Source organism: Vigna unguiculata, chromosome 3 (assembly GCF_037176805.1).
Source record: "Vigna unguiculata cultivar grain cowpea cultivar isolate G323 ecotype 2 chromosome 3, ASM3717680v1, whole genome shotgun sequence".
Lineage (NCBI taxonomy): Eukaryota > Viridiplantae > Streptophyta > Magnoliopsida > Fabales > Fabaceae > Vigna > Vigna unguiculata.
Window position 1 is genome coordinate 51660879 of NC_140794.1, and position 144179 is coordinate 51805057.

General features: G+C 28.1%; 10 protein-coding genes and 4 long non-coding RNA genes across 17 annotated transcripts in view; 7 read left to right on the forward strand and 7 right to left on the reverse strand.

Annotated features, from left to right (window-relative positions):
- Positions 1 to 1919: 1919 nt before the first annotated feature.
- LOC114174983 (uncharacterized) lies at positions 1920 to 4142 on the reverse strand. The gene is made up of 3 exons (XR_003602796.2): positions 3926 to 4142; positions 2913 to 3010; positions 1920 to 2149 (listed from the first exon to the last, which is right to left on the reverse strand). It is a non-coding gene; the product is annotated as an uncharacterized LOC114174983 (long non-coding RNA).
- Positions 4143 to 14407: 10265 nt separating this feature from the next.
- LOC114179427 (cyclin-D2-2-like) lies at positions 14408 to 15985 on the forward strand. The gene is made up of 5 exons (XM_028065769.2): positions 14408 to 14708; positions 14786 to 14872; positions 14955 to 15264; positions 15353 to 15468; positions 15565 to 15985. The coding sequence occupies exons 1-5, from the start codon at positions 14445 to 14447 to the stop codon at positions 15721 to 15723; spliced, it is 936 nt and encodes a 311-aa protein (XP_027921570.1). The 5' UTR covers positions 14408 to 14444; the 3' UTR covers positions 15724 to 15985.
- A 21187-nt stretch (positions 15986 to 37172) lies between these two features.
- On the reverse strand, positions 37173 to 37795 carry LOC114177411 (uncharacterized). The gene has a single exon (XM_028062737.2). The coding sequence runs from the start codon at positions 37724 to 37726 to the stop codon at positions 37256 to 37258; it is 471 nt and encodes a 156-aa protein (XP_027918538.1). The 5' UTR covers positions 37727 to 37795; the 3' UTR covers positions 37173 to 37255.
- A 6491-nt stretch (positions 37796 to 44286) lies between these two features.
- LOC114179165 (U-box domain-containing protein 30-like) lies at positions 44287 to 46913 on the forward strand. Its single transcript, XM_028065403.2, has 2 exons — positions 44287 to 44445; positions 44738 to 46913. Exon 2 carries the CDS (start codon positions 44990 to 44992, stop codon positions 46319 to 46321), a length of 1332 nt encoding a protein of 443 aa, XP_027921204.1. The 5' UTR covers positions 44287 to 44445; positions 44738 to 44989; the 3' UTR covers positions 46322 to 46913.
- A 6896-nt stretch (positions 46914 to 53809) lies between these two features.
- Positions 53810 to 56351, forward strand: LOC114175494 (sugar transport protein 10-like). Its single transcript, XM_028060249.2, has 3 exons — positions 53810 to 54501; positions 54611 to 55234; positions 55793 to 56351. The coding sequence occupies exons 1-3, from the start codon at positions 54046 to 54048 to the stop codon at positions 56246 to 56248; spliced, it is 1536 nt and encodes a 511-aa protein (XP_027916050.1). The 5' UTR covers positions 53810 to 54045; the 3' UTR covers positions 56249 to 56351.
- A 501-nt stretch (positions 56352 to 56852) lies between these two features.
- On the reverse strand, positions 56853 to 60925 carry LOC146887940 (uncharacterized). Its single transcript, XR_014993711.1, has 3 exons — positions 59706 to 60925; positions 58845 to 58915; positions 56853 to 57663 (listed from the first exon to the last, which is right to left on the reverse strand). It is a non-coding gene; the product is annotated as an uncharacterized LOC146887940 (long non-coding RNA).
- Positions 60926 to 66793: 5868 nt separating this feature from the next.
- Positions 66794 to 69191, forward strand: LOC114175495 (sugar transport protein 10-like). 2 transcript variants are annotated; one of them, XM_028060250.2, is made up of 3 exons: positions 66794 to 67389; positions 67499 to 68122; positions 68681 to 69191. In XM_028060250.2, the coding sequence occupies exons 1-3, from the start codon at positions 66934 to 66936 to the stop codon at positions 69134 to 69136; spliced, it is 1536 nt and encodes a 511-aa protein (XP_027916051.1). In that variant the 5' UTR covers positions 66794 to 66933; the 3' UTR covers positions 69137 to 69191. The 2 variants fall into 2 exon arrangements, with proteins under 2 accessions (XP_027916051.1, XP_085527729.1); XM_085671603.1 differs by having other exon boundaries at positions 68973 to 69120.
- Positions 69192 to 74704: 5513 nt separating this feature from the next.
- LOC114175496 (sugar transport protein 10-like) lies at positions 74705 to 77087 on the forward strand. The gene is made up of 3 exons (XM_028060252.2): positions 74705 to 75293; positions 75403 to 76026; positions 76585 to 77087. The coding sequence occupies exons 1-3, from the start codon at positions 74838 to 74840 to the stop codon at positions 77038 to 77040; spliced, it is 1536 nt and encodes a 511-aa protein (XP_027916053.2). The 5' UTR covers positions 74705 to 74837; the 3' UTR covers positions 77041 to 77087.
- A 4481-nt stretch (positions 77088 to 81568) lies between these two features.
- On the forward strand, positions 81569 to 82443 carry LOC114179121 (uncharacterized). Its single transcript, XM_028065344.2, has one exon. The coding sequence runs from the start codon at positions 81740 to 81742 to the stop codon at positions 82241 to 82243; it is 504 nt and encodes a 167-aa protein (XP_027921145.1). The 5' UTR covers positions 81569 to 81739; the 3' UTR covers positions 82244 to 82443.
- A 2257-nt stretch (positions 82444 to 84700) lies between these two features.
- Positions 84701 to 90779, reverse strand: LOC114179433 (ACT domain-containing protein ACR1-like). Its single transcript, XM_028065776.2, has 7 exons — positions 90547 to 90779; positions 90325 to 90370; positions 89604 to 89718; positions 87187 to 87254; positions 86320 to 86970; positions 85267 to 85371; positions 84701 to 85152 (listed from the first exon to the last, which is right to left on the reverse strand). Exons 1-7 carry the CDS (start codon positions 90615 to 90617, stop codon positions 84769 to 84771), a joined length of 1440 nt encoding a protein of 479 aa, XP_027921577.1. The 5' UTR covers positions 90618 to 90779; the 3' UTR covers positions 84701 to 84768.
- A 4307-nt stretch (positions 90780 to 95086) lies between these two features.
- LOC114179157 (uncharacterized) lies at positions 95087 to 95957 on the reverse strand. Its single transcript, XR_003603438.2, has 2 exons — positions 95825 to 95957; positions 95087 to 95541 (listed from the first exon to the last, which is right to left on the reverse strand). It is a non-coding gene; the product is annotated as an uncharacterized LOC114179157 (long non-coding RNA).
- A 7826-nt stretch (positions 95958 to 103783) lies between these two features.
- Positions 103784 to 104634, reverse strand: LOC114179550 (phytosulfokines). Its single transcript, XM_028065923.2, has 2 exons — positions 104279 to 104634; positions 103784 to 104116 (listed from the first exon to the last, which is right to left on the reverse strand). Exons 1-2 carry the CDS (start codon positions 104390 to 104392, stop codon positions 104003 to 104005), a joined length of 228 nt encoding a protein of 75 aa, XP_027921724.1. The 5' UTR covers positions 104393 to 104634; the 3' UTR covers positions 103784 to 104002.
- Positions 104635 to 133147: 28513 nt separating this feature from the next.
- Positions 133148 to 133905, forward strand: LOC114178922 (basic leucine zipper 4-like). The gene has a single exon (XM_028065070.2). The coding sequence runs from the start codon at positions 133199 to 133201 to the stop codon at positions 133712 to 133714; it is 516 nt and encodes a 171-aa protein (XP_027920871.1). The 5' UTR covers positions 133148 to 133198; the 3' UTR covers positions 133715 to 133905.
- Positions 133906 to 142381: 8476 nt separating this feature from the next.
- LOC146887941 (uncharacterized) overlaps positions 142382 to 144179 on the reverse strand; it is a 4782-nt gene continuing 2984 nt past the window's right edge. For all 3 annotated transcript variants that reach the window (XR_014993650.1, XR_014993649.1, XR_014993651.1), the window contains 2 exons: positions 143737 to 143787; positions 142382 to 143405 (listed from right to left, as the gene is read on the reverse strand). This is a non-coding gene — a long non-coding RNA (uncharacterized LOC146887941). The remainder of the gene's footprint in view (positions 143406 to 143736; positions 143788 to 144179) is intronic.

Genomic DNA, 144179 nt, shown 5'->3' on the forward strand with positions numbered 1-144179 from the left:
TTATCCTAGCATTTAAGATATCAACTTCATATGAATAGGTTTCTTTTCTATATTTAAGGATAGAAGCGCTCAGAGTAAACGAGAACGAAAAAGATATAATAAATTGACTAAAGAGAAATAATAATTTACCTTAAAGTTATAATTCTTCAATATTACTTTTAACATGTTAATAAATAAAGAAAATCTTATAATTTAGTTTTCAAGTTATTATATCAAACACACTTAATTAGTCAATGTAAACGTGAACGATTTTAAAATTAAATATTGAAGAAAATTATGAATAATTAAGAAAAATAATTAGACATAATTTCGTAAAAGGGTTATTAGAACTAAGATTAAGGCTTTAACAAATACAAAAATCACATGGGGACCAAAAATTATGACTTTTGCTTAGAATAAACACAAAATTTGTGTAAAAAAAATAAAAATCAACGGTACCAAAATTAGAATTACATTTTACTTTTGTTTCAAATGAATTATTGGATAGTTTGAACAACATAAAATTCCTTTACTTATTTGTCAATTCATAGGTGTCTTATATTTTATTTGATATAATAAAATTAAAACTAAATTACTCTTTTTATTCAATTTTGGTTAATATAATTTAAGTAGTTTTTCTTATTTTATTTCTTTTCAATTAAGTCTTATATGTTGAAAAATTAATTCAGTTAAGTTTTTTCTGTTAAATTTGTACTAACGACTGTGTTAATTCATAATTTTTTTAAGATTTTTCTTCATGTGTCGGTGACATGTGATATATTTTATTACGATTGATATTTTCATTTTTAAATTATTTTTTAACACAAGTCTAACAATATGATTGGATTTTATTTAAATAAATTACTTTCGATCTTATAAAAGATTATAGATATGAATTAATAATATAATAACTATAAATACTTATTTTTTTTAAATAAAACTTAAATTTATTTAATAAATATAATAATATTTATAAATTATATTTACTGATATTTTTACTAATTAAAATAAATTTTTATACATCTAAGACAATCTAAATACTTTTAATACAAGAAATGAATATAAAAATAAAAATTAATATTATTTATTTACTTCTTGTAATAAATACAACAAAATCAGATATATAAAAGTTTTTTTAATTAATAAAAAAACTATTAATATGATCAATCAATATTATTTTAATTATTAAATAAATTAAATTTTTATTTATAAAGAAAAAACATTTAAAACTACTATAAAATTAAAAAGTAATTTATTAAATAGAATTCAATACTGTTAGAGTTGATTTAAAAATAATTCAAAAATATTTTTAAAAAAATATCAATTTTAATAAAGATATTAATATAAAATTTAAAAAAATATACCAACACATAACATTATCATTATTACGTGTCATTATTATCACGTTATACAGCAAGTTATTGTTTAAAAACTTTAAAAATACTTAGAAACACACAAAAAATAGAAAAGAAACTGCAGCATGACACATGTCTTTAATCCTTTTAGACAAATTTAACAAAAATGTCTTAATTGAATCAATTTATTTTTAAAATAAGGCTTAATTAAAAAGAAAAAAAGAAAAAAGGAAACGTATTTGAATTGTTTAAAAAAAATTGTGATCAAAAGATAAATTTAGCCTAAAATAATTATAACTAACCTAATTTAGATTAGAAGTAAAAAGAATTTATTATAATTAGTTTAGTTTGAATCATTGGATTATGCCAATTTACTTCCAAAAATAAATTATACCTACTGAGGGTGATCATAAACATAATATCAATAAGTGATCCAACACAAGGTTATAAATACAATTTCTATAAACTAAAACTACTAGTTGGTTCACATTATATTTAGGTTGCATTACTGGTCTTTAATCCTATGCAAAATATCATGATCAATGAAATTATAAATATTGTATCCCTAAGCTGAACAAAAGTGCGTAAACTAAATGCATGGTTTCAAATTACCAAGTCAAGAAAATTACAGGTTTACAATGTGAAAGAGCTTTGTTTTACAAGGTACTTGTCATAACTGATACAATTTTATTCTAGCGACACTAACATATAGAGTATTGAAATGGCACTTACAAGTTGCTTTGCTGGTGAATATGGAAGGAGTTCTTACGTTAGCATGATGGTTTGTGCCTTTGAAGGATCTGTCCCAGGTTAACCTATACATAAAGAATTTAGTTATTAGTCTAGGTTGGTGGATGTTGTCTAAAATTTTAACTCTGTCCCAGGATGACATAAATTTTTCTATATTGTTTATTGATACATAGATTCTTAGGAAAAAGTGGTTAAGATGCTTAGGAAATAACCAACCAAATATGACAGTAATGGTCATCGACAACAAAAAAAAAAAAGAAGTTCATCAGTCTAAAGATGGTAACTTATTAAGAAAAAAGTTATCAATGAGGTCTATAATGTGGACTTGGGACGATGACTATGTCAAATTTATCCATCCATAGCACTTTTAATCCTGAATGTGAGACAGTAAAGTGTCAACAAGAACCCATACAGTATTGTAGATGAGGTAACATGACAGATGAGTAAACAGTAGATAGGAAATACATTACAGAGAAAGTAGAGGTGAAATCTATTGGGTAAAAGATGGTATAATCTCACACGAGGTGAACAGAACCAATTTATTAACTACTGCATGCTAGGATTAACAACGGTAGCAGTTTACAGGTCCTTTTGTCCACAATGAAGCATATATTGGTTCACTCTTAACTCATCTTTAAGAAAATTGCATAACACAATACCAACACTAGTCACACACTCACAACAAGTACCATAGATTGCTTATTTCCATCAAAATATCAACTTATCACCACCAGAACAATGATCAGTTACTAGACATACAAAACAACCTCCATGTGGGTCAATGTTAAAATAAAAATTTAAATAAACAAATATAGCAATGAATTATACCGCTGAACAAAATCAGTGCTCCCTCTCCATGCATTTCTTAAAGCACTCCAAGCTCCAGATGCAAAAGGCTCCGCAAAGCTATCAAAAGCCTTCAAACCCTACACACATTAACTAGCTTGTATGATTACAGACTACCTAAAAGCATAAAATTTGCATCCGACAACAAAGAATTACTATTCATAGGTAGTCAATTATCCTCATTAAATATGTTCCTCGCTGTTACTCAAACCCATGACAATCATGAGACAAAAATCAAACCTATAGGCAAGACCCATAGAGGCATATTCTAGAAGCTAGATAGTACTAGTTTCAACGATCGTGAGGCAATAACGGATAATAAATCCATTCAGAGGGTCACACAGAGGCGTGATCTACATTCATTAAACTAATTGATCTAACATTTAATCAAACCATTTTCTAATTGATCAACTTTTCTCATACTCATCAATTGTTTCGGGTAACCAAACCGTTTTAGGCAACCTTCAATGCATAGTATTTGCAAACATAACGCGCCACTTACAAAAAGTGACAATGGAAAAATGAACAAACAAATAGGAGTAGGTACCATGCAAATAAATTGTCATATTCTCTTCATAAAATATTCATCCAAACAGGAGTAGTTTATAACGATTCAGTAGGTGCTAACCCATGAACCTGCTTAAGAGCAGAGCAATTAAAAGTAGAAACATGCTAAAGTTTATCTAGTTAAAGAAGCGGACTCAGCCACACACATTTAGTATCAGCATAACCATCCTGAAAGAATGATTACAACATATTTGTTCATAAAAGATGAACAGAGGTTATGGGCAAAATCTGGCCATGCTTTCTTAGCAATAACGACAGAATTGGCCAAAGGAACAGAGAGAACAAAAGCATAAGCATGATTGGGTCTATTTAAGGATAAAAGAACGCCCCTCTACTCTTAGGCCAGCAAGAAAATCTGTAATGGAAGACCATACAGTGCTGGCATGAAATTACAAAACTAAAAGCCCTACCAAATAAAAAACGGTTACCTGTTTGCGGCAAAGCTCAAGGAATCATCACCAACGAGGTTCACTTCAAATCAACGCCCAACTCATTCGGGTTTTTGAGACTCATTTTCAGGTTTTTTGACAATTAGACTAAAGGGTTCGAGAGAAATAATGTGGCTGGAACGGTGTTCGAGAATCACACTATCGAAATTGGTATCTTGCTTATTGGAGAGTTTGATGTGTTGATTTTTTGGAGAGCACTCGATAGTGTTAGCAATCATTTGTATGTATATGTATCCATCTATATATAAAATAAATAATTAAATTTGTTAGAATCATTATATTATTATATTATTAGTTAAAATATTAAAGTGATTTAATTAATTATATATATATATATATACTAAATATGTAGATATTAAAAATATTTTAATTTAATGAAGGGACCAAATTAGAAATATTGAAATTAAATAAGTAACTGACAGAAGTTATATAAATGATTATGGTTCCTCTAGTGAGTACAATGTATTATTTTTGTTCCTTTCTCTTCATCCCCTTACCCATTAGAAGAGGGACATTAGAAGGGAGAAAGAGGAAACCTTCAAATACTCTATAGTTGGAAGATCAAGTACCCATCTTTTATCAATTATTCTCAATGATAAGGTACACTTCCGCATTCTATTCTTTAGGGTACTGGGAACTACTCAATTAATTATAGGGTTTATTGCTCTTTTATGATTGATCTTTCTGTTTATATAATCTAACAAGTGGTATTAGAACATGATTAAAGTTTTGTTCCCCCTTAGCATGAACCCTAATTATGATTGATCTTTCTGTTTATATAATCTAATATCACTTGTTAGATTGTATAAACAGAAAGATCAATCATAAAAAAAAAACAATAAACCTTATAATTAATTGAGCAGTTCACAATATTCAAAAAATAGAATGCGGGAGTGTACCTAATCATTGAGAACAATAGATAAAAGATTGGTACTTGATCTTTTCACTGTAGAGGATATGAAGGTTCCCTTTTTCTCTCTTCTAATGGGGTTGAAGAGAAAGGAACAAGAATAATATGTCTTGTACTCACATGTGGTGACGATAACCCTTTATGTAACTTCTGTCAGTTACTTATTTAATTTCAATATTTCTAATTTGGTCCCTTCATCAAGTTAGAATATTATTGATATCTACACATTTAATATATCATAACATCATAATATATATATATATATATATATATATATATATATATATATATATATATATATATATATATATATATATATATATATATATATATATATATATATATATATATATATATATATATATATATATATATATATATATATATATATATATATATATATATATATATATATATATATATATATATATATATATATATATATATATATATATATATATATACTCTTAGCCATAGATTTAATTAATTAGATTACTTTAATATTTTAGTTAATAATATAATGACTCTAACAGATATCTTATCAGGTCATTATTAAATTGTCCATAACTATTTAGTTTCATGTTTCAAATGTTGGGTGTATTAAAGATCTCGTATCGAAAATTTTTTACATCATGACAAATAAAATAAATGTCTATAGATGTTAGATTTATGTTGAAACGGTGCAAGATTGTTCAGTTTGATTATATTACATTTTGGAGTGTGTTTTGTTTTTCTTTTGCATAATTTCTATTCTAGTTTATTTTTCATAAAAATAGATGCTTAATAAAACGAAAATATAAAAAGGACTAAACATTCTTCTATATTTAATCCTTAAAAGTAAAATTATAGTGGCTGATCTTAGTTGCAACGGAGAAAGCCCCAAATTATATATAATTTGTATATAAGTAAAATTATTATTTTTAATTTTAGTATATTTGGTCCCAAAAAAAAAAAAAAATATATATATATATATATATATATATATATATATATATTCTATGTGATAAGATTGAATGAGTCATGTAAACTGTTAATAAAGGTTTATGTAAAGACTACCAAACAGTTGACAGCAGCAATGTGTACTCTAGAATTGAACTGTAAACCTGTTCAATATTCTAGTAGAGTCTGCAGACAAGAATTTGCATTTGCATCTGAACAAATATGTAAACTTTTATGGACTAAGACTTTAGCTTAAATCTCTAATACATGTTACACACAAGGGAAAATTCAGAAATTTAATCTATTTGCTATTTATTTTTGCTAAAATTAAGTTTGTTAAAACATAGAAATACTTGTAAATTTCTGTAAATATAAAATCAAATTAAAAAAATAAGGAAACTATAGATTAAATATATAAACAACTATATGTGTCAAATGGAGGCACCGAACTAAGTGTCCCAAGGGAGCCATACGGTGGGAAAATGGCACCATCCGACCTTGTATTGCACGATGTAATGACCATCGTTGAAAGCATAGCTGGTTCGAACGACATGGTACCCTCCATGTATATAATTTCTCCATGCATTCCTTCTCTGAACTATAATTTTCGTTTATCTCCATCAAATGTTACAACTCCCTATTTGTTTGAGTCGGGAGAGGGAATCATAGTTAGGTTTTTGAATGTTATCCGAAAAATAAAACCAGCACAATTTGAGAATGAATCGTTGTTCAAATTGACTCATCAAAAATAATATTCCATAAATCCAAAGCATAAATGTGGTATAGATTTACCGGCAGAAAGAGTTGTATAAGCGAAATTAGGGGTAGAAAAAATCATAGGAAGAGACAATCTGCGGCAACCACGCCGGCAGAGCCATTGAAAGCTATATTCGTTCATATTAGATGACTGAACCCTGTATCAAAAGGATGGAGGACAGAACCCTGTATCCCAATTGATGCTCCTCGTGAATAGTTTTGAAGCATGATATTTACTGATCCAATTTTTTTATAAACTAAAATTAATTATATAACATAAAATGGTTATAAAGATTTTATTGCGGTTATATAAAATTAACAGAAACACATTTTAGCTGTTTATTCAACCGTCAACAAATAATGGCCGGTAAAAATTGTATATATATAAACATAAAACTTTAACACTTTAAGATATTTATTAAGATTTATCATCACGTCATATTATAATTATATTTGATAGAAAAACATATCTATATCTTTTTTTTATTAGAGCTATATATATTTGAAAATTCTTTCGTAAATAATTTACATTAAACGATGAATGCATATATTATAAAATTATATGCATATTATATATCATCTACTAGTGGATATATATAGTTATATGTTTGGATGCTATATAATTTAAATAATTATCTTATTTCTAAATTTACTATTACAATTTCATAATTGTTTTTTGAAATATCATTTTATGAAGTATTATCATTATTTTTAATATTAATTTGATATGTTAATTTTAATCATGGTTGAGCTATTGAATATTGAATCAATGTTTTAATTAATTAAATGACTAATTTAGTTTTAAAATTTTGGTTAACCCAATAAGACGCTTGGATTAATATAAACATAATGAAAAATTTGGATAATAAAAATTAAATTGAAATGATTAATTATTTTAAAAAAAATTGCAAAACACAAACTAAAAATCATTATTTATACAATGAAAACAAAATTAATTAAAAACAAAATATTTAATTACAAATGCATTCATGTCATGATTTAAAATGAAAAAAATTATTAATTTTTTTAATTGTTGCATTAAGACGAGATTTAATTATGTTTTAAGTCATGATATACTTAAAAATTTTCAATTTGTTTTCTGATAAATTTGGATATTTATTAAGTATTCAATAAATTATTTTTTTATTTGATTGTTAATTTTTTGATTAATGAGTGATACAGTGATGTGACTAGGTATGTCAAGGGGACGGGTAGGGTACGGGTAGTAGCTCCCCCGTACCCTACCCGCTGGATAAATATTCGTCCCGTACCCGTACCCATATCTGTCGGGTATCCGTTATGCGGGTACTCATCTATTTTTTTCATACCCGTGGATATCCACGGGTACCCGCGAATATTTACAAAATTATTTAAAAAATAAATATTTAATCATAAATTCAAATAAAATAAAATAAAATACATCACTGTCATAAATTTTAAATAAATTTCAAACTAACTCAAGTCCATAGAAGTTCAAATAATTGTAAAAATAAATATAAAATGACGTTCAACACAATGGAAATTCTTTAATTAGTGTTTTTATCAACAAGCCCACTCTCTCAGATTGATTCTTGAAACATAATCAAATAATAAACTTCAACTGTCATGTGCCAATTATTCTTATTTTGATTCCATCATTTGACAACAAGCATACCATAAACGTCACTATCTATATATGGTTTGATGTATATTCCCAATATCAAAGAAGGGAAAGAGAAAAATGTCAAGGGATGTACTGGGGAGAAGACAGCGTACCAATACTTGAAGTTGAAAGAATGAAGACAAAAGACAGAAGACAAGATGTGCAACTTATAAAAAATCAGGACAAAATGTTTTTTACTAATATATATATATATATATATATATTATAAAAAAATAAGAAAAAATGTTTTTTACTAATATATATATATATATAAGGGTATTTTTGTGAATTAAAGTTTAGCGGGTACGGGTATCCACGGGTACGGATATCCACGGGTACGGATACTATGATACTCGTACCCGCCCCGTTAACATGCACGTATCAAAAGTACCCGTACCCACGGGTAGCGGGTATCCATTTTTAATATTCATTTCCTACCCATTACAGGTTTTATCCGCAGATACCCACGGGTATGGATATTTTTGACATCCGTAGATGTAACTATTAAATAAGTGACCTATTTATTATCCTATCATATTACGTAATTAAGTTGTTGCTATATGTTATTTTATTATTTATAATTCATAATTTATAACTCATAATTCATAATTCATAATTTACAATTTGTAATTTCATAATTTTATAGTTAAATAGTTACATTAATTTTATATTTTTATAATTTCAAAGTGATTATAAAATCATATTTTTATAAAATATAAATTTAAGATATAATTTCAAATTTTATTCAAATAATAAAATTTTAATTTTATAATAATATTTTGAATTAAAATAATAAAATTAGAATTATCCAATGATCACTGTTTTAAAAATTGTTACTTTTCAAAAGTATTATTTAGAAAATTAAACATAATAATTAAAATTATAAATTTCAAAATAAAATAATATAAATTATAAAAATATTAAATATATTAAATATATAACTATAAAATTATGAGATATAAAATTAAAAAATTAAAAAATTTACAATTTGATAATTTTGTATTTTCATAATTTCATCATTTTATAATTTAGTATCTAATTTTATAATTTTATAATTTTATATTTTATAATTTCATAATTATAAAATTGAATATTTTATAATTTTTAAAATTTATATTTTTAAAATTTTCGTTTTATAATTTTGCCTTCATGATTTTACATTACATATTTTATATTTTTGGAATTTTGTATTTTTTTTAATCTTATAACTTTAATTAAATTTAAAAATAATTTTTTTTAATATTGGGAAAATATTTTGTCATCACGTTCTTATTGTGGGTAGAGATGACAACAAGAGGAACGAGGTAAGAATGGTTTCGCTTAGAGCTATCAAAATGGGTTGGAATCCGCGAGCCAGTCTTGCTCACCACGAGTTGGGGTCGGATTGGGTTAAAATTTTTTTACAAATTTCAATAGGGTTGATTTTTGACCCGGCTCATCCGGGTTGAACCCGTGGTGAGCCATGTTGGCTCACCAACTCGCAGATAAAATGGTCACACAAGTGTTTTTTATTAAGTTGGGCTTTACATTTGACTCATGTTAGGTTATTTTTTGGCTTAAATATACATTTGGTCCCTATTTTTGTAAAAATTATTCAATTTGGTCCCTATTTTCGTTATTTGTTCAATTTGGTCCTCATTTTTGTAAAATCACATTCAATCGAGTCCTTTTGGCAAATGGTGTTAAAATGTTAACGGAACAGTGACATGGTGGAACTGTTTGGGTTACGTGTCAAATTTTTGGCAGTGACATTGGCATAGTGAAATTTTATGGTCGTTGTAGGTTTAAAAGTTAGTGAAATTGATTTGGGGAAAAAATTAGGGTTTCAAGCAAAATTGTGGCTAGCAAGAAACTTGTGTACAATCCAGTTGGTGATTTGGAATTCCTGTTTGAGAAGTATGTCTCGCCACCACAAACGAAAAGCCAGAACAGAAATCAACTAAAAAAGTACAACTTTTTAAACACTAACCTGAACCTAGTTGACGCTCCAATCTCGAATGACAACCTCCAAGCGCAATCTCCAAGCTTCAATCGCAAATCACTCTCCAAGCGCAATTTCCCCTCTTCGCGAACCCTAATTGATGAACAAGAACCTCCACCACCCAAGAACCCTAATTTTCCCCTTTCTCACCAACCCTAATTTTTCCCTATCTCTCGACCACTCCAATACTCAATTTCAGTTTTTCACTCAAGGATAACTCTCGCTGCAGTAAACCCTCAATTCAAACTTTTTAATTTTTTTTTTCACTTAACCATGTTTTATCTTTTTACGTAATTCAAACTTTTTTCCCCAATTTCTTTTTAACTAAACATTGTGCCAACGTGTGCCATCATATATTCAAAAATTTGACACGTAACCCAAACAGTTCCACCGTGTCACTGTGCCGTTAATAATTTTAACACTGTTTGCCAAAAGGATTCGATTGAATGCGATTTTACAAAAATGAGGACCAAATTGAACAAACAACGAAAATAGGGACCAAATTGAATAATTTTGACAAAAATAGGGACCAAATGTATATTTAAGCCTTGTTTTTTTTAACCAACACATAAATAATTTGTATTTTTTTATATTTTGGTTTGTATTTGGATTGTATTAAAGTTTATTTAGATTTTAATTAGAATTATAATTTAGTTTTGACTGAAAAATAAATAAAAAAATTATATTTTTTTAATTAAGTGAACCCGTGAGCCAACCCGTTTAATCCATCAACCCGTAGTGGGTCGGGCCGGGTTCGAATTTTTTGGCTCGCTAAAAAGTGAGCCAGGTTGGGTTGGCTCACTAAATCATCAACATCAACCCGTGGTGGATTGAGCCGGGTCGGGTCGGGTTACCCGTTTTGACAGCTCTAGTTTCGCTATCCTATATCCATTTCCATAGAAAAAAAATTAATCATCATCTCAATGTTCAAATTTAACGGGTATCAAATTTTTGTCTCATCCACATCCCCACCGGGTAATGGGTATATTCTCGTACTCATATTTGTACCTTTTTTCTTACTGTTCTTCCATATTAATTAACTAATTTTTATAAAATAAAAAAAATTACGGAAAAGGAAACATAATGTTATCAAATATTCAATATTCAACATTAAGAGGATGATTGTTTGTTTCTTCGATATTAAATATTTAAAAATGTGACAAAATTACAATATAATTGATAATGAGTTAGAAAATTAAAAATAAATATATAAAATATCTCAAAATAGTATTCTACATGATTAAAATAAACAACAAATAAAAATATTACAAAATTATCAAATGTGTGTCTTAGAAACAATTTGAGAGATTATTGAATGAAATCGCACAAAGAAAAACAAATATATGATTAAGGGTATGATAAGATGAGAAGTACCTTAAAGATCTAAGGAAAATTTCCAAATATATACATAGTCAATGGTTGACAAATAATAGAAAATTGTTTTAGGGAACAAAAAATGTTATTCAAATGAAACAAAAATTAATAATAATGGAGTAGAGAATTTTTTTTTTTAATATTACCTAATAAATGAAATGTTTATGCTATTAAACACTTAATAAATTGAGGGTGTTAAACATTCTCATGTGAAAAGAAAAAAATATAATAAATATAAATATTAAAAAAAAATTAAAATATCATATGCGAGACATAAAAAATATGTAATTCACATACATCATTTGAACATAAGAACATAATTACATTAATGTTATGGTAAGATGAAAAATATATTGGAGATACAAATGAATTTTATGACAAACCAATTAGAAGAAATAAAAAAATATTAAATGTATAGTAATACATACAAGATTACTTAATTAATTGTGAATGTTTGAATAATTTAAACGGGAACGAGTATTGTGACAGATATGGGTATTATGACAGGTATGAGAACCGGGACGAGGACAGATATGCACATCCTCATACTCATCCTCATACCAAATTGAAGAAGTTGAAGATTCTTCATACCCATATCCATACCCATTCAATATAGAGATATCCTGTCAAAATGGGAACGTGTTCGGACAATACCGGGGGGACGAGTTTATTTGTCATCCCTAGTTGCGAGTTGTACAATTGTCCCGTGGCAGAGGCTAGGTGAGCCAAGTCACAATTCAGTAGTGGTATTCTTAGTAGAATAATTGCTGAGAAAGATTCTTACGAGTGACATCAATTGTCCTTTGTCCTATATGACATAGGTCAAGTGACCTGGATCACAATTAAATTGTTAACGGTAAAGATTCAATTAAAAAATTTTAAAATTTGAAGAACTCACACTATAAGAAAAACCATTATTACCGACGGTCAAAATCTGTCGGTAATGGCCAAAATCCGTCGCTAAATCAACATTACCGAGGGATCATCGACGGTCAAAAATTCGTCAGTAAAATGCTTGTATGTAAAATTTTACCGACGGAAATCATGTTCCGTCGGTAATTACCAACGGAAAAATCCATCGATAAATCTGTCGGTAATTATCGACAAAAAAATCCGTCGATAAATCTGTCGGTAATTACCGACGGAAAATTCTGTCGATAATTACCAAAAATCCGTCAGTAAATTTGTTACACTATTCATTTTCTTCCTCTCCCTCTTTCAATTTTTTTTTCGTGGTCGCCGTCAATGTCGCCGTCGTCGTCGCCGTCGCCATCGCAGTCGCCACTGCCACCATCGTCGCCGCCACCGTCGCCGCCGCCGCCGCCGTCGTCTTCTTCTTCCTCTTTCTTCTCCTTCATCTTCTCCTTCATCTTCTCCTTCTTCCTCTTCTTCTTCTCCTTCTTCCTCTCTTCTTCTTCTTCTTCTCCTTCTTTTCTTCTCCTTCTTCTTCTCTTTCTCCTTCTTTTTATTCTTCTTCTCCTTCTTCTCTTCTTCTTCTTCTCTTCTTCTTCTTCTTCTTCTCCTTCTTTTTCTTCTTTTCTTCTTCTCCTCGTCTTCTTATAAGGTGAGATTTGGGCGGAAAAATTCTCGCTTCTTTTACCGACGGATAAATCCGTCGGTAATTTTGTCGATAAAAAAATATTCAATTATCGACGAATTTTGAGTTATGTAAGTATCGATGGATTTACCGACGAAAAAATTCGTCGGTAATTCAAATTTGGGCGAGAAATTTCCCGTTTCTTTTATCGACGAATTTTTCCGTCAGTAAATCCGTCGGTAATTCAAATTTGGGTGGAAAATTTCCCACTTTTTTTACCGACGAAAAAAATCTGTCAGTAGTTTTGTCGGTAAAAAAAATTTGAATTATCGACGGATTTTACCGACAGATTTTTTCTGTCTGTAAATGATTTTTTTTACCGACGGTTTTTTTCGTCAGTAATTAAAATTTGAGAGTCTGTCGGTAAAATCCGTCGATAATTCAAATTTACCGACAAAAATATATCCGTTGGTAAAATTCCGTCGGTAATTTCAATTTTTTTTGTAGTGTCAATATACAACAAATATTTATTAGGAAAAAAAATTCAAATTTATCGAGACTCAAAAATAATTAAACATTAGTAACAAGTTACAACTTTATAATTTTTTATTAGTTGGTTGATTAAAATTTCATACACTAATTACATTCATAAATTAAACGATGTATATTATAGCTATGTATTTTATAAGACAACAGTGTTGTATTCTAATAGTTTACCTGATTTTTGTCATTAACTTTCATCATGCATATTAAGAGTTTTTTTTTAATTGACTAAACAATAATATAATACACGACACTTGAGTTTTATCGTTCATAATCTTATCTTATAAAAATAAAACTATTTGACGAAAATTGAATGAAATTATGACGTAGTTGCATGACTACATGGAACTGTGTATACAGCATTACTCTTATCGCAATTGGCCAACAATAATAGATGTGGCCCCAATGGAAGTGAAGTGTGACAGACGAACTTGCTTTAATGTTTTGTAGAAAACAATCACAATCTCTTCAACAGGTTAAGATATCACGTGGAAATTCTACATGTTTATGTATATCTTTGAACATACTCAAACTCCTTTGAGATGACAGAGGTATCGATGCTCTACATTGGTCCCACTAAATTTGGCAGCTCTTATTGACGAAGCTTCTTGTGAAGTTCTACAATGGCCCCTTAGATTCTGCCTCATTGAATGCATCCCACTGCAACCCAAAATGAAAATTAAAAACAAAAATGCTGGCGGTTGCGTTGCGCATGTACGATGTCTCAGGTGCAGACAAATTGGCTTCATTATTCAAAACAATGGTATATATGGTTGTTCATTTCTTGTGTTCTCCGCTTATACATTCTTAATCACCATGTCTCTCGAGTCCACAAGCCACCAAACTCCTGACTTGTATTGCAGTGAAGTAACTAGCGAAGTGATTGACTTGGAGGATTCTGATGAGGCTTTGAAGTTGAATTATGTTCTGTGGGGAGACTCCAACAGTGATGAAAGTTGTCTATTGAGCTTATTAGAATCCGAAAATGACCAATTACAGGAACAAACAAAGTCCCCACGACAGATTCCCAAAACATGGCTGATTAATGCTCGAGAAGAAGCCATAAATTGGATCCTAAAGGTGCATACATTGCTACTTAAACATTGCTTTACATTGCAACTAGTTTTTTTGATATTGATGTTTGTCTCAATTTGCAGGTGCATGCTTACTACAGTTTTAGACCTGAGACAGCTTATCTTTCTGTAAATTACCTCGATCGTTTCCTCTCGTCACACACCTTGAAGGTATAGTAATTTCTATTCAAATTGTTTGATTGATGAAATATAAATACAATGCTTGTTCTAACAAAGTGGCATACTTGTGCAGCATGATAAAGCATGGCCTCTGCAGCTGTTATCAGTTGCTTGTCTTTCACTAGCAGCTAAAATGGAAGAAACCAAAGTGCCGCTTCTTTTAGACCTACAAGTGATCGAGTCTAGGTTCCTCTTTAATCCCAAAACAGTTCAAAGGATGGAACTTTTGGTTATGGCCAGTCTCAAGTGGCGTTTGCGCCCTATAACACCTTTTGATTTTGTCCATCTTTTCATTGCGAAGCTTTCATGGTCTGCTTCCACATGGGGTGATTTAAGTTTCACTGTTTCTCGTGTCTCAGATGTTATTATCAGAACATGTCTAGGTAACAAACTTTTACCCTTTACCCGTTACCACTTTATTGCAATATCTTAATCGCTGCTGAATACTAACGTTGGTAAACATTTCACCAGTCATGGATTTCTTGGTGTTTTCACCATCCACAATAGCAGCAGCTGCTCTGTTATGGGTAAACAATCAATGTGTAGAAGACACGAAATCAGATTGTTTCCACAAGAATATAAACATTGTAAGTGCCGCTGTAGTAAGACACGGAAGTGTGATAAACAATTGATAAATTATAATTTCACATCTTTAATGTTTCTGTTGTTGATTTTGGATGTAGGAGATGGTGCAGAAATGTTACAAACTAATGAAGCAGAAACAGATAATTCTCCGATCAGAATTTTATTGGCCAAGGAGTATGCAATTATTGCCCCGAAGTCCCACCTGTGTGCTTGATCGTGCAGCTATGCAAGAAAGCTGCGATGATCACAAGCCCTGACTTCAAGCCTTGCCACATATGTCTCTAGCCAAGGAGGCCATAACATTGCTTTCAGATTTTTCACTTCTCATTCATTATGATTTCTTTGATTTGGTGTGAGTGTGATTGTGTGCGAGTCTTCCATGAGATTCATTTCATTGGGTGTGCATTTCAACAAGGTTCATCATGGAACATTCTGACTGTAAACCAGAGTAGTTATATTGAAAAATTCTAGATTTTTGAAAAGAAATACCAAGTATACCTTTCTTTGTTGTGTGAGCCATATTTTTGTCACAAGGGGTAAATGAAATTTTTCGTTTTTGTGATAAGTTCCCTCCCAAATTGCAGGGTTCTGAGTTAACTCAATCATAGCAAAACCTGCTGAGAAAAAATATAATTGAATACCAAATGATGTAATGTTCATCCAATCAAACAAAATAAATATAGTAAGAGAATTAAGTTACCTAATATACTGGATATAGCTATTAAAAAAAGTAGCAGGTAATCAGAAACTCTAAAATAAATCAAACGTGTTTAGTTTAATCCAAAACTTGTACGATTTACAATTTAGGATATTGATTCTTTGATTATAAGTTTTAGAGGTTTAGACAACACGATTTCTCCCACAACTCAGTTTTAGACCTTTGGTCGATTGATGCCACACAAACAGAATGAATTTCTCACTATTATCCACAGTCTCAGTTTGCAATTAATTTTTAATAAGATTAACAGAAGTGAAGGCACAAAAAGAGGTTTCCAGGAATTGAGACGGATTTCAACAGCTTCCGTTTCTAAGTAAAAATTTATCTTTTTATTCATTTATTTATATTTATACATAGATGATTCTTCCTTTTTTTTTTAGTGTTAATATCTATTTTTTAATTTTACTTTCTAAATAATTTTTTTTAAATTAACATAATTATTTTATTAATTTTAGTCTCTAAGTACACTTTTTTAAAATTTAACCGGTATTTTTAATTTGACCGTTTTCTAAAACTTAACATCTTTATTATAAAATTATCTAAAAAAAAATATTTACAATAAAAATATAAAAAATATTTATATTTAATTTTATAATTATAATAATATAAAATAATAATGATAATAATTTTATTATTTTTTATTGTAATAAAAAATTCAACATGGTAGCACATGTGTTTTGACTACTACATTCAATAACCATATAATCTTTTTTTTTCCTCGTTTCTATCATAAAAGGGATATACTCATATTCCCCGTATTATTTTAAATATGAATTAAATATTTAAAAAAAATCAAAATCACAATAAATTAAATATGATAATGTCAATAATTCAATATTATATGATATACTTTTTTTTCTTTTCTTCAATATCAAGTATTAAACAAATTATAATTATGTAAATATCAAATTAGAATTTTAAATAATAATTAAATAAACGTCAAATAATTATATCAAATGTGATGGTTCTACCAAATTGAGGATTTTATGTCCTGAAATAGCATTCAACATTTGAACAAAATTTAAAAAAAAAATGTAATAAAGATTGTAACGTGAGGAAGAATGAAAAATTTGTCAACAAAATAAAGTTTTTCAAGTGAAATAGAAAACTAAGAGTTAAAGAAAAAAAAAAAACTAAACTTTTGATGCTAGTAAACTAAGGATTTATGCGATTAAATCTTTAAAATTGAGAATAAAACATTCTAATGCAAACAAAAAACATTAAATAACAAATAAAATATTAAAGAAAGTAAACATAATTAAATGTGTGTTATTGACTTAATTGACTCAATTTGATTCAATGAGATTGAGGTTTGTGTCTGCTGAAATGTAATACGTTATTTTGGAGTATAGAGCTGGTGGATGGAGTATTTAAACTGCACTTGACCTCAACTCCTAAATGATGTGAGACTTATTCGGATGAGACAACATATAAATTACAATAAATAGGTAGAAATTTTAATATGAATTTATAATTAATGTAGAAAGTGGGATTTTATATTATTATTTAGTGTAACTGTTATACATTGTGGTGTTTAAAATTATTCTTTTGAAATTTCCTATCAAATAAAAAACTATTTAGACAAACTTAGTATCTATATTTATTAGAAGTTAATTAACAACAATTATATCTTCCACAGCGTACAAAATGGTTTAAAATAAAAACCTAAAACACATTAAATGAAGGTGTAGGATAAGAGAGAGTTGAACTCAGTGTGCATGTGAGATTTAAATAGGTCTAAAACAAAGATAAAGGTCTTAAAGTGTATATATGGTTGAAATAGAAACCCTACAATAGTTGAGTGAAGAAATTGAAGATGAAGTGTTGATGGTAACAATAAGGAGAGGGAGAACAAATGATCGAAGAGGTTGAAACATTTTGCTGATATTAATTTAATAGATATATAACTGAAAATTTATAGACATATGCAGAAGAGAAGAGTTTAATTAAAAATACTAGTTTATTAAGAAAGAGAATCTAAAGACTTACAGGCACATTAATTAACTTATCTTAGTTAACGTGGAACTCCTGAGAAAATGCTAATTAGGTGGTTAACAATGAAGTTATTCTAAATTTGGTTCTATGTTAAACTTCAAGGGAGTTGCTTAAGCTTGAAGAAAGGGTTTTTATTTGATAGACCCAATTCAACAATATACTAAATAAGAGACCGACAAGTTTCGATTTTGTCATTATTCTTTGTTCATTTTTACTTCTGGGACAGCCAAAGGAAAATTCCATGGTTGTACCGAATATTTTGTTGTCTACCATACCAACACTACAGGAAACAAGCATAGTGGTAGTTTAAAGCCACTTTATTAAATGCGAGTAGCATGTGTATTGATTTTGTTAACCTGTGTGAAAATTTGTACGGATTGGAGAATTAAAACATCATCCACTGAGTTTGCTACGAATGGTAGACAACAGATTAAAACAAAAGGAGGAGCCATTATGTAAGTAAAACGGGAACATATGAACAAAGAAGATAAGAGGACAAGGTACACGCTCTCCTACAATCTTTAACTACATTTTACTTATTGCTCTTTTCAGTATGATTTTGCTAGTGTATAACACTGTTCGTATATATTAATCATGGTCATTGGTCGCGATGAATGATTTAAAAGACGAAGTTTCTCGTTCCCGCATAGAAACCTCTTTCTCATCATCATGATTTACGACTCATAGCTCAACGTTACACTGGACCCATTCCTCTCGGTTAGTTTTAAACTGCAACACCTTCATACACCGTGTAAAAATTTCAGTTCCTTATCATAACATGTGGAGAAAAAACTCCCGAAACGCATAAAATGAATCCAAAAAGTACCAAAACAAAATTGAAGAAAAAGAAATATTTTTATAATTTTAATACAAATTCAACAAATAAAATAAAAACAACAACACAAATAAAAATAAAAACACACTAACCATAAATGAAAATAAAAATATTGGTGGTACATATTCGCAATATGAAATTCAAGAAATGAAGTCGATCAAAACCTTCAAAAAAAGAACTCTCCGATAGAAGAAAGTAAGATGAGACAAAAAATGAAATGAGTAGATGAGAAGTCATTTCAAGATAAAATAAAAAAATAGAAATTAATATTAATTATAAGAGAATAAAAATAACTAACCACTCTTTTTTTTTCTAAAAAAATTAATTTTTTATTGAAAAATATTTTAACTCATCAAATATCATTTTTAATACCAATAAAAATTAACATACACTGATAATATATGTATATAAAGGTGTCAAAAAGGGTTATAACCCACTAATCAACCTTGTCCACCATGTTCGGGTCGGGTTAAGTTAAAAAAATTATAAATTTCGATACGAGTCAAAAATGAACTTGGTCCACTAAGAACCCGGCTCACCTAGATTGAACCCATGATGAATTAGGTTGGCTCACAAACTCACCCATAAATTTTAAATATTAAATTATATTAAAAAAATGAAAACTCTAAATGCTCTTCTTTATTTAATTCTCTCTCTAAACTAGTGTAATTGATCCATTTTTGGCGTAAAAAGAACGATACAACTTTATATAAATATTTAGAACAAATACAATTGTGTAAACGTGTAAAATAAAAATTCAATTCAAAAACTAAAATGACACACCAAAGTCACTTATCAACTTAATTTTACTTTTCTTTGACTTGTAGTGCCTTTTCTTTCAATTGAAGGTAGTTTTTGTGAACCTATAAACCTATAATATGTCTTAACTTTATTTAGATCTTAATCAAAATTATAATTTAGTTTTTTAGGATTGAAAAAAAAATTGTAATTTCACTCAAAAACGAACTAGATTGAGTTGGCTCACGAAGTGGTCAACCCGTGTGAGTCGAATTGAGAGACTTGTTTTGAGAGCTATATATATCAATACTAAAAATATTGAGGCTTTTTTTCTCTTAAATATAATTTTATAATTAATTTAATATAAATATATTAATACTAAAAAACTATGTGACATTTTTTTCTCAAACATAATTTTATAATTAATTTAATAAAAAAATATTACTACTAAATATTTTTTTAAACCTTTTACCATTGAAGGCCTAATACAAATGTTTTACGTGTTTCATCCTTAAGTTTTGACGCTTCGCAGAATGTTTTTAACATTATTAAAGTGCATTTGTACGGGGTTAGTAATTTAGCAAGATAATGATCCGATAAAAATATTTAAAGTGTAGTTTGTATTATTTCAATTCTTTTTAGCTTTTACAATTGATTTTAAACTTTTCAAATTTGTTTTTAACGTTTATTTTATTATAGTAATTGATTATATTAAAATAGTTTATAGAAATCATAATCACATATGTTGACTTCACAAAATATAAACATAACTTACCCGTATCTAATATTAGGTGCTAGTCTTAAATGAATTAACTCAGTATTTTTTTTTCTTATGTTTTTTATCGCACCTTACTAACATATGTAGTGCATGTTACGAGTTATGAATTTATTTAGTTCCTTGATATTCTATCTTATTCAGATGAAGAAAATACTATTGTCAACGAAATTGTATCTATAGAAAAAGAATTTGTCAGTAAAATAATATTTATCAAACAGATTTTAAGATTTTAGTTAATGATAAATATTCATGGATAATAAATTTGTACTTGAGAATGCATAACTTTTATTATTAATGAATATATTTGTCCATAAAATAAATATCAAAGTTTCGCTTTAACTTTTGAACATATGATAATAAAATTCGTCACAGGATATTTTTAAAATTTATTAGTCAAATTATCAATAATTGATTTTTAAAAAAATTTGTTAGTAATTTTGTCAGTAACTGAACTTTTGAAAATCTCTCAATAAATTCTTCGTTAATTATATTTTAAAAAATCCAATGGTAGTTCTTTTCGAGAGTTGGGTTTATTTATTAGCTTCAAGGTTCTTCTTTAATTATTTTTAGTTGGCAAGAGGAATTTTAAAGTCAATAACGTTTTAATACGTAATTTTACACAATTTCATATAATAATTGGAGTTTTACACATAAATAAATTTAAAGTAAAGAAATATCTAAACCTTTATAAAGTTTCATTTTTTTTATGCTATTACAAGTGAACACATATGTCACGCCTATGTGTTCGATTTTTTAATTTTTAAGAAATTTAAATCAAGATCAATAATAAATATATAATTAATTTTAAAATAGTTGTTAGATATAAAATTGAAAAAAATAAAATATATATAATTTTTTTTGAAATAATGGTTTAAGACAAATAAGTATTTAGAATAACGGTTAAAAGTAAATTATTTATAAAATAATTAAGGGTAAAACAGGTATTATAAAATGTGGACGAATCATCTTTATATATTATTATAGATAATTTAACAAAATTTATTCTCTAAACTCTTTTTAGAATTTTAGATTCTAATGTTACTTATTTATCAAATTAATTATAACTCTATATATCGGTCCAATAGATGATCCTAAGTAACATTGTCCAATAAGGTCCAATTAGCTTCATCACCAAAATGACTACAAAATATTCTAAGATACATCTATTGAGACAAATATTCACATATTAAAGGTAATTATGACAAATCTCGGTAGTTTGATTACGTCTTGATGTTCTTTGATACCAAATATTTAAAGGATATTTGATACCAAATCTCGGTAGTTTGATACTAAGTAACATTGTCCAATAAGGCCCAAATAGCTTTATCACCAAAATGACTACAAAATATTCTAAGATACATCTATTAAGACAAATATTCACATATTAAAGGTAATTATGACAAATCTCGGTAGTTTGATTACGTTTTGACGTTCTTTGATACCAAATATTTAAAGGATATTTGGTATTACATTATTATTATTATTATTATTATTATTATTATTATTATTATTATTTATTCAAGATAAATTATTATTTGATTGATATTCGTTGATGTTACCGTACATGTCTTATCACATGGACCCAAGACCTAAAAGTAGGTGTTTCAAAGTGAGCCAACTCAGCTCACACGGGTTGGCTCACCACGGGTTGACCTAAAAAAGGGTCAACTCAATCTGACTCACTTTTTGGTGAGCTAGGAATTTTGCCATGGGTTGTTTCACTTACGATTTTCTTTTGCAATTTATTTTATATATTTATTGCATTACAATGAGAGTAAATTGACTTAATTTATTTTTTATAATAGTGTAATTAAAATGTTCACATAATTCTCGAAATATTATTATAAATATAGTAGTTAAAGAATAAAGTATCAACGTATATAACTTGACAAACAACTTAATTTTAAACATTAAAACTATTTTAAATATTATTAAGTAACATTCTAACATTTAAAAATATAAAATTGTGAACCTATATAATTAGAAGTAGTATCGGGTATTGTTAACTTTAAGTTAAGGATTGCTACTAATTTCTTCCTTAAGTTTGTTCTTCTTGAAAGTATAGCTTTTTATTTGTTATTTCTTTGTTTGAAAAAAATTATAAATAATGTACTTATAGAAATCACAAATTATCTTACTATTCACGTTGTATACATGAATAGTAGTAAAAACAACTATGCATAATAATAATAATAATAATAATAATAATAATAATAATAATAATAAAAATAAATAAATATTAATAATAAAATACTAACCTACGCATTATAATAATAAATAATAAAAGTATTATCTATTGTTATAATTATAAAATTAAATATAAAGATTTTTTATAATATTATAAATAAATAAAAAATAATTGTTTAAAAAACAGGAAAATCGAAAAAATCGATTAAATTTAAAGAAATATTTAAAATTATTATTTTAATTTAATAAATTATATATATATATATATATATATATATATATATGTTGAGAAATTCCCATAGGTATAAATATCGATTTTTATAATGTAATTATTACGGATTGATGTTAATTTATGAAATACTATCTTATTTTATTCTTTTTTCAATGAAAGAAAAAAAGAGCAGAATATGACTATCTGAATTTACTTATATGGTCATTTTTTTTCCAATTTTTAATCTACTTGATATAATATTTTAATTTGTTTTCATTTAATGATGAAGTCCGTGATGGCACGCATATATCACAAATATATAGAGAAATAATAATGATTAGCATTAGAGATGACAAATAAAACTATTTGTGTTTATTGTCTGAACTCATCCCCGTATTGACGAAGAATTCTCGTATTGATATGGGTATGAGAAATTTCCGATTTTTTCAATTGGGTATGAAGATGAGATGTACATATCCCCGCCATAATATTTGTCTCCGTCATATCTCCATTCTCATTTAAGTTATTAAAATATTCACAATTAAATAAGTAACTATATATATATATATATATATATATGTATATATATATATATATATATATATATATATATATATACTTTTTATTTTTTATTTCTTTTAATTATTTGGTTTGTTATGAAACTCATTCGCATCTCCAATATATTTTTTATCTTATCATAACCTTTATCTAATTATGTTAAAATGATGTATGTTAACTAAAAAAAACTTATTTCTAACATTTGAATATTTCTATTATTTTTTAATATTTTTATTTATTGTATATTTTCCTTTCACATGAGAATGTTTAATAATTCTCAATTTAAGTGTTTAATAACATAAACCTTTCATTTATTAGGTAATATAAAAAATAATAATTTTTTACTTATTATTATTAATTTTTATTTCATTTTTGTTTCGCTAAAACAATTTTTGTTATTTCTCAACCATTGATTATAGGGATGGCAACGGGGCGGGGCGGGTACTGGTTTCGCTATCCCATACCCATCACCGTAAAAAAAATTCATCCCCATCCCCATACCCAAATTCAACGGGTATTAAATTTTTGTCCCATCCTCATCCCCATCCCCACCGGGTAACGACTCGTACCCATGCCCATTTTTTTACTACTTTAATATTAATTTTAATTAATATTTATAAATTAATAAAAAATTATGATAAAGGAAACATAATATTATCAAATATTCAATACTAGAAATATGGTAGTTTCTTCGATATCAAATACTTTAAAATAAATTATAATTGTTTACATTTTAGATTATAATACCAAATAAAATTTCATGAGAACCAAAACAATTATTAAATTTGTAAATAAAATCTCATTAATGTTTAAAAATTTAAAATGTTTTGGTTCTCATGAAATTTTATTTGGTATTCTAATATAAAATGTAAATAATTATAATTTATTTCAAAGTATTTCATATCGAAGAAACAACCCTCCTTCTAATATTGAATATTTGATAATATTATGTTTCCTTTAGTGTAATTTTTTTATTATTTTATAAAAAATTAATTAAAATTAATATTAAAGTAATAAGAAAACGGGTAGAGGGTAGGAGACTTCCGATTATCACATGAATTTTGCATTATTTATTATGTTAATTTTCATACATTTTTCTCTTAATCTTATATATTTTATCTTAGAACATTAATGCTAAAGTTTTTGACAGTAAAACTTTTTAAACACGTTCCAGTAAAAGAAAAAAAATATGTATCTACCAAGTTATGGAAACAAAAGATTCCACCATTTCTTAATTTATATTATCAAATATTTTTTTTATTTACAGATATATGTGTGTGTAATATAATAATATTTGAAGAATTAGAAGTCCTTCAAATTCAAGAATTATAAAATTTTAGATATAAAATAACATGTGAATTAATTTATTAGAAAATATATAATTTTTGTTCCCATGAGTAGATACATGATTAATATCTCTTACTTGAATATCTTTAAGGAGTTTCAAATCAAACACTTTTTCATCATGAAGTAAAACGTATCAACAAGAAAAAAAAAAAAAAAAAAATATATATATATATATATATATATATATATATATATATATATATATATATATATATATATATATATATATATATATATATATATATATACTGAAAATTAGATTAATGAAGAATGCAACACTCATCCAAATTATAACCACTTATTATGTCTTGAAGCCTCTAAAATTATTTGCCTTGAAACATCCTCATACAAAAATTCAAGGCCATTAGCAACATCAATTGCAATATTTAATGTAATGAATCACTGTAGACACAGTTATTGGTTATACCTGACATTAATACTTATTAATTATATACTCTAGCGTACAAAATATCAACTCAGTTGCTAAATAAATTAAAAATCATGATAAAGTAAATTAAAAGAACAAGTATCATTAACACGTAGGTGAATTCATATTGGATTGTTCTAATTATGTTAATTTTACGAAAACAATAAGAAAAGTAATGCATAGATTAAATAAAAGACTTATGATTCCACCCCTAAATTGCATTAAAATCTATGTAATGATAAATATTATTAAGACCAAAGACTTGCCCGGTTAATTAAAAATCACAATATATGTTGAAGGGTGTAAAAACTTTATCTTCAAAAAAAAAAAAAAAAAAACACTAAACAAACATATGGAGCTAAATACCAAATCCTAAACGGGAATCATGTCATTAACTTAGTAATATATAGATTTTTATTTAATGCAAATAAAAATGTGAAAGATGAATCATACTTTGACTTTCCTTTCTACATCACAAATGTCCAGATTTTTTTGGTAGTTGATGCAATAGAAATTGCTAGTATTAAAAATGATTAAGCATTTAACTTTTTTTAGATATAAAAGTTCATCTTCAATTAAAATGCAAGAAAATAACTGGTGAATAAAAAATTAAATAATAGATAGTGAATGCAGCTGATGAATAACATTCCACAAAAGACGAACGGGTTCCAAGAGGCAGCTGATGAATAACATTCAGTCAAATAATATGTTTTTCCATTATAAATTAAATTATTTTTAATGTCTTCACTTAAGTTTATGCGAAAAAAAAAACTCAAAATCTCTATAAAATATCTTTTATATTTTCGCTCTCTTAAAAAGTACATTCAATTTAAATTTAATTGTGGGATACAAAGAGATGAGTAAAAGATTACTTTAATTTAATATTAGAACAAAATTAAATGAGATATAAGGAAATTTTGTGACTTATGCGGCACAGTAAAAACGAACCAAAAAAATAATAATATATGATCTTAAAATAAAACCTTTCCCTTGTCTTTCGTGCTCCTAGTGCATGTTCCTTTTGGATACTCTTTACAAACATGCGTTATCTTAGTGGAGGAGAATTTAGCTCAAATATTTTTAATAATAATTCATAACAAAATTACAAAAAACAAAATATCATATAAACAAAATCGACGAGGATATAGCCTGAGAAGAATACGAAGGGGATTACATTTACTAGATCAGGATTGGTAAGATCACATTTACTTCATTGGGTTCAAATTTTTGCGTGGATCCAATCAAAAGGGTACATAACTCTTAGACGGGTCTTTCTACCTGCAGCTCCAAAATTTCTTTTACATCTCCAAAATTTTTTTAAATTTCACAAAAACCCTTTTACTATTTAAGAAAAATCACGGACATCACACCCAAAAATTATTTTCGAATGTCGACTTTCAGAAGTCAAAATATATAATTTCCGAAAGTCAAAACATATCACCGAAAATTGACTTCCGAAAATCAAAATATATATGTACATATATACATATATACATATATACATATATATATATATATATATATATATATATATATATAAACATATATATATATATATATATATATATATATATAATATTTTTTTTCATTTTTTTTCTTATTTTTTATTTTCTAAAGTAATTTTTCTTTTAAATTTATATATTTTATAATTTTTAATACGTGTTTTAAAAACTAAAATAAAAGTTAGAACACATAAATTTTAAAAAGAATTAAAAATATTTAAAGTAGAATTAATTTTTTGACTTCCGGAAGTCAACTTCCGGTAATGTTTTTTGATTTTTAGAAGTCAACTTCTGGTAATAATTTTTGACTTTCGAAAGTCGACTTCTGGTGATACATTTTGACTTTTGGAAGTCGACATTCGGTGATATATTTTAACTTCTGAAAGTCAATTTTCAGTGATATATTTTGACTTCCGGAAGTCTTATATTTAAACTTCCGGAAGTCGACATCCAGTAAAAATTTTGGAGAGTGATGTTCGTGAATTTCCTTAAATGATCAAAAAGTTTATTTGAAGTTTAAAAATATTTTGAAGATACAGAAAAAATACTTGAAGGTGTAGGAAGAAAGACCCCTCTTAGACCTCAACCTTGAAAATCGATGAGACTAAAGTCCGAGCATGCAAAAAGGGTTATATTTACTGGATCAAGATTGGTTTGGGTTTTGGCAGAGGCCGTTTCTTCCTGCACCCCCCAATCAAATATGTGAATTTCTGGATTTTGTTTTCCGAAACACTATAGACCAGTTTCAGAAATATTTTTCCAGGACAAACTCATCAATTCCAGAAATATCTTTTCGGAAGGAGGACCCATCCCTGTTCCGGATAAAAATTTCCGAAACCGATATTTTTGTGATAGGGTGCATGAAGAAATAGCCTTTAGTAGAACCAATTTGGTATAGATCCAAATCCAAAGGATACATAACACTCAAGCCTCAACCTTGAATATCAATGAGATGAGATTAAAGCCTGAACAACATGAGAAAGATATTAAATTTTCTATTGAATTTTTAGTGTTATTCATTTACCGAGTCTTTAAAATAAATTGGCATTAGTGTATTATTAACAAAGTTTTTAATATATTTTAAAACATTAAAATTAGTGTTTATCTCTATATTTTAAAGACTTATCAGAGGGATATCACACAAAATTTAATCAAGAATCCACACTCTCAATCTTGATTCAAATAAAAAAAAAAATTATCTTCACAACTCTTTTTTTCTTAACGACCTTTTAACAACTCTAAATAACAATAAAATATTAAATAGAGTTACTTAATTAAGATATACATTAAACTACCAAATAAAATTATAATAATAATGATAAAATTAGTTAAAAGATAAATGTGTAAATTTGGACGGTTTTCAACGGTTCTCAATAAAGAAGAATTATGTTCGGTAACGAGGTTTAATATCTTTCAACATGATAATGGAGCTTTTTTAGTGATTTTATGTCCTACATTAGTATTAGTGGTGTTACCTTGACTACTATATTTTTAATAACTTCAATTTCATAAATTTAAATAAAAAATATAAATATATAAAATATAATTTTTAATAACTAATATTTTTCTCATTAATGAGTTTATTTTATCATTTAATTTTCTTGGAAAAAAATATTTAAATAAAATTTACAAACAATAATTAGTGGATACTGAATAACCACGAGTTAAATATCATTATATTTGTACCTATCTCATCAATAAATAAATAAGTAAAATATCCATATTAATTATCAACATATATCTATTAATATTCGTTACGAATTCTATCAAGGTAAAGATGAGATGTTGGGCTATGCTGATGAAGCGGAAATGAAAATTCTAGTGGGAAGTTGGTCATGATTTAAATATTGGATCATATTGATTTTACTATGGGAAAATATTTTTTGATAAATATTTTGTTGATAAAGTTGACAAAAGTTATTAATTAGAGTAATTTTTTAATTTTTTATGGAAGTTATAAAAATAAAATAACAAAGATTCTCTTACAAAAATAATTGTTTATTAAATAAAATTTTGTCAAATTATTATTTTCCTTTAATATATGCGGATATCATCATTTTTGTGACTATTTTGTATTACTCTATTGTTATCAAACTGATGTGAAAGCTATATTATGTACTATACTACACAATTGAAGGGAATCTGGTGTAGTTATTGTTGGTGAAGCAGGGGTGACTAGAGGTATGCTAGAATCAAATGCATAATTCAATCGTCTGTTGGTGAAGGTGTATTCCTCTTTTTTGAATTTACAATGAATATGTTTGACTCTGTTTCTTCATTTGGATTTTGTAGCAGCAGTGGTGAGGTGTATACGCTGGGAAGAAATTATATATGCAAATTTTGAAGTAGTTGGTTAGTAGCCTTTGCATGTGTCGTGGTATATGTTACAGGTGGATCCAATAGGGACTTCGACTGCATTTCGTTGCTAACAGGGAGGATTTAGTAGGGACCATGTAATTTTTGTCTTTTAGGGTGGATAAAGATATTATATATATTATGTTTTTATTTATATGAATAGAGATATTATATACTTTGTTTTTTTTTTATTATTATCAAATATTTTATTTTATTAAGTATTATTATTCCTTTTATATGATAAAACATTATACTCTATATATCGAACAAGAATTTAATAAATCAGTAAACAATCTTTTTTTGAATTATTTTCACCAAACACTTTTTGCACACATTTTTCCTTCTCATGACTTATATATATATATATATATATATATATATATATATATATATATATATATATATATATATATATATATTAATATGGTATCAGATTTAAATTGTCTTCCGCATTTTCTCATTTCTTTTTGATTCATAAAGTGAAAAACTTGCTTCAACTTCATGCTCTATTTTTTTCACATCTTATCAATGCATTTATTTGTTTCTTATGATAATTGTTCTCCTGATCATATTGTCTTTTGTCATAATATGTAAGCCCAAGTTGAACCTTTCTCATTCAAAGAAGCTGCTCAACATGATAGCTGAAAAGAGGCTATGGATGCTGAGTTACATGCTTTTGACAGAAATCAGACTTGAACTGTAGTTTCTCATCCTTTAGGCATCAAGTTAATTGGTTGCCGTTGGGATTACAAATTCAAACATAAATCAGATGGCACAGTTGATAGGTTTAAAGCACAGTTGGTGGCTAAGGTTTTACTCAAACCGAGGAGCTTGATTATTTTGAAACCTTCTCTCCTGTTGTCAAACTTACTACTATATGTATCATTTTAGCCTTGGCCACTACTAGTGATTGGTTTATCAATCAGTTGGATGTTGACAATGCTTTCCTCCATGGAGATTTACATGAAGAGATCTATATGAAGCCTCCACCTGGTCTTTCACTTTCCAACCAAATTTTGTTTGTAAGCTTAACAAGTCTCCATATGGTTTAAAACAAGCCAATCGTAATTGGAATAAAAAATTAACTTCAGAGCTACTTCTTCTTGGCTACACACAAAGCTTTGTTGATCACTTTCTCTTTGTGAAGGAATCTGCCTCCTCTATTATTATGTTTTATTGGTCTATGTCGATGATATGGTTCTCACTGGTAATAGCATTGTTGAAATTAATGCTGTAAAAGCTCATCTTCACTATAGAGTTCATATTAAAGATCTTGACCCTCTCAAATATTTTTTTGGCCTTGAAGTTACTCGTTCTCTTAATAGATTAGTTTTGAACCAAAAGAAATATTGTTTAGACCTCATTTCAGAGGCAGGGATGCTTGGATCTAAACGTGCACCAACGCCATATGATCCTTCTATCAAACTTCATGTTGACGAGGGATCTCCTCTACTAGATTCTTCTTCTTTTCGGCATCTAATTGCATGATTACTTTACTTAACTAACACCAGGCCTGATATTAGTTTTGTTGTCCAACAACTCAACCAATTTGTTTCTTTTCCAGTAAACCACATGTGTAGCAGGCTTTACGAATCATTCGGTACTTAAAATATGCTCATGGCTATGACCTTTTGTATAAATCCTAAACTTCTGTTAAAATTCAGGCGTTTTCTGATTCTGATTGGGCAACGTGCCACTACTCAACACTCTATTTATGGATATTGTGTTTTCTTAGACACCTCTTTTGGTTGCTTGGAAGTCTAAGAAACAAATCACTATTTCACGGTCTTCTTTTGAGGTTGAGTATCATGCCTTGACATCTCTAGCATGCGAACTACAATGGATTCAATACCTTCTTCAGGATTTTCATATTTCTATCCCCACTCCCTACACTGTCTTTTGTGACAATAATTCCGCTATTCACATTGTCAAAAATTCCACTTTTCATGAGAGAACCAAGCATATAGAACTTGATTGTCACATTATTTGTCAAAAGCTTGTTGATGGCCTTATCCACCTTCTCCATGTTCCTTTTACAAATCAACTTGGTGATATGTTTACTAAGTCATTACATCCTTATGCTTTTCGGGTTGCTACTTTCAAGTTGAGACTTTATAATCTTCATGCCCACCTTGAGAGGGGGTGATAAGAATATTATATATCTTCTGCTTTTATTTATATGGATAAAGATATCATATATTTTATTCTCTTTAATTATTATCAAATATTATGTTTGATTAGGTTTTACTTTTTCCTTTATATGATCAGTCATTGTACTCTATATATTGAACAAGGTTATAATAAATCAGTAAGCAAACTCTCTTTGAGTTGTTTACACCAAACACTTTTTATACGCGTTTTTGTATGTATTCTTCCTTCTCATAACTTTTATATATATATATATATATATATATATATATATATATATATATATATATATATAACAATGGTGTTTTTCATGCTGATTGAAAATTCCTCTCATGTAATTGCTAGTAGAAGTGACTAGGATTAAGTTGATTTTAGGAGGTTTGCATTATAAAATGTAATGCCTATATCTCAAACATGAAATTAAATATTAACTATGGAACAATAAATTTAACAAATAATAAGTCTTTTAATAGTAATAAATCTAAAAAACAACAAATATTATTAAAATAAGTTTTAATTTATTACATTGATACCATATTAAGAAGTAGATTTTAATATTAGTTCAATCTCACAAAACCTATTTGTAAGATAATGTTTGCATTTAATTATAAACTAAAGTGACATTATCAGCCTAGGTGGACGTTTGAAGCATTGAATTCAAATTGCACGTGCACTTGTACTCTTGATAATGTTGATATATATATATATATATATATATATATATATATATATATATATATATATATTATATTTATTGTTTTTATGCACACACCACCACACCATCATAAGGGAAAAACTTACTAGGAAAGCCATCTTGCTCATTATTAATGAAGTTGACTTCCTTATAGCATTTGATTATGTTTTGTTGATGTCCGATGGAGAAATTATAGAGATTGCTCCTATTACCATTTGTTGAGTTAAAGTTTGCAATGAAAACAAAAAAACTATCGGTTTTGACCTGCTTATGTATGTTACTTCTTCCCATAAGCGTTCAAATAGTTAGAGAAATTACAAAATCTTCTATGGAGCATAATTATAGGGTTTCAAAAGAACATAAAGTGAGGAAATGCACTTATGTTATTGAGATAGTTGCTAGTTGGATTAAATACGTACCGAATATATGATGTAAATGGGAAATAAAATAGGTATATACTTTGTAAATAGGTTAAAACATCTCAAATATTTAGGTATAATTATATAATTCTTTACTTAATAAAAACATTATTTGCTTTCAAAACTATATATATGCTCTATGCCTTTTGTTTTTATGCCATAAATTTTTAGTTCTACAAGCTTATTATTTATTTTCCCATTATAATTTATAAAAACCATGAACAAACAACAAACTACCTGTATACTAAATAAGAATATTAGTAAATAATTATCATCAGACACTTATTAAAACACTTAATATAGCTTGGACATGCATTTGGCAATGCGAAGTTGTCACGGGGCACTTCAAAGTGGGGTACATTTCTTCGCATCGCACCTTCCTACTCAAACCGTAACTTTGTTTTTGTTCGCTTCCCTCGCCGAAAAGGAAGAAGGTAGAACATGAAATGGTGAACTTCGCTCGTGAAAAGTAAGCAGTTGCGTGCATCTAATTTTTTTTCTTACAATACGTCAAACACATGGCAAACTCCTTGCGAAAGAGACAGATCTAAGCAATTTCATCGATTTTCATCTTTCTTTTGCATTTTGCGATTACCATTGATTTTTGATTAATGCTTCGTTTTGTCGATTCAGGAATTGATTGATGACTTGGATTGAGTTAGTTAGATTTTAAATATGTTGATAAGGATTGGTTCCTAGATAATTCTAAATGGATATCGCAACATCTGAAATTTAGATTTTTTGTTAGATTTTTTTTTATATTTTTATATTGTACTTCTATAATACATTAATTATTATTATTTTTTATTTTTTAAAATATATTACAAAAATATTTAAAATATAAATACAGTATATTTTTAATGTTCAGCAGACAAAAAAAAAATTAGTAAAAAATCTGGACTTCAAGATTTTGAATTAATGGTGATTAATAATTAAATAGAATAATGAAAATCTCATATCTCAAAGAAAACGCGTTTAATGTAATTGAGGAAAACGTTGAAACTAAATTATGTTCATTTTTATTTAGAACTCTTAATATGTTAAAATAAATATAAAGAAATATCATTTCATTATTTTCTCAATTAAAAGAATATTACATTGGAATTATAATCTTAACAAGGAGGGTTTACTAGACAAGAAAAGAGTAAAGAAAAAACATAAAACGAGGACGTGAAGAAAAAAAGTTCATAAATCTTTGAAGAGACGTCAGATTCCATATTTTTGTCATTTGTAAAAAAAAAAAAAAACTCCAAGAAGAAAAGGGAGAGATAAAGCACATTCATAGGTGAATACACTGCAAAAAGAAAAAAAATTAACCAAAAGATATCAGATTCTCTTTTAGTAACTGTCTTTATATGCTCGATATGAAAAAAAAAAGTGGTCAGTGCATTTTTTGCTTGAAAGGTGATCAAACTCTTTTGCATCTTGGGCTACTCTTTGGTCTTTCTTTTTTTTTTTTTTTTTATCGTGATTCATTGCGAACTTTAATATTCCTTTTTCATTACCTAAAATTAAAACATTAAATAGAATAAAATAAGTATAAGTTATATTTAAATATAACAAGAAAATAAAATATATGATTTTTGTAACCTAAATGCTGCAAATTTATTTTCGTAAGGATGGTTTGAGTGAAAAATTACAATAAATAACTGATATCCTTTCAAATAATAGAAAGCTAGATAACTCGAACAATTACAAGATAAAAATCAAGTTGAAAATAGTGATTGTGAGACCCTAAATAAAAATAATAATAATAATGTAAAATAAAATAATTATTAGAGAAAATGAGTCTTATAAAATGGGTATACATCTTATTATTAGTAAGAAAAACAAAGACAAAATTATAAATAAAGATATCTAGCAGAGTCACTTTTATTTGTGAGACAGTTTCTTTTTAATCTCATAGTTCTCTAGTAACCCTCTTGCTTATATCTAAAATCTTGACTGATTTGAACACGTATATTTCTTGAGATAATATATGTTTGACCATAAGGTGACTATAAGGGTGTTGCATGTGTCTAAAACAAACTCTTTAAAAATTTTGATCTTTTATAAATAAAAAGGTGTATTCACATCATTAAATCAAAATTTCTATTTGTGTCTTTAGAGCTGTTGGAGGAACATAGGACGTAAGGGTGAGTTCGTTGAGAACTCAAATAGAGATAAGAAAAATTAGTTTGATTTGGCATTGTATAATTGTTTAAGCAAATGATTTACAATTGATGAAGTCATTTGTGTTAAATATGTAAAAATTGGGGATTTTTTGTCTGTGGCTATTTGATTTGTTAAGTTAAGTTAATTTGGTGAGAAATTGTTTGAAGAGATTGAGGTTTGAGCAATTAGTCCCTAACGTTACAGTTTAAATACATATTTTTATGTCAATTAATAATTTAGAATATAGTGACAAATACCAAAATGGGCCAATTGAGTAAACTGCGAAATTTAACTATATAGGTGTACATATCATTGTAAAAAATTAAGCGTACAAAAGTTTAATTATACAAAAATAAATTATTTATAAATTTATTTATAGGTTATAATATGGGTGATAAGTGATTGTACAAAGAGTTGTGAAGTTAGTTATTTCCAAAGAGGAAAACTATCATGTTGGTTTGTGATTTGTTGTTTGTATGAGATGTATTGACGATAAAGATTGAAATAAGATTATCTTAACTCTACTAATCCTTGAAATCAAATAGAGGAAAAGGTTAGAAGTGAGAGTCGAAGGATATTCTTGTCTAGAATGTCGACAGAAGTCAAGCTCGATAGACATAGAATTCACCTAGTCATACTCTATGGATTGGGATAAGATCGAACATCTTATAGCTATAACTCTTGTGAAGCGAAAGTGACTGAACAATGACAAATGCAAAATCTTAGGGTGCTAATCAATACATCAGTCATTCAAAGGTCGTGTCAATAATGATATATGCTAAATGATTCGTAAAAGTTTGATAATATGAATGTGGATGATAGATGTTTTGATATTATTTGTGAATAACCAGATTTATGAATTAGTAGCCTTGTTCTATTTATTTATTTATTTAAAACTTGTAAGTTTTAAATCATCTCTAGCTTACCTTGTGTATTTTATAAATGTTATTATTAACCATGATCATGATTATTTGTGTGAGCAGATGATATTGTAGGTGTGACAAAGGAGTAGCTATGAGATTAGTTTGGTAGATAAACTAAGACGAGTAGTTAGTTTTGAATAGACAAAGCTTATATTATGATGCATTAGTTTTTTATTTCAAGTGTTTTTCTTTTGAAGTACTTTTGAAATTTTATTAGTAGTGGGATGATTGTTCATCATCTTAGTTTTGGTTGTGCTCATGTCATGATATAATTATGTAAATGCTTTTTTATTAGTATTGGTAAAATGCTAAAAATTAGGTTGTTATAATGATTAACAAAAAACTTAAGATTTTCAAACTTTCATCAACAAAGTCGAGAAAAATATTTCAATTTTTAGTAGATTTGACTGGCTACATGATAGACTTATAATAATTCATGTCAAAGACGATTCAACATGACACACATGGATGCATGGAATAATAAATTAAGTTGCAAATTAAGAATTTATGACCTAAGTTATTTATTTACTTTGATTGAATTTATTTTGCTAACAAGAGTCAAACTTATATTTTTATAAATACTCACGAGATAAGTGCATCACTAGCTATCTAATTAGAAATTATAATATATTAAAGAAACTTAACGTATTTATTCTAGTGATGGAAAAATTATTATATAGTCTTTACCGTGTAGTTGTGGATAATTTCACTTGACATATGGTTAAGAAAAAGAATCAAGAGACAATTAATACTGTAAGAAAATATAAAAAAATAAATGTTTTGCAAGCTTTGTAGCAGAAAATAATTGGTGAAAAATATTGCTATTAATTATTAGTGGGCAATCGATAATGATTGTGGACATGTAATATACGTCAAGATTTTAAAGAATTACCGAAAGTAGCAATGCCTCTAACTTCCATAACTCGGAAGAATCTGTTGTGCTTTTTATCTTTTCTGCAACAAATAGGTGCCTTCTCCAACGCCAATGCAACCCCACTTTTCCGTCGTTGTTACCAAATCTGAGACTTATTTTATCCAGAAGTCTAAAATGCCGAGAGACACTAAAATAGAATGAAACTTCTAACTTAGGTTACTAATTAATAATATTGTATATTACTTTGAAGCAGAACCATACTTGTAAGTTGTTATAAGTAAAATTTAATTTCAAGTAGCTAACGCAACGCAATGAATTGGAAAGAGAGACATTGAGTGCGCTGCGCTCTACGTACTCAGCACGTAACTCTCCATTCACAATTAAATTACAACATCAATGGACATCAACTTGATAGTTGATGCCCCAACTCACGCATCCACCTTACATTTTTATCCAAAACCAATCCACGCTAATAAAATCAAAAGTACTTCGGCTAAGAGAGTAGATGCGCGTGTATATTACTCAAACAAAATATGCCATCAGAAATTCATTTGAATTTACCATGTTCTACATTGTTACCACTTGCTTTGACATTCCCATTTTGCTCTGAAAGTTGGTAGTAACTTAGCGGTGTATCATTTTCTGTTATTTATCGCTCTGGTAGAAAAGTCTTCATCATTCCATAACATCTTTAATTCTTCAACTTCAAGTTTTACTTGGTTTAATTTAACCATTTTAATCGAGTTCCTATAATGATAATCGAGAATAAAAAACTTCCTTATTTTCATGGCTACTAATTCACACATAATTAACAGTATGGTCTCAACAGCCAGACTCCGGGGCTTTAAATGAACGATTTTCACAATTTATTTGCTTACGTTGGCAGTGGAGAAAGAAACATAGTAATTAACAAACATTAACGTTAACTAAAACAACCCTGGCGCCGCTCTGCGGGTAGAATAACTTTTACTTCGTGGATAAACATTGGGTCTGGGTCTGACCTTGATCGCTTCATCATCTCCAAATTCGCAGGGCTTGTCTTCGTCGATCCTTCCAATTCCCACGCTGCGACTCCGAGGCATTTTCATTTTCATGGCTGCGGCTTCGCCAAAGTCAAAGGCGGTGCCATAGGTTCTGAGCGAGGCGGCCCTTATGAGCTCCTTGAAGTCGTCGTCGCTTGCGGCGGATCTGGTGGCTGAGCCAACGCTGAAGCTTCTGGGAAGCATGGAGGGGTGGGCGGTGGGGCAGCCCATGGCGGCGTCGACGTTGGATAACTGGGCGGAGCAGTGGATCATGCCTTGGACGTACATGTCTCTGGCCTTCTTGAGGAACCTTAAGGGTGCCTTCATGTAGTGGCTGAGTTTGCTCTCTTTCGTTCTCTCTTTCTGCTTTGTCATGTTTGTTGCAACGTTTCCTCAGTCCTCCGTAACTGCTTTAGCGAGTTATCTCTATTTATATACACAGACACACTGTGTGCTGCGTTGGGTGGGAAAAGGTAGCTAGTTATAAGTAGTTAATTATGCCAGTTTGGGACTTTTTTTTATTACTCAATTCACTTTCTAAAGTAGGACCCCGGATCCTCTATCGTCTATATCCTATCCGTTCTGCATTTCAGAATGCGGTAATCATCAATTCACACGTAAAGTCGCTTTATAATTTTTCAATTGAAAAACATCAATGTACTTCTAACATATATTTTCATGCGTTTTTTTCAATTAAAAAAATTATCTTTTATTACTTATTATCATTATTACTATTATCAAGAATAATTTAAACTTAAATTTATAAAATACTTGTTTCTTATTATTAAATGATAACAAATCCTAAATTATAATAATTTTTGTTCTTATCAAACTTTCGTCGAGCAGTATTTTGAGAGTTGAGTAGCCAATTAGTAACAACTTTGACCCGTGCTTGGTGACAGAAAAGACTACTTCAAGTAAATACGAGTGAACTGTAAAAGTTAATACTTCATGTGATGGAGCAAAGTATTTATAGGTTTTTTAGAGTCTCTCTAAAGGATATAACAACGGATTTTGTGTATATATTGTTAAATAATAATATAAGTATACACTTTGCATAACAACATTATCTTTCAATATTTTAGATAGTATTACAATAATGGATCTTTTTGTTATTTTGGACCTATAAACAACACCGGACTGAGCTAGGTTGGGTAAGTACAATTCTTTTTTTATCAAAATAACTATTACAACAAACAATGTAATGAGTTTTTTTTATACTATAATAGAAAACTAAGTAATTAAGCATGCATTTGTTTTCAACAACATTCGTTTAAGAATAGATGTTTAACCAATCGATAGTTGAATTTTTAAGTCTTTTATAGAAAAACATAATTCCAATCTCATTCTTCATTATAGTGATTATCATATCAAGTCAATACCTCAAGTTTTAAATTGTTGAAAGCCAAAGGAATACTTTAAAATTTGTGAAGGTCTTCTCTAACTATGAAAATTAAAATCAGGTTAATCATACTCTAATATTTCAAAATATTATAATACGATTATATATTTACAAAATAAAAGTACGAGAAAAATAAATTAAAAATTGATTCCCGTTTGTGGGTTTTAAAAATCTAAAGGTTTTCAATAACTAGAGACCTCGAATAAAGGATGCTTGCTTTTGGGTATTGTCAAAACAAAAGAAAACTACGATACTAGTCTCTTGAGCACATAAATCAATTTTGTATCCACCAACAAAGTCTTGTCAGCATGCGCAAAGAAGCTGGTCATTTAATAACTATATTGGACCTTTTGTTAGTATAAAACTAAAGCGGTTAATTTGATAAATGGTTCATAGGTTAATCTTAACCCACATTTAAATAAGTTGCCTTTTATTACTTCACCGACTGAATAGGTTAAAAAATAGTTTCACATGAAGTGGATTAGGATCAATGATAAAATAGGTTTGACCTTGTACAATACTTCAATTAACACTAAAACAATTTTCAAAATTATACGAGTTCTTAAAATATGGAATTACAAATTAATCCCTAGATGTTATACATTTTAATGTTTAATTAATTTTTATTATTTGCAATTTAATTGGAAGATTAAGGCCTAATCTAACTTATTTGATTGAGCCAACCCAATTCAATTTGGGTTTGATTCAATCCAACATTGTTTGATGTAGGTTCGACCAATCTCAACCTCCTTTAAAATGACTTAGCTTGAATTTGGTACCACCAGCTTGACCTAACTGGATCTGATGTGGCTTGATTCAACTTAACTTGACTCTATTCAATTCCATGCCGACCTGACACAACTCGATTTGATCTGATGTGTGTCTGATTAGACTTGACCCGATGTGAACCCGACTTGACTCCATCTAACATGGACATGACCTGGCGTAGGTCTGAATTAACTCTTCTTAAGGTGCGCTTGACTATATTCATCTTGAGATGTGCCTAACTCGACCCAGCCTTATGTGAGTCAAACTAGACTTGGCAGAATATGGACACAACTCTACTATACTTGACCAATGTGGAATCAACACGACCCAATCCAAAGTGAGTTTGACTTGACCCAAACTTAACTTGTCTCAACCTGACCTAAGACTAACTAAACTTAATCTAATATAGACTAAACTTAACTCACTTCAAGGTAAACCCTTTTCCACTTGACCTAAGATCAACTCCACTTAACCAAACATAAACTTGACTTAACTCAGTTCAAGGTGAACCCAATTTGACCTGACCTAAGACCAATTCAACTTAACCTAATGTAAACTCGACTTAACTCAGCTCAAGATGAACTCGATCCGACCTGACATAAATACTGATGAATATAGCAAATGCACATAAGCAAATGTTGAATGCACTACAAAGAGATCTTTAAGTATAAAGAATTTACATCATCTTTTAATAGTTGGTAATCTACTAAAAATTAAAAGATTTAAACTATAAATTACTATTTTCAGACTGTATTGGAAGAAAGTGATATTGAGCTTAATGCATCTCAACAAAAGCTAAAATACTATATTTATTTATAAAAGAGGGGAAAATATTTAATCAAGTACACACACACAGTGAACTTGAAATGTCATTCTTATTGGGTTTAAGATGTCCAATCCTTTCATTATTAAGATCATTTTTTTGGGAAACATTCATTAACGATGGATATTACTTGTTATCGACGAGTGTTGGTCGTCGATAATACCATATATTTTTTTAGTGGTTATGATCGATACCTTTGTTATTGTTGTTGCTGCCATCCCCTCCTCATCCTCATCCTCCTTCTTTTTTCCTTTTTTCTTCTCTTCTTTTTACCAATCTTTAATTATTTATAACAAATAATTCGTTCAATCTTGACGAAAGTTTTTTATGCTCATTTAGTTGGTGGATTTTTTTACGAATTCACCAATGAATTTTAAAATTTAAAAATGCAATATTGATGGATTTATCGATGAATTTTTAAGAAATCAACTATCGATAAATTTACTGACGAATGTTCAAAAAGTAAAAGTACCAATATATTTACGATGGATTAAAAAAAACATTACTAACGAATTAAAAAGAATCAATTAAAATTTACCAACTCATTTTATCACATGGTGAAAACCCAACACAAAAGCTTTAGTGTATTTTTTTTTTCAATTAAGGTTATTTTTTTAAGTTATTGAAATAATTACCTAGAGACAAGTTATCCAATAAAAGAAGTTATTTTTTAATGGAATTTGGTCATTTTCTTGCTTATGTAGCCTTTTAATCCGATTTTTTTTTTATTTACTAGCTTAGTTATCCTAGTATAATAAAGAGAAAGGGTAGACCATTTTTATTTATTTATTAATAACAAAAAATAATATCTATTGGCAAAACATTTTCAATTTTTGATGAATTTTATGGACAATTTGTTCTGATGGATGCATTGTTGATAGATATTTCTGTTAATAATAAAATTTTTAATTTACCAAGTACTGACAAATTTATTATTGACAATGTCAATAATTAATATTTCATAATATATTAGAAAAATTTGTAGATAAATTTTGTTTTACTGACAATTTTTTTTCCATTGATAGTTTAACATTTTCTTGTAGTAATTATTAAATATTTAAAGATAATTAAGTTTTGAAAAAAAAGTGATTGTTATCTTGAGAAAGGTCAAACTCCTAAATTTAAAAAGGGTTTTGTGGATCAATTTTGAAAAAATAAATTACTATTATCTTAAAAAATGTAAAATTTCTAATTTTAAAGGGATTGTGGATAATTTTGAAAAAAGTGATCAATATCTTAAAGAAATATAAAATTTCTAATTTAAAGGATGATTGGATCATATATGGACATGACAAATGAGCCAATTCGCACGGGTATTATCATAATTTGTTCTTAATCTTGAGAAAGAATTTCCACATTAAATGTGTATATGTGTATATGAATAATGTCCAATTTGTTAAATTAAATATGAGAACGAATTTATATATGTAAATATGTATTTTTTTTTTTCATATTCCTATTAGTACTTGTACATATTTTATACTGCTAAAATACTTTTAATTTATTAGGTAATTTAAAAATCTAATTCTTTTAGGTTTTTTTTCCCTAGTTTCGTTATTTATTTCTAGTACATAAATTGATTTTTTTATTCTTTTTATCTAATTATTTGATTTTTATCTAATTTATATTTGATATACTTATTTAATATTTATATAATTATATTTTTTTATATTTAACATTAGAGAGAAAAAATGTCCATAGATTTCACATTAAATACTTGATGATATTATATTTTCTTTATTTCAATTTTTCTAAAGAAATTATTTAATTAATATTTGATTCATTGCTAAATGCTTTATATTATTTATATTAGACGATGTCGAATGACTATAATTTAAGCATTGAATCATATATTAATGCAAAATTCCCTTAGACTATTATTTTATAAATTGTAGTTTAATAATGAATAATATGTTGATTTTTTTATTGTGGTTTATTTCATATTTGAATTACTCATCATGAACAAAACATATTAAAAGAAATTAGCAAACACGAAAAAAATTATCATTACAAATGTTGTGCTATGATATGATACATTCAATGATGGGTACAACAATAATGATAACGAAGCAACCATTTTCAAAGAGGTTTTTAGTCATTATTAAAACTCCTTTTAGAGTGGTAACACATTTGCATACAAGTTTGAATGATGAAACAAATCAATATTTTCTCTCTTGATATCTATTGCATTATGTTACTAGAAATTTTAAATTTTCACGGCTCAGTTTATGCCTTTTTATTACAAAAAACTCACGAATCAAACATAATGTGAATAAGTTAGTTTGGATTTTAGTTTAATGAAAATCTCAGCGCATACTATGTTTAACACGAATTTATAAAAACATTAATTTAATTTTAATTTAATATAAAATTTAAATAGAATCAAATCAATGTTTTACAATTTTCATTATTATAAATTTTTTAAACATTTAATAATGAAAATGTTAAATAAATAATATTTTCTATTTTTTTATTTACAATTATTAAAATAATTGTATTTCAAGTTTTTTTTTTCTCACATTTAAAAATAAGTTATATAATTTTGAGGTTTGAAAACTAAAACACAAATATGCTCTTATATTTATACGAGATTTCTCTTTTTTGTGGTCATCTTATTTTTCAATATTACCTTTTAAATTAAGATTTTTTTAAATTATAATTATTATTTAATCAATTTTATTTTTAAGTGACTGTTTTTCTATTTTTTTAATTTAATACTTTTTTAATTATTAAACTATCTTCAAAATAAATAAAAATTATCTATAATAAAATTACAAAAAATATTTATATTTAATTTTATTATAATAAAAATAATAATTCTATAATTTTTTTATCATAAAAAAGATAACACAAGTTTTTGTTTTCACTCGTTTTTTTATAAAGATAAATGTGTTCTAAATAGAGTATAATCAACTTGTTTTACACAAAATACTCATAACATTACGTTGAAAGCTAAATATTAAGTTAATTTTTTTTTTAGTTCTTTCGATCCAATTTTAATATATTTTTTTCAATTAGGTTTTATTTTTTCATTTTTATTCAATTTAATTCTTTTATTTGAAGCTAATTATTTAAATAATCAACATCCAATGAACAAGTGAACAAGTGGCCCGGTTCATATGATTGAATAAAATAAAAATATTAAAACTGAATTTAAAAAAACTTATGAAAAACAGAGACTAAATCGGTTTAGTATTTAAACTTATGTTTAAATATAATAATCACTTCAATCTTTATTTTTAGATTAAAATTTCAACTACACTCTTGGGATGAAATATAAATTAAAATTTAAAAAATATTCAGTTTGGTAATTTTTTAATTTTGTATTTAAATTCTAAAATATTATAGATGTTAATTTGACAATGTTATACTCAATGTTATTTTTAACCGGGTTAAATATTATTTTTATCTCTTAATTTTCGATATAAATTAAAATTAGTCTATTTTCAAAATTTTGGTCTAAATTTAACAAAATTTTAATTATGAATTTAGTATTTTAACAAAATTTTGTTAAGTTTATTTGATAGTTTAAATACATTTATCAACCAATATTAGAACGAAAATGTGTCAAACGATATAAACAACTCGAATGTAATTATGAAATACATTTAAAACGTCAAAACTTAATAAAATTTAATTACAAAAACTAAATCCACACTTCCAAAATTAAAATACTAAACTGTAAAAAGACTTCAAAAAAAAAAAAACTAATTACAATTTTTACTTCAAATTAACATATCATATTAACCTTTTTTTATTCTTACTTGATTTTACACTTTTAAAAATGAGTAAACAATTAAGAAATCAATGTGACACGTAAAATTTATGTTTTGGTAAAGCAATAAACTAAATAATATATTAATATTGAGAAAAATGAGTGATTTGAAAAAAATAAAAAAGAAAAGTGTAATTAAACCTTAATATTACCCAAATTAATTTACTTACTCTTTGGCGAGGGGTGATTACAAGAAGTCAAGAATCTGCCCAAAAAAAGAAGAGGTGTTCAGTGGCAGTCCTGGCTGTGTGTAGGATGAGCCTTTCCCTTTGGCAGTGCCAGCCAGTGATGCCTTTTCTTCTTCCCACTCTTTCTTCCCCATGCCGGTACGGTCCCTCTTCATTTCTCACTCCCTAACCCTTCTTTCCATTTTCTCCTTCTGCCTCTTCAATTATTTCCCCCCTTCCCCAATGCCTCTTTCCACTGTTTCTTAGAACTTTCTACTGCCATTGATTTACTTCTTGTGCTTAGTAGGCCACTGTTCTTCACTGTTTGCTCTTTCATTGCTCTACATTCTTTATTGTTTCGCTCATTTAAGCCCCCCCTTTCAACCTTGATTATGTGCTTATGATGTGAAATATGATGGTAATGATTCTTTTGACCATTGAACGAGATCAGATAAAGCGGATAGAGAGAGAGAAAAAAAACTTATTACAAGAGAGAGAACAGGAACAGAGTGATTTCTACAATAAAGCAAGTTTGTTGCTTGGAAACTGCCCGTGAGAGACTACCCTGGGAGAGTTTTATTCTTCTTTCACGCACTCCACGTCTGTAATGTCCATTGAAGGGTGTTTCGTTCTCTCATTTTAGTGATTTGATTTTCTGGTTTCTCTCCAAAGCTGGTTTCTTTTTCTCAAAGGGGTTTCGAAAATGGCAATGTTTCAGCCTTCTTGTAAGAGGGATGGGATCGAGGGCCAGATTCTAGATCTGGACACGGCGGTGAAAGATGGGGTTTTGGGCGGCGTGGATTCTGGGGTTGTGGGGACTGGGGTTGGTGAAAAACTGGATCTTGGGAGGATGATTGAAGAGTTAGACTTGTGTGAAGTTCCATCTGTGTTCATTTGCCCAATTTCCCTTGAGCCAATGCAGGACCCCGTGACTCTTTGCACGGGTCAGACCTACGAGAGGTCCAACATTCTCAAATGGTTCAGTCTGGGACACTTCACTTGCCCCACCACAATGCAAGAGCTCTGGGACGATTCCATCACACCAAATACCACTCTCTACCGTTTGATATCCACTTGGTTTTCTCAGAAGTACCTTGTGATGAAGAAGAGATCAGAAGATGTCCATGGGAGGGTGTCGGAGCTTGTTGAGACTCTCAAGAAGGTGAAGGGGCAAGCTCGTGTTCTTGCCCTCAAGGAGCTCCATCAAGTGGTGGGTGCTCATGCCACTGCCCGCAAGGCATTGGTCGATGGCGATGGAGTCTCCGTGGTGTCGGCGTTGCTCGGTCCTTTTACTTCCCATGCGGTTGGCTCCGAGGTCATTGGTGTTCTGGTGAGTTTGAACCTTGATTGTGAGTCCAAGAGGAATCTACTGCAGCCTGCGAGGGTTTCCCTGATGGTGGACATTTTGAATGAGGGTTCAATTGAGACGAAGATCAATTGCACGCGGCTGATTGAGACATTGATTGAAGGGAAGGATTTCAAGTTGGAGATTTTCAGGAGCCATAGTCTTTTGGTTGGGTTGATGAGGCTGGTTAAAGACAAGAGGCATTCAAATGGAATCTGCCCTGGGCTGAGGCTCCTGAGAACAGTGTGCTTGCATTCAGAAGTTAAGATTTTGCTGGTAAGCATTGGGGCTGTTTCTCAATTGGTTGAGTTGTTGTCTGGTTTGGAGCCCGAATGTTTGGAATTGGGTCTTTCTATCTTGGATGCACTGGCTTCTGTTCCGGAAGGCAGAATAGCTTTGAAGAATTGTTCTAATACAATACACGTTATGGTGAAACTGTTGATGAGGGTCTCAGAAAACTGTACTCAATATGCGTTGTCAATACTGTGGTCTGTGTGCAAGCTGGCACCTGATGAGTGCTCTTTGATCGCTGTGGAAGCAGGACTTGCTGCAAAACTTCTCCTTGTGATCCAAAGCGGTTGCAATCCAATATTGAAACAACAGTCGGCTGAGCTTTTGAAGTTGTGTAGTTTGAATTATTCAGATACAATCTTCATTTCCAAGTGCAAACTTACCAGAACCATTCAATGACCATGGGCATTAACCTGGTTGTATCAACAGTTTGTAAATTTGTAGGGCAAGAGAAGCAGAGAGCAGCTACTTCCCAGACTACTACAGAACTAAAGAACCCCAGAAGTTGGAATGGGGTTAGTGGTGCGAAATGAAAATCTCCTGTATATATACCTTTTGTGTTTTGATTCCAACAATTGATATTTGAAATGAAGGACATTGACAAAACTTGCTTAAGTGGGTTCACTTTTGTGTGTTCCTTCTTGTCCAATGTTTTCTGAATAAGCCCCATCTAGAAGATGCTGAAATTGTTTATATAGCTTTTTGGGGGGTATAGGGATGAAAGAAAATCATGGTGTTGTTGGATAAAGATTCTATTAGGAGAGGGATGACATTGAGAGCTAATGTGGGGCTTGTAATTTCAATTGTGATGATCCATGGCTTGTATCTTTTTCCCCTTGGGGTTTAGGCCTCCAATTTTCCCTTTAGAAGAAGAAGAAGAATACTGGGGTTTTTGGTTTTGACATTTAATCTGTACAATGGAAATAACCATTCTTATTATGCACTGCACCTGCAATTTGTTGAATTGATATTATTAATTCTTTTATGACAATTATTGTGTGTCCTTTCCAAGTGAAGAAACTACATCAGCATGGTTGTTCATGTATTGAGTTTTAGTGTGAAGGCAGCGAAATGACAGGAGAGGTGAAAAGGAACAGTGAAAGGCGTGGACAGCAGAGAGATAGCAGGTGAAGTATTGATCACATGTGGTTGAGTTTACTACATTTATTGGATGAGTTGACGTTTGAGTGTGGACATATGGATGCATGTATGCTAACTTTCATCCTTTTTGTGCCACAATTTGAGGACAAAGCCCAATGTAAAATTACTTCTCACTGAATCACTGGTTGATTGGAAAAGAAAGAAAAGAAAGGATATAGCTTTCACTCAATAGGAACGTTGAATACCTGTTTGGCCTTAGGAATACCTCCAAATCCGATAACATCCCACTCTGTTCCAACACTCATATGCTGGCGCGTGTGCCTAATCATCTGCGTTTTTTCTTTTTCTAAACTATTTCAAATGCTGCACTTTTATTTCCATTACATTTTTTAATCAATATGTTTATTGAACACAATCTCATCACTCAAACAAAAGTAATGTCAATACCTGGAAAAATTAAGATTGTGAGAATTAGGAATGATTTTGTGTTGCATTTCAATTTTGTAATTTATTATGCATGATGTATTATTACATGAACCTTTAATTTTTAATTATTGACTCTTAATTTTCATATATTATATTTCTTAAATGTATAAAAATAAAAATTAACCATTTCAAAATTTAGGTAGGTTAAATCATTCAGCTCGATAAATGTGATGGATCGATCAAATTAACACTTTTAAAATTACATGTTAAATAACTCAAATCAAATTAATTCATTTGTAAAGCACAAATAAAATCATCACTGAACAACACAGATTCAAGAAAGATAGAAAAGTTATTATCCTAATTCATTAAAACAGAATTAAATAAAAATATAACAAAAATAATCTTTTAAACCAAATTTAGGCCTATAGGTTGATTACACGTTAGGAAGATACATGTGATGATGTAACGTGTATCCTAACTTTAATTACATGTGCATAATGAGTTTAATTTTAAAAACATTTATTTTACCCTTTAATTATGCTAAACCAAATCGTCTGTTAATTATTGACTTCAAAAATATTTATAAAATTTAGCTAGGTCCAAGAAGGATTAACTTTATTTTTGTAAGAACTAATCTTTTGGTTTATATTTTTGAATGTTTTCAAGTTGTAATAGTTTTTTATGAGTATTTTTATATTAAATTATAATTATCAATCATATTATTAATTCACTATAATAATCAATAATTTTAAAAAATATTTTGTGAATCGAAATTTTTATCACATTTTTTTTATATTTAACATGATATTCTTTAAAATTAGTATATGAATGAAAATTGTACTTATCAAATAAGTAGAATACTTAAATTGATAATAAGTAATTTTCGATATTATTATGAGTACAAATTTTAGTTACCAAATAAGTGTGATACTCAATAGGATAATACATTACATTTAAAATTATCATTCAATACAAATTTTAATTAATAAGTAAGTTTGGTATAATAGTTAAGGATCTGAAAACCAAGTATTATATGAATTTTTTGAGCTAAATTAAATAAATGTAATCTAATTTTTCTTCTAATTAAATTTATTAGAAACTTATCGTAACATATGCCATCATTCAATCCAAAAAGTTATATTTGTTCAAATGGATATTCACTGGCTTTCTTTTTTATATTTTTATATTCATGTTAAACAATTAATAGAATAAAACTTATCACGAGCGATCATCAACTAACATTTGGATTGTCAAAATTTTATCGGTATATTTTTTCGTTTAAAAGTGTTAAGTTGATCTTTTAGTTTTATTTAGTTTCGATTTTATATTGTTCTTTAAAAAATTAACTTTTTTTTTGAAAAATTGATGCAATTTAGTTATTTTTGTTAAATTTGTTGAAATTTTTTTATCAAAATTAACACTAGGATTATGCCAATTACACCAATAAAACAAATCTTCCTTATTTACAACTCCAATTTTGATGAAAAAATTTTGATCCAATTCAAGAAATTTAACGAAAAAGGACCAAATTACATCATTTTTCGAAAATCAAGACCAAATTGAGACTAAAAAAATCTTGATGACCAATTTAATATTCTTTAACGAAAATAGAGACCAAAAGAATAATTCTAAACTTTTTATATAAACGAGTAAAAACATTGTATTTACTTTTTGTATGATAATAACAAATAATAAAATCATTATTATTATTATTATTATAATTTTAAAATTAAACATAAATAATTTTTATAATTACTATAATTATTTTTCATTTATGAGGATTAAGCTTTAAAAAAATCATGAAATTGAAAAAATTGTTCAATTAAACAAATGATCACTTAAAATATAATATTAATAAAATAATTATTTTAATTTTAAAAATATGTTTAAACGGTAAAATTAAAAAATAAATGTGGACAACCAAAAGAAGACTTTTCCTTTATATATAGATATAGATGTATAAAAAAAATTAGAATATCAAACATATAAAATATATTAAAAATATTTGAAATTATATATTAAATTATATAAATATGAAAATTTTAGGGGGTCACGGCCTCCTTTGTCACTATAAAGGTTCGCCTTTGCCTGTCACCTATATTTTACGAAATAGAAAAGTATAATAGTTCTAAAATATTAGAATACATAATATTATATTATATAAAACTTTAATTTAGGATGACAAGTAAATTTATTTCCTAAGTATTATTTAAACTTGTCCTTATATTTAATTTTAATACTAATCTCCATCCTTACAAATTACTAAAATTGTGTATATGTGTGCATTCGTGCATATGTAAGTGTGCATGTACGTCTAGATAAATACGCATGTGAGTCTAGATAAATACATTTGTTATCTTGATTCTTAGTTTCTTAACTTTATTTTTTCTTTCCCTACACACTTTTTCTTTCTTTCTTTGGTTTGTTCTTTTTTTAGAAAGTTCACTTAGATCTTGAAGGTACATGCCTTCTTAATACAATCTTGTATATAATTATGTTTAAGTGATGTATTAAATAATTTAAAAATATTTGTAGATTAGTAAATACTTTAAAAAGATTATAAGTAGTGTGCATATGTAAGCACGTGTGTGCATCTAGAAAATATATATTTATTATCTTGACTCTTAGTTTCTTATTTTTTTTTCTTTTCCTACACATCTTTTCTTTCTTTCTTTGGATTGTTCTTTTTCTATAAAATTCAAACTTAGATCTTGAAGGTACATGCTTTTTTAACACAATCTTGTATGTAATTATATTCAAACGATGTATTCTCAATTTTATTGAATTAAATACTTCAAAGGTTACACATTTGCAGGGGCGAAACTACATTATGACTAGGGGGAGCCTAGGCTCCCCCATTTTTTTTTTAAATTTATATATATATATATATATATATATATATATATATATATATATATATATATATTTAAAATTATATTTATATATTATTTATATTATGAAAAAGTATAATTAAAGAGAGAGAAAATAAAATAAAAAATTAATGGAGACATTGATTTATAAAAGATATTAGGGTTTTTTTTTTCTGACTATAAGATCTTCCCACCATATAAATTGTCATCAAAGTGTCTGAAGAGAAATAAATACAAATAGATAGAGTGGGAAATAGAGGCTGAGAAACACATAGATTGGGATTGAAGTATACATTCTTCCATGATCTCTCACATATCAAGGTTAATATCTTTTTATGAGTAATGTATGTTAAATTTATGATTCTTTTTAGGATGTTTTTCCCAAATTAAGTTTATTCCAAATTAATATAAACCCAAATTATGATTAGAGGGATTCTTTTATGAAATTGGTAGGAACCCTAATTATAATTTTTCCCAAATTATTATAACCCTTAATTATGAAATTTAGGGATTTTGTGTTTTTCGCTGCCTATGGTAATTTTTTTTTTAAAATTTTGAATTTATACAGTGTTGCTTATTTAATTAAAGTGGTATGGGTTTTGTTATGTTTTGCAATGTGATAATTGTGATTTGTGAATATAAATTTTATTTTTTCTAGATAGGCGAGACGTGATGAATTGATATTAGAAAGATTATGATAAAAATAAAAAAATTGATTCTTTTTTTTGTAAAGAGGAGGGTTTGTGATAAAGATGAAAAAAATGCATTTACGTTAACTAAACTTGAGAAATTTCATGACAACCAAGAATTCAAGACAATAAAAAACAAATCTTTAAAGTTCTTAGAATTACATATAATGAATTTAAAAATTCATTAGAAATTCGAGAAAAACTGCCTCAAATTTGACAATATCACCAAATCAAATTGATGAGGTACAATCTAAAATGGTATTCATGATTCGGTATCACGATATAATAGTGAATGATAGTAATATCTTTTTTTTTTAATTCCACTATTATATGTGTTTGTTTTAAGTAGAGAAAATGAAGAAAAAAGATGAAGAGCTTCTTTTTTAACTAAAAAAAATTATATTTAACAAATCTAATTTGGCACCCCTACAATTTTTGTCCAAGTTTCGCCACTGCACATTTGATACTTTTATTTATTGTTTATATTCTTCACATGTTAATATTAGACTACAAATTTCAAGTGCCGAATGACATAAACTCTCAATAGACTAGGTATAACATAAAAGCATATGTTACTCATTCTATTTTATTCTTAATTTTTGTTTAATCGGAATAACCTTTGATTCAAACGTTTTTTCAAAACAAAAATTAATATCATTTAACACGTAAAACAAATTTATATTTTTTTGTTAAAATGATTATATTCGTTCATTTTTAAAATTTAAAGACTAAAATATATAAAAGTTCAGAATATGAACAAATTTCAATTTCGCGTAACTTAAAAGCTTATGTTACTTATTTTATTTTATTCTTAGTTTTTATTTCATTTGAATAATCCTTAATTCAAACATTTTGCAAAACAAAAACTAATATCGTTCAACACATAAAAAATATTAATATCATTGATTAAAATGAATATATTAATTCATTTTTAAAGTTTAGAGACTAAATTGTATAAAAGTTGAAAATATGAACAAATTTCAATCTAAATTTAGAATTAAAAATATATTTAACTCTGAAATTTTTAAATTAATAAATAAATAATTAAAATTTTAGGTTACGAGCTCGAGCTCATGTAAAAGACAATTTTAGCTCTTATTTCCCTTTAAAGAAACATCTCTAATAAATTAAAAGCGAGTTAGTTAACTTTTTTTTTTTAAAGGAACAATTTAAATTTAATTTCATACATCACAATATAAAATTGAAAGTTAAATAACACATAAATGCATTGATGTCAAAACCACACAACTGCAACAAATTGTTCTTCATCCAAAGAGATGAATGTTTAACTTCTATTATCATAGTCATGTGACATATTTAACTTTTCTTTTGGCTTAAATATCTTTTTCGTCCTCATTTTTGTTGTGTTTTTTGCGGATGATCCTCATTTTGACAAAATGTTTAAAATGATTGTCATTTTTACCGAATATTTAAAATGATCATTATTTTCGCAATTCATGTTTTATTTGGTCCTTTTTTGTGACGTCATGTAAATCATTAACAGAGCATTGTAGAGGTAGCACGGTTTCTGTGACACCGTTTAAATCATTAACGTAACACACCCTACTACAAACCGTGTCACCTATACAATGCTTCGTTAATGATTTAAACGGCGTCACAAAAAAGTACCAAATAAAACACAAATTGCGAAAATGAGGACCATTTTAAACATTCGGTAAAAATGATGACCATTTTAAACATTATGTTAAAATGAGGACCATCCGCAACAAACATTACAAAAATGAATGAGGACCAAAAAAATATTTAAGCATTTTCTTTTTTACGAAAATGACCTAAGAATGCATGCAAATTGAATAATTATCACATTATAAGAATTCAAAATTATTACTATTTATTAAAATGATATACTGGTTGATCACTGGTTTTAATAAGCTTTGTAATCGCACTCAAACTTATGAAACCAACATATATCTACAAAATTTATACACTAAATATCGTTGCTCTCGATACCAAAGACTAATAATAACTCTTTTGCATATTATCTCACATTCACAATAGTTTTCAATGATATAGAGATTATTTTAAATTTCCACTATAACTAAAACCATAAGAAAGTAATAAAAATATATTTTATTTAATTTCATATTCTTATATAAAACTATATTATTGAATATAGAAAGTATTTTAATTTTTACGTTGCTTTGATAATTTTATAAAATTCAAGAACTTAAATTACCCATAATATTATAAATTATATAGAATTGAGGTTTATTAAATTATTATTATAATATATAAGTACAATAAACTAAGTTTATAAATTATACTTTTACCTTTTATTTATTTTGTGATAAATTTATTCCGTATAAAATATTAATTAATTGAAAATTTTGAAATAAAATAAACATAAGGTCACAACTAAGGAGAGGAAAAAAGTGATTCTCTATTTTTAAATTTAATTAAAATAAAGGCAAGATATAGATATAAATGTATGTTCAGCTATGTTTACATTTTCATTCTACCTTACAAGTATATTTGGTCATCATTATTATTATTATTACATAGAGAAAATATAGTATAAACTTTCGTGGGGTAACACTATTTACGAATTGAGAAAATAATTATACTTTGTTACACACAAATTAAAGTATAGGAGAAACGATCAATAATAAGAATGAGTCAAATAACAAAGTCCAAATCTTAATTTTAATTAGTAATGTTTTTGAGGTAAATACTAACTTGATTTCCAACTTTCTAGCAAATACTAATAAATTTAATCAAATTATTCATCATTCCAACAAAAAAAGTAATGCATAAGTGACCATTCAAACCTATTTTTATCGTGAAATTTTTTCAACCATCAAAAGTGTTTTGTTACTCTACTTATTAAAGCACAAAGTTCTGTGTAAAAGAAGTGACAAGAGAAAAGAATAAAAGAAAGAAAAGGAGGCAATAAAATTTTCAAAGTGGTTATTGTTATTTTCTTATAATAATTACACACTTCTGAAGGGGACTAGGTTAACCTTGTGGAGAGTGAAATTGAGTTCGAATATTTGTGAGAACTACAATTTGAAAGATGGCAGGTGGCTTTGCTGTAGATGGAGCAGTGCGACATTATGAAGGGAATGTCACAACATTTGTACTGATTACATGTTTTGTAGCTGCAATGGGAGGTCTTCTCTTTGGATATGATCTTGGTATTACAGGAGGAGTGACTTCCATGGAACCATTTTTGATTAAGTTCTTCCCTGGTGTGCACAAAGAAATGAAAGATACAACAGAAAGCAAGAATCAATATTGCAAATTTGACAACGAACTTCTTACTTTATTCACCTCTTCCTTATACCTTGCAGCACTAATAGCTTCTTTTTTTGCTTCTACTATAACTAGAATGCTGGGGCGTAAAGTCTCTATGCTTATTGGTGGCTTATTTTTTCTTGTTGGTTCACTACTGAATGGGTTTGCCATGAACATTGCAATGCTTATCATTGGTCGTATGTTTTTAGGAATTGGAGTGGGATTTTGTAATCAGGTAAGAATTAGCATGAGCTATACATCTTAATTATTTAATTTGGTTTTCCTTTTTTATTTCCAAGGAAAATGATGATTAACTTTTCCACCTTTTTTTATTACATCAATAGTCCGTACCAGTGTATTTGTCTGAAGTGGCTCCACCAAAAATTAGAGGTGCACTCAATATTGGCTTCCAAATGATGATTACAATTGGTATCCTAGTTGCAAACCTAATCAACTATGGTACAGCCAAGCATGAAAATGGGTGGAGGATTTCTCTAGGCATTGCAGCTGTGCCCGCAATTTTGTTATGTATAGGATCTCTCTGTGTAGTTGAAACACCTAATTCTTTGATTGAAAGAGGAAATTATGAAAAAGCTAAGAAAATGTTGCAGAAGATTCGTGGCACTGAGAAAATTGATGAGGAATATCAAGATCTTGTTGATGCTAGTGAAGAAGCAAAAAATGTAGAACATCCATGGAAGAACATTACAAGACCAAAATACAAGCCTCAACTAACTTTCTGCATTTTTATTCCAGCCTTTCAACAACTCACCGGCATCAATGTCATCATGTTTTATGCCCCGGTTCTCTTTCAGATTTTAGGCTTCGGTAATGAGGCTTCACTCATGTCTGCAGTTATCACTGGAGTTGTTAATGTTGTTGCCACACTAGTTTCTATCTTCACAGTAGACAAGTTTGGAAGAAGAGTGTTATTTCTTGAAGGTGGTGTCCAAATGTTTATTTGTCAGGTAAAAGTGGATAAGTCTAATACTTTTAAGCTTTTGCAACCTATAACTTCAATAAAACTTTAAACCTAGCTACTTTCTCTTAAGAAATGGATTTAAACCTATTTGAGTCTTGAAAAATTAGCTTGTAAGTTGAGGTTCATATACATCTCAAGGGTCATATTAGATATCTAAGGATGGTTTGATAGCAATAAAAATAATGTGTGATACAATAAATCCTACAAATAACAAACCTCGTCAGAATAGGCTTTAAATGATTATGATATCATCTTAAAAAGTAGACTTTAAGTTTAACTTGAGCTAACAAAAATTGCTTGTGAGATGAGATTTGCACCCACTTACATACTATAAATTGACCATATTATCTAACTGATGAGAGATCTCCAACAATTTCTTGTATGTGAACATGCATGATTAATTTAATAAATATTATTTGAAACACCATTGATACATTTGTATAACAAACAATATTTTTGTGTATCACACTATAAATCTTGAAACCTAAGCTAAACATAATTTGTTATATATCATGTTTCTTATTGCTAATGCTTTGGATTGAAGGTTGTCGTTGGAATCATGATCGGTCTAAAGTTTGGGCTAAATGGTCAAGGAGCATTTAGTAAATCTGAAGCAGATATTTTGTTGTTCTTTATCTGTGCATATGTTGCAGCATATGCATGGTCATGGGGACCGTTGGGATGGCTGGTGCCAAGTGAAATATGTTCTCTAGAAATTCGACCAGCAGGCCAAGCTACCAATGTTGCAGTCAACATGTTATTTACGTTTGCAATTGCTCAAGTCTTTCTTACCATGCTTTGTCACTTGAAGTTTGGTTTGTTCTTCTTCTTCGCAGGATTTGTGGTTATCATGACCATCTTCATTGCATTACTTTTACCCGAAACCAAGAACGTTCCCATTGAAGAAATGAATCTACTCTGGACTTCACATTGGTTTTGGAATAAAATTGTTCCCAAGGATGTTGATTCTAACTCTAAGAACAATAAGTCTGTTGTATAAATCCAATTGTAGTCAAGTATTGGTTATGATTAAAAAAAATCATAATTTGGAGAAGGTGTAATCTTTTCAAAATTATGCAATAAAAATAAATGAGTTCTTTTCATTCTTGTTGTTCTATCTTATTTTAAGTAACAAATTTTATGCCGAAGGTAAATTCCTTAATTCATCAAGTAAAAAGAATTATTGTAGGTTGTCTTTTAGATTTTTGAAATATTACATTATGAATAGTTAACCATTATGAATACTCATGAATTGTAATGATATACAAAATATTAAAAATAATATAAATATTTTTTTAATTTAATTATTTTAAATAACATTATTTTGTAAATGTCATTATTAAGTATTTCACGTTGATTTTCACCCACAAAAACTACCAATTGTTAATGCTCTTTCTGAAAAATCATACTTTATAGTATGTCTGTTAGCATATTCAATATGTTTTCTTATCTGTTCAATATTTTGAAAACGATTGATTGGAAGTTAATTTAGCTGATTAAATAAAAACAATTGATTGAAAGTTAATTTAGCTGATTAAATATGTTAATAACAAAACTATAGTAGCTAACTAATCATAAAAAAATAATGAACAATTTTACGTCATATTCAATGTACTTATTTTATAGCTACAGGTCCTACTGCAGAGGAATCCACAGTAGCAAGCTCCTCAACAACCAATCAGGTTCCATAGATGGCAAATCGTTAATGCAATTCTCTGCAAATAGCTTACGGTTCCACATGAGGACCTCTTTTTCATAAGAATTTTTCTTACCATAGAACCCACATGTTGCCATCACAAAATTTCTTCTATCCTTTTCTATACTTCTTCATCCCATGATAGAGGAATGAAAGTAATGCAGCCCCCCAAGCATAACCATTTACATCGTTCAATTCCTTAATGAATTGAACATATGTAGGGTGACATAAATGTCCATCTCCTGATGGTACTATTATACAATTGATAATGAATAACAGTACAACATAAATCTTATGGTTCTGGGGCCCTTGTCCACATGCAATTCTTTTCAATTCACCAAGACTAAGGGTCTTTGCATTGGACTCAAATATAGAAAACGCATCCTCATCACGACTAAAAGCTGGAATGATAGGTTTTCCATCAATGGGTAACCCAGTTAAAAAAAGAACATCCTCAAGCATGATGTTCATGCAGATGTCATTGACTAAGAAAAAAAAGTCTAGGCATTCGACTTTAATTTGATACTTTTCTAATAAAATTTGACACAAACAAGTTGGAAGAGGGTTGCCTTTACGCACTACCATCAATAAGCGGAAAAGACAACTAACTGGACCATTTGAGGATATGCTTTCAGTAATGAAAGCCTTCATTCCATTATCCAATTCGTCATATAACTCTTTTAATGTGTCCAACTTGCCACAACCCTTAAATGCCATTCCTACATTTATTCAGTTCATAAACATATACAAGAGCAATTAATGAAAAAATATGAGTAGATAAAAGAATTAATCGAAGTTGGCAGAAAAAAATATATGTACACAAAAGTTTAATGAATCAGAGACAGTATACAAGTTGCAATCCAATGAATACATTAACTCTAGAGATGAGAAGGAAAGGAGGGTGGAGAATGATAATGATGAATTCAAGTGCAAAACTGTATACTTTAATGAAGCCAAGATTGTTGAGTTTTATGGCAAACTAAACTGCACTGCGTATAGAAATCAAACTACAACACAGTTTCACTAAGAAAATACCAAACTAGGCTAAACTCAACTATTATTTTAGAAAAATATTCAATCCATTAAAACTAACTCCAAAGTAGTTTGAATTGGTGTGAAAATGAATTAGTTTTGACTACTTAGATATACACATGATTTTGCAATTTATATCTACAACTAATACAAGTTATGATTTAAAATAATGACCCAAAATAAAGAAATAAAACGTCACATGTCAATAATTAAAGTATAATATAACACATCATGACCAACACACTAATTTGTATGAAAATGGTAACCCACGGAAAAAAGGCCTTTTCAATTGCTTATTCAATGAAGCATGGTAAGCACAATTTCACTATAAGTCAGGATGAATAATTAAAGGGTTTTAATATAAATTTTAGGGTGATTAAAACTTGTGCCTTATCATTGTATAGGTCCCAAGACAGAGTTTATCTTAATACAAATAACACAATTATTGCAAGCTTAAAAATAGCAATAGAATCTGAACAAGCAACACAGTCAAAACTATGTCCCAAGACAAAGTTTATCTCAATACAAACAGCATACTTATTGCAAGCTTAAAAATAGCAAAAAACTAATGGAAAAAACTAACTACTAAAAATTATGTAGAAATTAAAAATCATCTTGTGCTTGATAAACTACTTTAGAACACTACTAAAATGAGTATGTAAATATGAAATAGGCTTAATACTATCAAAATTAACTAGAAACAATAACAAAACAAGATCAATTTCATCTACTAAACAACTATTGCAGGTATTTATAGAATTATAACTGAATTGCAAAAAATTCACTATATGCCTAGAAATATACCACAAAAACATAACAAATTTCAAGGTAAAATTGACAAAAAAATAAAATACTAAAAACAACATACAAGAATTAGGAAAAGGAAGATGGAACCAAGTTAGATGTGCAACTCTCAAGATTGAAACTTGTGCAACAGACCTACAACAGCACAACGGTAGAGTTAAGCTTCTTCCACCCCACACTTTAAATTTTATATTAAAGGAAATGAGTAACCTTATGATTAATCCTTCTTTAATCAGCCTAAAATGCTAGTTGTGTGTTATCTCTCAGCAACAATCACAATTATAATCACATTAAATCAGTAAGCAAAGTAAATGGAAAATAACTTATAAATCAGTAAGCACAACAAGGTAGCAGTAAGCACAACAAGGCAGCAGTAATCACAATTATAATCACGTGTATGCAAATATGAACTAACAATTAAAAGGCTACAACAAGAACTTTGCAGTTACTTAGAAGCAATCATTCATTCTCAACACTGCCTATATTTCAGAGCTTAAAACTGGATTACTAATGTTGGCTAGACCATTGGTTTACTAGTTCTATTTAAACAATTGAAGAAGCATGCACAATCAATTGCATTTCACTCATAGGGAATAATAGTTCAATAGTTGTGTTTGCACAATAAATAAGTATATATTCTGGAGACAAATGTTTTTTATGAGGGAATGCCACAAGCTTATGTGATTCCAACTTGTGAACCGACCACACTGTGGTCGACCGCTTCTAGCATACATTAAATGCGTAAAGACAACAATTTCGTCACAGTACACCTTGTTCATGCTGGATGGAAATAAGAGAATATATATTAAAGAAGAAAGTACATTTTTTGGAAAGATCCACGACATCTTGCTGCAATAATGAGTTGCTAGTTCATTCGTCACATACAAATGAAAATAACATACACACACGTAAAAGAGTTCATTACCGGGTTGTTGGTGGACTATAGAGTCTTCGGTGGTCGGTGGTGCGACAACACTGGACACGAGACTCGTAGTTAGAGCATGCAAGCTCATTAGTGGTGTGGGTTGAGTGGTGACAATGCTCGAACAGCGACGACAAGCTTGCGGTTTAGAGTGGCTCGAGATTGGGTGGGAACGGTATTGGGCTCGAGCAGCGATGGAGTTGAGTGGCGAGCTGAAGCTACGTTGGTGCTGAGGTGGGAAAGAGCTAAGGTTGGAAGGGGTTGAGTGTTGAAGAGTTGCTATGACCAATCAATAGGAAGGGGTAAGTGAAAACGCAGAGGAGAGACCAATGTTTTTTAAAAGAAAGAAAAAAAGGAGTTGTTACAGAGAGTTAATGCGTTGGTGGAGAGAGTTAATGCGGAGGACATTAAAACACCCTATGATTTTCTATAACAACAAGAACTTTGTAGTTACTTAGAAGAAATCATTCCTTCTCAACACTGCCTATATTTCAGGCTTAAAACTGGATTACTAATGTTGGCTAGACCATTGGTTTACTAGTTCTATTTAAACAATTGAAGAAGCATGCATAATCAATTGCATTTCACTCATAGGGAATAATAGTTCAATAGTTGTGTTTGCACAATAAATCAGTATAGATTCTAGAGACAAATGTTTTTACGAGGGAATGTCACAAACTTATGTGATTCCAACTTGTGAACCGACCATACGGTGGTCGATCGCTTCTGGCATACATTAAATGCGTAAAGACAACAATTTTGTCACAGTACACCTTGTTCATGTTGGGTGCAAATAAGAGAACATATATTAAAGAAGAAAGTACATTTTCTCGCAAGACCAACAAAGTCTTGCTACAATAACGAGTGGCTAGTTCGTTTGTCACACACAAATGAGAACAATACACACACGTAAATGAGTTCATTATCGGATTGTTGGTGGACTACAAAATCTTCGGTGGTGGGTGGTGCGACAACACTGGACACATGACTCGAAGTTAGGACACGCAAGCTTGTTATTGGTGTGAGTGAGGTGTGGGTTGAGCAGCGACAATGCTCGAACAACGGCGACAAGCTTGCAGTTTAGAGTGGCTCAAGATTGGGTGGGAACGGTGTTGGGCTCGAGCAGCGGCGAGGTTGAGTGGTGAGCTGGAGTTGCGCTGGTGTTGAGGTTAGAAGGAGCTGAGGTTGGAAGGGGTTGAGTGTTGAAGAGTTGCTTTGACCAATAAATTGGAAGGGGTAAGTGAAAATGCAGAGGAGGGAACAATGTTTTAAAAAGAAAAAGAAAAAAAGGAGTTGTTAGAGAGAGTTAATGCGTTGGTGGAGAGAGTTAATGCGAAGGACATTAAAACACCCCACGGTTTTCTAAAACACCCTACGGTTTTCTAAAAACACTATGTGGTTTTATAATAAACTATAGAAAATAAATCTATAACAATTAAATTATTAAACAACTACTTATAAAAAAATAAGTGTGATACTTAATTAATATCCTATTGAGACAAATTAATTAGAAACTTAATTACTTATGGTATTATCTCTCTTGACTTTGTTAGGTCATAAAGAAATACTTCAAATATGCTTATCAAAGGGTTGATTCTACAATAAGTATTTGAGTTGTCGAGGGGAATGAAACTAAAGCTCATAAATTAGTTGCAACAATGGACACTCATCTTTACATGAATGGTGATCCCACATAATGGAGTTCAATGGGTAACAATGACGTTGTTGTTGACTAAAGTACACCAACTAATTTAATTATGTCTAATCCTATGGTGATTTGTGCTATAAATTGTGGCAATAGTTAGGATGAGGTATATGCATTATTATGTTATATATATATATATATATATATATATATATTTAAATACCTCTTAATAAACCCAATGACAATTATTGTATGGGTGTGAGTGAGTCACAAACCACCATTTGAGGATTTACCTAGTGAGTGTGATGGTGGGGCCGCCATTATGAGACATGGGGAAGTTTGTAAGTGACACTCATGAAACAAGATACATGCACAAGGTCATAACGTGCAACTACTGATTATAATCTAAAATTAACATTGATATCGTATGTGTTATTTACTAAAACTCGATCACAGGGGATGTAGCTCAAGACAACTAAGTCTCTGTATTTTCTCGGGTGAAAGTTTATAAACACTAGGTGTAAGGCTAAAATCCAGAAGGTTCCTTAAGACAACTAAAACCCGATCACAGGGGATGTAACTCAAGACAACTAAGTCTCTGCATTTTCTCATGTGAAAGTTTATAAACACTAGGTGTAAGACTAAAACTCGGAAGGTTCCATACACTAAACTACAATATTTTGTTTTAAAAGATAATATATATTTTTTATTTCATTTATTAAATTATTTGGGTGATTGTTGGAAATATTTTAATATAATTTAAAAAATATATAATTAAAATATTATCCTACGGTTACTTGGATTTTTTATGGACTTTTAATTTGATGGGTAAATATTATTTTTAGTTAACGACTATATTTTTATTACGAATTAATATTTTATTTAATCAGACTTATTACAATTCACTCTTAAGTCTCTCCCTAGTAACTAGTGACGGATCTTGATCAAAAATTTTAAAGCGGCCAAAATAATATAATCAAATTTTATATATTTAATCATTGTCACTAATATAATAAAATTATATATACTTTAGTATTGAAATCTCCTTGCATATTTTTTTTATAAAAATAATAGTTTTGAAGTTGTATTTGATATAGAAACCATTTTAAATAAGTTGTTCTAATTTAATCTCTTTCACCATATATTCTCATATTTGACAACTTTTTCTTATAATAAGGTACAAAGAATTAATATGAAACTTCCTATCTATAATTCCAAAGAATTAATATGAAATTTCTCACTTATAATTCTTTAAATCTTAAGAAAGGGTTCTCTAATTCAACAATTGAATCCTTGGTATCATGCTTGAAAATAGGTGAAGAAATAAATTTGTATTGTTTTCATCTTCACAAGTATCTTTCCTTTTATCACTAAGAATGTTATTATTTTATTGTTCATCAATATACTATTTAAAAAAAGTTAAGACTAAAATGAATTTATCAAAATTTAATAAAAAATTGAAATACGTAATTACTAAAAAAAATCTAAGATAATCAACTCACATTTAAAAAATGGTTATGAAAAAAATATATAGTACATAACTTTTCTTTCTGTATTCATACAAAAATAAAGGTACAACAAACTCATACACTTCATAAGATAAAAAAAAAAACTAAATATCAAGCTAATATACCCCTATTAAGAGACAAAAGAGATTTATCTTTTTTATCTTAAAAAAGAATGAATGAGTAATGAGAACGAGGAGAATGAATTTGTGTCTAACTTTATATTTCTTTTTTAAAACAAAAAAATAAATGAAGATATGTAATAATAGTAAATGAATACAATTAATGAAAAACTTAAAATGAGAGAGAACAAGAAAAATATCTCAATAAATTTTATTATTCTTTATTAAATTTGATTTTTTTTCTTTTATTATTTATTAATATTAAATATTATATTTTATAAAAAATAAAAAACAATCTAAAAAATTAAAAAAAGAAAGTATTTTAAAAAAAAATTAAAAAAATTTGGGGGAGTCATGGCCCCCTACTAGCCTCCTAATCTCCGTTATTGCTTGTACCAATAAATATTTGTATAAGAATAAAGACACACAAAACAAATAACACTAGAGCTAATATAAAAGTGTTTTATTTTCTTCTCTATATTATCTTTTACAATAGTGGTGTTCATAAGGTTCAGAGATCCTCCGCTACACTCAATTGATCTAAAGGGTTGTTGTATCTTGAGAGAGAAGCACATATGACTTTGTTTTGCCCTATGGAGCATAGGAGGCATTTTCTCTCAAATGACAACACTCTACGTTCCTCAATCTAGTATATTTTTACTCCTTTCCTTAATTATTTTTTATCTATTATTGTTATGAAAATTATTGGGTCTTAGTTTTATTATTGCTCCAATAATTATTATTATATTATTCATATTTTTTATTAATAGTAGTATTATTTGGTTAATCATTTTCTAAAACATATAAAAAAATAAGAAAAAAAAGTTAAAAAACTAAAAATCAATATAACAAATATATTTATCTAGACAAATACACGTGCTTACATATGTTCACACATACACATATGATATTTCTAAATTATTTAATAAACTAATTGTGCATGTAATTAGTACAAATGATGTGTCACTAGAATCAATATCCAATTTACATTAATATATCATTCAATAATGTCAAGAAATTGGACCTATTGAATGACATAACTAGAAGAAACACAACTAATATTATCATTAGATGGCAAAAATAATACTAGAGGTATATTTTCACTCACGTTAGAATATATAACCAAGAAATTTTATTTATTTTCATTAAGAGGTATATTAACCATCGTAAGATCCACACTTTGAAATATTTTAAATGTGATTCTCCTTATTTTCTTTTTTGTAACTCATAAGAATTTTATCACAACCTTTTGTAAGGAACTGAATATAACCAACTGAATATAAAGTTTTACCCTCTATAATTTTAGGCAAGCTAGAACTTGTAACATTTACAATATCAAAGGATATTTTTTTCTTTCACTACACCATTAGATTAATACTATATGAAGATGTTACCTAAGGAATAATACCACGAGTTTCACATAAAAATACTCATCTATAAAGAAATGTATCATCACTTCTCTATTTAATTAATTTTGTACCTCAAAATTTTATAACTGAATGGTTTCTAACCAAACTTCTCAACAATTGTTATAATAGCATGTCATATATCACAACTTAACATTTGTAATAATCAAAGAAAAATTACTAAATATTTTATTACAAGATAAATGTACTTAAGAAACCATCACAAATATATCATTTACCAACCAAAACACATGTCTACAAATAATAATCCTAATGCACTCAAAAAACACTTCAAAACCTTGTTGAGTAGCGAGGAAGTTCCTAAATCCAGAAACATGAAAAACTCCTTTTTAAAATAAGATAATTTTATGAAGACAAGTTTAATTTTACTTGACCATCCCCTCAAACTATGATATGAAGATTTTTTTTTTCAGCACGCACATGATCATAAGCATAATGTCAATTAAAATAATTCTTTTTTATTTCATGTTATAAACAATATTTTTAAATTCATAAATCTGATAAGAAAAAAATTGATTTATTGTCACTCAGCTTTTTTTTTTCATATAAATATCAAGATTAACATTTTTTTCCTTACAAATGCATAGTTTCAAAACCCAATAGCAATTTTAGTATGACAAATTATTTCATAATATTTTTCATAACAAACACTTAAAATTTATACATGATAGAGACCATCTTTATCAGTTGTAAGAGTAGAAGACATTAAGAGATAAATTAATGTAATAGAAAAAACATGAGCCTTAAACATCACAAAAAAAAAATTCAGTGAACCAGAACTTCATATATCCATAATTTCATTTATTGTTACAAATAGAAATAAAAACAACTATACAAATAAATTTTAGGCTTAGTTGAGACTAATTTAAACGCATTAGTTCATAAAAACAACACTACACACATTTTCTTTCTTTCTTTGATTGTTATTTTTTTTCTACAAAATTCACTTAGATCTCAAAGGTACATACATGCCTTCTTCACACAATCTTGTATGTAATTATGTTCAAGTGATGTATTCTCAATTTCATTGAATCAAATAGTTCAAAGGTTACACAAGTGATACTTTTATTTATTATTTATATTTTTCACATGAAAATATTAGACTATAAATTTCAAATGTTGAATGACGTAAACTCTTAATAGACTAGTTATAACATGTTAGAAATTTCCCAAATATGTGATATGGGATATTATGAGATATTCACATGGTCAATTATTTTCTTAGATGTGGTCCATTTGTCAATCAATGTTACAATTGTTGCATTAATTTTGATACCGTAATCTCATATAATTGACAATAATTTATTATGGTAACTACTCTATGATGGTCAGATATAAATATCATAGGTGTTACGTGCTTTGGGTCATCAAATCTGCTCTCTTCTATATTATACTATACCACAAAAGTTTAGAGGTTAGAGGGTGAAGGCTTGAAAAAAAAAACGCATTAAGAATTCTCATGACAATGGCAATGGTCGAAGGGTAGTCCTTAATCAGTTTTCCCTGTAAGTGTTAAATTTAGTATTAGAACAAGTTAAATACTTTGTCTTGTTTCTTGAAGAATCTATCGTGGTTATTTTATTTAATTCCATATTATTTTATAAAACTATATTATTAAATATAGAAAGTATTTTAATTTTTATGTTGCTTTGATAATTTTATAAAATTCAAGAACTTAAATTACCCATAATAGTATAAATTATATAGAATTGAGGTTTATTAAATTATTATAATATATAAGTACAATAAACTCAGTTTATAAATTATACTTTTACCTTTTATTTATTTTGTGATAAATATATTTCGTATAAAAAATTAATTAAATGAAAGTTTTGAAATAAAATAGACATAAGGTGAGAACTAAAGAGAGGAAAAAGATGATTTTTTATTTTTAAATTTAGTTAAAATAATGGCAAGATAGAGATATAAATGTACGTTTACCGATGTTTACACTTTCATTGTACCTTACAAGGATATTTGTGATTTATTATTATTATTATTATTTTTTTATTACATATAATAGAGAAAATATAGTATAAACTTTTGTGGGGTAACACTATTTACGAATTGAGAAAATAATTATACTTTGTTACATACAAATTAAAGTATAGGAGAAACAATCAATAATAAGAATGAGTCAAATAACAAAGTCCAAATCTTAATTTTAATTAGTAATATTTTTGAGGTAAATACTAACTTGATTTCCAACTTTCTAGCAAATACTAATAAATTTAATCAAATTATTCATCATTCCAACAAAAAAGTAATGCATAAGTGACCATTCAAACCTATTTTTATCGTGAAATTTTTTCAACCATCAAAAGTGTTTTGCTACTCTACTATTAAAGCACAAAGTTCTGTGTAAAAGAAGAGACAAGAGAAAAGAATAAAAGAAAGAAAAGGAGGCAATAAAATTTTCAAAGTGGTTATTGTTGTTTTCTTATAATAATTACACACTTCTGAAGGGGACTAGGTTAACCTTGTGGAGAGTGAAATTGAGTTCGGATATTTGTGAGAACTACAATTTGAAAGATGGCAGGTGGCTTTGCTGTAGATGGAGCAGTGCGACATTATGAAGGGAATGTCACAACATTTGTACTGATTACATGTTTTGTAGCTGCAATGGGAGGTCTTCTCTTTGGATATGATCTTGGTATTACAGGAGGAGTGACTTCCATGGAACCATTTTTGATTAAGTTCTTCCCTGGTGTGCACAAAGAAATGAAAGATACAACAGAAAGCAAGAATCAATATTGCAAATTTGACAACGAACTTCTTACTTTATTCACCTCTTCCTTATACCTTGCAGCACTAATAGCTTCTTTTTTTGCTTCTATTATAACTAGAATGTTGGGGCGTAAAGTCTCTATGCTTATTGGTGGCTTATTTTTTCTTGTTGGTTCACTACTAAATGGGTTTGCAATGAACATTGCAATGCTTATCATTGGTCGTATGTTTTTAGGAATTGGAGTGGGATTTTGTAATCAGGTAAGAATTAACATGAGTTATACATCTTAATTATTTAATTTGGTTTTCCTTTTTTATTTAGAAGGAAAATGATGATTAACTTTTACACCTTTGTTTATTACATCAATAGTCCGTACCAGTGTATTTGTCTGAAGTGGCTCCACCAAAAATTAGAGGTGCACTCAATATTGGCTTCCAAATGATGATTACAATTGGTATCCTAGTTGCAAACCTAATCAACTATGGTACAGCCAAGCATGAAAATGGGTGGAGGATTTCTCTAGGCATTGCAGCTGTGCCCGCAATTTTGTTATGTATAGGATCTCTCTGTGTAGTTGAAACACCTAATTCTTTGATTGAAAGAGGAAATTATGAAAAAGCTAAGAAAATGTTAAAGAAGATTCGTGGCACTGAGAAAATTGATGAGGAATATCAAGATCTTGTTGATGCTAGTGAAGAAGCAAAAAATGTAGAACATCCATGGAAGAACATTACAAGACCAAAATACAAGCCTCAACTAACTTTCTGCATTTTTATTCCAGCCTTTCAACAACTCACCGGCATCAATGTCATCATGTTTTATGCCCCGGTTCTCTTTCAGATTTTAGGCTTCGGTAATGAGGCTTCACTCATGTCTGCAGTTATCACTGGAGTTGTTAATGTTGTTGCCACACTAGTTTCTATCTTCACAGTAGACAAGTTTGGAAGAAGAGTGTTATTTCTTGAAGGTGGTGTCCAGATGTTTATTTGTCAGGTAAAAGTTGATAAGTCTAATACTTTTAAGCTTTTGCAACTTATAACTTCAATAAAACTTTAAACCTAGCTACTTTCTCTTAAGAAATGGATTTAAACCTAATTGAGTCTTGAAAAATTAGCTTGTAAGTTGAGGTTCATATACATCTCAAGGGTCATATTAGATATCTAAGGATGGTTTGATAGTAATGAAAATAATGTGTGATACAATAAACCCAACAAATAACAAACCTCGTCAGAATAGGCTTTAAATGATTCTGATATCATCTTAAGAAGTAGACTTTAAGTTTAACTCGAGCTAACAAAAATGGCTTGTGAGATGAGATTTGCACCCACTTACATAGTATAAATTGACCATATTATCTAACTGATGAGAGATCTCCAACAATTTCTTGTATGTGAACATGCATGATTAATTTAATAAATATTATTTGAAACACCATGGATACATTTGTATAACAAACAATATTTTTGTGTATCACACTATAAATCTTGAAACCTAAGCTAAACATAATTTGTTATATATCATGTTTCTTATTGCTAATGCTTTGGATTGAAGGTTGTCGTTGGAATCATGATCGGTCTAAAGTTTGGGCTAAATGGTCAAGGAGCATTTAGTAAATCTGAAGCAGATATTTTGTTATTCTTTATTTGTGCATATGTTGCAGCATTTGCATGGTCATGGGGACCGTTGGGATGGTTGGTGCCAAGTGAAATATGTTCTCTAGAAATTCGACCAGCAGGCCAAGCTACCAATGTTGCAGTCAACATGTTATTTACGTTTGCAATTGCTCAAGTCTTTCTTACCATGCTTTGTCACTTGAAGTTTGGTTTGTTCTTCTTCTTCGCAGGATTTGTGGTTATCATGACCATCTTCATTGCATTACTTTTACCCGAAACTAAGAACGTTCCCATTGAAGAAATGAATCTACTCTGGACTTCACATTGGTTTTGGAATAAAATTGTTCCCAAGGATGCTGATTCTAACTCTAAGAACAATAAGTCTGTTGTATAAATTCAATTGTAGTCAAGTATTGGTTATGATTAAAAAAAAATCATAATTTGGAGAAGGTGTAATCTTTTCAAAATTATGCAATAAAAATAAATGAGTTCTTTTCATTCTTGTTGTTCTATCTTATTTTAAATAACAAATTTTATACCGAAGGTAAATTCCTTAATTCATCAAGTAAAAAGAATTATTGTAGGTTGTCATTTAGATTTTTAAAATATTACATTAATTTAATATGATATGATTATATATATATATATATATATATATATATATATAAATAAATAAAGGTGACATCAACTTCTAATTTCACTTTAAGTTAGGTAAAAGCATCATAATATTTTTTAAATTACAGTAAGGTGTACTTTTTAAAAATTTTAAATTATTTTTTGTCTTTAAATGATCAATAATAATTTAGCATACCATAATAAATCCTCACTCATAAACTCAATAATAATAATTCAACTAGTTTAATTTTCTCTTACCTAACCCCTATTACAACATTATTTTAATTAATATATAAAATTAATTCATTTTTCCTTTGTCACCATTTACTTGTTTAATAATTAACCAAAATATATACTTTATCTTTAACAATTTTATCCCTTTCTTTCATGAAATTTTGGTAGTTGACCATCATGAATAATCACTTATGAATTGTAATGATATACAAAATATTAAAAATAGTATTAAATATTTTTATATTTAATTATTTTAAAATGTCATTATTAAGTATTTCACCTTGATTCTGCACACAAAAACTATCAATTGTTAATGTTCTCTCTGAAAAATCATATTTTATAGTATACTTGTGAGAATATTCAACATGTTGATTTATGTCTTCAATATTTTGATTTCATTTAACTTAAGTGAAAACGATTGATTGAAAGTTAATTTAGTTGATTAAATATATTAATAATAGAACTATAGTAGCTAGCCAATGATACAAAATTAATGAACAATTTTACGTCATAATCAATGTACTTATTTTATAGGTATATTAGGAGCCTTTATTTGAGTAGGTCTATGCTAGATAGGTAAGTTGAACCTAATATAGAATTTGTTAGGGTGTCTTAATTTGAGTATTAGTTATCTAGTTACTTCAATGATACTTTTTAATTTGGAATGAGATGGTGCCTACCTCAAAGGATAATGTATCTTAATATTAACCTATATAAAAATAATCTTTATAATGTCGTATATAAGATTTCATAGAACTAAATCTGATTGAGATAACCTAGAATCAACTTTACTCCATCTGAAAATGCATAAAGTCTATTTTTAAAACTCAAATTAGTCGAAATGAATCTTTGAACTAGATTATTAAGTTAGTTTGTACCGTACTCTTTAATACATATTGTTCATTTGGACTCGTTTGAATCTACATGAAACATCAAAAGACATGGTTATGATAATATAGACGTATATAATAACATAAAGAAAAGTATTATATAATAAAATGAATTGCAATTATATTTTTGCAATTACCATTGAGCATCAAATTAATTAGTCGAATTAATCAACATTCATTAGAGTTACTAACTAGCAAATAACTTATTCTTTGAAAAACTAACCATATCTATTTTTTTCTCTTAATTAAAAAAAGAAAGAAGACAAAAATGAATATTGAAATTGTAAATTATCAATTAAAAAAATGTTATTTGGTGAACATTTAATGAAATTAGGTGCACTTAAATATTACTATATTTGTGAAAATAAATTCAAATTTAAAGATTAACCCTGTCCATTATGATTTTGATTACGTTATAAATGTTTTTATAATGATTTAAATAAGTGGATTCAGACCTACTTGTATCTCAGTCCTCCAAACTGTCCATTAAAAGTTTAGTTATTAATTGTTTATTCATTATATATTTTTGTATTATGTAAAAATTTAGAATTGATAAACAAAAGTAATGTTAATAGCTGGAAAAATTAAGATTGTGAGAATTAGGAATGATTTTGTGTTGCATTTCAATTTTATAATTTATTATGCATGATGTATTACATGAACCTTTAATTTTTAATCATTGACTCTTAATTTTCATATATTATATTTGTTAAATGTATAAAAATAAAAAAATAACTATTTCAAAATTTAGGTAGGTTAAATCATTTAGCTCGACAAATGTGATGGACCGATCAAATTAACACTTTTTTTTAAAACTACATGTTAAATAAGTCAAGTCAAATTAATACATTTGTAAACACAAGTAGAATCATGACTGAACAATACAAATTTAAGAAAATAGAAAAGTTGTTATCCTAATTCATTAAAATAGAATTAAATAAAAATATAACAAAATTATCTTTTAAACCAAAGTTAGGCCTATACGTTGATTACACGTTAGGAAAATACATGTGATGTAACGTGTATTCTAACTTTAATTACATGCGCATAATGAGTTTAATTTTAAAAAACATTTATTTTACCCTTTAATTATGTAAACCAAATCGTCTGTTAGTTATTGACTTAAAAAATATTTATAAAATTTAGCTAGGTCCAAGAAGGATTAACTTTATTCCTTCATCTATATATGAAAATTAATTTACATAGTTATTTTTGTAAGAACTAATCTTTTGGTTTATATTTTTGAATGTTTTCAAGTTGTAATAGTTTTAATGAGTATTTTTATATTAAATTATAATTATCAATCATATTATTAATTCACTATAATAATCAATAATTTTTAAAAACATTTTGTGAATCGAATTTTTTATCACATTTTTTTTTATATTTAACATGATATTCTTTAAAATTAGTATATGAATGAAAATTGTAGTTACCAAATAAGTAGAATACTTAAATTGATAATAAGTAATTTTCGATATTATTATATGAATACAAATTTTAGTTACCAAATACGTGTCACACTCAAGAGGATAATACATTATATTTAAAATTATCATTAAACACAAATTTAAATTAGTAAGTAAGTTTGATATAATAGTTAAGGATCTGGAAACCAAGTATTATATGATTTTTTTTAACTAAATTAAATTTATTTTTCATGTAATCTAATTTTTCCTCTAATTAAATTTATTAGAAACTTATCGTGACAGACCATCACTCAATCCAAAATGCTATATTTGTTCTAATCGATATTCGATGGCTTTCTTTCTATATTTTTATATTCGTGTTAAACAATCAACAGCATAAAACCTGTTACGTATATTTTACGAAATAGAAAAGTACAAGAATTCTAAAACATTAGAAATTTAGAATACATATTATTAGAATATATATTATTATATTAAAATATTTATAGTTTATTAAATAATTTTAAAAGATTATATGTGTATGTATGAGCATATGTAAGCAAAGTTTGCCAACATTATTTAGAGTCAAAATAATATATTCAAAATTTATACAGTATAATATTTTTTCTTCTATGTTCATAAAATAAAAAATTATTATACAAGAGACTCATTAAATAAATGATTAAATTAATATTTCACTATCAAGTGAAAGTGAGACAAGAAAAAATTACCTTCTTCATTAAAATCCAGTTATAGCAAAACATACAATACAATACTTTTTTTTCTATGTTCATAAAATAAAAAATTAATATAAAAGAGACTCATTAAATAAATTATTAAACTAATATTTCACTATCAATCGAGACAAAAGAATTACCTTATTATTTTCTTCCTCGAGAATGGAAGAGAATAGAGGAAAAACAAGAGCAACAATAATAGATCCTTTTCTCTTAAAAAAACAAAAGAAAACATGTGAGAATGAGATATCACAACAATTTGTGAAAAACTCAAGCCATAATGGAAAAAATAATAAAAAATATCTTAATAAATATTTTTATTCTTTATATTTTATTATGTTTAATTTTATATTTTATTATTTATTAACATTAATTATTATGTTTATAAAAGAAATCAAAATTTGATTTAATCATTATTAATTGTAATATATTTCCTCATATCTAAAATATAAAAAAAATTCAAAATACCAATAATATAAAATGTCTAGATAAATATATATGTTATCTTGATTCTTAATTTCTTAAAGTTATTTTTTCTTTTTATTTCCATACACACCTTTTCTTTCTTTGGTTGTTCTTTTTCTAAGAAATTCACTTAGATCTCAAAGGTACATGCCTACTTAACACAATCTTGTATATAATTATGTTCAAGTGATGTATTCTCAATTTCATTGAATCAAATAGTTCAAAGGTTACACAAGTGATACTTTTATTTATTATTTATATTTTTCACATGAAAATATTAGACTATAAGTTTCAAATGTTAAATGATGTAAACTCTTAATAGACTAGTTATAGCATGTTGGAAGTTTCCCAAATATGTGATATGGGATATTATGAGATATTCACATGGTCAATTATTTTCTTAGATGTGGTCCATTTGTCAATCAATTTTACAATTGTTGCATCAATTTTGATATTGTAATCTCATATAATTAACAATAATTTATTATGGTAACTACTCTATAATGGTCAGATATAAATCTCATAGGTGTTACGTGTTTTGGGTCATCAATTCTGCTCTCTTCTACATTATACTATGTCAGCAAAGTTTAGAGGCTAGAGGGTAAAGGTTTAAAACGAAAAAATGCATTAAAAATTCTGATGACAATGACAATGGTCGAATGGTAGTCCTTAATAAATTTTTCCTATAAGTTTTAAATTTAGTATTAGAGCAAGTTAAATACTTTGCCTTCTCTTTTGAAGAATCTATCGTGGTTATTTTATTTAATTCCATATTATTATATAAAACTATATTATTAAATATAGAAAGTATTTTAATTTTTATGTTGCTTTGATAATTTTATAAAATTCAAGAACTTATATTACCCATAATAGTATAAATTATATAGAATTGAGGTTTATTAAATTATTATAATATATAAGTACAATAAACTCAGTTTATAAATTATACTTTTACCTTTTATTTATTTTGTGATAAATATATTCCGTATAAAAAATTAATTAAATGAAAATTTTGAAATAAAATAGACATAAGGTGAGAACTAAAGAGAGGAAAAAGGTGATTTTTTATTTTTAAATTTAGTTAAAATAATGGCAAGATATAGATATAAATGTATGTTTACCGATGTTTACACTTTTATTGTACCTTACAAGGATATTTGTGAATTATTATTATTATTATTATTATTATTATTATTATTATTATTATTGTTGTTGTTATTATTATTATTATTTTTATTACATATAATAGAGAAAATATAGTATAAACTTTTGTGGGGTAACACTATTTACGAATTGAGAAAATAATTAACAAATTAAAGTATAGGAGAAACAATCAATAATAAGAATGAGTCAAATAACAAAGTCCAAATCTTAATTTTAATTAGTAATGTTTTTGAGGTAAATACTAACTTGATTTCCAACTTTCTAGCAAATACTAATAAATTTAATCAAATTATTCATCATTCCAACAAAAAAATAATGCATAAGTGACCATTCAAACCTATTTTGTCGTGAAATTTTTTCAACCATCAAAAATGTTTTGCTTCTCTACTTATTAAAGCACATCATTATGTGTAAAAGAAGTGACAAGAGAAAAGAATAAAAGAAAGAAAAGGAGGCAATAAAATTTTCAAAGTGATTATTGTTGTTTTCTTATAATAATTACACACTTTTGAAGGGAATTAGGTTAACCTTGTGGAGAGTGAAATTGAGTTCGGATATTTGTGAGAACTACAATTTGAAAGATGGCAGGTGGCTTTGTTGTAGATGGAGCAGTGCGACATTATGAAGGGAATGTCACAACATTTGTACTGATTACATGTTTTGTAGCTGCAATGGGAGGTCTTCTCTTTGGATATGATCTTGGTATTACAGGAGGAGTGACTTCCATGGAACCATTTTTGATTAAGTTCTTCCCTGGTGTGCACAAAGAAATGAAAGATACAATAGAAAGCAAGAATCAATATTGCAAATTTGACAACGAACTTCTTACTTTATTCACCTCTTCCTTATACCTTGCAGCACTAATAGCTTCTTTTTTTGCTTCTACTATAACTAGAATGCTAGGGCGTAAAGTCTCTATGCTTATTGGTGGCTTATTTTTTCTTGTTGGTTCACTACTAAATGGGTTTGCAATGAACATTGCAATGCTTATCATTGGTCGTATGTTTTTAGGAATTGGAGTGGGATTTTGTAATCAGGTAAGAATTAACATGAGTTATACATCTTAATTATTTAATTTGGTTTTCCTTTTTTATTTCCAAGGAAAATGATGATTAACTTTTCCACCTTTGTTTATTACATCAATAGTCCGTACCAGTGTATTTGTCTGAAGTGGCTCCACCAAAAATTAGAGGTGCACTCAATATTGGCTTCCAAATGATGATTACAATTGGTATCCTAGTTGCAAACCTAATCAACTATGGTACAGCTAAGTATGAAAATGGGTGGAGGATTTCTCTAGGCATTGCAGCTGTGCCCGCAATTTTGTTATGTATAGGATCTCTCTGTGTAGTTGAAACACCTAATTCTTTGATTGAAAGAGGAAATTATGAAAAAGCTAAGAAAATGTTAAAGAAGATTCGTGGCACTGAGAAAATTGATGAGGAATATCAAGATCTTGTTGAAGCTAGTGAAGAAGCAAAAAATGTAGAACATCCATGGAAGAACATTACAAGACCAAAATACAAGCCTCAACTAACATTCTGCATTTTTATTCCAGCCTTTCAACAACTCACCGGCATCAATGTCATCATGTTTTATGCCCCGGTTCTCTTTCAGATTTTAGGCTTCGGTAATGAGGCTTCACTCATGTCTGCAGTTATCACTGGAGTTGTTAATGTTGTTGCCACACTAGTTTCTATCTTCACAGTAGACAAGTTTGGAAGAAGAGTGTTATTTCTTGAAGGTGGTGTCCAGATGTTTATTTGTCAGGTAAAAGTTGATAAGTCTAATACTTTTAAGCTTTTGCAACTTATAACTTCAATAAAACTTTAAACCTAGCTACTTTCTCTTAAGAAATGGATTTAAACCTAATTGAGTCTTGAAAAATTAGCTTGTAAGTTGAGGTTCATATACATCTCAAGGGTCATATTAGATATCTAAGGATGGTTTGATAGTAATGAAAATAATGTGTGATACAATAAACCCAACAAATAACAAACCTCGTCAGAATAGGCTTTAAATGATTCTGATATCATCTTAAGAAGTAGACTTTAAGTTTAACTCAAGCTAACAAAAATGGCTTGTGAGATGAGATTTGCACCCACTTACATAGTATAAATTGACCATATTATCTAACTGATGAGAGATCTCCAACAATTTCTTGTATGTGAACATGCATGATTAATTTAATAAATATTATTTGAAACACCATGGATACATTTGTATAACAAACAATATTTTTGTGTATCACACTATAAATCTTGAAACCTAAGCTAAACATAATTTGTTATATATCATGTTTCTTATTGCTAATGATTTGGATTGAAGGTTGTCGTTGGAATCATGATCGGTCTAAAGTTTGGGCTAAATGGTCAAGGAGCATTTAGTAAATCTGAAGCAGATATTTTGTTGTTCTTTATCTGTGCATATGTTGCAGCATATGCATGGTCATGGGGACCGTTGGGATGGTTGGTGCCAAGTGAAATATGTTCTCTAGAAATTCGACCAGCAGGCCAAGCTACCAATGTTGCGATCAACATGTTATTTACGTTTGCAATTGCTCAAGTCTTTCTTACCATGCTTTGTCACTTGAAGTTTGGTTTGTTCTTCTTCTTCGCAGGATTTGTGGTTATCATGACCATCTTCATTGCATTACTTTTACCCGAAACCAAGAACGTTCCCATTGAAGAAATGAATCTACTTTGGACTTCACATTGGTTTTGGAATAAAATTGTTCCCAAGGATGTTGATTCTAACTCTAAGAACAATAAGTCTGTTGTATAAATCCAATTGTAGTCAAGTATTGGTTATGATTAAAAAAAAATCATAATTTGGAGAAGGTGTAATCTTTTCAAAATTATGCAATAAAAATAAATGAGTTCTTTTCATTCTTGTTGTTCCATCTTATTTTAAGTAACACATTTTATGCCGAAGGTAAATTCCTTAATTCATCAAGTAAAAAGAATTATTGTAGGTTGTCTTTTAGGTTTTTGAAATATTACATTAATTTAATATTATATATATATATATATATATATATAAAATAAATGTGACATCAACTTCTAATTTCATTTCATGTTAGGTAAAAACATCATAATATTTTTTAAATTACAGTAAGGTGTACTTTTTAAAAATTTTAAATAATTTTTTGTCTTTAAATGATCAATAATAATTTAGCATACCATAATAAATCGTCAATCATAAACTCAATAATAATAATTTAACTAGTTTAATTTTCTCTTACCTAACCCCTATTACAACATTATTTTAATTAATGTATAAAATTAATTCATTTTTCCTTTGTCACCATTTACTTGTTTAATAATGAACCAAAATATATAATTTATCTTTAACAATTTTATCTCTTTCTTTCATGACATTTTGATAGTTGACCATCATGAATAACCACTTATGAATCGTAATGATGTACAAAATATTAAAAATAGTATTAAATATTTTTATATTTAATTATTTTAAATAATATTATGTTGTAAATGTCATAAATAAGTTTACCCATTATTTCACACACACAATACTCAAGTTTTATTCATCTATTTGTCCCAACATTTTCTAAATTGAATAAAACTTATTAAAAATGACATTTTTACTCCACATGTTATGTAAGTTACAAAAAAAACTTTATTAGTCTCTAATCAAAATCATTTTTATGTCTTAAAGGTTTTATGAAAATTTATAGGGAGCCTTGATGATCAATCTTAAACGATTTTGTTTAAAAAATATATCCTAAGAGGAAAACATAGTGAATTTATTTGTTGATCAAGTTCATGTGAAAGGAGAGTAAACTTAGAATTGACATTAAGCTAGGATATCAAATATAACATTCTCGGTTTACTAAAGTCAAAGTAGTCAATTTATTTGCACAATGGATATCTTTCTAAAAAAATATGAGAAACTTGAAATTGCATATTTATACACAAGTGAAAGCATTTTCTTCATCTTTCTCTCAATACCACGAAACAAAAGAGAAAGCCTAATGCATCAAATAAAAATCATATTCAATCCAAAGCTTCTTGAAATTAACACTTTATACATATTTTACCGCCAAAATAACCTTGTTAATTCTGCATGAATAAAATTATGTACACCCAAAAAAAAAAAGAAGAAAGTACCAATATATTTTCTTCTACTACATTTACAATGCACACGTTGTGTATCTAGGACAATCTCTTCTAACACCATCTATATTTGCTTTGGTCTAATTAGCCATAAGAGGCTACCAAAGAACTTGAATATTGGAAGAAAATTTACTAAGTTGAGTACCAACATAAAAAAACAATTTCAGCACCATAAAATTTGTTGTATTGTTATACAAATATTTTCTTAGACAAATTTCCAACAAATTGAACATAATTCTTTACCATTCGGATAGCATAGTCAATTTGTATAGACTTTTGAGATCTACCATAATTACGCACGTGCCATAACATTCAAATAGAAATTGGAATTTTAATTCATACTATTCATATAAAAAATAATACTTATTTAATTGTTATTTTTAATAATTTTATGAAAACGGATATTAGAAAATAAAAATAATATTTTCATGACTTAAAATAACAATAGAAATAAATAAGAACAATATTTTATGAAAACGGAAATTAGAAAATAAAAATAATATTTTCATGACTTAAAATAACAATAGAATAAGAAGAATATTTTATGATCGATGTAATCTACACACTTCAGGCCAAATAGATGCGTTAAAAATACAAATAAAAGTTAGATAATTAAACATCAAATTAAAATATATAAAAAAATCATTTTTTTAACATGAAAATTATAATAAGAGATAAGACCAAGTCTATAAGTAGAAATTCATTCTTCTAATTTAAAAGGTTTTAACTTATTAGCCTATTTTGTCTCACTTAAAATAAGGGAAGAAGATCTTATATGTTAAGAGAGACTATTAGAATAAAATATAATTAGATGTTATATATACTTAAAGATATATTTAGAGAGAAGGAATAAAATAATTTCTTGAACCAAGACATATCGTTTACATAGAAATGATAATTTTATATAATAGAAAAACATATTAAAATATATATTTATGTGATGTATTGATAGTTGATATATACTATATTTACAATTTGTTTACTAGTTAAGAAATTATTTGAGAAGATGTCTTTTTCAAAAGGTTACGAGGGTTCGAAAAATAAACGCCGTCTATTACGTTCGTCAAGCAATGTAAATATTTATAAGGATTAAATATGTGATTTGAATCTTATCGGAAAGATGACAGTCTTTTTTAACTTTAGAATTTTTTTTTCTATAAAAAAGGTAATTAAAATAAGAATAAAGAATGCAGAATAAGACAGAAATAGAGAGGTATTATCTATAAGATTGATAATTCAAAGGAAGATTTGTCACAAAAATATCCTTTTTTGATAAGAATTGATAATAGAGATGCCACAATTAATAAGATTGACAAGTTGAATGAAGGTTCGTCACAAAGATCCATGTCTTTGATAAGAACCAAATAATAGTGGCGCTACAAAGATCTCAATCTTTGATAAGTCAAGGAAGATTCGCCAAAAAGATTCTTGTCTTTGACGAGAACCTTAAGATAAAACAGAAAAAGAATATCAAAAGATATTCAAAATATCAAAAGATATAGAAAAATATCCTAAAATTCAAAAGGTATCAAAAGATAACAAAAGGTAAAATAAAATTAAAAAAGATAAGTTGGATCATTTACACAACTAAATTTAATTATTTAAATTATCCTTTAATTGTACGATCTTTATGTCTTCATATTCTTTTATTGTTGAAAGTTCCTCCTCAAGTTCTTCTTGTATGTGCTCAAGAGATACTTCTCTATCAATATGTTTTTAGTTCCTTAACTTTCAGTATATAATTTTGACCAAATTTAGTCCAACTTTGAAAACATGTGAATTTAGTCATTTTAACCAAATTTTCTTAAGTTTATTTAATGTTTGAAACGCGTTTTTCAACTAAAATTAAAGCTAAAATATGTCAAATAGCTAACATTGAAACGAAAATGTGTTAAATGGTAAATGGTATGAATAACTCAATTGTTATCATAAAACGTGTTTGAAACGTTAAATAAATTTAACAAAATTTGGTTAAAATGACTAATTTTACATATTTCTAAAATTTAAAAATTAAATTAATCTAAATTTCGAAAGAAAAAAAATAATTCTAATTTGTATTAATAATGTTTAATATGGGACTAGTCGGTCAAAACATTATTAGCCAGCATGAATGTTAAATATCCAAGTTGGCACGTGAATATGTTTAAATGTTAATTGTTTATGCAAGTGGGGACGGGGAAATTTTAATTGGAAGCAATTATGTATCCTGGTATGGTATCTATCATTTTATAATCATAAAAGAATAATTAAATAAGATACGAATGTATTTTGTACTTAAAACCAAAAAAAAAAAAAAGTACTTTTGTTAACTAAGAAATAAAAGAAAGCCAAATGTATATACGTAAAATGGTGATATATTGTGTGAATACAGATGATGAAATGATTTAATGATCTATCGTTTTTCAACAACCAGCATGACGAGTATTTTAGATTTGAGAAGATGTGGACATAACTTATATAAACATGTTCAAGAATTAAATCGAAATTTGAAAATTTAAAAAAGATAACGATATTATAACTTTTATTTTTTTAATTCTTATTATTTAACTTTTCAAATAATTTAATATAAATTATTGATTAATATATTATTATTTTTTTAAAATAATTAATAATCCACGTTAAGTTACGGAAAAAGAAAACGAAAAAAAAAGTAAAAAAAACAAATTGGAGGCAAATATAATTTTCCAGAAGAAAATGAGTGGCAGGAAGAGCATTCGCGGTCTATCCCCGTTGTTGGCATAACCTGTTAGTTCCCTCCGAATGCGACACGACAGGACAGGACCCACCACACCACTCTCGTCTGGCGGCTATTCTTTTCTCTCTTCCATTCATTCTTTTCAAGTAATCACTCAACTCACGTTGAATCTTGAATCTCGATCTCACTCACCTTAGACCTTTGCATAGCATGACTTCAGCGCACACGTGTACATATATATTTCTCTCCTGTGATACTTCTAACAAAGACAAATCTGAAGCCATTTTCAAAACCTACAAACACTATTATTAATTGCTTCTTCATCCAACTCATTATTCCTTTGACCAAATACCATCTCCTGCATATGTTATTATATCCGCCGACGGTCACGACAAAATCCTCGTTTGAATTTCTCCCACACATCCAGACTCCCCATTCATTCCCCGGCTGCCTCATCTTTAAGTCGTTGGTCTTTGTTGAAATTCAATACACCACGCCACAATTGTTGCCCACAATCATAAAAATCCATAAATATATATCTTCATAGTCGATCAGTTTGTGATCACAACTCAAACAATTCAATCATTTTGCATCGTAACTAGAAAACAGAAAAGCAAAAGCACTTTTATTAAATTTTCACGACGTTGTCATCATGGAAGCCTATTCTAGTTCTTTTTCCTCGTCCAACTCTTCATACTTGACCCAAAACCCTGATGAATCCAAGGGGCTGATGAAGCTAGTGTACCCTCTTCAGTCGCACAATTCCTGGCTCCACTCCGTGAGGAAGCCATCGGCGAAGCCCAGGAAGAAGGCACCGGTGGCACCGATGCCACCAACACCGGCCAAAGTGTACAAAGTGGACGCTGTAAACTTCCGCGACGTGGTTCAGCAGCTCACAGGTGCACCCGAGCAGAAGCCCCAGCCACGTGAGCAACAGCTTCTTCAAAGCAACGTCGCACGTGCTGGCACTTCCCTCGGCGTTCCCAATGTGCCCCAGAAGCAAAATGAAGGAAGCGCAGACACGTGCACTAAATGGTACCAGGACTTGGACTTTGGCATGAATTTGCTCTCACCAACTTCTTATAGTACTTTCTTTTTCCTTCCTCTTTTGAGCCCAAGAGATGTCACCAGTTTGGAAGCGGGGAAGGTTCTTTAGGACTTTTATCACTAATTTCTGCACACCATATGCTATTCATATGTACTTCTATTCCATTATCTACTTTATTTTTATTTTTTTGTTGTTACTGTTTTGGGGCGTAGTCGAGTGCCAACAATATAACAAACTAACTAACTGTTACCGACCCTTTAGTGTGTGAGGTTATGTACCTTGATTATCTCTGTATCTCTTTTGTTTCATCCATTGTCTTTATACCCGGATATTTGCTTGTTAGATATATAAAGTAGCATGTTTGATCAAAAGTTGTTCTAAACAACTATATTAAAAGTTAATGATTGAAATTAACTCGCAAAGCTAATCTTAATCAGAAGTAAATGTATAATAAGTGTGGGAATTTAGTGATCTAATATGATGTTCCACTGTATTGTCGAAGGATCATACTTATATAATATGCAAAAGAAAAATGATAAGTTGTGGCCTAACTTTCTTCTCTTACTTTCAATTTATAATTTCTTTTAAGATCTGCCTCTAGCCTCCCATGAGATACATGGGAAGGGGAGAGTCCAATCCCATTGTAATTGAGAATGGAAGATATAGAAGCCATGTTTCGAAGAAGTACAATATCTTTCTGAAACTTGGGGGTTATTGAACGGAAAATTACATTTATATCCATAATAAAATAAATAAATAAAGTGATTCTAGATGTCACTCAATGATTAGAGACACGTAAGATAGACTAGCAATGCTCAATTTTAAAATAAAATAATATTATTCATTGTTGTTAAGTGATAGCTTGTAGACAAAATTTATACGGTCAAACTTTCATGCTCCTATATACAAAATACGTGTGTGAGCGCGCGGGAGGGAGGCTATGTAAGTCTTACAAAAATGTAATAACAGCAAGAATTTTACAAATTTTATGGTTGTTTAGTAGAAAAAAAAAATTATGTGAAAAAGAAGAAGATAACATATATAAATATGGATACAAAGAGTAGAATGACGGAAAATATGTGTGAACTAAGAGTTTTATCTAGAATGAAAAATTAAAGAATAAAATAATATAAAAGGAATGAATATTTTATTTTTTGATTGATTATAATATTATAAAGTAAAGTAGCTTTATATAAATTGCAATTTACGGTTTATGAAAAAACAATTTGCTATATATGAAAACATTAGTTTCGGGCCAGGCAATTAAAATCTATTAGCAGTGAACAATGGAAAGAAATAGGATAATATTTATGCAAGATAAAATATATATCCTTATGTAAAAGAATTAAGTTTTGGTAAAGTTTAATAGCAATACACCCATATATCAATATTACTTTATTTTATATTTAGTATATATTCATTTGTATAAATTAATTGACAAAAAGATAGGCTTATCCATTTTTACTGTGTTACTCCATCTCTAGTTTCATAATGTTTATCAAACCCAACTTTGTATGATTGATTTAAAATTTAACTATAAATAATTTTTAGTGTAAATTTAATCAAGTTGAATAAGATGCTTTATAGAATGTGTGTGTCCATAGACTATATATACTTGTTTTAAGAAATTGATTTTAATGTTCTGGGTTGTGTTCATTGGTTAGAATATTGGTAGATGGAATTGTTTATTTCCATAGAATATTGAAAACAAATAGTATTATATAATATATCGGTGATAGCAGATTTAGAGTGAAGGTTTGATATGAATTATCTGTCAGGTGATTACTAATTTAATAGTATTAGTTCGTACCGATTTAATTAAGAAAAATAAAATCAGATATTTTTTATGGATTTTTGGCCCATTATATAATTTACATATACATTCTTTATAACGCGAGATCATGTTTTTCTTATGTATATTAAATTGCACAACACTGTTATAAGAAACATGAGATGTTTCTCTCTGTCTGAGGTTTGACAAGAAAGAAAAAAAATAGAGCGAGAGATATAGAAAAAAAAGTTGAAATATCCAAGAGAATTTGTGGTGTACCCATTAATTATTATTAGTGAAAGTTTTTATTGAATAAGGTTTGTGGGTTTTTTCTTTATATTAAAAGGTTTTTCCATGTTAAAAATTTTGGTGTGTTGTTGGAAGTCTCTCACATCAACTAGAAATAAGGTCAATTCACAATATATAAGTGGATGCAAACTTCACCTTACAAATCAATTTTGTGTGATTGAATTAGGTTTAAAATTCACTTCTAATATAGTTATTCCCTTATCTGTTTTATAAATTTTATTATTTATATACTATATATTTAGAAAATATTTGATCTAGATTTTGTTTGATTATCTGTTATGTGTTGAGGTTTTTCCAACATTATCCGTAGTAAACATACTTATTTATGATTTCTATACATATGAATTGATTGTTATATATATATATATATATATATATATATATATATATATATATATATATATATATATATATATATATATATATATATATTGAACAAAAAGGATAAATCCGTGTGTATTGCACACGTGCGGTAACTAGTATACTTACAATGATCTGCAATTACCATCTGAGATGAAGAGAATAATATTTACAGTGGTTATTTTTGGAGGAATTAAATAGGGCGGAAATTATGGGTGAGGCACTCCAGCTGAGACCATAACATGCTTCCAAGAGAAGGTTTTCGTCTAACATGTGAACTACTCTTGCGTTCATGCATGTTACTTCTACTGGATGATGATAACATAGGTTTAGGAACCCTATAGGGTGAGATATAATTTGCAGTAACGGAGCCACCAGTTTCTATTCTCATCAACTCTTCTATATTTGGGTTTACGTCTTCACCTGAACAATTTGTAAGGTAGAATGATCCTATCGCTGTCTCACCCTCTACTCCTATTTCCATCTTTGCTATTGAGAGTCCATTCTCACCAATCACACGCGTCACCTTTGAGAGTAGTCCCATTCTCTTTTCAGTGCGAATCTCCACCTTCAATCCCTGCTCCAAATACAAACATCCTCGTTTACTACTTCTATTACGCTTATGTTTTCTTACCATCAAAATCTCCAAACAATGTCACGCAAGACAGATAAATAAATAAACAAAACGTACATGCGAGACTCTGCGCTCTAGGGCAGCGATTAAACACAGGGCCAGCTTTTGTCTCTCGCTTTCATTCTCCAAATCCAAACTACCTTTTCGTCTTACGAAGTACTCCTGCGTCACATGTCACTAACAATTACAATCACCTCTAACAAAAATTCTATTTATTATTTCAGTGCATTAATGCTTTAGCTCCTTTAACCATAATAGGCTTCAGTAGGGATATATAGATACATCTCTGGTAATATTTATCATGCTGCCATTCACTTTTTTCTTTACTGTTTAAGTACTAAATAGAGTTTGAGGTGACCCATGTTCTCTCTTTTGTTCTGATTTTTTTTCCCTAATTAACTTAATATGTTTATATAATATCAATTTATTTCTTAACTTCGAAAGATATTTTGACGGCAAAAAAGAAACCGGTATATAACTTAAAATATTAATATTTTAATTTTTTTACCTTTTTATTTAAAGTATTAATATATATTATTAGTATTAGTTGTAATATAGATGTATTTTTATTTGAAGAGGGCTTTTGTTTTTTTTTCTTTTAAGTAACAATGAAAATACATTAGTATAAATTTTAGAGAGATTTAATTTGTAAATTTTAATAATAACATAAAAGCTTTTATAATTGTTAAACTTTTCGTCATCCACAATGGCTTCATTTCAGTTCATATGCATTCTAATTAAATTCATAAAATACTTTTTAATACAAAACGATTTTATTCTTTACCCTTTTTCCTATTAATCAAACCATGTAACTAAAAAATAGGTAATGTATTTGACATTCATATTATCCCGGAGTTTTCTTCTTATAAAGATAGATGCTGTTTTAACACTTAAATTTTATTTATAATTTGAGATGATATAATTTAAGTGATTTTCTATTTTTTTATATTTTAAAATTACTTAGAAAATATTACTTGAATTATAAAAGAAAGTTGTGAAAATAATATATTATTTGTGATTTAAACCTTCTCGTTTTTCTCTCTTGAGAGTGTCAAATAGCAATGGGTGTGTAACTGTGTAAGCATATTTTGCGCAATAAGAAAGAAGTACCTGGTCGGTCATGGAGGTGTTGGTGATAACAGCTGCGTGAAACACCTCGTACTGCATGTCGGTGAGGATGCAGACAGTATCAAATAGAAGCTTAGGGCGGTCCCTGCTCCTCACGTTCACCACCCAGTACCCTTTCTCCGCGTACCTACCCACCGACACCTCTATACCGTCACGTCCATTCTCCTTTTCGCCCTGCCACGCGCCGCACATCTCGTAGTCCCCGTCGTCGTACATCATCTGGTGGAGTCGCCGCTCTGTATGGTTGCGCCCAGCGGCGATTCTCCTCAGCCTCAGCCTCGCTCTTTTCTTCTCCTCTTCCCCGTCTCGGGCCTTGACCACCTTCAGTAGCTCCTCCTGCAAGTGGGCCAAACTTTCGGCGACGTGGATCGGCCCAAGTTTGTTTACGTCCTCCACATGAATGATGCAGGCCGCCCTTTCGTTGTGGGTCCAGACCGTTGCGGAGCTGATGTTGAAGCCCAGGCCCAGTAGAGCAGTTGATATATCTAGAAACAGGCCCGGCCGGTCCCTCGTGGTCAACTCTATGGCAAAGTTCAACGCGGACACTGACAAATTGGATCCTGGTAGTCCATTGCAACTTCGGAGCTCTAAATCGTTTGAAATTCCTTTGCTGCTTCTAGCTTCACACAGAGCCTATAAAATCACTTCCTGTTAGATTAATCATGTAATTTAGTCCATCAAATAAGTAGAAAATTGATGATGAAAACAAAAATAAAAATTATAATGATGAAAAATAAATTAATAATGGTCATTTTTGAAGCATAAGAAAATTGAGAATTTTGAAATTAAATAAAATGTTGAAAGTAGGTTGTATAGTTGAGATTAGGAGACAGAGAGAGACGTGATGACCTGCTGAATGTAATGGACGAGGCCTTTGTCAGTGAGCTTGTGTCCAAACTGATCCGTCACGTGGAACGCTGCAACGTTCAGTCAACAGTGACCCATCAAGGAAAGGCCATTTCATTCATGCTTACATAATAAACAACTTTATTAAAATAAAAAATTAATCTTATAAACTATGCTTCGTAAATAAACTAATACATCACATCTTCTTCTTCGTTAGTCTTTCATATTGTAAAATAAAATTGAGTTCAATAAATTTAATGGTGTCAGGGCCTAAATAAATTTTTATTATTATTTTGAGAAATATAACATATCTTATATTAGGAAGATGCAGCCACTCACATACACCACTATTACCATTGCGGTCATAGATTCCCCTTTCCTATCTTCTACGAGCTTATTCTTTTAAGGAGACTGAAAAAAAAAAAAAGAGAGAAATCTTCCTTGTTCAAAGTTTCAAGGAATACAATAAGTGATAAACCTTTTGTTAAGGCTACTTAATTCTTCCGTGTAACATCATGTTCTCTTTTTCTAACATTTTTTACTATGATCAAGAATAATGAACCAGACGAAGTTGTCCTGGTGGCAGCCATAAATAATACAAGAAACTAGTTTCTAGGAAAGACATTAAGTTATAATATTATATATGAGAAGTCTGAGATTTTCAAGAAAATGTATGGATTGATGACAATTATATAAATGTGAAAATTTTCAAGAATTTCTTTTTCCAAAAATATAGATATAAGGAGATTAATGTGTCCCAACATTTTACCAAGAACCGAAGACATTTTTTAAGCAAATAAATAAATAAATAATTTAATAGCATTTTAAGAAAAAGGTGGGAGGAAGATGGATCTCTTTCTTTTATTTCATCCTACTAAATTTCTCTCCCCCATTTCCATCTCAGCATGTTTTTAATGAGACATTTATAAAGGATATTATTTAAAAGAAAATGAGATATTTTATGATAAAATACATTGTTTTGAGAAAAAGAATTCAAAAATTAAAATTTCATAATTTTATAACTTTATTAGAAAAATACTTAAAACTAAATCATTTCAAAAAGTCTTATAAAGAAAGTAAAATTTTTAAATTGTTCTATCTGTTTTGTAATTTTTTTTTTCATTTCATTTTAGAAATTTGGTTGGTTCATCATTGTTAAACTAAGGGTGTCAAAGTGAGCTAACTCAACTCACATAGGTTGGTTCACCACAGGTTGAGTTAAAAATGATCAGTTTAATCTGACTCACCTTTTGTATGATTTAGAAATTTTACAATCTAACCCAATCTACCACGGGTTGATGGGTTAGTGGGTTGACTCACTTACAATTTTTTTTTCTTTTTGTAATTTATTTTATATATTTTTTGTATTACAATGAGAGTAAATTAACTTAATTTATTTTTTATAATAGTGAAATCAAAATGTCCACTTAATTCTCGAAATATTATTATAGAAATAATAGTTAAAGATTAAAGTATGAATGTATATGATATGACAAACAAACTAATTAAATATTCAAACTATTCAGATATTATTGAACAACAGTGTAACATTTAAAAATATGAAATTATGAACCTATAAAATTAGAAATACTAAATAATTATAATAAAAAAATTTAAAAACAATATAAATAAATGTTGGTGGATAAGTGGGTTAACCCACTTTCAACCCGGTTCAAAGTCATTTAATCCATGGATTAAGTGAGTTAGACTCAGTTTAATCCACTTTTGAAAAAATTAATTTTTTTTCAATGAGCCAGATTTATTTATGGGGTTGAAATCTAAATTTCACTCTAGTCGGAACATCATGGCTTGACTCACGTCATAGCTTCATCGATTAAACATTTGGTGATGGTCTCTTTCAAGTTCAAGTGGACAATATTAATCAATGTTTTCTTCATTAACATTAGCGATATATTTTTCTTAGTGTCACATAACTTCTTTGTTGTTAACACCATTTGAGATTCTTTTCCATTGATGTTAATCAATGTTATTTTTCAATTAATATCAATCAGATCGACTAACATTATTGAGAGTAAATGTTAGTCAATATTTATTTTTCTATCAAAGATATAGTGGGACTACTTTGATCGTCTTAAGTAAAAAAATTTTAGTTGATATTGATCGGAAGTTAATTTTTGGTTGAAAATCAGAGAATTATTTTTATATAAATATCGGAAAAAATTACTTTTAAGTTGATATTAGTTAATGCTTTCATGACTATTGTTAATAGGATTATTTGTTGGGAAAGCTAATTAGATTTTTTCAGTTAAGATCTTCCTTTTTTTACGGACTAGTTCATACACAAATTAAATTAATTTATGAAAAAATATTTTTGTATTTCCCTTTTATTTTAAAAAATGGTTATGGAAAATAACAGGATTACAGAAAATAAGGATTAACATTGGCAAGCAAATACTAACCATCCATTACCCATCCACCATCAGAAGAAATGTATGATTTGGAAACGACGAGATCAAGCTCTGCCAACACCTGCACCATCTCCAACAATATCCCATGCCTGTTTGCGCTGTCAATCTGTTTCAGAACATCCTTCACCCATTAATATCTACCAAAAATCATCCTTCCTATTATCTCTCACCAACACGTATTATAACATGTCAAATTTACAGCTTCTATATTTGGTTCAAGAGAATGCCAACTTAAATATATGGTTAAGTTCATTCTAACATATTCAAACTAAGCTCAGCCTAAGAAATCTCCATGTTGGATATGTACATAGTTTATTATGCACAGTGATTCACATCACTATTACTTACCATTGGAAGTCCAACGTCGACTTTCCAAAACTTTCTAACATCGACTCTAACATCGTCGATAGATCAGGAGTTGAGTTGAGTTAAATTTAAAGTTCATTTTGTCGATAGATCAGAAGTTGAGTTGAGTTAAATTTAAAGTTCATTTTTAACATGGTATCAGAACCAAATTAAAATCTATCTTAGCGAACTTTTTTGAACATTTTATTTCATCTATTATCGGGTCAGTTTTGTGGGTTAAGATGCACTTAAAGTCTAATTCTATCAACTACTACTAAGGCCAGTTTAAATTCTGTGAGGCTCACCACATTCAAATTCAACTTTAATGAACAAGGCCTAACTCATACATCTGACAATTGAATCTAACCTTCACCACTGTGCAGTCGCTGCAGGAATCATTGTCTATACATACCCTGCTCATATACAACAAGAAACATGTAAAATACAAGAGTTTTTATACACAAGACATAGTTACTTATCTTTGAAGGGTTTGCCTTATTACAAGTTTAATCTTCGTGCAACTTGTTTCAGTAGGAAAAAGAAGATGATGAGATGCTGATATAGAAGGAAAAGTTTAAAAAATTAGTACCTGGGTGGATGGATTCTTTCAATGAGCGATTCAATCTCCCTGTCGATGTGAGTCTGGCAAATTATCTCCATTGCACAACGAACAATTAATATTTTCGTTGAATATTGTTCGACGATTTATCGTGGAGTTGTGCATGTATCTATGGAGATTCCCAGGCTGTAGTTAGGAACGTTCAAACTCTCAAACGTACGCATGGCGAAGAAAGCGCGTGCACACAAAAACAGCATGAGCCAACGTGGCGATAATGGAGCGCTGTTTTACTTGTTTTCTAAGTGATTACACAGAAACCCAAACAACAAGAAAATTATACACAGTCATTAAGATTGGAACCTTGCCGTCTTAGAATTTCCCGTTGACTTCGAAAAACAATTACTCTAAGACGGGGAAATTGTAAGGTGGTTTCTATGTGAGTAAAAAGAGCAAGAAATTAAAGCGATCGATGGCTTACGAATAATATATAAAACATTGATTCAAACTCATTAGTGTAAGATACTTCACCTGATGATAATGATAAATGTGCAGGATCCATTAGGAGGCGGGGATAGTGGGAAGGAATGCCAAATCCTTATATTCTGTTAGGGAGCTTCTTATGTGTAAATTTAGAAACAGGTGTGTGCACATGTGTATTTACTATTTATTAGTAGTTGAATGGAACCGAAACAGAAGGGGAAAATCGAGCATGTATGAGTCATTGTCACGCACATAACACATCAGCGTATTTGTATGTGCCAATGACGGAAAACCTAAAAAAAAAAAAGTACTGCACAACACTATCATGTTTTTCTTATGCTCACATCATCGTCATCGTCACTATTTCTAAAAATAAAACAAATCATCATACCCAAAATGCAGTTATTTAGTCCTCGCCGATTTTTGCTGGATTTGCAGAAGGTACACGTTTCACATGTTGAAAACGTGGCAGTCCTGGTAAGTTGTTAAGATGCGGTTGAGAATCTGTTACCAGAAAATGTGGCGGCGTGTGTTCTCTTAGCAAAAGCTTCCGCATGCTAACTATTGGGGCTTCTTTTTACTTCTTCTAGTCAGTCACTCGCCCACACATTCAATAAACCCATAACGCTTGTATAAATTTGCAAGTTAAATTTTACACATTAACCGATCAAGAATCGCAAGCATAACTATTAATAGGGTTAAGTATGGTTGTAAGTCCCTTAACTTTCAATAAATTTTGGAATTAGTCTATTTCAAAATTTTAAACCAATTTAGTCTTTCATATCTTGAAATACAATACGTTGATTTAGTTCTTTTAATCAAATTTTGTTAAATTTATTTGACATTTCAACCACGTTTCATAATAGTATTTGACTTAACATTAAAGCAAAAATGTGTCAAACAATATAAGAAACTTAAATACAATTCTGAAATGTGTAAAAAACGTCAAATAAGCCTAATAAAATTTGATTTAAAGATTAAATCCACGTGTTTCGAAAAATGAAGAACTAAATTGGTTTAAAATTTCGAATTAGACTAATTCCAAAATTCACTGAAAAAAGTTAAGGAACCAAAAACATATTTAATCCCTACTAATATTATGGATCTCAATCAACCTATATGCTGATTCTACTATAGTATTCGTTTATTGTCTATTTTTTGTTTAAAAATTATATTTAAACAAATTTAGTTATTAAGAATGACCGACTAAAATAAAATCTTCTATGTTATTAATCAATCAAAAGTTTCCATACGTATAACTTTTAAGCTAGTTATACAAGACAATGAACTTATTATATATAATTATTTGTTATTGAATAGTGTAAAATATTTTCATACGATTACTATTATTTTCCTTCTTCTAATTTAACATTTAATTCCACAAAATTGGTTGGAGCTGTGACGCAAAACAATATTACATTATTATTTCATTTTAAGCATATATTTGTTAATTTTTACAATAATTACTTCAAAAGTCACACCAAAATTATTTTTTATTGGTATAGTTTGAAATTGTTTACACTATCCATGCATAACAATTGATTTGTTCAATGATACTTCTTCGTGTTTCAAATAGGAAAACTTATTCTTACTGATTATGAAAAAATAGATATGACGTTTAATTTTACTATTTAATTTAAAAATAAATTCTGTTATATGTGATTTTTTCTTAGAATTGATGTATCGAGAACAAAAGAGATTGAAAATATAAAATTTAGTTAAATTAATGACATTTAAGAGATATTTATCGTGAAATAAGACAAGTCTCTCATGAAAACAAGATAAAATTATTTGAGTCATCCTTATATTTCAAATTCTCTTGCACTCAAAATAGAATGTTTTTTCTGCTTCTATTATATTCGAAATAGATGTTGTACATGATAAATATTTATTTTTAGATTATAAAAGTACTTAAATATACTTTTGATTATTTATTTTGCGCTATAACTTCTATCAATCTTTATCTTTTACATTACTAATTATTTAACGACTATGTCTCCCATGCCTAAAAATATTAACATTTTATATTATATCACCTCGATATTCATTTTAAAAAATAAGTTCACACAAATTAAGAAAATAATATAGCTGGAACAAAATTTGATTATTAATTTTTGTTATTCTACTTAAAATGCATTTCTCGTAAAATAAAACATAACAATTAAAGCTCATACACTTACTTAAAGTTAGGGTATTTAAAAAAAAAAAATTATCTTTAAATGAAGTAAAAGTGATTAAAATTTATTTACATTTGAAGAAACAATATGTGATTCTTTTTTCTTATAAATATTAATTACTCGTAAATATGTGCAAATAACAGTTTTTTTAAGAATGAATAATTTATACACCAACACTAAAATAATTTTATACTATGATCTAGTTCCAAATATAAATTATCTTAATAAAAAGGATCTAGACAGTCGTCTATTCAAAAAGTAAAAAAATAATGATTCCATTTATAAATTTCTGTCAGTTGGAAAAGTAAAAAAACAATGATTCTATTTATAAATTTCTGTCAGTTGGATCAGTGAACCATCCAATTTGAAATTATAACAAAATCTTGCTAATTGAAGTAAGATTAAAAGCTCCTGAATTTTAAAGACGCGTATATCTTATATGGCTTAAAGTAATTGGCCCTGAATATAGAAATCTATCCACTTCACATAAACTACATGTACTCCAAGGATCATTTCGACAGGTACATTGATTACAATATACTTTAAGCGGAGTGTACGTTAACTTAAACGTGTCTTATTATGTACCACATTGTCGTTCGGACAAGTTGGAGTTGTGGAATTTAGCACCGATTAATCACACTTACGAATAATTCATTCGTTAGGAATCCAAGTGTGAGTCTAAGCTTTATATTGAATAGAAATGAAAAAGTAGAGCATTATATAAGTATAAAAACCCATAAATCTATTACCTTAAAGTGTTGAGTTAGTGGTATCAGAACCGATAATTAAAATTGGCTAAGACGAGTGCAGTATGGTCCTAATATCGAAAATCTTCTGGAAAGGGTTCTAAGTTTGTTCGGTGAAGAACAATAGAGATCATAATTGCTTTATTTCCAATTAACTCATCGGAGCTGAGGTTTAGTGATTATACCTACAAATGGAAGAAGTGAATCTTCCAGCTCAATTCAATGTGAGACCAAACTGATACTTACCATGGACATCAAAACATTTGATGAATTATTTTATGGGTTAACTAACCTAAAACATGAAACTCGAGTAGCAACCATGATTGCACGCTGGTTTCTGTTTTTAATGGTGTTTAGGATACCTTTGTCAAAACATCCTATCGAGTGTTGACTAGTTAGAATAGAGTCATGTTTAACTTCTCCTCTGTCCATTGAAGAAAAGGTTCGGAATTAACATACCAAATTGCCTCCAATCTGAACTCAAAATTCATACTGTGGAAAAGGAAAAGGTGGCATACATTATTGATTGAGCACAAGTAAGAGGAAGAAAAGGTGAAAGTTTAATGAACATGAAAAGGGAATCGTTATTGGGTATGCTTAAACATTCACAAGAAGGGGAAAAAGGGCGTAACAGTAGTTATGTGCTACTTCCCTTGCTTGGTCAATTATCGCCATTTTGCGTTCTCAGTCCCTCGCTATTCTTTTCCTTCCTGACTAATTTCTTGTATTACACACCCATCTCTCTGTTTATAAATGCATTCATGTTTACATTGAACTCTTAGATATCTTACAGAGGTGTCTGTTTCCGTTTACTGCAATACACTTTAAGAGTCCAACCATATAAATTTGCCTAGTCTAGTTATGCAAATTTAATTGTACTACAAAATTTTAGTAGCCACAGATCTTAACCTCTGCACACAGGTATCTATTCTTTATTCTTATATTATAGTCTATACAACAACTATGCTTCATAACATAACCCACTGCAAGGTAGAATACTAATAACTAGACTTCCTTTTATGTTCTAATGTAATAGGCACCACAGAATTGACAGATAATCAAGAAAAAACAACGGCAAAGATGGAATGGCATGTATGAGTTGCATTGAATAAAAGGAGTCGGTATAGAAATGGTGGAATCCAGTTACTCAGTTACAAAATGTGTATATGCAGGTCAAGGGACAACTTGTTTTATTTGAGTATAACAATTTTACATTCATGGCAACTACAATAATATAAATGCTTGTAACTCAACGGTAGCTGGAAAAAAGAATTATACAGTGAATTTCTACAAATCTAGCTTGATAGTAAAAGACAGGGAAAGAGAACCAAAACTCACTCCTCACATTGGAAAGAGTAAAGAATAAAGAGTTCAGACTACTTCAAAACATCAATCCCTAGCAAAATTAATGCAGTGACTGCATTTCAATCCTTATCTTTAGTCCAAAGAAAGAAAAAAATATGATGATGTTGCTACTTGAGAAGGTGAACTAAGTGGTGAACTAAGTTGGGGTTGAGTCATTCTCCTTAGTAGCAGCTGCAGATGTCTCTTCTTGATGCTTCTTTTTCCAATACTCATCAAGTGGGGGTCCAAATATTGCCTTCCCAGAAACAACACCAATACTGCAGAGACATACAAAATCTAGCTACATAACTAACTACACCAAACTAATTCAAAAATCTTCAAACAGATTTTAATTCGATTGTTCTGGGTGCTAATATCCCTACAAAGTTTGTGCTTATAAGTTTTAGGAACCCTGAATTGATTTATATTACAGATGAAGTCACCAAAGGCCATAACCAACAAGATTAATATACTAAACATGCAATATGGGGAATTAAATTGGGGCATGGATTTGTAGAGCGAAATTGGATATGCGTAGTGGGAGAGAAAAGAAAAACTTACATGACTGCACCGATTACCATAGGGAAGGAAAGAAACCTGCTTCGCCTGAACATTGTTAAAAATCAAAATATGTTCGCAGGCGATGTCTGTCTCAAATCTGAAGCAGGCAGGGCAACAAAATGGAGATGTTAAGGCACACAAGGTCCATCAGCCTCAACCCACATAGAAATTGTAGATTAGAAGCCCAAAGGACATTTGGGCCAAAGCCCATAAAATAAAGAATGAGCTGATCCAACAAATGCTACATTTTACACTCTTTTTTTTTTTTTTTTAAATTCCTTTGTCGATAAATGCTGCTGCTTTAGGTGCAAAAGTTTTGGGATTAAAATCTACATGCATATAATTAGAATTGTGGTTCCTTAATTTCAGGGACACGATATCTCAGACAAGAATGAAAATATGGAGCATGTAGATTTCAAATCTGTCCATCCTTAAAATGCAATCCTTAGTCAATGATTGCCTTTGATTTTCATGAGCATTAGTTTCTAAAGACAGAAGAAAGGGCCATTGAAGATCAGATTTATATTCTTGAATCATCATATCGAACTTGACTCAAACCAAGTTGACAACCAGGACAAGAGATGATCTGAGAAGCTAAATTCAATTTTCAAAGTTCAAGATAATAGCTTTATTTTTATAAGAAGTTCAACCTAATAGTAAAAACGTTAAGTAATTTTGACAGCAATTAGGGCTCTAATGTTGTAAAATAATTCCTCAATGCTTGAAGTTTAGATTTGATTGTTGAAAAACTCGTTTAAATATGATATTTTTATTTGTATGAGTAAATTCAAGTTTAAGGTTAACTTGTTTAAAATACGAACAATGGACGTGATTTGTTTTATTCTTCCATGGTTTGATTATTTCATTAATCTTTTAATGGATTGACTTTTAAATATATTAATTTAATATTTAATAGATATTTTTTTTTGTAAAAACATAATATAATTAGTGCCAATAAAAATCACTTCAAGGATTGTACAATAAAGATATATATGGTTGAATTTTTCTTATAATTTGTCCGTATGTTTTCATTTAAAATATATAACTCCAGAGAATGAGAGTTAGATAAAGGATTAAATAGAAAAAATAAATGAATATAAGACTTTAATTGAAACGCATAATAATTTCAAAGTTTTTATATTATTATTTAATCATTAATTTCACCATACTAACTTTCTCATTTTTTATAATGACAAATTTAAAAGTCACTTTTAAAATTACTTCTCAGTTATTAAAAGTAAAACATTATATCATGATAATCTATTAAAATTTATGAATTTATTAAAATTAATGGATTTGAGGAAGAATCACAGTATGAATTTTGATAAATTTAAAGGTAAAATTTATGTTATTTCTTTAAAAAATTTAAAGATAAAATTAGATAAATTTAAATGTAAAGTTTGTAAAATTTTTTGAGTAATTTAATTAATGTAATATATAAAAAAAATACATAATGTTTGAATTCGAACACGTTAATTAATCGCAAATCCTTCTCTCGTCAGAGTGTATCCCTCCGAACAAATATATAATAAATGTTATACACATATAAGTTATTTCTCTTGTTTACACTTGTCTCATTTAAATTAATTTGGTTTCTTTTGTCAGATTTACAAAATAACTAAAGAGTAAAAATAAACATTTAAAAATAATATTCAATTATTTTATTATTAAAAGGGTAAATTATAATGAGAAAAATTATTAATTTGAGTTTCATTTTATAGAAGTTGTCATCCCTTAGAAAACTATCCTCTTCTCTTTCTTTACCTTTCTCTTAGATTTCTAACCTCATTGTTTATCTCTTTAAAAAATTAGAGACTTCCATAGGAGTCCTAATGTAGATCACAATGTTTCTACCCAGAAAAAATTGCGATCAAAGTAAATTAATCTTTTGTTATATTGTTGAGTCATTTTGAGTTTTTACATGTGTGTGTTATGTTTCGTGGTTGTGTGGCTCAAGAGAGTTTCATGAATCTATGTCTGAGTTGTAGATTAATCTTTCAGTGGTTATTATGATGTATTTTCATTTATGCAATGTTTGAGTTGTTGGATGAGTATAGATCTTTGTTGGTTCTCAAGTGAGTATTCACCAAAATCTCACATAAAGTAATATGAAGAAAAGAATAACAGAAAAGTACTATAAAAATAAAGAGTTGTTATGGCAACTCAGTAAGTCTCTTGAGTGTATAGGGGGGCTTGGTTAGTTGTGTGTGGGTTTGCAATTTTGTCCATAAAGAATTGTATGAAGGTTTACAATTTTTGCCTAAAAAAGTGCACTTTAATGTTGTGTTTGGATTTGGGTGTGGATTTGGGAGATTGGATTTGCATTGATTTGAGTTTATTTGTAAGTGAATATAATATTGTTTGGATTAAGGAAAAGATTGTGTGATTTAAGTATATGTGAATGGAAAGTTTTTGTATTGTGTAATGTGATTGATAATATTTATTTATTTTTTATTTTTAATAGATGAAATTCTTTAATTATAATTTTACCCTTGATAAATGTAATATAAATTTAATTTTTGACAGGAGAAATAATGTTATAATGAAATTAAAGTTGTTATTTGAAATTAGAAAATTTTAATTTATTTCTAATTATAATACTTTTATTGTTATTATATTATTATTATTCATTAAAGATAGTTGTCATTAGTTATAATTTGAAGTGTTATTAAATTTGGTGTTTAATAAATGTAAAGTACCATCACAAGCTATAAGCTCTTTCATGTATAGTAAAAAGTAAATAAAAGTTAACCATGGTTTAAATCACAGGGACAATCAGGTAAATTTAACAAAATGATTTGACTTTCCTTGCATATATCCACTTGAGAGAGTGTCAAAATTTGGAGGTCATTCGCAAAACACTCATAATTCTGTGCAAATTATTTCAATCAAACATGTTCCGCACTTGCCTTTCCATCTGCTTGAACAATACTTCAATGGATCCAAACACAACATACCATGAGTGATAATACTTTTTATTGAGTATTTGTGAATGTAGACCTTGAGATGTTAAACCATATAAAATTTTTTATGTGCTTTAATTTATATTTTGTGCTCTTATTTGTGGGTGTACTTCCACTTGAAGATATTATTTTTTTAGTACATGATTCCCGACAATCTTGACATACATCAATTGGTTTAATTTAAGGTAAGTAGACCAAAGGGATCAACTTATAGATTTAGGGGGTTTATGCAATTATTCAAAGAGAGTCCTAAACGATAAGATAAGTATGTTGGTTTGGAATTACTTAGAGATTGGACTCATAGGCAAAGATATTAATTGGAGAGAGTTGATGGAGATTTTTATGTTCTAAGGCATTGGTATGAAAAAAGGACTGTGACCCACAAATGAGAGGAAAATTTTCCTGTCATATGAGAATGACTTGGTTCCTAATATGTGACTCTCTAGAGTGAGAGGTTTTATGATAGGTGAAAATCCTTTAAGTTTAATTCAATACGAGTCTTTCAAAAGTAGAATCAAATGTCTATTTTTATTTAGAATGGTTGATGTATTGTACTATAAGAATGTGCCATATATGCTTGACTTTTGTAACATTGTTGATATTTGTAATATATATATATATATATATATATATATATATATATATATATATATATATATATATATATATATATATATATATATATATATATATAAAAGATATTTAACGAAAGTCATTAATTTATCTTGTTTTGTGAATTGTGATTTTCCTTTTTTATTATGATATTTTATGTGAGAATAGAGGGATGATGGTACACATTTCCCTTTTAACGAGTTAATATTTCATATTTTAAAAATTTAAATCATATGAAGGACTATAAATACACTTTATATATGTTTGTATATGTATGTTTATAGTGTGTTGTTATGAGATATTTAGACTACATATTAATAATAGTTAAATAGAGATGTTATATCTTTTATCTTATATGAGTATTCTTATAGTATCTCTTCCATTTCTTAGCGCAATATATATCATCAATAAACTTTAATCTCTTTATTTTTTTATTTTAATCTCTTTTCATTCACTTCAAAAATAGAATATAAATCTAATAATTCTCATTAATTTACACAGTCATCTAGCGAGTTGAATATAAATAATTTGTGAATATATAAATTGATGTATTTACATTAACTCTCGATCAATACAAAATGTAAGAAAAAATAAATAAGAAGCGAAAAGTTTATTGAGATTTTTAAGCAAAAAGGAACACTAAAAATCAACGCACATTGAAGTGTATACCCTAACAAATTTGAAAATGGGAAGGAATTGATTTTTTAAAATATGCACAAAAGTTTTGAATATGTAACAGATGAATAAAGGTTTTAGTTAACGTAAAGGTGAAGAAAGGTATAGAAATGGTGTTTTAAAATAAAATGGGGTATGTTTTGATTCCTACCAATATATGGTTATGGAATTATTGAGCCACATGTAATAATAACTTTTGAATCGTATATGACCATTAATTATGGCGAACCAATAATTGCGTTTGACATTTATACGTAGTGTGTGGTATAGTATGGAGGAAAAGGTACGGCTAGCAAAGATCAACCGTACTCACATAATATACTAATTATTTCTTTCCATAAAATAAATACATTTTATTTCCTTTCTTATTAATACGGTGGGGCGCATCGTATTTTTAGATACTCCTAATTTGAAATCTCTTATGCTAGAATGTTACGTAACTTACTAATTAATAACAAATTATAACTTCAACTCATATGAATGTAGGTGATTGCAAATGCTTTTTTTTGTTTTGTTTTAATTAAAAAAAAAAAAACACAAATGTTTGGGAATCAAGAGGAAAATATGAATCTGTGTAAAAGAAACATACTTTGAGTTCAGAGTCATTTTTTTATGGTGGATTTAATTCACCAATGTTGTTCGAAGTCAAATATCAAGCAAAAGAACACAAAGAAAGAGCAATAATATGTAGCAAATTTTTTTAAATGTCAAATCAATACCTAATAATTCTTAATATATCATATTTTACATTATATGATACTTATCTTTTCTCTCTGTCACAAGAGATAATTTTGAAACTTTATTTAAGGTAAATATTTGTTTAAGTTTTGGTTTTGAATATTTAATATGAATTTAATTGAGATGTAAATTTATGAAATTTTAAGAATCATAATATATTATATGAAATATTAGAAGTTATGTAATTATAATATAAAATATTATAAATATTGAGAATTTATAGGAATTGAAAAAAATAAGAGATATAAAATATATGATAGATATAAGGAACATATTATTTTATTTTATTTTATTTATATTATATATATATATATATATATATATATATAAATAAAACAAAATATAGAATCAAATGATTTTATGTTAATTTTATTTTAAAAAATAAAGTCATAAAATTATTAATTTAATTTTTTCTCTCAAATACAAATTTAAACGGAACACATATTTAAATGAATAAAAATTTAAGTGAATATTTAATGTATGTGTCATGTGATATGTAGGGTGATCATGTATCGTTATCATCAAAACAATGTAATATTGCCCTCTAAAGACTTTCATCACTGTGTCAAAAATATCATCCCATCTAAAATTCGCATGAATACGATCATATGTGGAAAGAAGTGTCCAACTTATCTTATCAATATTTTATCGACCTAAATTCTGCTTCTAATTATATGTTTATTAATTCTACATTTTAATCTATTTAAATCTAAATGGACGTATTTAAATAATAAATTCTGATTTATCATACCAAATATTAAAGTGAACGTAAACACCTGCCTTTTCAATTAACCAATTGTATCGCTCATTTTAGGTATAATTATTTTGTAACTTTTTTATAAAATTTTATTATATTTTATTTCCTTTAATTTATTTAATAACGTTTTAATATAATAGATAAAAATGATATAATATGTGAAAAATATATATAAATATTAAATTTCAAATGAATAGATAGTGAAATACAAAATCAACTTATATCAGCCACAATTTCTATAACAAAACAATTATAGTTGACAATAACCATACAATCATATTGTTTTGATAATTTTCACACACAAAAAAAAGATAATTATAGTTGACAATAACCATACAAGAATATTGTTTTGTTAATTTAAAAATAATAATAATAATAATATCTGAGTATTCCGTCGAATAAAAAAATTTCAGAATGACAACATGAATTTCTTTCATTCAACCTATAGTTGTGAACAATAAAACACATTATAGCTGTAGCATATTTAATGAAAATAAACACATGCGAGATAAAAATTAAAGGGTTAAGTATGTTTTTAGTCCCTAAACTATGGTCAAAAATTCAAAAATTGGAATTCGTCCTTGGTCGAAACTTTGATAAATTTTGGTCCCTAAACTTAAAAAATGAATGAATATAGTCATTTTAACCCAATTACGTTGACTTTTTTTTAACAAGTCGAATGTGTTTCATGTTAATATTGTAGTTGTTTACGTCGTTTGACACATTCTCGGCTCAATATTTACTGAAAAATGCGTCGAAACCTAAATAAAAGTTAATAAAATTGAGTTAAAGGGACTATATTCATTCATTTCTAAAGTTTAGGGATCAAAATTTATCAATGTTTTGACTAGAGAGAACTTCCAATTTTAGGTAAAAGTTCAGTGATTAAAAAGATACTTAACCCAAAACTAAACTATAGAACAACAAACAACCGTAAACATAAAAGCTAACATTTTCACACTCACGATTCTCTTTGTCTTTCTTCAATAAAGGCGCAACACTCACGATTCTCTTTATCTTTGATCAACAGAGATGTAAAATGAAAAGTGTAAGAAACATTGTAAAAAGAAAAACACATCTTACAAAAACAACGCAACGTTCTTTCACGGAGCTAGTGTGGGAACAATATATAGGAGTGCGGAGGAACCAAAAAACAATGCAATATGTCAAAGAAAAAAAAATCTAGGACAAAGGTGAAGCTAGAGAAGAATGATTAAATTTGAATGATATTCGTGCTAAGAAGAATGAGAAGAAATATAAATAAACTTCCGAAAGATACAACAAAAAGATGAAAAAATGACGGAAAAAATCAACCAAATTGACACATGTCAAAATAATAAAAATGGATAATATGAGTATTTTTCTACTGCATTGTTTTGAATAATGTAATGTAATGTAATGACAAAGGTTTCGATAAATTAAGCCAGCTTTTAGCCTCTACAGTTATTTTCTAAAAAAAAAAAAAACGGTAATTGTTTAAGAATCGTGATTTTGAAAGCTTACAGCTATACAAACAGCAAAGAGTTTATACGCATCTTTTTGTAGCCTCTTATTTTCTTCCATGCTTTTTCATTCACATGTCCGATGGGGGGTGATTTAAATGAACTCTGAGTTATAACTTCAACCTCAACCATCAACCAATTTGATCAAACTCCCAAACTAAAGAAGTCACCTAAGTGGTTGAATTACATTTAATACTGGGTGCACCAGACACTCATCCATAACATGCATTAAATCCAGAGGTTACAGTTACCTAAGCAATTAGCCATTATACCACGTCTTTAGCTTCTTCACTTGTCACTTGTCACACAAATTAAATTGCCAAAGCAACATTAAATCCACAATACTTTCATGGGATTTCTTGAATCTCTTCCTTCTTTGTCAAAGATACAAGATTTTACCCATTCATCAAATAAAACACATTAGATGGGTATATATAGCACAAAACAGCTTCATGTTTTACGGCTTTTCATGCGGCTCTTTGATCAGTTCGAATCCTGGATTAAAGAAATACTTATGATTGCTTTTCGAATTATATGCTTCACATATATATATACATGGCGTTGTGGGTTTATGTGTGATTCCTTAGTCCATCCATGATCGATATATAACTTACGTTAATAAGATAAAGCAAATGTGAAAATTTTCAGACAGTCAGAGATGAATGTGAAAAGAAAGAAGAAACTGTTCTTTACGATTACCGACCACATGAACTTTATGAAGAAGACAGATATTTCCATAAATTTCAGTTTAATATACATATAAAGAGAAGAAAAAACACACACACTACTCAATTCCAAACAAATGAGCCAGTTACCAACTTCTAATGTACTGTAAATGAAAACAATCAAACATAGACTCTCACTCCTATGATTGCATACGTGAAATTATGGATGCAACATAGTACTACTAAGAGTAATTTCATATTCTTCTTCAAGGATTATGCTTCTGCGTATAAATATAGTCAACGTGAGCGGCGAGTGTTCTCTTCATCAAGCATTCATCCTCTCCAAAACCTTCACAGCTCTCATCAACCGCCTCAACTCTCTGCAAAATAACACATCAATTAATAAATATGACATGGTATTTAGCCGCCACCAATATAAAAGTGTGTATAAGTATATATATACTATTAAATTAGAAAAGATGAATGATAAAGATAAGGAATAAGTCTAAAATTAGTATAAGTATAATTAAAGTTCAGCGAACCTGTTGGTTCGGTTTTGTGAAAGATTCCTGGTGAAAAGCTGGTTCAGGGCGTATGGCATGGGAGAGCATGAAGAACAGTAAGAGGGTGAAGAAGAAGGGTGTGAGCTTGGTCATGTTGGAAGAGAAAGATGGAAAAAGAAATAGAGGGTGTTTGAATGGAAGAGGGAGTGAAAGAAGGAATATATATAGAGATAAGGATGCAAATAGAAGTGTGAACTTTGGAAGTGAGTTATTTATTGTAGCTCACAATCAAAGACCAAGGGCATCGAGGAACTACTGTGAAACAGGGGGATACATAAATAAAACCTCAAACACGCTTTTCTTTTTTGTTGAATAAAGTTGTCCATGAACAGTTAGTCACATGAATATTGAACAGTGGATAGAAACGGAGAGGAACCGAGAAAGCTACCTAGGACCAAAAAGAATCCTTAGATTGGAACTTCTGTAAGGGTTGGAAAACTTGTTTGGCTTGGAATCATTGGGTTTTTGTCAAGAGAAGTGTGGTCCATTATAATTTAAATCATTAGATTTTATTTGAATGGTGGGGATTTTATCAGAATACAGATAATTTTCTAAAGTCATCGTGCGACCATTAAATATGTGTGGATATTTTAAATCAAATACCTTTTATTAAATGTGTATGATAAACAATTTAAAGTAAAAGTATTTACAATTTAACTTAGTAAGGTTTATACTGCAAATGTCTTACTTTATTCATATTGAGTCTATAATAAAGCTTTAAAATTTAGTTTTGCAGTTCGCAATGTTAAAATATATTGATGATTGGTTGGCTGAAGAACTTGCATAATGTTATGAAGGTAGAAGAAGAAAACAGAGGCATGTTTTGATTTGTCTGAATGTAGAATGTGTAAACAGAATGATGCATGGATTACGGGTAATCAGGCATATGAGGACGAGGACTTTCCAAAGTTGTAGTGATGGCATCAATTAATTCACATCCAGACTCACTCACAACAAGCGTGTATCACCCGTTTGGAATCTTGTTCCGTTTTTCACAAACAGAGGCTGTGCATCTAGAATTCCCGAGATAAATTGTGAACAGTTTTTTCTTCTATCTTTTTCGATTTAAACGAGTAGAAATATCAAATTTTACATTTATTGGGGATGCATTGCATTTCATACTGTGGCTTGAATAACTTTCTTACTACTTTACTTACATTTTCTTTACTTGACACGACCTATTGTCACTTCCAGCTACGCTCGCATCAACATAACGAAAGTCACAGCACCAAGAACAAATTTTCACACAACTTCTGGTAAAATATATTGCATCTGTAACGTGACATCTTACAGTATTGTGAGCAAATCAAGATTTATCGTCACAAACCTTTTATTTTCGGTTTCTGTTCGACATGAATTCATTTTACTAAGAACGTGTTTAATTCAGCGTCGAAAAATTGATTCCAGAAATAAAAATTAGTTATTTTTTATTTAACATAATTTTTTTATTTTTAATTTTTAATTGATTTTGAAAAACAAACACATGATGATTTCATATTAAAAAATCAATTTTACATAAAATCAAACACTCACTAAGTCTTTTGAATTATGTTTGTGAATTATTATGATTAGGATTCAAACTTGGTACTCAGTCTTTTGATTCATTCTCAGTTTGTTTCCTCTTTATTTTTATTGTATGTTCTAACATGAGCATGATCTTCTTTTCTAAGATGAAACTAAGTTACTGATTATTTTTTGAAAAAAAAAAGGTTATTTAGCATTATTTAACAACTTTTGTAAGGATAAAATATCTAAACAAAAATTAACTTTGGTGTTTATAAAAAAGAGAGAATGAATAATAATGAATGGTAATATTAAATAATAGTAAAAATAAATAAATTATCACAATATACCATTAAAAAAAGTTAAAATAGATGAAAGTTATTTATTGTAAATTTAAAGCTGTTTGTTGTTGTTACAGTTAAGTTAAATAAAATATTTGAAATCCATATAGTGCACGGTCTTTTAGATTCTAAGAATGGATGGATACTGCTTTCGGCAAAAAAATTAAAAAGCTAGGGAAATTCCGACAAGTTGTCAAACATTAACACTTTTTTCCTATTATTACAGTTTAAGATTATACATATCTTATTTTTTAAAATAACTTTCCTAAAACAATATCATTTTTTTTAATACGTTAGTTTAAAGTAGAAAGATGAAATTATTGATTAGAAGATATATTATAAAGAAAAAAAAATCAAGGTTTTGAGAACATAAATTATTTTATAACTTTTTTCAATAACTAAAACTGTAATTATTTTAAAACAAAAGTAGAATCTGACATAACATTTTCTGGGGAAAAATGAGTTAAGATTTGTTTGGTAAGCAAATAATGTACTTCAAACATTAGATTCTAGATCATATATTATCAAATATTTCTTTTGTTAAAAAATATTGAGGGTTTTTTTTTTTTTGTTTATCGCGTACATGAAATTCTAAAGGAGAATAATCGCAACATTCCATTCCATGGACAAGTTAAATTTTTTTCAACGATTTCTGAACACAACGTTGATAAACGGGCAGCACTAGAATGAGGAAAAAATTTAAATAGTGATTTAAAATTAAACTATATGCATGTAAATGTTTGAAGTCTGGAATCAGAACAAACATTCATTAATTAAATTTGGTGAGTGATGTTGACCCGGGATGGTTTGGTTATTATAATAACACGAAAGGAATTTATGGAAAACAAAGGAGATAGAAGAAAGAAAGGAATTTAAGTGAAAACACGAGAGATCCTTTTTGACTATAGTTGTCCTGTGTTTCGTAATCCACTGGAAAGAATTTATTAATTAGAGGAATATGTTTGTGTTAGTTAAGGTAATTAAGGAGAGTAGGGGAGATTTGGTGCCTCAAACCATTTAGTGTCATAGAATAAACAAACTTCAATGCATATGAGTCAAAGGGAATTTTTCTGGTGATTTTTATTTTATTTTATTTTATTTTATTAAAAGTACTTGTGAGTTTATAAAGTTGGAATTGGGTTGGACAAGTATTGGGTTGGTGTAGATGTTTCCTTGGAACTCAAACTAAGGTCAAAACCTTCTGAGTCAACAAATACATCTGCTGTCAAAAGTAATTTCAGTCACCAATGCGTTTGTAGTTTTAAACTTATGTTGGTAATAATGATAATAACTACTAATCCGTCGTTAATTAGTTACAGTTAAGCATAAATATGTGTATTATTTACAGGTGATTTTATTGTGGACTGCTTCATATTTGAAAATGAAGATAATCTAATCTTCCTTTATAAATTTAATAGACATATAATGAGGAATATAAAAATAAAAGTTGTATCGTATCCCAAAAGAAATTAAGAGATACCATTTCGAGGTCGCTGAGTTCAACCTGATATTTAGATTAAATAAAACCATTATATATATATATATATAATTTAGATTTTTCTTTCATTGTGCTTTGGAAATCATTAACTTTTTCAAACTTTCATCAAATATCATTTCTATATATGTGTCGTAAAATGTGTCGTAAAGTTGTCAAAACTACGATGTAAGTCTATTTACGGTCATCTATTTTAAAATAGAAGAATTAAATATGTTTTTGATTTTTTAATTTTTAGTAGAATTTGAAATTAATCTCTCAACAAATATGTGAATTTAAATTTTTTAATCTAATTTTGTTAAGTTTATTTGATGTTTTAAACTCGTTTCTCAACTAACATTAAGGCAAACAAAAGTAAAAATGTGTTTAATGATATAAACAACTTAAATGTTATCATGAAATATATTTGAAATGTCAAATAAACTTAACAAAATTTAATTAAAAAGACTAAATCTAACGCTTATAAAGTTTAAGAATTAAATTAGACTAAAATTTTGAAAATGGACCAATTCCAATTTTTACTGAAAGTTAAAGGACAAAACATATTTAATTCAAGTAGATATTTAATATGATGTATATCAACCTTACTTTTTAGTATTTTTCTAAATTATCCATCACACTTTTTTTTCTTTTATTTTGGCTTTTTATCTATTATGGAGCTGCAAAGAAGTACGTTGGCACCGAAGTTGGTGTCTTAATAAAAGTATGACTCAATGTAGTATGTGAATGATTTTATTTTAATTTTAAAATAACTAAAATTGTGTTATTTGGTCATAACTTCAATTCAAATCAGAAATATATAGAAATTATGTTAAGTCTGCACAACTTCTACAAAAAGTTTTAAAAAATTAAGACCGATTAAATTTGTATTTGAATTACATGATTTTTTTTTTAATTATAATGAAGTTGTTAGCTTTACACGATTTTGTTTTCTAATAAAATCGTTTTGTACATGCAAGACTTACCCATATAAATAATATTTTCAAAAACTCATAATTTTGATAATTAAAATTAAACTACTAATGAATTTCCCTATGTTGTAGTGGACTACTTATTGCAATAACAAGAAGATTAAATGCATGTAAGATATATTGTTAAAAATTAAATAATCATCCAAACGGTAGTTTTTTTTAATCGGTTTAATGGCTTTTAGTTTATTATGATCTAAAATCGGTTCATCATCGCCCTGCACAAAAGAGTGCCTTTCTTAATTAGTTTCTGCAGTTGACACCAAAAAACCCAAAGAAATGTAGGTTCTTTTTGTAAAGTGTTATTTAGCAAACATATATATTTCAGACACATTTTATTCACTTCAAATTTTTAAAACCATTGTTTCAAAAGTAGCTACAAGTTTCAACATATTCATAATGATTATGGTGTTCTGATGGACTTCCCTACATATCTGTTGAAATTTGACTATTATGCTTCATCAATGTGAATCTGGCCACACATCTTTGAGAGTTTGATGGAACTTATCTATTACTTGCTTATAATATCATATATCCTTGTAATAATATAACTAAAAACTGAATTACTTGCTCTATGTTTTCACCGACCAAGAGAGCATGAAGTTACGAGCTTGAAGAAAACATTAATATGTATCACTCAAAAAAGGATTGGCTCAGAATTCTTCATCCATTTCCCTGCAGCAAATTTATTTTGTTTTCTACTTTTGTTTTTCAACTTGTTCATCTATTAATATCGAATAATGTTGCAAGTGATATTAATTGTCTCATGACAGAAACTAAGTAAACCGGATCACAATCGAATAAATCGTGATGCTTAAATTTGTGTTACACTTTTAAATAAAAAAAATTACACTCTGACTAATAACTATAACTTTTAACGTAGTGATAAACGCTCGATCCTATCGATTAGTATATATCTAATAGATAAGATATATAAGTAATAGATAGGATATATAAGGACAATTCAAATTTAACCTATAATTAAAATGAAACATGGACCATTCCTCAAGATAATTTCAATTTTTTTTTTTGTAAATCACATTTAGTTTGATGTTCGATTTATTTATAAGCATCTCTTTCCGTACATACTACAAAAGTCAATGAAATGATCATCGAGGACTCTTTTCCATCCACATAGAGATTTAGATAAGAACATGAATTAATTTGTTCAAGTTAGGAACTTGTACATGGCTAGTCAACGTTTTGCGATCATATCTCACTAAGTTGATAATTCGAAAGAAGTCAGAAATTTTACACTTTTCTCCTTATTTATATGTTTTTTCTTCTATGGAGCCCACTACAAGATGAATCATGCAGAAAATGGGGATTGCCTCGAAGAAAATGGAGTAGTAATGTACTTTTCTGCATGCCCTACTTACGGAAATATTAATTAGATAGCTCCTGAGTTATATAAGAAGACACAGTAGTCAATAATTATAAATTCTAACTTACACATGGAATGTAGGTATGATGCGTCATAAACATCTCTAAATTAAAAAAAAAAATCCTAAATAACATAGTTGGATATTTTACCTTCAAAGTGAAGTAATTATATTTAAGAAGACATGTAACTATATATTCCAAATTTTCAATTTTTCACAATAAATTGTATATACTTGATAGAAAATAATACATTTTAAGTGTTTAAAACTACACAAATAAAATCTGGACGCTATCTTGTACCGTACAATATTAATGATTTAATAAAAGATAATTTTTCACAAATTTCATCACTTATTCATCATTAAGTATTGGTAAATATACAATTTTACAATTGAAACCTGTTTTTAAATAACATGATACCTAATAAATCTCTCATGGTCAACATATATATGTCTCCTACAGTTAATTTATGTAAGCTATTACATTTATCATTAAAAAAATTTGACTGGGACAAGGTTAGTTTAAATTTATTAAATGGCTTGCTTTAAAATAAATATTTTTTATATAAATATTTGAGTAAAGGAACTTGGTTAATTTTAGTTCTGCACATTTAACCTCTAATCTAGGAACAACAACTGTTATGGATGGATATTAGTAATCTCCATACTTTTCCTATCGGTGTTAAACAATGACTCTTTACAAGCTTTCCTGTCCTTCTTAAAATGACTCATTATAAGTGTGTGTGAATATTTTTATTTCTGTTTTTTTAATTGTAAATAAAATTATTTAATTTTTAAAATATAAATTCAAATAAAAAATAATTTTAAAATATAATTTAAATAAAATTGTACAATAAATTATTAATACAAATAAATTTGGAGACTATAATTTTTTTTTAAATTAACCTTTTTTAAAACCACTTCCAATTTTATAATTTTAAATAAAAATATAAATATATAAAATCAAATTTAAAAAAAAATATTCAATAATTAATATAATTTTGAAATAAAATTTATTAACAATTATTAGCTCAGGTATTCATAAGCTGGGAATAACAATAATCATAAGTTTTATCAAGTAAATAGATAAAATACTTGTATCCATTACTCATATACTTATTAAAAATATTCATTAAAGATTTTATCCATAGATATTTGTCTGTATAGACTTTTGATGGTCTCTAATCTCATATTATTTTAATTCTACTCGGTCTATTGATATAATAGATCAATTTTATAAATGATTGTCATCTTAAGATATTAAATCTTTTATTATAATTATATATATATATATATATATATATATATATAAAATTATTGTATTTGAAGTTAAAACTAATTTGGTTAATATGATTTAGAATTATAGATTATTGTAAGTCAGGACAAATTTTAAAGTTGGGTCAGGCTTGTATGATGAGACAAATAGTGTTCCGGACACAGAGTTAGGTTTGTATTTTGAAAGGAGTATGGAAAGTGCTTCTTGAACCCCATCAGTTTCTTCATACACCCTATAATTTCTTTTAATTCTATTCCTACCCTTCTATTTTTACTGAAGCTGTCTCCTTCATTGAGACCTTGGCTTGGGCCGCTCACTTGTGGATCGGGGTCTCCTGAAACTTTGGTGGTGAAATGATGCATTGTGGGTTGAGTATGGGTTATCATCTTTGTGGTGCATAAATATCGTTTCCAGAAAACAAATTTTGGAACTGGCTTTCATAACAGAGGTGGGTGGTGTAATACGTTATTATTTGGAAAATTGAATCGATATAAGTTGAATTAGGTGTACTACAGAGAGAAATAATGTTTGTTTTTTTAAGAGAGGAAGAGATCTAAGGATTTGATTTTAGAATAGATTAGGGAGTGAAATTTGTAACTGAATTGACTAATGTAACATATTTAAAAAAAAACTTTAATAACTAAAAAGTTAGATTATCAAAATGTCCCTATTGTTGTAGGTTTTATAAAATTATATATAAATGATTTAGAATTATTTTTATACATTTTATTCAATGATTGAAATTATAAAAAAAATTATTTTAAAAAACAAATAATACAATATATTTTGTATGAAAATAAATTTAATATGTAAGGTAAAAAATAAATAAATATTAAGAGGGTAACGTGAAAAAAAATAAATACGAAGATAATAAATTAGTCATTTAACATCTGTCACCTTCCAATCTCAGTATGATTAGAAGGATACCTCCAATCTCACCAAAACTAAAAAAATACCTCCAATCTCACCAAAACTAAAGGAATGACATTTACAACAAATCTTCTTATCTCTTTCCATTCCCCCAAAAGAACAAGACAATTACACTCTAATATTTTCTTTCCATTCCTCTTGAATAATAAATCCATCCCAAAAAATATACTCTAAAACAATAGATTAATGAGTATTTCATTTTATATAATATTTAATTTTATCTATTATTTAATTTGATATTTTTACTTACATTTAAATTATTCTCGATAAATAATTTTGAAACTATTATTGTATCAGGAAGTAAAATTCAGAAGTAAAAAATTTACTTCCAAATATATAACCCAGAAAAATGGATTCTTCGTTTTGCTGAAACCATCTCTGTCATATGACATTCTGAATTCATGAAAGTGTGTGCTATGATTCTTCTAAATTCGTGCTTATTTCCATTTGGTGGAATTACTACAGACGGATGGAATATATATCTTGTTGGATTGAGTGGTAGGTTAAAGCATGACTTAGGGCCTAACAATTTAAAGTAATTATTAAAATATATTTAATCTATTTGACATTCATTATATAAGATAATTAATATAACTTTTAATAATATTGCTTTAAAAAATTATTTCATTAAGAATTATGTTGGTAACTTTGATTGTGATACTCATTATTAAATTAAACATCTATCATTAAAAAATAAAACTTATTTTAAAAGAGCATTTCAAATACTGTAAATGCAACTTTGTCAATTTTGTCTCTTAATGGGACAATTTTGTTTTATTACTACTTACTTATAATTTTAGGAATGTATATTTATATTGATAGGCTTAATGAACTTTTATTTTATTGATTGACAAAACTTTCTCTAATTTGATTACAATATTTTATATGGAATAGTTCTTTTTAGAAACAAAGATATTTCTAGAATTTACTTAGACTTTAATCTCTTAGAACAATTTAAACATGTTAAAATCTTAATTCTTTTGAACATAAGGTTTGCATGAAGATAAAATGATATATTGATGACCAAAAACCAATTATTAAGTCTAATATAAAATGTATTGGTTATTTCACCTTAAATTAATGTTTATTGAAATATTTTTCGGTACAGAGGCGGAGCTTGATTTGTATAAAGAGAGGTGTTGGTCTCATCAATTTTCTTTTTTCACATATATAAAGTAATATATAAATAAATTTATTTTTTCAAATTTTAATATATTTTTTCTTTCCAAAATTTTTGAAGATCTATTTTGACACTCACAGTGCATTTCCTTAAGATCTGTCACACTTCTAATATATTGAGATGTCAAAAGTTTTTCTTCTGTCGACCATTAAAATTGAGCAGCAATAATCTTGAAGAAAATATATTTAAGTTCAAAATGAAAAACACTTGTTCAAAAACTTGAACAAAGGATCTGACATATTTTAAAATTTTTTTAAGATTATTTTTATTTCTTATAATCATTCAATTATTATGCTATAATTTTGTATATTTTATTTTATTTTTAAAATTGTTTGGTAAGATTTTAAAATTATCTAGAAGAATTTATATATATATATATATATATATATATATATATATATATATATATGTCTAACGAGAAAAAATGAGTGAGAATAGTTTTATTAAAAAAAAATTGATTCACTTTAATACGTTTGATTCTATTATGTTGTACTAAATTATTATTGGCTATGTTAATTGCATGTTTGTTATCATAATACAGCTTTATAGACTCATCCTTTTTTTTTTTCAAATCTATCACCATAATTTTTAATCATAATAGTTCACATGTTTCTTAAGCCATTATTGGAAATTTTACTTCTACACTGGACTTGATTACCACCCTTTGATTTTTACTCTTCCAAATTATTAATTTTCTAGTAAGAAAAATATAATAATCAATAATCGGTCTTTTATCAATAATTAAACTTGCATAATCAGCATCGGTATATGTATGCCTTAAAACTAACATTCTTATTTTTTCTAAATAAGTCTTCATACATTCAATTTTTAGGAAGTATTTCTTCTCCGTTGCCTCTAATATTTTTTTTAGTTGATACAGTAACTAGTTTCCAAGTATTATTCTTTTTCAATTTCTCCATTCCAAAATCATGATTTTGATTTTATATTAAGAATTGGATTTAAACTTAACTTAATAAAATCTGTTTGTAAGTTGTGATTTACATATAACTCTAAAGTGTTAGTGAAGAAATTGAACACTTGTACCAGATTTCAATATCTGAAAGTTATCTTCGAAAACACTTGTACCAAATCTTGACGTCTGGAATACAGGAGAACAAATCTTCTTTTCAATTCAAAACTCCATTTCTAGGATTAGAACAAACGGGAACTCACATCAGATACAATTCCTAACCTGATGTCCACATTAGGAAACACCTTAGGGAACGCAGGATATCCAAATCTGTAGAAGTTTGATCGGCCACCAACAATCATAATTACTGCTTTACCTAAATTTTGTTTTTGATTTGATTATTTTTTTAAGACCATAATTAAAAGAGCCTCAAATTTTGAGAGTGTAAAAGTTATCTTGGAGGTGGAGGAAGAAACCTCTATTCTAATATTTTAAGCCCAACCCATTAATGCAATACGGAAGACAGTCTCTGTTAACCAAATAATCTTATTTCCTTTTTCAAAATAGTATTTTACTGTTCAGGTCAGGGTTACTCCTTTTGGGAGGTGATACTTAAGGCTACAAATAAGTCTATATAATTGAATTCAGTTTATTTACGGTTTTGTGCTTTTTATAAAACACTTTTTTTTTATTATTAGTTTATTTTACAAAGTTAATTCCTCTAAAAAAATTTACATTTAAATTTAGACTTAATTATTAATATATTTTAGGTTTTTAATTAAACCTGTGTCTTTAAATTAGTATCCTAGATTAAAGGATTGATTTTTCTTTGATGTGACCCGTAACCCGTTTTCTCTACTGGTAACCTGTGAACCACCTACCTAATTTGAACACTAAAAATCATAAAAGATATACAAGAGAAAAAATGAAGGTGAGGAGTAATGTTGGGAAAGAGAAAGAATCTTTTTTATCAAAATTATATTTAGGTCCTTATTAATAAAACATTTTTTTTTACTAACATTTTTTTCACTAAACTTGGTTATTAATGAAGTATTTTCTCGTAGTGTTTCCTTCTGTTGTTTATTCTTTATTTTATGTATTTTATTATTTTTTTTATATTGATTATTTAGAAAAAAAATGGGATTTTGTTTCCACTTCTTTATCTATTAATTTTGATATCTTCCAAGTAACAACGAGGATCTAAACAATTGAAAACGCCTGAATAGTTGAAGTGAAATGGTATAAGTTTGGCTTTGAATAGTCGAGTGCAAAGGACAAAAAGCAGAAGGTGTAGTGTGTATACTTTTCTTGGTGCGAAATCCCAGCCATTAAGCAGCATCTTTATCGTGCCCAAAAGCAGTGACAAAGCCACGAATTTTGTTATTCCAAACCCCCCAACACTCTTTATACCCTTCGTTGTAGGCGCTAGGAAGCTTCTTAGTCAGAAATTAAATGAATTAATCACATAATTACAATAACCATTACATCGTTCCACCAATCTTGGAAGGTATGAGCTGCACCTGGACACGGTTTTCCAAAGAGAGAGGGGTCAAGAATTGCTCACGCACGTGTGAAAAGCTTGATGGGTTTGGCATGGCTGCAACTTGGCTCTGTCAAAGTTTTGTATCTGCCTTTTTTGCTTCCTTAGAATGGTGCTCTTGTTTCCATGTTGACACAACCGATGGTCCCGATGCCGATTCCACTTCTGCAACATCTCTCATTCTCCACGCCGAAAAGGATGACTCTGCCACTTTCCGTTTCTTCAACCACACTTGAACACTGCACATAATCAACCATCGCTATGCATGCATGTACGCATTTTATCCTTAGCTTCTTCCTTTAATTTGAAAACTACTGTACACTATTGCCATGATTTCCAAGATATAAAGCATAATCTTAGTTATCAAGGTGTGAACATTCCTATATATCCACCAATCGTCAACTTGTTACTCATTGTTTGGATTACATGTGTTGTTCATATTATTATGTTATGAATATTATCAAAAGGTAAACTAGACATTTCTTTCATTGTTTTCACTACAAAAAAAAAATCCAGAGAAAAGAACTATGCATCTAGAAAAACGAATTTTAAGCCAAAAAAAAGAATACCAACTCTATACAGTGTATATACAGGAATAATTCTGTTTAAAGTTAACAAGAAATAGCAGTTGGCAGGAATCTCGAATACTTTTATCTGAGTTTTTTTGACAAATGGTGACAAGCAAGGAACCAAAAAGATGGCATGGTACATAGTTAAGAAAAATTCTATTTTTTTTTTTTAATTCCTGTTTCGTAACATTAAATTTAATCACCAAGCCTTTCCGCCTATGTAGGTAAAGCAAATTCTTAAAGTTAATTTGTCAATCATATTATCACTCACATTTGTTTTCTTTCATTTTTTAATCTCCAACGTGATTTAGTATGAGTAATTAATTAATGTACTATTATCTTTTTTTAAAGAATCAATGATCCATATTAAATCACATCAAAAAATAATGTATAAGAGTCAAAAAATAAGAATTAAAATATAATTTTTCAAAGTTAATTCAGCGAAGATTCTATGTTTTGTTTGATCTATTTTAAATATTTAATATCTAATCAAACAAGTTAAGTATACTCTTTAAATAAATTTCAATACTTAAAAAAAATTATCGTTTAGGAAATGAGATATTTGGGATAAAAAATTATTCAAGTTATTATATGAAGTCATTCCGATTAAAGTAGTTTTATTTTCAAAATAATACTAATGAAAGAATTGTTCTTTTTACTTTGTAATATCCAGCATAAAGAAATCAACGCGTTGTTGGAAAACTTTTAACTCTAAAGCCAAAATTTTCTCCAAAGCTACTGTAAATTTTGGGAATGTAAAATTATAAATTCTTAAAAAAAAAATAGCATCAGTATTGTTCAAATTGGCGAGGTATAGCAATAGTACTATTCTTGCTATAATTTATTTTTTGAAAGAGAACATTGGAATTGTAGAAAGTAGTTAATTTTAGTATTTTTTTTTTCAAAAACTCAATATAAACTTTTTAATACGACTCTAAGTCTTTATAATGAAAAGAATCATTCCAATTTAAGGAGGTAGACATGTACCAAACAAGAGAGAAACAAGACTACGAGATGTGAGATAGTTTTTTGTTTTTAATGAAAGAGTGTTTGACATTTGTTGAGACATATATAAGATTTATTCGGTGATATATTACTCAGGGAAGATTTTTCAAGTTGGTTTAGAAATTTTATGATTTTATTTTGACGAATATTTACTAAGATAATTTAGTAAATATAAAAAATAGTGTTGAATTATATGTTTAACAAATCGGTTTGTAAGGTTAGATTTGTTTGGTCTGATAACAATTCAATAGGGATGAAATGTTATGAAGTGGACTTTAAGTCTAACTCAAACTTATAAAATCAGTTTATAAAGTTAGATTTGTACTCACTTATATACTATAAAATTATTTTATCTCTAGTCGAGATGAGATTTCCGACACCAATCTCTTCCCAACCTAAGTAAGCCAAAATATTTAATAAGTTAAAAGCCCTCGAAGATTTAAATTTGAAACAATGGACAAAAACTAAATTTTCTTGCCACCTAAAAGCATCTACTTTCAGAAATTATATTATTCAACGCGGTACCAATAACTAAAAATGGACAACTCTTTAGAATTCATAATGTTTGTAAGATATTAATCTCTTTCACTGACTCAACTCTCCTAATAGTGACATTTGTGTTTGATAAAATAGATAAATAAGTAAAAATTAAATTAAGATGAATCCTGGGTATATTTTATTCTTACGAAATCTTACTAGAACTTTTATTTAATAGGTTATTATTAAAGAAATATATTAGTTTTTTTATAACGTGGCTATACAGTGCAGTCAAAAGAGAGAAAAACACATGGTCCAAGTAGGACCACATGTTGAGAGAATTCACCTAACAAACTGTAAAGGTTTTATGAAGAAAGAAAGAATATGAGAGGATGGTTGTTTGATTCAAGTAATCCAAATGTATTAGTGAAGAACTGTAAGAAATGACCGAAGAAAATTCAAAGTAGGGTTAATGGAGAACACCACTTTGGAGAGCATCGTTAACTTCCTTCATTTGAATAAGAATTGTTTCCTTTTTGGTGTACCTCCTGCCTCGTTAGTTCCTCGGGCTATGAAACTACCGCCAACAACATTAACTTTCGATACCTGGTTATAACTGGTTCAACAGAAAATCCAAGGAGACAAACTTTCAACCCACGAATTTAACTGAATCTTCAAACAACCATAGATTCTTTACACCAAAGTCCAACCAAGTTTATTTTATTTTTTTTTAAGAAACGAGAGATAGCAGGAAAGCCAAATCACTGGCATGCGATAAAGAGAGATCTAGAGAGATCCGAACCGATAGATTTCCTTTCTCAATGATTGGTGTGACTGAAACTAGGTTTAGGTTTCACACCTCATAAAAAAAAGTTTTAATTTCAAATTTTAGGAATAAAATGTTTGATTAAGAAAGAAAACTTAATTAGTTTGTTAGTAAAACTTAATTATGGATTAAACTCATAAATGATAAGGAATCTTTAAGTGAAACAAATTTGAGGATAAATTCTCTTTAAGGAGGAGGGTATAATAGAGGACTATCTCCTAAACTTCAAGTAATACGAATTTGAGGATAAATTCTCTTTAAGAATGAGAGAATGATAGATGACTATCCCTAGATTCCATATAAGAACAACTTGAAGATGAAAATTTACCAATTAAAGGACGTATGACAAGGATAAAGAGCAATAGATTGGAAGATCAAATTTATTCAAAAGCTCTTGATGCTATAAGCAACTGGAAAATTTGTATTATTTGAGAGAGGATTCTCTTGGATCTTGGATTATAACTTTGATTTTTATCAAAAATTAACATCTTTAGAGTAAATCTTCAATTAATTTATCAATTTACTAGATTGTCCTTATCCTTACGCGATCTTCTCTTATATATTTTTGTCGTCCCTCTAAAATTCAAATTAAAAAACGATATCGGTAGAAGTAATTAGAATGAAAAAGGATTGAAACGAACAAAACAGATAAGGTGGACATGTGATAAAATATTTAGCAGAGACATACTTTAGCGAAATGTGAAAAAGGAGTTCCTGTCCCCAGCAATAGTGCATTCCATTTTATCTGTTTCACTAACGTAGACACTTCAGGACTCTCCTACATGAAAATGCAATGCTTTTTAGCTGCGTTGTCAGTTTTTTTTTTTCTCTTTTTTTTCTTTTTGTGTATGATATTGTGAATGTGATATGTTTGCATGGTGCGGAGAAGTTGAAGATTCTAATTCCCTGGCACCCCAATGTCTTTCGTCCAACGCATTAGGAGGGTTGTACCCACCCAAAACAATAAAGTTAACTAAAGCCAAACCTTACCCATCTCAGTTTTATCCTCCTTCTCTTTTTCTTTTTCCCAGACACCACATATATCGTCTTCCTCCTTTACTTTTTTTTTTTTCAGCAATATTTCTTACTATCATAAGTGCCACACGTGTCTTAGTATCAAACTCAGTCTTCATATTCTATTATCTTAATTAAGTGTGGGTGCCATTTGAGAAATTGCTAATTCAGAAATTATGTTGAACGGTAAAATTATATAAAAAAACATAAAGCCAAAAGAGAAATAATAATATATGTAATTTCCTTCAGAGTTATTCCTGTGACAAATTGTGATGATTAAAGAAGGATAATTATCGTAATTGTATTGAGATGATTGCGAATATATGTATATGTGGTTACCAGCTAATTATGTAGGATGTTTTTGCTTTATATCCCTCTTCCCCTTCACGTGGTTTCTTGTTGTTGGACTTTTTATGGGCAATTATTGTACCCGGACCGCCAAAATAAAGCTAGCCATAAACTGTGAACTTGAGGCCAAGTCTCATGAAACTTGGTGCTAATATACTGGTTTACTTTCATATTTAACTGTTCAGAGATTAATCAACACTAATATATGTGTATATATATATATATATATATATATATATATATTTTGTAGGGTCATAGAAATCTTGCCACATTTGAGGCTATGATTTGTAGACTGCCTCATTCAGTAAATAACTAAAGAGTGGAGAACACAGGCACGTAGCTTTTCGCCATGGACCCATGCCCCATTCTTGGTCCATGTTTGCTTGATAGTCACACACATATATTATATGTAATACTTTATCACAATAATATACGTTAACATGCTTTTGCTCCAGAATATTCTTCAAATTTAATGTGATACATAAGGAAGATTCCTCAAATTTATCAGATAATTATTAAATTGAAATTCCAAACTACATCAAACTTATGGGGTGAATGAACCAATTTAAGAAAGTAGTTCATTTATTTGAAATTTTTTTAAAAATTCATCTTTTTTGTAAGATAAATTGTTTTTTCAGTCATTTGTTTAGAAAATATAGGATTATTTATTATATGATTTATTGTTGAAAATATTTACTTAATATTTTTTATTTAAATTATTTGTTAGGAAATATTTCAATTTTTAAAAATATCTCTCAATTTTAAAAATTAGTCATTATTTTAAATTAGAAAATCAAGATTAAAATATTATAAATATTTTATATTTTTATATTTTATTATATATATATATATATATATATATATATATATATATATATATATATATATATATATATATATATATATATATATGTGTGTGTGTGTGTGTGTGAATAAAATAAAATAACATATTCCTTTGTAACATATCTTTTATATCTTTTATATTCTCTCATATTTTCACAATCTCTCAAAATTTTTTGTAATTATATGACCTAATATTCTATATTAATTATAATAATTTAAAATTTCATAAGTCTGCATCCCAATTAAGTTTGCATCAAACTCTTAAGATCAAACTATGAATATAAGCTAAAGTTTACTGTAATTATTCAATATTTTAATTTCTTAAAATTGTTAAAAATTTTCATCCAAATACAAGATAAGACAATTAGTTCGTTTAATTTCTTTATGCATTTACATATTAGTCAATTTGATTTTTTCGATTGTATTTTATTGTGAAACTTCTTTTCTACACAATTAAATCCTTGAAGAGGGCAATTTAAATTATCAAATGCTACTTGTATTAATTTAATTTAAATTAAATTAAACCTGTAAATAAATGTGAAGCAAAATCCATAACTTTGGTTACGGTTTTATACATGTCGTGTTAGCTTGCTGTTATGGTTAATTTGGTGAATCCCAATGATTTAGGACGTGTGTATTAATAGTAATCTTCCTTCGTCAAGATTCATGTAATGGCTGTATAACTTGATGGAATTATGTTATAGCGTACATATGTGTAGGCCACAAAGGGATTGTGGGGCTTGTCTAATTGTAAAACTGACTTTCTTTAGGTCCCTATAACTATGTTGATCAGTCTAGAACAAATATATTAAATTTCTAGCATTTCATCTATTATTTAAACTTTATTTAGTCTACGTCTAGCAATTTAATGTTATTCTTTTAATACTAAAATACGAAATATGTTTGTAATCATTTTTTTTATCTTCAATTGAGTTTAATCGTGTTTATTATGTAGGTGTACTTATCAACCTTTGCATTTTATTTTATATTTTTTATAGAATAGGATGTATTTAGTTAAATTAATTTTATAGTTAATGCTAGTACTTTTCAAGGAAAACATGTTTCATTAAATGCGAGTAATAGATCTAGCTAGATATGCATGAGTGTATAAATACTTAAAAGAGATTGTCATGGAGAGTAATCAAATATGTCAAAAAATTTCGTACACAGGGATAAAACTTATAATGGCTAAGAAATAGATATTGTAAAGGGATACTTGCAATTAATGAGTACGAGTATTTTTTTATACTTAATGAAGCGGGTATGGATATCATAGTATTTGTACCCGTGGATAACAGTATCCGTTATACTCTAAATTTAAATTCAAAAAATTTTTAAAAAACATGATTAAAATATTAACACATTGATTTTGAATGAGTTATTTTTTATCAATTGATTTTAAAAAAAAATCATTTCTTTATAAAATGTCATTCAACACTATTTAAATGAGTTATTTGGACTTTGTTTAAAATTTGTGAATTTTATGTATTGTATTTTATTTGAATTTACGATTAAAAATATGTAATTAAATATTTAAAAAAATTGTAAATACCTGCAGGTACACGTGGATATCTGTGATGATATTAAAAAAATATGGGGTACCCACATAATGGATATTCGCATAAATATGGAGATGGGTACGAACGGATATTTATCCATCAAAATAAGGTACAGAAGAGGTACTATCCGTATCTTACCGTCCCGTTGACATCCCTAAAAGTAACTAAATTTATTAATGACTTAAATACAAGTCTAAAGTCTAAAGGAAAAATATAAATGAATACTTTAATACATTAAAATTCTGTTTATTTTCGTCAATAATTTTAATTCATATTGTAGCCAAATCAATGATGTCATCATCCTCTTCACCATTTATTTGTGAAATTACAAAATAGCAAAGATGAGTTTGTGTCTCATTAATTGGTGGTTTGAATATTGAAGTTCACGGTGTTAAAAGTTCACTAGTTTATTTATTAATTGAAATTGAATTACCTTCATGGGGAAGTAGAGTAAAAGTGAGAGTAATGGTATATAGCATAGTAACACGAAAAGGAAGATGCTTGAATTCAAAAAAGAAGAAAACAACAATGCGTTGTTCGTAAGAGAGAGAGAGAGAGAGGATTATATATAACTTTTGTAGTTTGGTTGGGTTTATTGTTTGGCATGTTTCTTCCCCGACTCCTATGACTATTTTAGTAAGCTATAGATTCCCTAGGTCACAACTATGGGAGGCTTTATTTTCACGATGATTACCTGCCCCATATGTGCACCTGTGTAAATTCCATTTAAGCACCCATATAAACGTGCCTCCACTCCATCTGTTGTTAAAGTTATAACTTCTAAAACAAACTTCATCTATCTTTTCAACAAAATACTTCCATCTCCTACTTCTCACTCTAAATATTATATACCAAATTTTTTTGTTTTTTTTATTAAACGGGTTCACTTTCTACAAAAATTATGTAAATGGATAGATTCTAAAAATGTTATAAATTGAGTAGCACGTACACGGTAGAGGCGCCTCAAGAATTTAGAGGGCCTAAAACAAACCATGAAAGCTTTTTATTTAAAATTTATTTTTGAACTTTTTTTATGCAAAATTATTTGTTAAATTGTCATAATTAATTTTATTTAACATTTTTTCTTTAATAAACATTAAGATTAATTTATTTAATTTTTTTTAAAACATTGTTGACACTAAAATTGTTAATATTATTTTATAAGTTATATATGCATTTGGAAAATTAAAAAAGAATATAATTTTTTTATATAATTAAGAATATAAATTGATTTATTATTTTTCAAACCTATAATTTCTCTTAAGATATTTAATTATGAAAATAAATCAAATTCATCATTATCCAACAAATTATCATGTTTTAAAGATTATTCAAAGTTTAAGCCGTTTTCTTGCAAGAATGTACAATTTAGTGACTTTAATTTTTAACACTACATAAAAAAAAATTATATATTTTAAATTGTTCAAACGTATTCTAAAGTGTGGTAATTTCTTTATCTACAATATACAAAAAATAAATCAATTTTAAACGACTCTTGAAGAGATTTTACAATTTTATTTTCAATGTTTTCATCAAATTGTTTATTTTTTTGTCTAATACGTTTTTCAATGAACTTAGGATCTTCTCAACTCTATAGTAAGTCTTTTTTTTTCTTAAACTTGAATTATTTTTCTACAAAAAATCCAACTTTGAATTACATTCCAATTAATCTATTATCTACCAAAAGACTAATCCCTAATATAATTAATAATTTTGTAGAAAAATTTTAGTTCCTCTTCAAAATATATGCCAAAAAACTCTTGAAACTTGTAAATCGAAAAGTATCGAAAAACTAAACTAGACAAAAGAAGCGCATTTCTAATTTTAGAACAAATCCAAAATAGAATAAAAATTACAAGAAATAGAAAGAAAAAAAATACTAAACAAAAAATGAGGGTGAAAAATTGGTACACACGGACAATAGGAAATTGAAAGAATGTAATCTGCCAAGATTTTAAAAAAATGACTCTTAGAAGAGAAGAAAATAAGGAGAGGCAAGAAAAGTAATAAAGAGATAAAAAGATAAAAGAAGAAAATAGAATTACAAGAGAATAAAAATAGCTACGGTAAGCATTCGTCTAAGTCCACATTGCATATCGCTAAGATCCGTATTTGGAGAAGGAAAATTCTAGGATCAATAATTTTGTGACTTTATTTTCAGAAAAAATTACGTAAAGTCACTTGATTTTAAATTCTATTACATTATATATATATATATATATATATATATATATATAAAGAGGGAGAGAGAGAGAAAGTATATGAATAAAATAAAATAATATTTTTTTCTTATAACATATATCTTATATCTCTCTTATTTTTACAATCTCTAGAAATTTTTCAAATTTTTAACAATCATAGTATTTCATACTATAATTATATGACCCCTAATATTTCATATTGTAATATAACTCTTAAAATTTCATAAGTCTGCATCCCAATTAACTTTACATCAAACTCTCAAGATCAAAATGCAGACGACTTAAACGACTGTAATCATTATCTTTTGCGTAAACAAAGTTATAATTTACTAAATAAAGGTACTCATTAATTATTATTTTTAATACCAATAGAAATTAACATACACTAATAATAATTTAACTAAATTTTAATCTCAAACATAAACTTATAATTATTATAATAGAGTTATATTAGTAATAAAATATTCTTTTGAGTCCTTTTTTATCTCAAACATAATTTTATAATTAATTTAATAAAAGTATATAATTAATTTAATAAAAGTATATTAGTACAAATGTTTTTTTAGGCTTTTTTTTTGTTAAAAATTATTTTATAATTAATTAATAGGAAATTATTAGTAGTAAAAAAAATTTTTGAGACCTTCTTTTATTAAAAGTCTGAAGTGAGTGATTTTACTAGCTTTACCCTTTAGAGGGTCCTGGTACATGAAAAGAACGACTTCACTTCAAAAGTTGTATGATACACATAATTTCTCTCCGACTTAAAAAGATTAAGTAAAGTTGTATTAAATGAAAATGACTTTCAATTTGAATCTTTTTTTAAAGTAAAATTCATGTTTTCCAACTATGATTTTTGAAAATACTCCATTGAACAAATGTTATGAGGACTAACATCGACTTTCAATTTTTTTTAATTGAAATTAGAAGTTGTATCACAACAGCACAAGTTCATTTCGAAGATGGAAATGAAAATCATTATAGGTTATAAGAACTTTCAATTTCATGCATCCAATTATAAGTTGTGTTCCAATTTGAAAATAAAGTCGTTTTGGAAGGTAAAGACTTAAAATTTGCTAAAGATCCAGAGTAATTTGGCAAGCACTGGCACACACATTTATTTTTTCCATTTACGTGTAAGCTCATGTAGAATCATGATTGCAAATTAATGGTGGACTTTACTATAGAGAATGACATGTTCATGCTCAAGTAACACTCAATTAATTTGCAAAAGATATACACATGTGATGTTCTAGACTCTAAAGTTATTAAAAAAAAATTCCCTTCTACTCATCTAGCTCCTACTTTCACTTATTTTGAACTTCTTCATTTTTCATCTTTGAACTTAACTCATTGTTATGGCACAATGTTTAATTTCATATAAAAAATTGAAAGTCGTTAATACTCTTCATCAATTTAGTTCAACAAATTCTCTGCGAAAATCATACTCGAAGAGTACAACTTCTAATTTTACAAAAAATAAAAATAAAATTTGTTTTTGTTTAGCACACTGCGATTAATATTTTTGAGTCACACTAGTAGAACAATTATTTAGAAAAAAACTTTTAAATATCAATGGTGACCAAGTTATCTTTCTTATGGGGAGGTATTTGAAACTATTGTAAACATATTTTTTTCTCAATAAATATATAGGGTGTGTAGAAAAATGTTATGGTTGGATATTCTTATTGATTTATTCTAAGATAATATTTATGGTAGTATATAATATTGTTGGAGATTATTCATTAATTAGAAATAAGACCTATTTATAATATATAAATTGGTAAGTATGTATAAATCTTATCTTATAAGTTATTATCTAAAATTGAGTTTAATTTAAAATTCATTAATCGGTGCCAAAATTATACTTATTTGTTAAATTTATTGTGTTATCCATTATCGAATCATTATAAAACTATCATTAATATTTAATCTCAGGGTATATATAAAAAGAAAATGATATTTAAACAACAAAAAAAAGTAGAAAAGATATAATACAAGTGAAAGTGAAATCAAAATTGTTGAGTTACAATCTAATAACTTTGTGATGAATATGTAGACTATATGAATATATGCATAAATATAACAAATATACTCCATGTTGTAAAAGAAAATCTTATAACACTGAAAAATATTATAATGTTGAAGATGGCGTATATTTCTTGTCAACGCCACTTCGTTGTTTTATAAAATATTTCAGATATTGCTGTTAGCAATATTGATTTTTTTTTAACCTAGTGGCAGGAAGTGGATAAAGAAGAAGCATTTAATATATAAGAGAGGAAAAGAGAATAATTGTGTGAGTGCGATGTTGGAAAATAAATTTCAAGTATACTTTTTATCCCATTAACACAGCGTGGTAAATAAATACATGGAAAAAATGGGACAAAATTCTAAACACTGTCATTGCCATTTTTATTCGAATAACATTAGAAGTCGATAAATTTGTGACCTTTTTTTTTTTCTTTTGTAGAAAAACGAAGATAATAAAATGTAATTTTAAAAAATGTTAGAAGTGAACTTTAAGCTTAACTTGACCTCACAAATCTCATAACATTAGAATTCGATAAATTTCTGAGCTATTTTTTTTTCTTTTGTAGAAAAACAAAGATAATAAAATGTAATTTTAAGAAATGTTAGAAGTGAATTTTAAGCCTAACTTGACCCCACAAATCTCTGTGTGAAGATAGACTTTAACTTGGTTCTAATACCATGTTAGAAGTGTGCTTTAAGCCTAACTCAACCTCATAAAACTGACTTACAAGGTGATGATTGTACCCATTTATATATTGTAAATTTTACCTTATCTCTAATCGACGTAGACTTCCAACAAGAAAATAATTACTTAGAAAAATATTTTTTAGAAAAGTAATACTTTAGAAAACTAATTATTTAAAAAATATATATGTTTTGAAAAGTAGTAATTTAGAAAGCTAATTATTTTGAGAACAATTATTTAGAAAAAGAAATATTTAAGAAATCATTAAACTAGATATTTTAAGATAAAAAAATTTAGAGTAATATATATTTTTTATAAAAATTCTAAATAATTTTTTTCTAAGTATTTATCTTTAGAAGTAATCATATTTTTTCATTTCTAAATTTTCTCCCCTTACTTAAAAGAACACACACAAAAAAAAAAACAAAAATCAGTTTAAATGAAGTTTATAATTTGTCTATGACTGTATTCTAAAATGCTACAATAAACTGTATTACCTCTATTTTTTTTACATAATAAATTAGTTGGAGAATAAAAAAGGAATATTTCCTACTTTGAAAAAAAAAATGCCATGTTGTGTGACACAGAATTTATAAGCGATGGTGGAGTAATTTGATCATTCAAAATAACTTACACGTGTTTACTTTTTCTTTTAATATATTTTTTTATGTGATGAGAAATGATAAACATGTTTTAGAAATGTGATAGTATATACATTGTGATAGGTAACATGAACTTATTTTAAGATAAATCATAGTTTCAATGTTGTTGTGTTGAATCATATGTTGCGTGCGGGGAGGATGCATTTGTAGAGGTGGTGGATGGGCAGGGTAGAGTGGGATAAGCATGTACAATCTACTGTGCTAGTATAGCTTGGTCCAATTTGATTTAGACAAATTCAAAAGTAAATTGAATGACTTGGGGTTACGTTTCAAGTGGCTCTTAATTTTATGAGTTTTGTAAGATTATCTTTATAACTCTTTTAATAATTATGTACTAATTAGGTGAATATAAATTAAGACTATCTTTAGAATGTTGGTGATTTCTTTTACTATATTTTTTTAAATTGAATATGTTTTTAGTCCCGAGAAATTGGAATTCATCCATGTTCCAAATTATGATATATTGTGATCCCCTAACTTAAAGAATGAACGGAAATAGTTTTTTTGAAACAACATCGTCAAATCTTTTTTTGTTAAACGATCTTCTAAACTGACATTTGAATTGAAACGTGTTGAATGATGTAAAAAACTTAAAAGGATTATAACTATTTATTTTTAAAGTTTGAAGACAAATTAGATCAAAATGAGAAGCATGAATAAATTCTAATTTTATATCCAAATTTAGGGACTAAAAATATATTTAATATTTTTTATTACCATCAACGAAAATAATTTCCCAATTGACATTGACTCAACAACAATCCCAGTCAAAATTAACTTAATGTTCTCTTATTTTAAAATAGAAAACTAATGTTAACAAAATATTTATGGTTAAATATGTTTTTGGTCTTTCAAGTTTTAGTGAAATTTGAAATTAGTCTATCTTCGAAACTTTTGATTAATTTAGTTGTTCATCTTTAGAAATGCGTGAATTTAGTCATTTTAACCAAATTTTGTTAAGTTTATTTGACGTTTCAAAAACGTTTTATGATAATATTTAAATTAACATCGAAGAGAAAATATGTCAAACAGTATAATCAATTCAAATACTATCATGAAATATACTTAAAACATATAAACTTAACAAAATTTGATTAAAATGACTAAATCCACGTATTTTTAAAGATGAAGAACTAAATTGGTCAAAAGTTTTGAAGATTAACTAATTCCAAATTTTACTCAAACTTAGAAAAAAAAATATTTAACCCAAATATTTAAAAAAGCTGATATCATTAATAAAAAATATATTTCATATATATTAACCAATGTCTTTGTTGACATTATAGAAAACGGTTTTTCTTACATTGAATATGAGAATTCAAACCGATATTATAATAAATGATAATAATAACATACAATAATAAAAGAAATTGGTTGGTTTCTTAATAAATTAAAGTTAAATTAAATATAAAAACTTAATTAATAATTTGATTCTTATATTTAGTTATATAATTTGTTTAGATGTTTATATTTATTTTTTACTTAGTAAAGGTTTTAAATAATATCAATTTGATTATTTTTACTAAATTAACGTTAACATATTTTGAAAAGTGTTATCTAGCAAAATGTAGGTTATCTATATCTAGACTCATGTAGTTGAACAGCGACACTTTCTAAATTTAATTTGGTTGACATGTGACTCTATTTAAAACATATTAGCAATTAATTGAAAAAATATCTAAATAAATAAAATATAAAATATAAAAATAAAAATAAAAATAAAAGAGTAAAATTATAATGATAGATAATTATATTAGTATAAGTTAAAGCTAATAATAATTAAATTATATAAAAATGATTAATCACGTTTTTGACGACCCCTCATCGACCAAAACACTCCCCAACCTACCGACCCAACTGCCACCATCATAGGCGGCATCCTCTGTCATCCCTATGCACTCTTTTTACTCTCTCTCATCTCTTACGTCTTCTTTTCTTCAGGGGTTCAAAAATTAATTTTATGCTTTTCACAATTTTCAGCTATCATTTCTAAATAATACTAATTAAAATAAATAAACAAAACTCTCTTTTTTGTGAAGTATGAGTTCACAGAATTAGGTAGGGTTTTCTGTTCCTAATTTAAAAGCTTTATTACACAAATGTCATGTTGAAATACTATACCTCATGGGAAACGTGAGTTTGAAATGCGAGAGAAACTTTTCAAAGTTTCTTTGTTCTTAATTTAAGTTTAATTTTTGGGAGGTTTTTAATTAGCAGGGCTTGTACCCATCTATCATACCACCAATGTCCACATCATCTTCAATATCGCATTTATCAATCTTATTACTTAAGTTCTTCCACTCACCCGTTTCCTTTTTGTTTTCTTTTCCATCAGCAATAATTAAGGATATTAAACTCATATAATACAAAGTCAAAATTAAAATATAAAGTGGTATGAAATATTTAATCACTAATGCATATAAATACAAGATTAACTCAACCAATAAGTGAACTGTACGAATATACAACTTGTACGAAAACATAACATAAATACTATAAGGTTTGCTGAACTAGCAGGGTCTGATAAGAAAAATACTATAAGGTTCACATTATCATTCATGGAGTAGTACTCTCAAACATTTAACATATTTTGTAAAATATCAATAGATATTAACAATATGTTCAAATTATTTTGAAAAGTATTAAATTAATTTTAAGTTACTCTTATCATAAATAAAATTATTAAATATGTTGAAATTTATTTACTTACAATTTAACTATCATACGTAATTTCATGTTTTTTTTAAAATTAGTATTAAAGTTTTTCAAATAATCTGAATAAAACATTATATAAAATTTATCTTTTAACTAAACTATGGATGTGAAATATTTATTATTAAAAAAAATACTAGTTATCTTTAGTTGATCTCTTCTTTTCATTAAGTTTTAAACGTCTATGAGCTTTAACTCAATATTTTATTTAAGATATTTGAGTGTTGTTTATTTATATGTACATATGTTAAACGTCACTCTAGACATAAAGACCACCTAATTGGAGGTATCACTCAACTCCACTTTTATATATATATATATATATATATATATATATATATATATATATATATATATTTAATTCAATCTCACAAAATTAATTTATATTATAAGATTTGGATCCCACTTATATATATATATATATTATGAAATTATTTTATCTCTGATTGACATGAAACTTCCAAGAGATCTTCCCCAAGTTGAGATATATACACCTCATGCGTGAGACTAAAAATGAATGGTTCGATAATAGGTGAAATTATATATCAACAAAAAATAAAAATCTCATTAAAATATATTTTTTTAACTAAGACTCTAATATCATATTAAAATATGTATATATGCTATCTTTATCATATAATGGTATAGTTTGAAATTATTTATATTTTAATATATTATAAAAAGTATACATTGCATAAATTTTAATTTACATAAATGTAATATTAAATCATTTCAAAATAATAATAAACTATATATATAATATGTGAATATAAATTTTAATTTAAAAATTAAATTTTGAAAATGTATAATGAAAATATAATAAATTGTTAAAACAAATGTATTAATGTGTAGTTTGTAATTAATCAGTAAAGTGTTTTATTTTGAAAAAAAAAATCTTTGTATTCAAGTTACGTGGTTAGTGCATATACGTCATAGCAATATTAATTCATATCCTTGAATAATTCACTTCTTGCTTACTCTGTTTTTTTTTTTTTTTTCTGTTGAAGACCTCTTTCTTACTTCATTCTTATCTCTATTTTATTTTCCTTGTTAAATTATATGATGTAGAGCACTTCTTATTTTTTTTCTTCTTTTTATTCGTATCTTTCTTTTATCCATCCTTTTCCCTTTACCTATGCTAAGACAGTAGCAAAAGTTGGCTCATGTCAACAACCTTCCTAATCATTGGACACATATGGCCACTCACACCTAATTACACCTTCGCACGTGTCTAATGTGATCCTACTACTACTTTATTATTAGACACAACTTTCAATACAAACTACACTTGTACTATTTCTTTCTTCTTTCACATTTCTAAATTAAAACTAATTATATAAAATCTAAATGAAATTACCAAAATCATGAGTTATATAAAGAAAATATTTTTTTTTATCAAAAAAGGAAAAAAGAGGATAAAAAAAAAATTAAAACACGGCAAGGGATTAAAGTGGTAAGCATATCCATGGTATATATGTATCTTACAATTTAACTAAGTGTGAGCTGAATTAATATGATAATATACATGTATCTTTATCCATCATAAATGTGTTCTCCAAAGTATTCAAAGTAATATATATATTTTTTTTGAAAGTGATGAATTACGATTTTAAAATTTGGTGGAGAGAGACGTTCAGATTTAAATATCTAACAATGTGTTGAACAAGATTACGACCCATACAGAACATATATTTTACAGGGGAGAAAAAAAGGCATCGACGACCCTTTCAATATAATTCTGTTTGGCCATCTGTTTGCTAAACAAAAGAAAATGGAGAAAAGGAGGAGCAAAAGTGCCCAAAATAAAGAAATAAACACAAAGTCTAAATTCTATTGTTTTCCAAAAGCACTATGAGAATTACGGGGACATAGTTTTGTTTTTATATATTCGAAGTATTTTAAATTATTTTAAATAAGTTCATGTTAGTTATTTTTATAAATTTTGATACAATAACACTTTAAAATCTATATATCATTTATCTGAAATATGGTATTTAAAAGTATTAGTAAGAATTAAAATATTTTGAAATTTCTATTTAGCACCAAAGTTGTTGTTCCTCTTGTGATATGAAGTTAATTTTGATACATAAAGTAAGACTCGGAGTTTTCGAAATATTTGTTTGGTTGGCGCTAAGCACAGCATTAAAATTTTACCTTGAGGATGAAGTTCAAAATCCAAAGTTTAAAGGTGAGCATGGATACCCTACCCTAACCTAAAGAGGCCCCACAGCCATAGTGGCAAATGACTCAAAAGCCATGCAATGTACAAAACACAGTTTCGGACCAAACATAACTCCCCCGAAACCCCCTCAAAATTACAGCGTTTGCCCCCGTAAGGTGGTCCATAAATAACGGAGTCCTGCAACGCTTTTCTTCCCTTTCTCCCTCCTCTCCTCCTCCGCCTCTAGTTTCAAAAAACCCCGTCACTCTGCCGCCGCAACCATGCTCACCACCCTCCCTCCCTCCGACCCCCTCGTGGGCAACCCATTCTCCGCCTTCTCTGTCGACTTCACCGCCTGGGAGGACGACTCCCACCACCTCCTCTCCCCCAAACCCGTCACTTCCAGCTCCGGCTCCGACAAACCGGAGCCGGAGACAGCTGAACCGGACCAACCGGTGGTGTCGGTGGTGGACGAGCGGAAACTCCGGCGCATGATATCGAACCGCGAATCTGCCCGCAGGTCTCGCATGCGAAAACAGAGACACCTGGAGAACCTTCGGAACCAGTTGAACAAGTGCAGGGTCGAAAACCGGGAACTGAATAACCGGTTGCAGTTCGTCCTGCACCACTGTAACCGCCTCCGTAACGAAAACGAATGGCTCCGGTCCCAGCGAACCCTCCTCCTCCAAAAAGTCGCCAACTTAACCCAAATTTTGATTTTCCAACAATTCCAACAACCCATCTCCCCTGCATGGACATGCAACACTTCGCTCATCCCAATTAATCAAGTTAATTAAATCATATATAATACGCTCTATGTAATTATTAAAAGTTAGATCAAGATAAGAAGATGTTAAAAGGCTGGGATTTTTGGGATTGGGATAACATATATATTTAGACTCGGTTTTTGAAAATATTTCTTTATTATTTTCAAAACCGTATGCCATATATATATATTACCGATCGTAATTATTATATTTTGTGTAAAGTATTAGCCTCTTTTTTGTTTTTGTTATTCTACTTCTAGAATGAGTATTTTATTTTTGTATTTTTTTTTTGGCTGCTGTTAGCTCCTATTATATATAATCATGATGCACGTATCATACCGGTGCTGCATAGTTCAAACTCAAAGGTCAAAACTAATGTCACGTATTTGTATGAATCAAACTGCCAAACATTTTAATCTCGTATTTATACAATTTCGAGTTAACGAGGACTTGCCCTAGGAAGAAGGGACGAGAGAGGGATATAACATTATTCGACGAATGCGTCTAAAGAGTATGCATAAATAATCGTGTTGTTAAAAAATTACCATTATTTTATCATAATTCATAAATCCCTATGATGAGAATTTTACTAGCCGATTATCTTAAAAGTTATATAAAAATGATTCCTTACTAATTAACATGGTAAAAACTTTTACACTCAGTGCGAAACCTGTTAACACTCAAAAATTGGTTTCGTGCTCTCCAGCTTATAACTGACTGGGCAATGAGATGCTTTTTCTTTCATTTTTAGGCGAATGGTACTTTTTTTTTTTTATACATTAATATACATACAATAAAACTAAATGATTGCCCACGCGAGATTCAAATGACCAACGAGGGAAGCGAAAATATTTGATGAAAGCCGAGAATTCCAAATTATCTCTCCTCGTAGGGTTTGGAAAAATAAATCAAATTAGAAAACGCGTTTTGATGTTATTTATTAGATACATTTTTCCATAATTGATTAATAATTCTTTTCACTGACAAGTCTTCTTAGATTAAAGAATTTTCTAAATAATGGGCCTTTTAACACAGGAATTCAAAACGAAGATGAAGATTGTCTTGGAAGAAAGTATATAATGAAAATGTGTCTGTAGCAACGAATACGTCACTTTCTTTAATCAAAGTACAAACTTAATCCCTCTTTTTCTTTTTAAGAGAATCAAGTTGATTGGTTTTGGATTGAGTGCAATTAAGACGAGAACTTTAGCCTATATAGTAATATAAAGTTATTTATAACTTTGTGCACAAGATTTTGCTGAAGAGAGGGGCCACAGGTTATTGGTCACTCTCAATTTGATTATTTTTTGTGTGTTATAATTATTGAGCTCTATAATTTGTAAAAACAGAGACTCGCCTCACACTCACCTTCTTTGTAATTTTTAATTCTTATAATTGTATGAATGTGTATTCCAGTAACAGATATTGATCAGTATTGTGGATGAGTTAGTAATCCTTTATATTTTAGGAATAATCATGGCGTCACCAAATAAAAAATTGTACATGCAAACTTTTACCCTCCTAATGTTTATTCATTTTACCATCACTGTAACTGATGTTATGTATGAATCTTTATATACCGATGTTATGCGCCAAATAAAAAAAAAAAAGTTGTCGAATACTTGTTACTTTCAACATCACTGTAACTGATGTCAGATATGAATCTTTTGAGTATTTTAATTTCCTTTGGTTTGATCGATCAGTTTATACTGTCCATATTATGTTTATTGATTTGAATAGAAAAGTACTTTATTGATTATTAGTATTTACAACATCAGAAATACTGTTTAGGCTTAAAGAACAGCATAGTTAATTTTATAACATTTTCGAACATTTCTTTTTATGTAATGTTTTGTCTTCTTTACTTTTTACTGAGACACTTTTAGTGAATTTAGAAAAAAGATAAACAAATTTATAAATATTTTAAAAAATGAGGTATTTTTTTAAAGACATTTAATATTTTGTATGACATTTTCTTTGCGATAAATTTTTATAAATTAAATTTTTACAAATATTTTTAAAAATATAAAGATATTACTTAAACCAAATTTTATTCCAAATTTGAAAAAAAAAGGTGTAAATTAAATGATACAGGAAAGTCAAAGAAAGTAAATTCAAACAAAATAAATTAAAAAATTATAGAAGGAGATAGAATATCTTAAATATAAATTGTTGTAAAATAGCTTACAACATTGTAGGAATCCACTCATCTATCCATGATCATCCCCTTAACCTAGGATATGTTTACAAGTTCTAATCTTTATTATAAAATATAAGTATAATACGTATAGTACAAATTTTAATTTCTCAAAATTTTTATTAGTTTTTATTGCTGATGGTATTAATATTTGATTTCTACATTAATGTAATTTAATCTTCATGCTTTTAAAAATATGAGATTTAACTTTCCCAATATGCTAAGAATCGAAATAATGTCAATGACTTCCTTTGTCTTATTATGTCAAAATGGGTTGGAATCCAGGAGCGAATCTAGTCTACCATGGGTTTGGATTGGATTGGATTGAAATTTTTTTTACAAATTTTAATACAGTTTAATTTTTGACTTGGTCCACCTAGAACCCATTTCATCCGGATTGAACCCGTGGTAAGCCGGGTTGACTCACCAACCTGCAAATAAAGGGTCCCACAAATGTTTTTTTTATTATATTGGCTTTGCATTTGTGTTGGATTAGGTTGTTTTTAATAGCCAAGACATTGGAAATTTACTTTGTTGTGATTTTGGTTTGTATTTGGAGTTTAACATCCTTATGGATTGTATTTGGATGCTATTAAAGTTTATTTAGATTTTAATCATAACTATAATTTAGTTTTTATTATACTGAATAAACAAAATTGTATTTTTTTTAATTAAATGAGTCAGTGAACCAACCCGTAATGGGTCGAACCGGGTTCAAATTTCTTTTGGCTCACTGATAAGTGAGCCGGACTGGGTTGACTCACTAAGTGGTCAATCTGTGGTGGGTCAGACCGGATTACCCGTTTTACAGTTTTATTATATTCCTTTCTTAATTGTAGAAAAAAAAATACTAGAAAAGTGTTTTAATGAATTTTCTCAAAATATGGCTTCTTAGTGGTTCTAATTTTTACTCTTAAAAAAATGTATTAATATTATGTCATGTGTCCCCATTTAAATGATCGGGTATTGCATTCTTTTTTTCTGAATTTGTCTATACTTAATAATGGTAAACCATGTTAATAAAACCTCGTAATTTATTAAAGTTTCTAGATGGTTTTCCGTAAGACATCATTTAAAATTATATCATGCACCTAACAAATGCGTATGGTTCTTCTTTAAAAGATAAACCAAAGAGTTTTCACATAATTGAACCATCAATTATAAAATAAAACTTGATGTCAAAAACATATACTTCAATCATTCAATTAGAAATTAAGAATTGAGACTGAGTCACGAGCTTCAGATAGGTATAAGTTACACCCATATTTTAAACCATAATATATATATATATATATATATATATATATATATATATATATATATATATATATATATATATATATATATATAATTTGTGTAGGGTAATTATACCGGAATGACCAAAATTATTATTTTTATAAATCACAATCAGAACAAAAATGACACATGAGTTTCTTTTTAATAAATTATACGAATTATTATGTGTGTTATATCGAGTGAGAAAGTAATAAATCATATTTAAGAACTTAATATGAATAGCTATATTATATCTATCAAGTCTCTTTGTTGTATATGTTAAAAAAATGTGTGATACAAATGAGTTTGATTAGTGATGGTCAAACAGTATAAACTATTTGATAACACACATTTCAAATATTAGTTATTTTTTAAAGAAAAAAATGGGAATAATTAATGCATAAAATATTTGTAAACAAACCGAGTGGCCCATACATAAAAGGCACTACATCACATGTTGGAGGCTACCTTTGAAGCCCAATACTGAGCGTGTCCCTTTCTACCAATCAAGTGGGTTTTGAATGGCTCACTACTATGGATTTTTTCTTTAAATAAACCCAAAGTTGGTACTTCATTTTGTCATCATAGGATTATCGCAATCACAGTGTTGATTAATAAACCCAAAAACATCGTTTTCCACATTGATTGTGGCATGGAGAGTGCTTTATTAGAGGCATGAATTTGTTCGAATGAAATAAAATAACATCATACCAAATAAGCTTAAAGTAGCACAGTGTAAACATGAAATCATGTGATTGCAACCCCAAGGGTAAGATCAAGGAGAACTGGACAGATATTGTACACGTAAGCGGAAGGAAAATAAATTAATTTCAGAAATTTATCAGAGTTATTTTACATGTAAATAAAAAATGAAAATTGTAAAGTTATTTATATGAAAAAAAAAACCATAAAACGTTAACTTTAGATTGGCCTTTCTCTTGCGATAAATTATATTTCGGTAGGTTTATATGAAAAGAAAAAAAAAAAAAACAAGCGTTTAGAAGAGCTATAAACTGTATCAATGAATGAACCACGCGTTGTAGTTAATTAAGAACGTCTTAGTCATTACATCTTACCTCATAATTTTGAGTTCTCCTCAATTTGAGGAACTTGTTTTAGTGATTCTCAGAAATCTTATCGTGAAACAAAGTATGTTCTTGGGCAGTGTAAGGAATAAGATAAACGTCAACTCAAAAAAAATCTTAGAAAAACGAGAAAGACACCATAAGAGTTACATAAAATATTCAATTTATGTAAAGCTCTTTCATGATTCATATTATGATATATTAAGTATTCTTTGTAAAACTGATGAATAACGATTAACCTTCGGTTACTTCACGGAAATCTTTTAATATACTTTTTTTATTTTAAATTTTCATTTTTTTTTTAATTTTGATGGTATAGCATAATATAGAAGAAAGTATAGATAGAATGATTCAAAGTATAGAATACTTTTAAAAATTTATAAAGTTTTTTGTCCATCATAATAAATTATATTTAATTATATAAAATTACAATATCAAAATTTATACAATAATTATAAGATTGATTAATAGATCATATTTATGAAAATAATTAACAATGTGAATATCTCATATTATCTCATATATTTAACAAAATTAAGTTTATTTAAATTTATATTTTGTATCAAACTTTATTTAAATTTTGTTTTAAATATTTATATATGTATAATTTATAGATAAATATTAGAGTTGTTTTAAAAATAAAAAATTTATAAATTCAAATATTAAATTTTATAACAATTTTATAACAATTTAAAATAAATATATTTATTTAAAAGTTTACAATTCAATTTATAAAGTTGTTATTTTTAAACCAACTCTAACCTTTGTCTATAAAGTATTGATATATAAATATTTGGAACACTATTTAAATAAAGTTCAATGTAAAATAAAAACTTAATCTTGTTAGAGATACCATTTTTAAATTTATATAGAGGTTAAATTTATATAGAACTTTATTTAAATTATTATTTTCAATATATATATATATATATATATAATTAAAAAAAATTAAAAAAATCATGTGTTTACACATGGCACATAGTTAACACTGTTAGTGTACTATTAACGTAAAGGATCTAATTGTAACGAATCTTTCAAAATAGGAACCTAATGGAGACAAAAAAAAACAAATGGACCGACTTAAGATTTTCCTACGAAAATGGAGACCAATGAAATTATTTAACCCAGAAATAATTATAATTGTACTAATGTTTTTGTGAGAAATACTCAACTACTTAATCACTTTCCAAAATAGCTTTTGATATATATATATATATATATATATATATATATATATATATATATATTAAAATTTAATATTTTTCATTTATTTAATTTATTTTTGTTATAAGGATAATTGAGTAAATTTCAAATTCTATTATATTTTTTTTATCTATTCATCATTCAAATTATTCAATAATTTTTATAAAATTCATCTTTAAATCTATTTATTTTAGTCTCTATACACACTAAATGAGGAATGATGTGTCTCTACATACCCAAGAATCTTGCGATTAGCACTAGAGATGTCAACGGGACGGGTAGGTTACGGGTAGTAGCTCCCTCGTACCCTATTCGCTGGATAAATATCCGCTCCGTACCCGTACCCATATCCGTCGGGTATCCGTTATGCGGGTACCCACTTATTTTTCTCATATTCGCAGGTATCCACGGATACCCGTGGGTATTTACAAAATTATTTAATCATAAATTCAAATAAAATAAAATAAAATACATCACTGTCATAAATTTTAAATAAAGTTCAAATAAAATCAAGTTCATACAAGTCCAAATAATGATAAAAGTAAATATAAAATGACATTCAAAACATAATGAAAATTCTTAGTGTTTTGATCAAAAAGTCTATTTCCTAAAAAATAAACAAATAATAAACCTCAATTGCCACGTGTCAAGTATTATATGCCCAAAGAATGTTAAGGGGTGTACTTGGAAGAAGACAACGTACCAATACTTGAAGTTTGAAGAATGAAGATAGAAGACAGGATGTGCAACTTAGAAAAAATTAGGCCATAATGTTTTTTAATATATATATATATATATATATATATATATATATATATATATGAGGGTACTTTTGTGAATTAAAGTTTAGCGAGTACGGGCATCCACGGGTACAGATACTATGATACCCGTACTCGCCCTGTTAACATGCGGGTATAAAAAATATCTGTACCTGCGGGTAGCGGGTATCTATTTTTAATATTCGTTTTCTACCCATTGCGATTTTTATTCGCGGATACGAATTTTTTTGACATCCCTTATTAGCACTCACTTTTGACATTGCTTTATAATTGAGATAATATAACAAATGGACCTGTCTCCAAAAGTCTCCACATGTTCCATCCTTAAACCAGTGATAAGCCAGAAATGAGAGCGCTGCCATCAATCTGCCCAATGACCCATCATTCAACATCATACTATAATGCTTCACCGATTGAATAAGGAAACCACGACCAGCATAGCGGAAAAAGGGAATTCTGTGAGATCATGTTGGGTTGAAATTGCATCAAACACGCGGTTCATCTCAGGAAGATGATTTAGAATACGAGATGATGTGTTGTTAAAAGTTAAACTTAAACTTAATTTAACTTTATAAAATTCAGATTGTAAAATAAAATTTTCATCCGCTATTTTAAATTGTTCTTGTCTCTGATCTACTAACCCAAAAAATGTGTTTGACGAATAGTAATTCCATTGAGGCATTTGGTCAAACATCTGACGGTTAGCATAACCATTTACCAAGTTGTTTAGCAAAAAGGTTTCGGAATGCCTTGATTATGTTGCAATGGATCTTCTTTTGTGTTGCGCAATGTTTGAGCAGTAGTGATTAGACAGACATGAAATTAAATAGTTTTAGGATAGGCGAATACATTTAGTCGATCTTGCTTGGTCTCAGTTCCTTTCAGCATTAATTATCAAAAGCACATTTTAATCTTTGAAAATAACATAATTATACAAAGGTTCCTAGAAAGAATTACTCAATCCTCATGTTGCTACCTCGTCCTTTCAAAGGTATTGACTGTTTGTGAGGCGTAAATATCATGTTTGTTTCCATCAAAGATATATGGATAATCGAGGAAGAATATTTGAGAGACATATGAGATTCTACCTCTGGATCTAAGACGGGGTGATATGAGGAAAAGAAAAATGTAATTATTAAATAATCAGAGGAAGAATATTTGAGAGACATATGAGATTTTATCTCTGGAATCTAAAACGGATGATTTGAAGAAAAGAAGAATGTAATTATCATTTATCTTTAGTAAAATTTAATATTTTTATATATGATAACTAATAATTATAATAACCAAAAAAAAAATAACAATTTAATAATGATAATAATAATGAAATATAAGTATTTATAAATATTATTAATGGAGAAAACACTACAAGAAAGTTATGTATTAGCGAGGGAATAATCCTTAGCTAATCTCTCGTAAAACGATTTAGCGAAGGATTAGCGAGAAAATAGCGAAGACATTATGTAGTAGCTAAAATATAGGTAGCTAAGTAGCTAGAGAACCACTTTGTCGTTAATCCCTAGCTAATCCTTAGCTAACTCTAGCAAACTAGTTGTAGCTAATCCCTAACTAATCCCTAGGAAACTGATTGTAGCTAGTCTATAGCTAATCTCTTGCAAACAGGTTGTAGTTAATCCCTAGCAAAATTATTGTACCTAATCCCTAGGAAATTGGTTCTAGCTAATTCTTAAATAATCCCTAGCAAATTAGGTGTAGCTAATCCCTAGCAAACAGGTTGTAGCTAATCCCTAGCTAATCCCTGTAGCTAATCCATCGCTAATCCCTAATCCATCGCTAATCCCTAGCGAACAAGTTGTAGCTAATCTCTAGCTAATCCCTAGCAAAGGAGTTGTAGCTAATCCCTAACAAATAGGTTGTAGTTAATCCTTAGCAAAGTGGTTGTAACTAATACCTAGCTAATCCCTAGCAAAATTATCCCTAGCAAAATTATCCCTAACTAATCCCTCACCAATTGAATAATTTATCTCTAACTAATCCCTAGAAAAATCGTAGCAAATTGCATCGGTATAAAATATTCCATGCTTTTTTACTTGTAACTTATGAAATGCATTTTAACATAAATATAACATAAAGTAATAAATCTTGCCAAACATTTTATATGAAACATGTCAAATGTTATCACATTCAAAATAATAAAAGTAATGAACATAATGAAAGTAGTATTCACAATTGTCAACATACATCATTAAGTTTAAAAACAAAACAAAACATCATCATCTTCAAATTTTATTCTCGCCATGTTTCTTGACAGACTGTGGTGATGATATCTTTAATGCAGAAAATATTTGTGTCTTGAAAAACTTCATTTGTGTTTGCATTTGTGTATTCATTTGTTGTTGTAAAAGTTTTTGCATTTCTACTTGTACTTGCATTTGTGATTGGACTTGTGCTTGAAATTGTGCATGCATATCTGCTTGTGCTTTCAACTGAGCTTGCACTTGTTGTTCATGTGCCTCTATTTGTGCTTGTAACTCTATCTGTAGGACAAACATTCTTGTCACTATTTTCTTTGTAATACAACATGTAATGATTAGGACATGCATCTATCTTCTCGTATCCTGATCCCAACTCATTAACCATTTTCTTTGATCTATACAAATTTTCAGGCAACCTTTATGAATATGGAAGCATGCCTTTAATTAGGGAAATCATTTGATCATATCAATTGACACTCATGTTAAACTCTGACTTCAAGTTTAGGAGTTGTGTTGTAGTTGACAATTTTGTATGCCTTTTGCAACCATCCCATAAAGGTTCATCAACATCCTTTAATAAGTTGAAAAACTTTGCGGTTGATGGATTTGGATCTTCTTCCACTTCAGAATTTATTCTACCAAAAGAAGCATCAATAATCATATCTACATATCGCCTTCTGCTCTTATCAATAAAATTTTAGACGATAGATGTTGATGTGCTATCTCCCCATTTCTTCTCACCATGAAAAGTCCAATTTACATAACCATCAACAAATACATGACGATACAAATGTTTCTCCATATCAAATGATGTCTCCCAATAACGATTTCTACATCAACATTTGTTGGGTCTCTAGTAGCTATTCGAATGAAATCATCAACTCCATTTCTAAATTCTTCACTTATCATGCCAGATGGATTCTTTCTTTGCAACATCCATGTTCTATTAGGTCTCATGACTTGTCACTGGTTTGATACATTAAAACAATAATAATTTCAATTAAGCTAGTAATTAAAACAAACTGAATACCTAACCTTGAACACATTGAATATTAATTAATGGCCTCATCATGATGGTATTATAATGCACATTTGAGGAGTAAAAAGAGCAAATAAAGGAAAAAAATAGTAGAAACAAAATGTGATAGATGAGACAAATATATTGTGACGAAAGAAGAAAAATGAGAGAAATTATGGTGTAAAAATGAAAGGTTGAACCATTATAAACCATCGCATATATGTGAAAATACATTATAAAATTGTAGTACCATGCATATACATTTGTGCGAAAATTTACCTTAAATATTAGTCCGCGACCATTGCTTAGAGAATCCAATATAGATTGAACCTATATGGGAAAAAATATATATGAAAATAGGTTACTCGTGAATGTTAAATTAGTCAGCAAATAAATTAATATGGTATAAAAAAAATATGCATCAACCGTCAAAGTGAAAAAGTGTTTTCAATTTAAAAGTATGTCCAAAAACTTAATAAGCCTAGTTGTTAGAGAATCTAGAAGTTCAGTAATAAACCACTCTTGACCACAAACCATGCAATAAAAGCATATTATAACAACTTGGTTATCACACTCTCTAGATGCTTTAATTATTTTAATTATGATTTTAAAAAGGAAAACAATAATACAATTGTAAGGTAGCTTTTACAGCTAAGAGTTAGTTAGATAAAAATAGCCCTTTAATAGGAATCTTAGATGAAAAGCGGGAGGAAAAAATAGCA

Coding starts and splice junctions, on each gene's coding strand:
- LOC114179121 (XM_028065344.2), top strand. CDS start 81,740: ATGGAAGCCTATTCTAGTTCTTTTTCCTCGTCCAACTCTTCATACTTG.
- LOC114179165 (XM_028065403.2), top strand. CDS start 44,990: ATGGCAATGTTTCAGCCTTCTTGTAAGAGGGATGGGATCGAGGGCCAG.
- LOC114175496 (XM_028060252.2), top strand. CDS start 74,838: ATGGCAGGTGGCTTTGTTGTAGATGGAGCAGTGCGACATTATGAAGGG. Junction 75,294..75,402: donor GAGTGGGATTTTGTAATCAG/GTAAGAATTAAC, acceptor TTACATCAATAG/TCCGTACCAGTGTATTTGTC. Junction 76,027..76,584: donor TCCAGATGTTTATTTGTCAG/GTAAAAGTTGAT, acceptor TTTGGATTGAAG/GTTGTCGTTGGAATCATGAT.
- LOC114178922 (XM_028065070.2), top strand. CDS start 133,199: ATGCTCACCACCCTCCCTCCCTCCGACCCCCTCGTGGGCAACCCATTC.
- LOC114179550 (XM_028065923.2), bottom strand. CDS start 104,392: ATGACCAAGCTCACACCCTTCTTCTTCACCCTCTTACTGTTCTTCATG. Junction 104,117..104,278: donor TCACAAAACCGAACCAACAG/GTTCGCTGAACT, acceptor GTTATTTTGCAG/AGAGTTGAGGCGGTTGATGA.
- LOC114179427 (XM_028065769.2), top strand. CDS start 14,445: ATGTCTCTCGAGTCCACAAGCCACCAAACTCCTGACTTGTATTGCAGT. Junction 14,709..14,785: donor CCATAAATTGGATCCTAAAG/GTGCATACATTG, acceptor CTCAATTTGCAG/GTGCATGCTTACTACAGTTT. Junction 14,873..14,954: donor TCTCGTCACACACCTTGAAG/GTATAGTAATTT, acceptor ATACTTGTGCAG/CATGATAAAGCATGGCCTCT.
- LOC114175494 (XM_028060249.2), top strand. CDS start 54,046: ATGGCAGGTGGCTTTGCTGTAGATGGAGCAGTGCGACATTATGAAGGG. Junction 54,502..54,610: donor GAGTGGGATTTTGTAATCAG/GTAAGAATTAGC, acceptor TTACATCAATAG/TCCGTACCAGTGTATTTGTC. Junction 55,235..55,792: donor TCCAAATGTTTATTTGTCAG/GTAAAAGTGGAT, acceptor TTTGGATTGAAG/GTTGTCGTTGGAATCATGAT.
- LOC114175495 (XM_028060250.2), top strand. CDS start 66,934: ATGGCAGGTGGCTTTGCTGTAGATGGAGCAGTGCGACATTATGAAGGG. Junction 67,390..67,498: donor GAGTGGGATTTTGTAATCAG/GTAAGAATTAAC, acceptor TTACATCAATAG/TCCGTACCAGTGTATTTGTC. Junction 68,123..68,680: donor TCCAGATGTTTATTTGTCAG/GTAAAAGTTGAT, acceptor TTTGGATTGAAG/GTTGTCGTTGGAATCATGAT.
- LOC114179433 (XM_028065776.2), bottom strand. CDS start 90,617: ATGGAGATAATTTGCCAGACTCACATCGACAGGGAGATTGAATCGCTC. Junction 89,719..90,324: donor GCGACTGCACAGTGGTGAAG/GTTAGATTCAAT, acceptor GTTCTGAAACAG/ATTGACAGCGCAAACAGGCA. Junction 86,971..87,186: donor TCGTCCATTACATTCAGCAG/GTCATCACGTCT, acceptor GTGATTTTATAG/GCTCTGTGTGAAGCTAGAAG.
- LOC114177411 (XM_028062737.2), bottom strand. CDS start 37,726: ATGACAAAGCAGAAAGAGAGAACGAAAGAGAGCAAACTCAGCCACTAC.